The sequence below is a fragment of the Pituophis catenifer genome, unplaced genomic scaffold (genome assembly GCF_029215685.1).
Source record: "Pituophis catenifer annectens isolate HBS135680 unplaced genomic scaffold, rPitCat1.0.hap2 SCAF_1, whole genome shotgun sequence".
Lineage (NCBI taxonomy): Eukaryota > Metazoa > Chordata > Lepidosauria > Squamata > Colubridae > Pituophis > Pituophis catenifer.
Window position 1 is genome coordinate 133035775 of NW_027256881.1, and position 144179 is coordinate 133179953.

Sequence of the window (144179 nt, forward strand, 5' to 3'; positions counted from 1 at the left end):
TGAAAAACTAAGTTTGAACAACATGGTATCGTGTTTTGCATAATGATACACAATTTACATTCTCCACAAGGATTTTTCATACATTTTCCATTTAAATAAACATTTTATTGTTCAAAAACAAAACTCAAAAGACCTTGATAAAGTATACTTCTATTCTAACTGCTTTAATAACATAAAAAAAAACCCATGACAATTACCATAGTCTGACTCAAATGAAACTTTTGAGAAGACACAACTTTTACAGAATAAAAGATTTCTATTGCAATAGGGAACCCCTCAATAAACAAGACATATAGCAATGAGTAAGTGAGAAGTTGCAACTGTTTTTCTTAATTATTAAATTTCTACTGCACATTAAGGATGTTAGACTTTCAGCAATTCAGTTTTATACTAATTTTGAGAGCTTAATACATAATTATACAGAACAACTAAAGAGAATAATTTCAAAACTTTATAGGTTACTACTGAAGTTAGAAACAAGAAGAGCCACCTCTTCCTCTTAAACTAAGGAAGTTTAGGATACTCATTTTGGTGAACTCATTAGGAGATAAATTGGCAGGCATTATAGAAATCAGGTTGATTCACTCCAGCTTCAATACAAGAAATTCTGTGGAAGATTTTGCATCACTGGCAGTTGATTCTAGGCAGATTGGCACCTGTACATCATAATTATTCTTCCAAATATTTGTCTATATTTCATTTGTAGTAGTTATACAATAGTTATATATCAGTTTGGAGTCAAAATTCGGGGGAGACAAAATAATTATTTAAAAAGAATTGTATACAATACAGTGAATTTATTTTTGAGACTAAATAAAAAATGAGAAATGTATACTACTTAACTTTAGCAGCTAATAATAATTGGAAACAAATAGATAACTGAATAATTAAGAAGTGGATTAACAAGACCTCTTCAATTGCCTTGCTGGAAAAGATTATAGATACTGTAAAAATACACCAGACACAGGAACTACAATGCTATCAAATTTGATGAACGTTATATTTAATTTCAGTTGCAATAGAAATACCTTTGGTAAAGCTTTAGATATATATTAACTATCAACTTATATATTGTCTATCTTATTACCAGATTTTAAAATAAGCTTATACATAAAAACATTGTATACTGTATCGGTGTGCATGCGTATGGATCACAAATTTATGTCAGTTACTTGATAGTTCAATAATTAAAAACAAAAACCCTCCTGAAATTTAAACAAGCATCATTAAGAGTCATGTGTTAATAACGTAATTATTTCATATATGGTATTCCCAATGTGCCATGTAGTAATTTAGTGCCTTTTCTTCAAATAGACATGAATGAATCAGCCCAGTTGAAAGTAATATATTGGGTGTGTGTGTGTGTGTGTTATTTCTTGTGCCTTTGAGTAAGTTTTTGGCTCCTAGCAATTGCCTGGACAAGTCCCTGCAGCTTACTTGGCAACATTTCAGAAATGGTTTGCCCTTGCCTCCTTTCCAGGGCTGAGAAAAAGTGACTGGCCCAAGGTCATCCAGCTGGTAGAAAAAACTAGAACTCAGAGTCTTCTGGTGTCCAGTCAGATGTCTTAACCACTACAGGTAGTCCTTGCTTTACGATCACAATGGAACTAGCCTATTACGGCTGTAAGTCATGATGAATGTAAGGCAGGTCATTCACATGGCCAACCCAACTTTATGACCCTTTTTTACGGCAGTCATTAAGCAACCACTGCGGTCATAAAGCAACTACCATGGTCGTTAAACAACCTCCACAAATTAAGCAAACACATTGTTTGCTTGTGTAAAATTGGAAGTGAAAAATGGTTTCTCGTAAAAATGTTGTAAATCATGGTCGTGTGATTGCAGGACATTGCAAACGGTTTTAAATGTGGGCCAGTTGCCAAGCATTCAAAATACGGTCATGTGATATTGAGAAGGAGCAGCCGCCGGAACTGGGTCATACATACATTCTTTTGGGGACCCATCATAACTTCAAATGGTTGCTAAGCAACCAATTATAAGTCAAGGGCAACCTATTCACCAAACTGGCTCTCATAATGTATGGTGGAGCATACAAGTCAACTTTAGCTTACAACAGAGCCAGAACAGGTCATCCCATGACTGACCCTATTTTTGTGGCAGTTATTAAGCAAATGCCATGGTCCTTAAGCGAACCAGTTGTTTGCTGTGGGCTGAGTTTGCTGAAAACCTGAAGTAAGAGTTTTTAGTTTTTTTTAAAAAAGTCATAAAATGCAGTCGTTTAACCCAGGACACTGAAAAAGCGTTATAAATGCAGGTTGAATGCTGAGCTCCCAAAATGTGATCACATGACTGTGTGGCAAGAGCCCATCGGAACTGCCAGGTCATAAGTACTCCCGGGGAGGCCCTTTGTAATTCTGAATGGTTACTAAGCAATCAGTCATAAGTGGAGGACTGCTTATATACTCCAGATGTGAAGGCCCAAGATATGAAAAGCTTCTTGGAGAAAACCATGACAACTTTTGACCCAGTTAGTGTGATTGCCACTATCACTGCCAACACTGCAATTTAAACTGAGTTATGCCTCTTGCAGGAGACACATGTAGGTCTATTTAACACAAGGCCTCAAATCCTTTATCATCCTCTTCATGAATTTCAGATGGTTCATTGGGTCTCAAACATTATAGGAAAATAATTTAATAAATACATTTATTAATAAATACTATGAATCATAATATTGACCCTTGATGATTGATAATGTATTGACCAGTTTGGGGGACTCTGATTTATCGCCTCATCGTGCAGCCTGAGGAATTCTGGAAGTTGAAGTCCACCCATTGTAAACTTAACGAAGTTTGTGAAACACTTAGTCCTAGATGATCTGACTGAGTCTACTTTTTTCAATTTATCATTTATCTAACTTATTTAAAAAAGGTAAATTTTGTGACTGCAACATCAAGCCTACTTTATTATCATTCCCCCCAATACCCAAAGTTCCGGAAATGAGAAAACCAGGTTCCCTTATTGGTGCCATTACTGATTAGACCAAGGGTATCCAACCATGGCAACTTGTAGACTTCAACTCCCAGAATTCCCTAGCCAGCCATACTGATTGGGGAACTTTGGGAATTGAAGTCCACAGGTCTTAAAGTTGCCAAGGTTGGACACCCCTGGTTTAGACCCAAACAAGGATGTTTCCCCTGTATGATCGCCTAACTCTATTAAACCTCCTCCATCACTCTATCCACAGAAGCCACCTGGTCACTATCTGCTATCTCTGGCTTTTGCTTGCCCAGAGACACCCTCCCACCCTCTGTATACAGGTAGTCCTCAACTTATGACCCAAAGTTTCGTTGCCAAGCAAGACAGTTGTTGAGCGAGTTTTGCCCCATCTTATGACCTTTCTTGCCCCAGTTGTTAAGTGAATCGCTGCAGTTTTTTTGTTTTTTTAAATTTTGATTTATATGCCGCCCTTCTCCAGAGACTCAGGGCGGCTTACAATGCGTTAAGCAATAGCCTTCATACTTTTGTATATTTATACAAAGTCAGCTTATTGCCCCCACAATCTGGGTCCTCAATTTACCTACCTTAGAAAGGATGGAAGGCTGAGTCAACCTTGAGCCTTGGAGAGATTCGAACCAGCAGTAATTGCAGGCAGCTGTGTTAATAACAGGGTGCTTAGACCACTGTACTAAGTTAAGTTAAGTTAAGTTAAGTGAGTAGAATGGTTGTAAAGTAAACCTGGCTTCCCCCGTTGACTTTCTTTATCAGAAGGCTGCCAAAAGTAGTCACATGAACTCTGGACACGGCAACTGTCATAAATAATGAACCAGTTGCCAAGCCTCTGAATTCATGTGACTGCGAGGATGCTGCAACGGTCGTAAGTGTGAAGCACATGGCCCTGAGTCACTTTTTCAAGGCCGTTGTAACTTTGAACGGTCACTAAAGCTTGATAGTAGAGCCTTGATAGTACAGTGGTCTAAAGCACCCTTCCATCCTTTCTAAGGTAGGTGAAATGAGGACCCAGTTTGTGGGGGCAATAAGCTGACTTTGTATAAATATACAAAAGAATGAAGGCTATTGCTTAGCACATTGTAAGCCGTCCTGAGTCTCCAGAGAAGGGCGGCATATAAATCAAATTTAAAAAAAAAAAATGAACTGTTGTAAACTGAAGCACAGGTAGCCCTAAAAAGGAGGCTTAGTTCTGCAGAACTCCTCTTTTATCCTAACCACTTACTTCTTCCAGCACTTGTCGGGCAGTTTCCCGAGACCTGAACACGGTGTTGCCCAGAAGGTGAGGAACGGCAGGGTGGAATTCCGCTTCTTCCGCGGCCACCACATTAGCTCTGCCCAGCAGCTCCCTCTCCTTTCCTGCCCCCTGAAAGCCCCACAAGGCGCAGCCGAGCCGGCCGCCTTCGCCTTGCTCGTACACACACAGGTGGGCCGGCGCTGGGAGCAGCAGGCCCGCCAAGAGCTCTTCCAAAAAGGCCCGCGTCTCCGGCAGGCCCTGCTCGTCCTGAATCAAGAAGCCTTTCTCCAGCACAGCTCCGTCACGGCTGTAGGAGAGGAGAGGCAAGACGCGGCCCCGAGCGCCCCAAGGCGCCTGCTCGAGCCGGCGCTGCAAAGTCCTCTTTAGCCGGGCAGCCCGAACTCGCTCCCGCAGGGTTGCAACCACGGGGACGCCGAAGGAATAGCATCTACCCGGAGGGGGCAAAAAGCACTGGGGCCTCGCGCGGTTGGCTGGCTGCTCTCCGACGCCGCTCAGGGCGAAATAATCCACCTCCGCCCCTGACGACTCGGCCACGAAGGAGCGCTCCAGCCAGCCCGCTTGGTGCGCAGAGAGCAGCCTGTCCATGGTTAACCGTAGCAGCCGGAGGGATCCAGCGGCGCTGCGGATCAGCATGAGGAGAAACGAAACCGGGAGCTGTCTTTTAAGAAGCCGCCCAGAGGCCGGCCCGTTCGGGAACGAGTGGCCCAAAATCGACGGCCGATTGTTGTTATCGCCAGGAGGAAAAAGAGAGACCGGCGGAGAAACGAAAGTTAACCACCGCCACCCCCGCTTGCCTCTCCCTTTTGCGACTTTGCGATAGCAAAAAATAAAAACAAACCCAGACCCAGGAGGAAGTTAGGATTCAAGAAACCGTATCCAAAAGTCATAGGGGAGGAAACCCATGAGAAAAGGAAACCGAGACGATTGGGGAAATGAAGCAATGAAGCCGATACTTTCATGAAAGTGAAAGTTTACCGAGAGATCCGAGTAATTACTAAGCAGGCGAGCACCTCTGAAAAATTTGCCTTTCGTTTGTTTTGAAGAAAGGAAAAAAAAAAAAAAAGGTTGGGATCCGAAGCAAATGCAAATACGTTTTATGGGAATGAGCTTTGGAGAAGGCACAACATTATTTGACGGGGATGGGGGAGGGGGGGTTGTGTATGCATCGGATTAACGTTTGTATATTCTGGGGAAAACGTTAACATACAAAATAAAAATAAAAAGTGCCCCCGTTTTTATACGAAGGGTGTTTATTTTAATTAGTGCACAACTGCCCTGCACACTGAAAGGCAAAATAAACCTTATTCCTCTTCACAGCAGCATCATATGCCCCAAAGGCAGTTTTCTTAGTTTTGCCACAGAAATTGGACAGTGTGGATAGGAAAAAGCAACACCATGGAACTTGATTTCTGACCAATTTCTGCTAAATTGGGATCAGGTCAGGGGTGAAATCCAGCAGGTTCTAACAGGTTCTGGAGAACCAGTAACGGAAATTTTGAGTTGTTTGGAGAACCGGCAAATACCACCTCTGGCTGGCCCCAGAGTGGGGTGGGAATGGAGATTTTGCAATGTTCTTTCCCTGCCAGCCCACCGAGCCATGCCCACAGAACGTGTAGGGAAAAAATTTGGATTTCATCCCTGGATCAGGTGGATTTCCAGCTTGATAGTTAAACTCTGGCATGTTGAGTTGTTAGTTGATTGGTTGCCAACACATACTAATACATTTACAATTTTTTAAAAATTTCTTAAAACAACTTTTAATCTGGTATGCAATTAGGGTGGCTTCTTCTGCAAATATATTGCACAGCCTCAGTAAAATGAAAGTCTCCAAAACTTTAAAAAAGCAGGAGCGGGCAAACTGGACGCCAGGAGAGAGCAGTTCCCAGCTCATTTTCTGTGGCCCCTAGAGCACGTCCCACCAGAGATATTTTTCAACTGAAATCCTATGGTACCGTGATGGCGAACCTATGGCACATGTGCCACAGGTGGCACATGGAGCCATATCTGTGGGCAGCTCCAGTGCGCATGTGCTCACCAGCCAGCTAATTTTTGGGCCTTGCGGGTCCACCGGAAGTCAGCCTGGGGAGGATGAAAAACGGGCCCACCGGTAACCTTTTTGCCATCAAGTGCCAAAAGCGTGGGAAACATAGGGGGGTCACACGCGCATGCACGGGGCACGGGGGGGGCATTGAATTTTGGGTGTGGGCACACGTGAGCGAGCCCCCCCTGTGCTCCCCCCGCTTTTGGCATGCAATGGCAAAAGGGTTAGCCATCACTGCTATAGTAGATGAAACATAGCAAAGAAACCAAACAAGACTTAACACCAAATATATAGAAAAGCCTATTTGTGTATGTGTGACAAAATCCTGTTCGTTTGAAATTCCCCAACTGAATATTTGCTTTGCACAAACGTAATTATCTGCACTTGATGTCTATTCTCAAGAGTTATGGTAACAGAATATTAAAGATAATGTATCAACACATGGAACATTGGTTCCATCCTGCTATGCATTTAGCACCGTGGTAAACCTCTGATCCTTCAGATGCTACAGAAACAATTCTTAGCATCCCTCAATATCAGCCATGCTCATTAGCTACTGGGAGTTGTTCAGTGACATCTCAAAAGCTGCAGGTTCCCCACCTCTGCTTTAATTTGTTTCTTAGTCAGTTTTGACTTTTTGGAATCTGATGGACATGTCATCAGAATTGTCAAAGAGTAAACTGCACCTTTGATTTCTTGTAAAGTCCTAACTGGTGTTACCAGAAAGCATCTAGCCACTTTTTAATTAATCATCCTCCGCCCCCCGCCCCCCGCCCCCCAAGTGTCTTCCGGCTCTTCTTTGATGGCTCTTGCCTTCACATTACATATATAGCATTTTTTTTCTTCATTTAATATTTTTGATCCAGTTTTCACAGCTATGCCGTGGCCTTCACACTACAGCTTGGTTAGCTAGTATCATTGACAAGTACAATGGTAATAAACAGTGATGAAAAAAATCATCTTCTAACCAATGCAGACATTTATAACCAATTTCCTGACCTGACTACAAGAGTGAAACTGATTAAGATTTGGTGAGTTTCAAGCAGCAGCTGCCAGAGTGTTCTAATCAACCAATTAAGGTCCGGGAACTGAGCTGGTTAACTTGCCCTTTGAATTGGAGAGAAAAACAGCTCAGGAAGAGCTGTTTAAGTAATATGTCTGCCTGGCAAGCTTGTTTAAGTAATATGTCTGCCTGGCAAGGGAGCAAAAATAAATAAATAAATAAATAAATAAATAAATAAATAAATAAATAAATAAATAAATAAATAAATAATAAATATAGGGGGGAAATGGGTCAGGCCCAGGGCACTGCAAGAGCAAACTTTGAGTGAGACCACAGCAGCGGCCAATGACTTTCATTCACAGTGTCTCCAGCAGAATAATCACAGCAGCTGTAAACATATGGAAAAAACTGGCAGAAGATTTAGGAGAATGATAGAAGACTGTACAGGTAGTCCTTGACTTACGACTACAACTGAACCAGAATTTCTGATGTTAAGCAAGACTCTTGTTAAGGGAGTTTAGCCCCATTCCACAACCTTTCTTGCCACACTATAAATGAATCAATGTAGTTCAATTCGTAATGTGGTTTTAAAGTGAATCTGTCTTCCCCATTGACTTTGCTTGTCAGAAAGTCGCAAAAGGGGATTATATCACCTTGGGATGCTACAGTCGTCATAGATATGAGCCATTTGCCAAGCATCTGAATTTTGATCGCATGACCATGGGGGACCATGCTGCAATGGTCATGTGAAAAACTGTCATAGGTCACTTTCTTCATAGTGCCATTGAAACTTCAAATGGTCCCTAAATGAATGGTCAGAAGTCAAGGATTACCTGTACAGTACTGTCTATATTTTAATCATGTGACTATGGGGATGCTGCAATGGTGTACACAAATCATTGTTTTTAGTGCTGTTGTAACTTGGAATGGTCATTAAATAAACTGTTGTAAATTGTCCTGTACTTAAAGTTAATCCTAACTTTTTATACTGGAGAAAGGAACAGAGTATAGGCCAAGTTAAAATATCTATACTGTAATGTCTCCTTTCTTAGTTGTTTTCTTATACACATTTAGACATATATACAGGTAGTCCTCAGCTTACAATAGTTCATTTAGTCACCATTCAAAGTTACAAGAGCATTGAAAAAAGTGACTTATGACCATTTTTCACATGACTGTCACATGATCAAAATTCAGATGATTGGCAACTGGTTCATATATATGACCATTGCAACGTCCTGGGGTCAGCTGATCCCCTTTTGCAACCTTCTGATGAGCAAGGTAAATGGGGAAGCCAGATTTACTTAGCAATTGTGTTACTAACTTAACAATTGCAATGATTCACTTAACAACACTGGCAAGAAAAGTCATAAAATGGACAAAATCAGAGATGGTATTCAGCAGGTTCTGACCAGTTCTGGAAAACCGGTACCGGAAATTTTGAGTAATTTGGAGAACTGGTAAATATCACCTCTGACTGGCCCCGCCCCCATCTATTCTCTGCCTCCCAAGTCCCAGCTGATCGGGAGGAAATGGGGATTTTGCAGTATCCTTCCCCTGGAGTGGGGTGGGAATGGAGATTTTACAGTATCCTTCTCCTGCCACACCCACCAAGCCATGCCATGCCACGCCCACCAAGCCACGCCCACAGAACCGGTAGTAAAAAAAAATTGAATCCCACCACTGGACAAAACTCAACAAATGTTTCACTTAGCAACATAAATTTTGGGTTCAATTGTGGTCGTAAGTCAAGGACTACCTGTAGACACACATATATTGATCTTGGGTCTAAAAATACACTCCGTGACAAATGGAGTGTATTTGTCAAATAATATTGGCAAATTAATATTGTAACTGGAACAAATAAAATTAACTAAGGTTCAGGAGTGTAAAAATGTTAAGTTCTGATTGATACAAGAAAGAAGCATAAGGGGATCTATGTTAGTTTACAACATGAAAATAAAACCAGAGATTCATCTTTATACTTAAACAAATAATACAGATTTGGCACTGATGAATCATCTACAAAATGGAGCATAACTGTTTTTGTAAAAAAAATAATCTCCTTCCAGATGTTTTATTTAGAATTCCTCTGGCAATTTAGACTCCCTATCATTGTGGGTGGGAAAAAAAACATAGCAGGAGTCATGGTTGCTCTATCAGTGTCCTTGGTGAAGAGTGTTCTCATCTCTGGCCAAACAAGAATAATAAAGTGGGACAGGAAAGCAGGAACAAGGGGGGAAAAAAACACAAGGAATAAAAACTGAACTCCAATTAACCCCTCATCTATTCGACAGAAAAAGCACTGTTTCTTATAGCCATTCGCATAATTTCTCCAGAACCATTATTGATAGAGACGAAATGTATATACTGATGTATGGGTTATTCTGCTTTTTATGGGCGCCCGCGATTCAACCATCTGTCCTCACACAGACTATTTTCACACGTTTATGGGGAAAGCAGCACTCCAGCCTTCTTGTGATGAGTGTCTTCAGATTCAGGACCTGCTGAGCATAAAGGCTGCCCTGTTGAAGAGGCAGGCGTAGAAGAAGATCGAGAAAGTTCTCTGAAGACAACAAGCAGAAACCCCCAAAGAAAATATCTGCTGGATTACTTTTATCAGGTCTGCAGAAGGAAACTCCCCACTCTTCCATCCTGCCTGGCCTGGCCTGGCCTAGCCTGAGCTCATTCCACAGGGAGAGAAGACAGCTGGATCCTCCTGGTTGGAAAATCTTCCTAAGAGAGAAGAAAGGAGGGGAGAGAGAGAGCACCCAACTAATGAGTTGCTTGTATGTCTACAGTGGAGGGTAGAAGGCTGATTGAGATTCTGCTAAAAGTCTAGGACAGCAGAGTTCAAACTCTGGAATGTTGAATTGTCAATGTTGCCTTGAGTTCTTAGTTTGGCCTGCCTAGGCTCCAAAGTATGTACTTTTGTTTTCAAACCCTACCCTTGACTGTTCACAGAATAAACTTCAGCAGACTCTCTAAACATTTGGCTAGTTCGGTGTTTGCTTCTACTTAAGTCACTAGTCAGTTTTCAACTCTGATTTATTTTTCTCTAAATAACACAACTTATTTATTTATTTATTTTATTCAATTTGTATACCGCCCTTCTCCTAGTGGACTCAAGGCGGTGCACAGCCAGAACTAAAACACATACCAATATAAAATTTAAATTTTTTAAAAGAATTACATGACTTTGGCCCAAAATTTAAAACATTCAAACTAAAACCCACTGACAATTTAAAAAGCTAAAAAAAAAGGGGGGGGGTTTCACACCAGCCCTGCTTGATGGAAAATAAAAGTTTTTAGGGCACGGCGAAAGGCCCGGAGATCCGATATCCTTCGCATCTCCTGGGGCAAATCGTTCCAGAGGGCAGGAGCTGCCACAGAGAAGGCCCTCCCCCTGGGGGTCACCAGCCGACATTGCCTGGCTGATGACACCCTGAGAAGTCCCTCTCTTTGGGAGCGTACTGGTCGGTGCCATCTGATTCTTACGATTGTTTTCATTTGGTACAGTTATTAGGCCTGGTAGTACTTACTTTATCCACATCACTAATTTCGCTTCACCAACATTCAAAACTCTTTGCAAAGAGGCTGGAAATGTCTTTACCACTGCTATTTATTTTAATCCAGTATGGCTAGTCTAATATTTGTGGTGAGCTGCTATCGCTTCGGCCAGATGACAACATAAATAGAGCAGCATATCATACAGTAAATGCTGTTTTCCATTAACCTGCATATTGAACTTTTCTAAGCATATGCCAAGAATGACAGTATCTGGTAGTCATGATAGAAACCTCTGTGTGATGCTAGAGGGGACAACTCTCCACTGACCATGATAACACCCACATCCCGCCCAGCACCCTGGATTAAGTACTGTAGCACATGAGAACTGTAGCCAAGCATACCTGAAAGGCATCTAATTCAGAATAATATAAAAATAACTGATAAACAAAGAATATTGATATTTGCATGTTAGAGAAAGAGAGTCTGGAGTTTTATTATTTACACATGCATAAATGATGTGGATGTGATGTGATGTGAACTTTAGGATGGTCTTATCTCTTGATCCCATCTTTACAGTCTATAAATTCTCTAAAATGCCTTATATATATGCCTTTAAAAAATTCAGAGAAAAAAGGTTTTCATTCCTGCACTGCTTTCTGACAAAATGTTATACTGTATTTGTTGGATTAATAGCTATCACACACTGTTATAAGCCAAAGGCCTACTTATGGGAATGCAATGGGAGCTTTTAAAAAAACCCAAACCTTCAGTCTAGGCTCCTGATTTTTGGGAGAAATTGCCAACACTTTGGAAAACAGACCCAAGATTCAAAAGAATCTTGACTTGACAGACTTGAATTCTGGGCCCTATCCAACAAGATATAGGTCAGTGGCGAGAAAAGTAAGGTCCTGCACTTAGGCAAGAAAAAACAGATGCAGAAGTACAGGATAGGCTGTACCTGGCTCAACAGTAGTGCCTATGAGAGGGATTCTCAGGTGTCCTGGTGGGCCACCGCTTAAGTATAAGTCAGCAGTGGGCTGCAGCTGCCAAAAAAATCAAGGCTTTCCCACATCAACGGAGGATTAGCATCATGATCACAGGAAGTGATAGTACTGCTCTATACTTTGCTAGTGAGGCCACACTTGGAATATTGGAAGACCATCTTACGACCGTGACCAGGGGGGCCTTCGCCCAGGTTCGCCTGGTGCGCCAGTTGCGCCCTTTCCTAGAGAGATGCCCTCCGCACGGTCACTCATGCCCTGGTTACTTCTCGTTTGGTTTACTGCAACTCCCTCTACATGGGGTTGCCCTTGAGGTGCACCCGGAGGCTTCAACTGGTTCAGAATGTGGCCACGCGGGTGGTTACGGGAGCTCCCCGTTACTCCTGTGTAACCCCTCTTCTACGCGAGCTGCACTGGCTACCAGTGGTCCTCTGGATCCGCTTCAAGGTGCTGGTACTCACCTTTAAAGCCCTACATATCTTAGGTCTGGGGTATTTGCAGGACCATCTCCTACCCGCCTCCCACCGTCCTGTTCGATCTCACAGGGCTGCCCTCCTTAGGGTACCGTTGGCCAGACAATGTCGGCTGGTGATGTCCAAGGCTAGAGCGTTCTCCGTGGGCGCCCCTGTCCTCTGGAATAAGTTACCCACCGAGCTTCGGACGGCGCCTGATCTCCGCTCCTTCCGTCGGGACTTAAAGACCTGGCTGTTTCAACAAATGGGTTGACCTTGATCCTTGGGTTTTTCTTATTTTGATTGTTGTTGTTTTAACTGGGTTTTAATCATTTTGATCTTTTATCATTGTATGTTTTTAACTTGTGTTCACCGCCCTGAGTCCTTAGGGAGAAGGGCGGCATATAAATTTTTGGTAAATAAATAAATAAATAAATAAATATTGCATAACTTGGAATACTGCATCCAGTTCTGGTCACCATGACACAAAAAAGATGTGAGACCCTAGAAAGAGTCCAAAGAAGAGCAACAAAGCTGAAGAGGGGCCTGGAGACTAAGTCATACCATGATCAGTTAAAGGAACGAAGTATGTTCAGCCTAATGAAGGGAAGGCCTGGGGAGGACATGTCTTCCGATACTTGAAGGGCTGTCACAGGGAAGAGGGCATCTATTTACTCTCCATAGCATCTGAAGGCAGGACACGAAGTAATGGGTGGAAGATTATCAAAGGGAAATCCAACCTGGAATTAAGGAGCAATTTTCTGATGTGGTGCTCCATTGCTGGAGATTTTCTAGCAAAGATTGGACAACCATTTCTCTAGAATGGTAAAAATGCCTTGGGCAGAGGGTTGGAGTAGAAGACCTCCAGCGTGCCTTCCAGCCCTATGAGTCAATGATTCAGACATGAATGTATTGATCAGAGACATAATGTACTGCCACAATAGAATTGAGTTACACTATATCCTTCCTAAATGAGGAAAAATATCCCTGTATGTTTTATAGTTATAACCCTAAATGTGAAGTCTGGTACTGCGTCTAGGTCTTACAAATGGTGTCACACACAAGTATCTGTCTACTGGCTGTGTTCACAAGAAATAACTATCGATGGGTAAATTCAGTTATCCCATTTTGTAGGTTTCTGCGACATCCTAACACAAACTACCCCCTTCCTTGTGTGTGTCCGTCCCCCCACTAGATTTATCCAATGTGCTACACTGAAATGTGGTTGGCCAGCAAGCAAGGCTGCCTCCTCATCCTTCTGGAAGTTAAGGATGCACAAGGAGGGCTATCCCAACCAAGGGCCATTCTCCAAAGCGAGGGGTGGGGGGGAGGAAAGAGCACAAATCTCAGTTGTGAAATGGATACCTGTCAGGTTTGCATTAACTTTGCTCCTCAGAAATGTCCAAAACTTCAAAAAACCAAAAGTCAAACGAAATCTTGACTTTTTGGTCCTCTCTTCTGAAGGCTTACAAAACCAATGCCCTTGGCAGAGTCCATGTCTATCCTTTTTTTTTTCCCCACCAAATTTTTGAGTCCCCCTCCCTGACAGAAACGGGTAACCCAAGTAAGAACTCTTGAGCAGGGGTCTCCAACCTTGGCAACTTTAAGCCTGGCGGACTTCAACTCCCAGAATTCTTGGAGTTGAAGTCCGCCAGGCTTAAAGTTGCCAAGGTTGGAGACCCCTGCTCTTGAGCACTTGAGCAGGCAAAGACTAGGATGGGGTGCGAGTATAGCCAAGTGTAAACTCTACTCATCATCCGCATTGCAAATACTTGTTCTGTTCTGTTCTGTTCTGTTCTGTTCTGTTCTGTTCTAGTCTAGTCTAGTCTAGTCTAGTCTAGTCTAGTCTTATGCCCGCCTTGCCTCGGCCCTTCGAGGAACCCAACTCTGTCGTCTTAGGAGAAGAATTGTGGGGAGGGTCTTGTAGAATGTGGAACCTGCGCTCGCCACGAAACACCCCCTTTTCCTTTGAAGCACCCATTACGCACGCCGTTCTGGGCCGAGCACTTTGCCGGAGCGAGAGTCCTAAACCTTCAAGTCGTTCAGGTCCTGAAACGCTGCCACTTCCAGCTTCCTAAACTGGTCCCATTTTCCTCTAGCATTTCCTCTCGGAGCTCCGCCTGGGACACACACACACACACACACATACGCACCATCAAAGGCGCGGCGAGTCTGGCCACCTTGAACGGCACCGAGCGATTTCTACTTAAAGGAAACCGAAACTTGGGTCAGGCGAGCGAGGATCACATGCATGCCGTTATCTGGTCGTTTAAAAGCCGCGGTCTCCTCTGGAGCGCCGCAATCCCGAGGCAGAAGAAGAAGGAGAAGGCATCATGCGCTCGCCTGCCCGCCAGCTCCTCCGTCTCCTGCTCCAGGCTCTGGCGGCTTTCTGCAGCCGGCTGGTCCTCCTCTGTCTTTGGGGCCCGCTCCGCCGCAGAGTCTCCCCGAGCTCGGCTCCGGAGCCGGGCGCCGTTCCCCCGCCGGTGCCGCTCAGCGTCAACTACCACTTCACCCGCCAGTGCAACTACAAGTGCGGCTTCTGCTTTCACACCGCCAAGACTTCTTTCGTCCTGCCGCTGCAGGTGGCTAAGAGGGGGCTCCGATTGCTCAAAGAGGCGGGTAAGTGACCCTTTTTCCCTTGCCGGCTCCGGGAAGCTACGGAGGGCATGGGGTTGAACCAGTGGCGGAAGGGTTTTCTCGCTCTGGTCGCTGGGGATGGAGCGCAATAGACATTCGAAGTAGAGCGGATATGGGAGGCCACCAGATCGCCTCTAGGTTTGCTTCACGTTTCTGGGGTACCAAACTGCTCGATGAAAGTTTAAGATGCAACTTTTATTTTCCCAGCTTCTTCTTCTTCTTCTTCTTCTTCTTCTTCTTCTTCTTCTTCTTCTTCTTCTTCTTCTTCTTCTTCTTCTTCTTCTTCTCCTTCTCCTTCTCCTCCTCCTCCTCCTTCTCCTCCTTCTCCTTCTCCTTCTCTTCCTCCTTCTCTTCCTCCTCCTCCTCCTCCTCCTCCTTTTCTTGGCAAGGATGTTAATGCTGCCTTCTGAATATTTATTTAATATTCAGTGAATATTTGAATATGTATTTATTTATTAGATTTTTTTTTAAATCCTGTCTTTATTATTTTTGTAAATAACTCAAGGCGAGGAACTTATCCAATATACCCAAAGGTGCTTTTTTTCAAGAGGTAATGGGACTTTCTGGTTTTTCTTTGAAGATGTTTCGCTTCTCATCCAAGAAGCTTCTTCAGCTCTTACAGGATGGAGCTGAAGAAGCTTCTTGGATGAGAAGGGAAACGTTTTCAAAGAAAAACCAGAAAGTCCCGTTGCCTCTTGAAAAAGCACCTTTGGGACAACCATGACCTGGATGATGGAGAATCTCCATAGAGACACCTTTTCCACACTCCTATTTTCCACACAACAACTGGGTGAGGTAAGTTGGGCTGAGAAAGAGTGACTGGTCCAAAGTCACCCAATTGGCTTTCGTGCCTAAGGTGGGACTAGAATTCAGTCTCCCTGGTGATTGATTATGAATCAATTGGTTAATGAGGCCAGTTTAGTTTAGTTTAGTTTAGTTTATTGTCATTGCACATGGTACAACGAAATTAAATGCCATCTTCAGTGTACATTATAACTATAAACATAAAAACACAAACCTACATCCTTTACATTCTACATAATTGAAATTGAAAACCCAATATTGCACTATACCGTAGAATTCAGTATGGTTATTGCCCTGGTATAGAAGCTGTTTTTCAGCCTATTTGCCTTGTTTTTATTATCCTGTACCGTCTGCCAGATGGTAATCGTTCAAAAAAAGGGTGCCCAGGATGAGATGGATCTTTAAGAGTGTTTTGAACTTTCTTAAGGCAGCAGGAGCTATAAAGGTCTTCCAAATCAGGGAGAGGGCAACCAATAATTCTCTGGGCAGTAAAGTTAACCCTCTGGAGTGCTGTCTTATCTGCCACTGTGCAGTTGGCAAACCTTACACAGATGCAGTAAGTTAAAATACTCTCTATGGTGCAGCAGTAGAAGGCCACCACCAGTTAGCCATAATTCAGCTTTTAAAACCCTGGGGGTACATAACAATTCTGACAATGTAAGCCGTGTAAAATAAATGCCAAAATGCACGCATTTTACACCCTTGGCCCACAGCTCTGCTGCTGGCTTTGCAAGATTTCCTTGAGAATATTATAGAGGGCTATATGTGGGGACCAGTGCAGAGAGTCTCTTTTGAAATACTTACCTCACTGGATCAGTTTAATAAAGGACAGCGGCACCTTTTGCAGCAAAACAAAAGAGATTTTGCTTGCGCTATATTTATTAAATTTCAAAGTTTCACCAGGTCTTTTGTTGTATTAAATTAAGCTGGGCTGGGTATGACTGCTTCTGCATTTCACACAATTCTTAACAGGAAACATTACTTAACTATTAGACATCCAGATTTGATTTACTGTACTTAATAACTACAGAATTCTCATTAGTCCACCACTTAGCTGACCTTGGTTGATGTGAAAAATAAATAAATGAATCCCTAAGGATTGTTTTATAATTGGCAGGAGATCACCAGGATGTTTGGAAGCTGTAGGCTTCAATCAGGAAATAAGAAAGATCCCAGAAAAAAAGCAGTGGCAAACTCAGTCCACCCTACTTCACAGGATGGTTGTTGTAGGGAAAATTAGAACTAGGAGTATTAAGTATGTTTGATGCATCGAACTGATAAAAATATATATAAAAGTCAGGATGAAAAATATAGTAATAATAATGATCTCGGCGTCCAAACTCATTAGTGGAAATGATTCAAAAGTCCTAGCTAGGAAGACAAATGACAATGAGTCACGCCCTTCATCCACACAGCAAAGTTGACAGACTCTACTTACCAAGGAAAATAGATCAGTGTGGAAGGTTGTAAGTACACCAGACAGCTGAAGAAGGGGGGAAAAGCATTACCTGCAGAGGAGGATCTGAAGGAGAGTGAAGAAAATGCCCTGAAGCTAGTATTCCATGAAGCCTTACTAAGTACTGGAGAGACCAAACTGGCCTACAAGAAAGATCAAATGAAGAATAGAAAAGAGACATGGCAAGGGCAAGTATTACATGGCCAATACATAAAAAAGTAGCAGGCAAAGCAGATAAGAACAAGAATAGCAATAGCTAAGAGCAGGAAAATTGAAGAAAGAGAATGAGGAGCTTAATTCTGGCTGTACAAGGTCAAGCCTTAAGAACAAATGCATGCAAAACCGGAATTGAGAAGACAGCAACGAAGACGGCAAATGCTGCCTCTGCAAAGAAGCTGAAGAAACTGGACCACCTGGTAAGCTGTTGCAAGAAGATAGCATAGACTGACTACAAACAACAGCATGACAAAGTAGTGACAATAGTGTATTGGAAGATCTGCAAGAAATATCTTCATCTGCAAGCAAGAACTGGTGGGACCACAAAGTAGACATAATAGAAACTGAAAAGGCTGAAATGCTCTGGGAGTTTAGAATTCAAACTTACAAGCACCTGTCATACAACATTTTTGATAAGAAAAACAAGGTCTGGATAGTGACTTTGCAGTACATGAAGACACCAGAATAGAAGAAAAAGACCTGGAGAAAAATCACAAAATACAAAGATCTGGGAATAGAAATAGTATGACTGTGGCAAAAGAAAGCAAAGGTAGCACCAATAGGGTACAATCGGGTACAAAACAACTTGCTCCAGTTTAATTGCTCCAGCCATCAGAATTGACAAAATCACCATCAGTCAATTGTAAAAGGCAGCTTTACTTTGAGCAGCTTACATCCTGCAGTGATACAATGAACCACCATCAAACAACATCTGCCTATCCAGTGTCCTAGGGAAGGACTTGATAGATGGACAAAAATGCCAAACCAGTGTAAACATTGGGCTGAGTGTGACAAACCATAATAATGCCCTCCAAATTGTAATTAAGAAAAGTACCTGGAGAATGATCATATGACAGCCAATTTGATGTAGTGGTTAAGGCACCAGGATAGAAACTAGGAGATCATGAGTTGTAATCTCCACATGGGCACAAACTAGCTGGATGACCTGGGCCAGTCACTCCCACTCAGTCCTAGAAAGAAATAAATGTCAAACCACTTCTGGAAAACAATACCAAGAAAATAGCAGGAACTAGTCCAAGCAGTGCTAGAAGTCAATAATGATTTAAAGGCACACACACAAAAAAGAGCCCATATACCATTTTGGCTTGCATGCATATTTTAGGGCATGTCAAATTTTTTAACTTTCAATTTCCAAACATTAAGGGTGCTCAAAAGTTGTGACATGCCTTAAGGATTGTAAAGATATTTTGCTTACTTTAAAATAATTTAGATGTGCTTGGTAAGTAACTATATAAATATCATAACTTTTAAACATTTTGTTTGTTTCATTAGTAATGAGAAATTGACTGAAGGAAGTCTTTGCTTTTATTTATTCTCCATAACTACTGAAAATCGAGCTCCACATAATTTAATGGCTATTTTTGCATATACTTTGCACTTTTGATTCTTTGGAATTTTTAACAACTGTGATCTATTCAATTTTGTGTTTATGTTCCAGATTTTATTTATTTATTTATTTATTTATTTATTTATTTATTCCTTCCTTCCTTCCTTCCTTCCTTCCTTCCTTCCTTCCTTCCTTCCTTCCTTCCTTCCCTCCCTCCTTCCTTCCTTCCTTCCTTCCCATTGGGTATGGTGATATATTTGGGAGCCAGGAGACATCCATATAATTCAGGGAAAATGGATAGAATCCTTAAGACAGCAAGAGATCCACGAAATAAGTTCAGTGATGGGACACACACTTGGCATGCCAGTGGCTTCACCTCTAATGTCTGGGATCTTTTGGTTGGGTTGAGAAAATGCCTCATTTAAACTCTACAACATTGGTACTCAACCTGTGGTATGTGGAGCCCTGGGGGACCACGATGATGTCATAGGGGGTCCACAAAGTCTTGAAAAAAAGTTATGATTTAAATTTTGAGTTAAGTCTTGAGAGAGGTCCTTGGCCACGATTCATGGCCACAAAAGATATTTAAAGGGGTCCATGGTGAAGAAAACAGCATATTAATGATACTGAGCTATGTAAACCATCCAATTTGACATTCTGTGTATATGTGTAGGAGAAAAATAGTTTAGAAAACCTAGTGAATTTTTTTTATTATTATTGATAATTGTTCTTGCAGTAGGTGTACTGCTTGAATGTTCCTATCACTTTCTTGTTCTCTCTGGCACATTCCAGGTATGGAGAAAATAAACTTCTCAGGTGGTGAACCGTTTCTGCATGAGCGAGGCGATTTTGTCGGAAAGCTGGTCCAATTTTGCAAGGAGGAGCTAAAGTTGCCGAGTGTTAGCATTGTGACCAATGGCAGTATGGTTAAGGAAAGATGGTTCAAATATTATGGTAAGAAAAATTATAATCAGCTCTTCTAGATTATATAATAGCAATAGCGCTCAGACTTGTATACTTCTTCATAGTCCTTTACAGCCCTCTCTAAGCAGTTTACAAAGTCAGCATATTGCCCCCAACAATCTGGGTCCTTATTTACAGACCTCAGAAGGATGGAAGGCCAAGTCAACCTTGAGCCTGATGAGATTCAAACTGCCAAATTGCAGGCAGCTGGCAGGCAGCAGAAGTAGTCTGCAGTTCTGCATTCTAACCACTGGGCCACCACAGCTCATAATATATCTGTTGTGCTGATTAATTGGACGAAAGAATAAAAGGAATGTAACCATCAAAAAGAGAATAGTCTTGGCTATCCAAAACCTCATAAAATAGTAAGAAACAACCTTCTTTATTCATCCATCCCCTTGTATATATGGTAGAAGAGTATGTTACGTGCAAAAGGCAGGTATCAGTGGGCTTGGTAAAATCTAAAGAATTAATGAGAATGTTTTTTAAAAAAATTACAACAACAAGGATATTCCCAAACCAAACCAATTTAATGAGCAAAGAGATTTCTCTGACTGTCTGATGTGAAAAAGAGGATGAAACATTGAATGGGAATATCCTGGTAGGAGCACTGGCTGGCAAAATGCCAGTGGCTGGCATTTTGTTCTGGTACGCTCTGGTTCCAATAAAATGCTCTGGGTTGGACTTGGCAGCAGAACAAAAATATTTCCAGTTGGGGAGGTAAAATGATCATTTTAGTTTTTGAAATTTGTCCACCCCTAGAAAAATCAATAACAAAATAAGGCTCCTAAAATAGTTGCTTTTCGCCTGTTTTCGTTCTTTGCCTCAAACTGCTTAGTGTACAGTGCTTAATATAAATGTTATCACTAGCAATATGGGGGAAAAATAATAGCTCAGAGATAGAATATTTGTTTCGTATTTAAGAGAACTCAGGTTAGGTCAGCCAAAAAAAGCAGCTTCTTATCCTTGGAAAATCTGAGGTTTCAAAATTGGGAGAGCTGCTTTCAGTTACTAGAATCAATATTGTACTGAGCTTAATAGACAGTGGTGGGATTCAAATAATTTAACAACCGATTCTCTGCCCTAATGACTGGCTGGGTGGGTGTGGCCAGGGGGTATAACAGGCAGCACTCTGCCTCCTGCATACCCCTGGGAGCAAAAACAGCCCGGGGGGGGCACATCACACCCCCTGTGCCCCGTTTTGGGCCTAGTAGGCCTCCCTGCAGCCTCCTGGGAGCAAAAAGGGACCGTGGGGGGGACCACGGTTCATCCCCCCTCGCACCCTGTTTTGAGCCTAGGCTTCCCTGCAGCCTCCTGGCAGCAAAAATGGGCTGCGGGGGGGGGGGGGCGGACATGTGGAGACTTCTAGAAGGGGAGGGAAGGGGCCGGCCAGCAATTTAAAACCGGTTTGGCCAAAGTGGTGCGAACCAGTTGAATCCCACCACTGTTAATAGACTAATTGTATGTCTTGGAATTAGGCAGCTTCCAATGAAATTTCTAAAAGTTTGTTTGTTTGTTTGTTTATTAATTACTCACTACTTTCACAATGACATGGACTATCAGGAAGCACCACATGGCCGGTTTCGTTCTGTTAAGAAATTGGCAGACGTTACTAGCCAGAAATTATTGGGGATCAAACCCTCTACTAAAATCTGAACTCTCAGACCGTGGCACTTTAGATGATTATATTTAAGGCATTAGATTTGAGGACCTGTTCATATCCTGGTGTATATCACTTGCAAGGAGAGGGTATGTATAGAAGTTCTCAGAATGATCTTGTTGTTGTTAGTCACGAAGTCGTGTCCAACTCATTGCAACCCCATGGACAATGTTCCTCTAGGCCTTCCTGTCCTCTACCATCCTCTGGAGTCCATTTAAGCTCCCGCCTACTGCTTCAGTGACTCCATCCAGCCACCTCGTTCTCTGCCATCCCCTTCTTCTTTTGCCCTCAATCTTTCCCAGCATTAGGCTCTTCTCCCTTCCTTCTCATTAGGTGGCCAAAGTATTTGAGTTTCATCTTCAGGACCTGGCCTTCTAAAGAGCAGTCAGGGTTGATCTCCTCTAGGACTGACCGGTTTGATCACCTTGCAGTCCAAGGGACTCGCAGGAGTCTTCTCCAGCACCATAGTTCAAAGGCCTCAATTCTTTGGCGCTCAGCCTTCCTTATGGTCCAACTTTCACAGCCATACATTGCAACTGGGAAAACCATAGCCTTGACTTTACGCACTTTTGTTTGTCTCTGCTTTTTAGTATGCTGTCTAGATTTGCCATAGCTTTCCTCCCCAGGAGCAAGCGTCTTTTAATTTTTTGGCTGTGAATGATATACTACCCTCTAATGTGGTGGTGGCAGAAATCATTTAAAATTATATACAGGAGGGCATGACATAATGTCACATCTGTATCTCTCTGTTCTGAGAATTTTATGCTTATACCATTCTGAGGCCTTCACTTGGTTCGCACAAGGTTTTCACAGCATGTTCAGCCTTGAATTATGATTTCTAGCCACTGCTGGATTCACATAACAGACTGAATCTAACCAGTGGTGGGATTCAAGTAATTTAACAACCGGTTCTCTGCCCTAATGATTTCCTCCAACAACCAGTTTGCCAAACTCCTCAGAAAGTTAACAGCCGGTTCTCCCGAAGTGGTGTGAACTGGCTGAATCCCACCACTGAATCTAACCCAACAAATGTTGTTTTATAATTTCTTCCCTTTAGTATTTTAACAGTGGTTACTCTGAAGATTTTTGGGTTTACCATCAACAGGTATATTTTAGCTTCCATCTTACAAATCTTTATGTGCTTCATTTTGGTTTCCATATTCTAAAGACAGTTTATTTTACTGACATATAAATAACAAAATATTAAAGCACCTGTTTGTAAAAGGGTAATTTCAAATAAATAATGTTAGTATTTCTGGTCCCCTTGACACCTGAAGTGGTAAAAGAGGATGTAAAGAAGAAGAGTTTTAATTGTTATGTAATTCTCAGTAAGCCAGCAGTTTAAACATGGCATATTACATTATGGTTATGTTTATAATCAAAGTAATGGTTATTCACCTAGAACTTGATAAATTTAGATGACAATTGGCTGATGATATTAAACACTAGTGAACTCTTTCTGCTTTAGGGGAATATCTAGATATTCTTGCTGTATCTTGTGATAGCTTCAATGAAGAAGTCAATGTTTTAATTGGCCGTGGGCAAGGAAAGAAAAATCATGTTGAAAATCTTGAAAAACTGAAGATGTGGTGCCAAAAATACAATGTTGCTTTCAAGATAAATTCTGTGATCAATCATTTCAATGTAGAAGAAGACATGAATGAGAAGATCAAAGCTCTAAATCCTGTCCGCTGGAAGGTAAGAGCAGAAAATAGACGGCATAACTTTTAGTATTGTAAAGTGGGAAATATTAGCTATAATGGGTAGGACCCCTAAAATATTTTTAAAACAAAGAAAACAACTCTTTCATATTCTAAAAAAAAAGCTGTCCATTTGTGTGTGTGTCGCATGGACCTGGTTCATTTTTTGCCATTATCATCTCCATTGCTTTTCTGACCTCTTGGAAAAGTTAACTTCAGTCCCTTAAAGGAATCTGGACTTGATGCAAAGAAATATAATTTATATTAAAGGATTTGGAATCCAGCAGTTTCTTCAAAAGAACCTAAGGACAGACGTGTGGATATATATGTAGACACATCCAAGGATTCATTTTTTTATCACTCCCAGCATTCTTCATTTTACTTTCAGGTTTATAATTTGGCCTGATGAAGGAAATAATTTTATGGTACTATTGCTAAAGTATTAAGAATCAGAATCTGTTGTAGATCACTTGGGAATTTACTGCTAGACATCAATTTACTGCCAATCAACTTTAATTGCTACAACTTAGGTTAATATTAACCATTATCAAAACTATAGTGATGGTGTTGATCTATGATATATTGACTCTTACAGTCTGCAGAGTCCTAAAGTAAGAAACTTTTAACTATTTAGCATTTAAAGGTTATTTGCCTGTGGCATTTTGGCAAAGGATGTTTAGAAATCCCCATTCATGTTGTATATACCACAATGTCTTCAGCATCCATTAGATGGCAGTAAGTTAGTTGACTATAAGGATCTGCATCTTTTGAAAACCGTTTGTTTCATCCTTTGCGGAACATATATGGGCATATTTACTTATTCCAAATATAACATGTTATTTGTCTATCCTTTTCTTTTCTGATCTATATTGTCACCAAAATGGAGTTCTACCTGAAACTCAAAATTGTAAATGTTTTTTTTACACCTGCACTTCCTAATATAAATCTCTGATCTCAATAGTCATCTCAGAGGGGACTGTAACAGCTGACCACTCTATGAAACAGGATGGTCACTCAAATTAGCTTTGCTTGTGGCTAATATAATTATTGCTACAGTATTTGATAACTTTAATTTGAATATTTGATTAAGCGGAAAGATGAGCCCTACATCGGGGTTGTACAGAAAATTGTAAATATTAAAAATAGGATGTTTCGTGTAAGATGGGCACTGTACCAAAGTTGTTTCAAGCTGTTTCATGTTTCCAAAGTACTCAAAAGAGCTGATCCAGACTCAGAACAGTGTTCTTGCACAGATGCAAGATATTTTGAATTTGGAACAATTATGTTTTGAGTTCAATTCAGAACAATTCAAGTCTTAAGCATTTTGCACACCAACACATACTTACATAGAACCTGATAATATGGCGATATAAAAATAATGGAGTCACTCTATGAGGAAGATGGGGGTGGGTATCAAAATATGGTTAATAAACAAACTAATATGCTATGGTAACATTTTCCTTCGTTTTCAAGGAGATAAGTACGATTGAGCAAAATAAGAGCACTCCAGGTCCCTAATTTAGTTAAACATTGTTATCTATCAAGGACCTAGGAAGGACATCCTCTCTGACCTGGACCCCACTCTCAGGAGCAGCATCCACCTCCTCAGAAATCAGCCCAGCTCTCATCTTGCAGCTGTTCCTCAAATCCAGAAAGACTCTGCTCCTAGATTTGGCCTTAGGATGGCTGTGGAGATTGTTGGTTTTCTTTTGATGTGCTGGGTTGTTGGTTTAGATGCATTTGTCTTCCTTCTTTCATTGTATTGTTTTTTACTGCTGAGATGTAAGCCAAATACCACACCCACTCTAAATGGCTGGTTGAGCGATCAACTATAATAATGATGATGATGCTGTTAGACTCAGATGATAAGTTAATAATTCTTAGGTTAACTAATCTAGTGTTTCTCAACCTTGACAACTTTAAGATGGGTGGACTTCAACTCCCAGAATTCCCCAGCTAGCATTGTGGAAGTTAAAGTCCACACATTTTAAAGTTGCCAAGATTGAGAAACATTGCTCTAACCAATAATTCTTGGTTAGACTTAATAGTTTTCACCACTCTTCTTTAATAATTTTATTAAGTTTATTGAGATATAAAATACAAAAGAAAATGAAAATAAAAAATGAGGAGGGAAAAGGGAAGAGGAAGATGTGTAGGTTAAAGACAGAAAATGAACTGAAAGCATTGACTCCTGATTCTTTTTAGCACAGTAGACTAAAATACTAACATTTCAGCCTCAACTTTTTATTTTTACATACTTAATATGCATTAGCCATTTATATAACAGCAAACTTATCTAATCAGCAAAACTCAGAATCAAAGTTGTATTTTCTTCCACCTCAAGCACAAAATCCAGAAGCTGAAATTTTTACCAGTCTTTGATTATGGATATAATTGCACATCTGGTTTATAGAATTATAAAAGCTTTCATTGAATTTTCTTGGTAGTATTGTTCTATTGCACAGTAATTGTAACCAGCAAGAGTTCTCTCTTAATCATACACTTGATGCTTTCTAGATATTTCAGTGCTTGCTCATCGAAGGAGAAAATACAGGGGAAGAATCTCTGAGAGAAGCTGAAAGATTCATCATCAACGATGAAGATTTTGAACGATTTGTGCACCGTCATAAAGATCTCCCATGCTTAGTCCCTGAATCTAATCAAAAGGTAATCATGCTGATTGTTCATACACTTTGAAAGCAATATATTTATTGTTTGGCATTAGAAGTCCTAATGCTGATGGCAAAATGCAATTATCCAAGTTCTTTTTTCTTTTGGTACAAGAAAGCTTTTTTTAATGGGGATTTGTTAGAATGCTTGCAGTTTATATTCGCTTAGCATTTTGGATCTGTATTGTTGGGAGTCTAGATGCCCAGTGTTATACCAAGGGGAATTGCTGCACATTTCTTATTAACACTGTTGCAAGCAATTGCATCAGAAATTAACAGTCATGGCACTGGTCCACTATAATAATGAGATGAATAAAACTCCATTATTACTGTACCACGATACCGTAATAATATTCTAATGCATCACATAACTGTTGATCGTGAATAGCCTCAATAGGGACATTCATGAGGAAAAATTTAGATTTTGCAAAACCACAAATTAACGTTGGATTCAACAGAAGTTTAACTTTTCTAGGATCTGTTTGTTTCATTTAGACTTATTAAAGGAATGAAGACAACTCTTTCCCCATCCTTTGATTCCCCCTCCCCTACTTTGGATTATATTTTTAAAAATCATTTGTTCTTTTATAACTCAGTAGTTCAAATGGAGGAAGCACAGTATTAGGTATGTTTGCTACCTTGAGTTGTTTATTATACAGTTAGTCCTTGATTATGACTGGTTACTTAATGTCTGTTTGAAGTTATAATGTACCCAAAAAAGTACTTTCAACCTTGATTCAAAGTTTTGATTACTGTCCCTTCCCCCCACAGATCACAGTCAAAGGGCCCTTATTTATGGCCGCATCCTACAGTCAGATGACTGGAAATTATGGCCTTTTTTTTTTTTTTTTGCTTTAATTTATATGCCTTGGTGGCACAGCGGACTAAACTGCTGTTAAAGTAGCACTTAGCTGCCAGCTGCCTGCAATTACTGCGAGTTCAATTCTCACCAGGCTCAAGGTTGACTCAGCCTTCCATCCTTCCGAGGTAGGTAAAATGAGGACCCGGTTTGTGGGGGCAATAAGTTGACTTTGTATAAAAAAAATAGAACACCGCTTAAGGGGGGCCAAAAAGCCCTACTAAGCAGGCATATACAAAAGTATGAAGGCTATTGCTTAACGCATTGTAAGCCGCCCTGAGTCTCTGGAGAAGGGCGGCATATAAATCGAACAGATAGATAGATAGATAGATAGATAGATAGATAGATAGATAGATAGATAGATAGATATGCTGCCCTTCTCCGTAGACTCAGGGCAGCTTACAATGTGCTAAGCAATAGCCTTCATACTTTTGTATATTTTATACAAAGTCATCTTATTGCCCCCACAATCTGAGTCCTCATTTCACCTACATTTGAAAGGATGGAAGGCTGAGTCAACCTTGAGCCTGGTGAGATTTGAATTTGCAGTAATTGCAAGCAGCAGATGTTAATAACAGTGCTTTAGTCCACTGTACTACAGGCTCTTCTCTTTTTTGCCAGAAACCAGCATTTACTGGTACTTCCAATTTCCAGGAAAAAATTCACTTAATGGCTTAACGAAAAAATTTCCCATAAAATCACCTCAGTCACAGTATAACCTGCTTAATTACAACTGTAATACTGCATTCTAACCACTTCACCACCACGGCTCTATTTGGATTTTGATAGGGAGGATTTTTAGGTCCCGAGTGTGGATCTCCTTCCCACCCGGGACTCTCTGTTCTTTACCTTGGACTCTGTATACTTAATGACCCAGGCTCTCACTAAATGATCACAGTTGGATGCACAAGGATGGAGTCATTGATGAAGCAGTTGTATGATCTCTTATTTAATGACAGCTTTACTTGATGACCAAGACTCTGAGCTCAACTGTGGTCATAAATTAAGAATACCTATACTCCAGGGGTTCTAAATTTTTTTACTACCGGTTCTGTGTGCATGGCTTATTTTGTGGGTGTGGTTTGGTGGGGGGGTAATGTGACTGGGTGGGCATGGCCAACTTTTTCTTTTTTTTTAAGTTTTAAAAGCACTTTTTCTACAGCCTTAAGAGGTTGCAGAAAAAAATGCTTTGAAAAGCCTCTGCCGATCAGGCAACTCAGCTGGGATCGTCAGAGGCTTTTCAACGCACTTTTTTACCATCTCTTCGGCCGAAGAGGTTGCAGAAAACAATGCTCTGAAAAGCCTCTGACGATCCCAGCTGAGCCATGGGATCATCAGAGGCTTTTTTTTTTTTTTTACTTTTAAAAGCATTTTTTCAGCCAAAGAGGTTGTAGAAAAAATGCTTTAAAAATAAAAGTTAAAAAAAAAAAGCCTCTGATGAGGTGGGCGGGGTAAGTGAGCGGCGACAGGGCTGGGGACTGGTTTGGGGGTGTGGCCAGCCAATGTTATTACCGGTTCTCGGAACTACTACAAATTTTTACTACTGGTTCTTGCGAATCAGTGCAAACCGGGAGCAACCCACCACTGCTATACTCCTTCCAAAGCTCTACACTCTTCTTTTTATATGTGAATAATTTCATGTTTAAATGTTGAGTTTTGCCGTGTTCTTTTTTTTTTATTGAAAAGTTTTACAGAAAAAAAAAAGATTTTTCCCCCCAATATCCCACCCTCCCCCCAGACTTCCCTGAGCAAAATACAAGGTGTTTCAGTTAACAATCATAAGCTAAATTAACCTATCTATCCTTACCCCCTGAAACCTTAACTCCACTATAGATAACATAATACTTCTAATACTTAACATTCATTCATAAGCTATTTGATATTTTCGTGTCTGATACTTATTTTGAATATAATAAATCCATCTTCTCCATTCCAATACGTATCTTTCTTGTGTATAGTCCTTCAAATATGCTGAAATTTTCGCCATTTCTGCTAAATTCGTTACTTTCAGTGTCCACTCTTCAATAGTAGGCAAAGAGTCCTTCTTCCAGTATTGCGCTACCAACAGCCTAGCTGCTGATATTAAGTTCAAGATCAGTTTAGTCTCTAATACTGTACAATCCGTCGTTATACCCAATAGAAACAATTGAGGAGTAAATTTCAACCTTTTTTTCAGAATATTCTGCATCACCCACCAAATTTTTATCCAAAATGTCTTGATTTTCTTACAAGTCCACCATATATGGTAATAAGTTGCATCATCACATTCACATCTCCAACATTTAGCTTGCAAATTTGAGTACATACATGATAATTTTTTAGGATCTAAGTGCCATCTATAAAACATTTTATAAAAATTCTGTCTCAAATTTTGTGCTTGCGTAAATTTAACATTTCTAACCCAAATCTTTTCCCATGTTTCCATCATCACTGGTTCCTGAAAGTTTTGTGCCCATTTTATCATACAATCCTTAACCAATTCCATTTCTGAATCTATTTCCAATAAAGCGTTATACAACCTTTTAATATGCATCTGACTTTGATCTCTAATCTGTTTTACCAGGTTTTCCTCATTTTGCATGACACCAATTTTTTGATCTTCCCTCCATCTAGCTTGAAGCTGACCATACTGAAACCAAGTATAAATTATCCCTTCTTCTTTTAATACATCTAAAGATTTCAATTGCAGCTTACCCCTTTCCATAAAAAGAAGCTCTTTATAAGTAATCACCTTTTTTGTTCTATACTTATATTTTCTATTGCATGTCTGGGATTTGCCCATATAGGTATCTTATAATTTAGCTTATATTGATACTTTTTCCAAACCCTCGGCAACGTATTTCTAATTATATGATTCTTAAACACTTTATCCACTTTTTTTTCATATAACAAATAAGCATGCCGTGTTCTTTTTTGAGGAACTTGCTTAAATTATCAGAATTCTATGGCTATCTTTCCTGGAAATATAGTAGTTATAAGTGTTGGAAATCATAGCACAAAATGATTTTACGTCACATCAAATTTCCATGATAGACTCTCTGCTAATTTAATTTCATTCTCTAGGCACAGGTAGCTTTTAATTTGCACATTATATTAAGGACTATTTTGAAACAATAGCTCAAAATTAAAAAAAAACACTGTAAGCTATATGAAGCACATACAGGTAGTCCTCGACTTACAACAGTTTATTTAGTGACCATTAAAAGTTACAACAGCACTAGAAAAAAGTGACTTATGACCGTTTTTCACAGTTACGACCTTTGCAGCATCCCCATGATCATGTGATCAAAATTCAGATGCTTGGCAACTGGTTCACACTTATGACGGTTGCTGTATCCCAAGGTCATGAGATCACCTTTTGCGATCTTCTGACAAGCAAAGCCAATGGGGAGGCCAGATTCACTTAACAACCGGGTTACTAATTTATCAACTGCGGTGTTTCACTTAACAACTGGCAAGAAAGGTCATAAAATGGGGTAAACTCACTTAACAAATATCTCACCAACAGAAATTTTGGGCTCAATTGTAGTCATAAGTTGAGGACTGCCTGTAAAAGAGCCCTTGTGGCACAGCAGACTAAAGCACTGTTATTAACATCAGCTGCCTGCAATTACTGCAAGTTCAAATCTCACCAGGCTCAAGGTTGACTCAGCCTTCCATCCTTTCTAAGGTAGGTAAAATGAGGACCCGGATTGTGGGGGCAATAAGCTGACTTTGTATAAATATACAAAAGTATGAAGGCTATTGCTTAATGCATTGTAAGCCACCCTGAGTCTCCGGAGAAGGGCGGCATATAAATCAAATTTAAAAAAAAAATGAAATCTGCTATTGTTTTTTAATTTATGCATTAGATTTTTATCCCATGTTTATTACTTTACAAATAATGCAAGACAGCAAACACATCCTACACACCATTCTCCTCCTATTTTCTCTCCAACAACAACCCTGTGTGGTAGGTTGGGCTAGGAGAGAGTGACTGGCCCAAAGTCATCCAGCCTCACTCTCTAAATATATAATTATACATTATGGTAAATTAAAGTTGCTGCTTTCCCATCTTTTCACAGATGAGAGATTCCTACTTAATTCTGGATGAATATGTAAGTAATTTTGTTTGTCATTTTATTTGCTCTATATTTTGAAAATATTTTTCCTGTTTCTGGAATCAAGAGCTTTTACTTCAGTCCTTGCCATAGGGGGATCACAACTTATACTTCTTGGAAGTAAAATCCCCTGAAATCAACGAAGCATATTGCAGTTTAGTATTATAAACAGAACTAATAAAATATTAGTAAGTAAGTAAGCTTTTTATTGCGGTCAGAGACCAAATTAAAATACACATAGAAAGGGAGTATATTTTACAAATATAGATAGATCATGTGACAGTACACCATCTACTGCCTCAGGTACAATCTGTACTATCAATACTAGTGATTCTCTGCCGTAGGGGTTACCCGTCTCTTCCCCCGTTTTTTTTCAGCCACTATATTAGTTTTCAGGTATAAGTCTCCCTTATACTGCGAAAGCCTGATTTGGCGGACCATAGAGCCACAGATTTTGGATACAACAGATGAAAATTTCCATTGTGTTTACATCATTTTATATCACTTGGGCAAAGTCGTAAATGTGATGCAATAATGTCATTTACATCACTTGTATGATAGTGTTGCTGCGAATAATGTATTCTTTCAATAAAGGAGAAAATGTGTGGCTCAGGATTGAAATGTGGAGTCCTTAGTGCTCTCTGAACTTTGTTGTTTTCCTGTAGACATTTCATTACCCAAGCTATAATATCATCAGTGCTAGACTAGCACTGATGATGTTACCTAGTTTGGTAATGAAATATCTGCAAGAAAACAACCAAGCTCAGAGAGTACCAAGGACCCCTCAATATATTATTTAATTTAAAATAGATTCATGAACTAATGGACTCTTTTCCTACCCCCCTCCCATGTTCATTAAATAAAAAAACCTGTATGTGTTTATTTAATAGTGAGTCCATTGCATTGGAATAAAAGTGCATTCTGTAGTTTTTACAAAAGTAGAGCAGTGCACATATCTGCAGTACAACTGAGCATTTTATGCACATACTTAAAACTCAGGCACTTTGAGATGTTGAGAAAAGGGAAAGAGGGAAACATTTTTGACAATTGGTACACTATCGAGATACTGCATATATAAGCATTTCTCTGAGTCCTTTGGTGGCCATTTTTAATTTCTGGTTACAGGCAACTGCTAGATTGAAGCACATTTTGAAGCTCGAATAAATTCATTTCTTTCTACAACTCTGGAATATACATTGATTCAGCCTAATTCCCCTGCTTTGGTGGGAGACTATACCTCCAGATGAAACTCTTCTTTTAATGATTTCTGCAGTTTGTCTCGAGATCAAGATTTGTGCGGTCAATATCTTGACTTGAGATATTAGTTTTTGCCAAGACCAACTTGATTGATACCTACAAATATATGTATTTTAGCCTGGGAAACTATAGACTCTTCTAAATTTCAGTATAAAAGGTTTCTGGAAAGACTTTTCAGACAATTTGGCCTATGTTGTGTTTTTGTTGTTTTGTTTCTATTCTTCAACAAACAACTGTTCACTCATTGTAATGAAATTACAATGAAATTACGATGGCACTGAATGAAGGGAATTATGATCTGTTACTTGTGAAATCTTTACACATGAGCTAAAAACAAATACATTATGGTTTTTTGTACCATTCAGAGCCTTAAATATTAATAACATTCCCATGTATATAATTACGTGAAGTCATTTGCAGGATTGGAATTAGGCACTAACTTCAAGCGATTTGATGGTTTGGTAGAACAATTGTACACAGATGTTAATTCTCTTATGCTATAATTATTTTCTTTGTGTTTTTCCCAGATGCGTTTTCTCAACTGTGTCAATGGCCGAAAAGAGCCTTCTCGGTCAATCCTGGATGTAGGGGTAAAAAATGCTATACAATGCAGTGGCTTTGATGAAAATATGTTTTTCAAGCGAGGTGGCAAATATGTCTGGAGCAAAGCAGATATGGCACTGCAGTGGTGATCCAACTTGTTATTTGCTGGAAACGTCTGCAAGCACAAACTGTACTCATTTTACTCTCCTCTTCGGAGAAAGATGCTCAATGTTTTTTTTTTCTTTTTAGAAAGAAACTGTCCTGCATTCTAGCTACCATAGTAGTGGATGCTGCTATGTCAACGTTGCTTTTATGCAAAAAAAAAAAAAAAAAAAGTAATGTTTTGTTCACAAACAATGAATTGTACCAGCAGAGAACATGTTGACTTTAGAAAGACACTTGTCCAATAGTCAAACATGGAATACTGGGAAACAAGACATTTGCTGCTGCCATGTTGTAGGATTGCAGAGATGAATTTTAAAATATTTAATGCCAGTAGGATGCTTCTATATAAAAGGAAAAAAAAGATTGTAATTGTCTTTTTTCAACACACGAATGCATCAATACCAACTTACATGTGTAAGGTCAGGATAATTAAATTTAAGATTTTGGGACAAATTACCAGCAAACAGAAGGTATAGCAGAACTCTTAAGTTGCCATGGTTATCACAAGTGCATTACTGAAAATAAAATCAATGCAATTTTCAAACTGAGTTGGCAATTTTCAGGTGACCCAAAGCTGCCTTTAATGTTTTCCTAGAAAGCATAAGAGTAGGAACATAAAATAAAGGCCAATGTGAGTAGGGCTACCTGGGGTCAGTATCATTTGCATTTTTCTAAGTTACTTTTGTTTGTGGGTGTGGCATGTGAGCTTGGTTTGCAATACTGCAGAAAGCCAATTTTAGACCTTTTCTGTGTTTCTTACCTCAAAATACCATGTAAAAATGTAGCACTTCGTTTGCAAATTCTGGAAGTGAAATAAGAGGGTTCCAAGGGCTCCTGATTTCCACTCCTATCATTTTTTAAAAGAATTTACTTATGACTAATGATGGCCAATACATCTTTGGAATAATCTGCAAAAAATAAAAGAAGATATGTTTTATTTTGTGATATGGTTCCTATTGTTTTTATTGTATATATATATATGTGTGTGTGTGTGTGTGTGTGTGCGTGTGTGTATTGCTGTTTTCATATTGTTTTTAACTCTTTGTGAGCTCCTGAGAATCATGCATGGAGACAAGTAGCTACTGTATATAAATTCAATAAACATTCTTTTAAAAGTATGTCATATGAGTAATTTTTCCTGCAAACTCATTCATTTGTTCACTCATTCATTCATTCTAACTGATTTATTCATCCAGTCTATATTCATAGGTTGTTGGGGTTTTTTTTGGCAGGATGCTAGAATTCAACTAATCAATTCATTGATAATAAAGAAGTTCATTTCTAACACAGGTTTAAAATCTGCTTCTTGCTTGCTTATCCCCATACTGCTGCTTTTGTGGAGACATTTCTGTTGCTATGCGGAATGCTGCTTTGGCTATTAAAGGGGATGGTGCAGGGATGAAATCCAGCAGGTTCTGACAGGTTCTGGAGAACCGGTAGCGGAAATTTTGAGCAGTTCGGAGAACCGGCAAATACCACCTCTGGCTGGCCCCCGAGTAGGGTGGGAATGGAGATTTTACAATATCCTTCCCCCAGGAGTGGGGAGGGAATGGGGATTTTGCAGTATCCTTCCTCTGCCACGCCCACCAAGCCACGCCCACAGAACCGGTAGTAAAAAAAATGGATTTCACTACTGGGATGGTGTCTCTTACCTGCATCAAATGTCTCCTTCAGATCTATATGAGGGACCCCACCCTTCCAGGGTTGATTTGGGCGCCATCACTGAAAGAAGGAATCCTTTCTAGTTCCAGCTGCTGTGCATTAGCATAGGATACATCCTCCACCACCAAAAAAGAAAAAAAAAGTAATTAAAAAAAAGCAATTTCCTATCATTTTCTTGTCTGATCTAAGAAAATTACACAGGGTTGGACTGATTAGAACTTGGATGGGAGATGAACAGGAAAGGCCAGAACTTCAGTCTAGACAGAAAAGTCAACAAAATTCCTAGTAAAATGCAGTCCTGGCAATGGTAAACGAGTTCCATTTTTTGCAGGGAAAAAAAAAGCTATATGCATGTCACCAAAAATCGAACTTGACTGAAGAGAGCATTCATATTTATTCTTACTTTGCATTCTGGGATGGATTTTACATTATTTTCAAAGTTAGCAGACAGTAATAGTAAAATTTGACAATTCCAGTTTACCCTATTCCCCCAATTATAGTGATTGCAACATTTATTTACCAGTGATAATATATACCAATAATGTTTACTGGTAAGCTGACATCCCTGCTGAACAAAAATACTTCAATCTTTTATAGGAATTTATAATGTAATGTTTTGTATGTGCCTTGTGAGTTGGTGTTGATTCCTAGCAACTGCTACTCCACAGTTTTCTTGGCAAGATTTTCAGAAATGGTTTGCCCTTGTCTGCTTCCCAGGGCTGACGCAAGAGTGACTGGCTCAAAATCACCCAGACAGCTTTCATGCCTAAGCAGGACTAGAACTCACAGTCTCCTGATGTTTTAACCTCTGCATCAAACTTACATATTTTTTACATATTTTTTGGTCAAGTTAAATGTTTGATCTCTATTTGGAAGAGGGGAAAAGACTTATTTATATTGATTTATATTGTTATAAATGTGGTCTATCAATTTAATATTTAGCCTCACAGTGGGAAAAGGGTCCCATTTCAGAAATGAAGCAATATGCCCTAGACGCTAAAGTATTTGGACTTGTACTATTATTAGATAATTATTTCACCTGTCTTTATATATAACCGCAGGCAGCAAACATACCTAATTCTCCTTCCTTCTATTGTTCCCACAACCTATGATGTGGATTGGACTGAGAGAGTGACTGGCCCAAATCCCTCAGGTGACTTTCTTGCCTAAGGCAGGACTAGAACTCACAGTCTCCTGTTTTCTAGGCCAGCACCTTAACCACAACTCCGAATTGGCTCTCTTATCCCTTTTCTTTATGTTCACAGGTATGGCTGACAACCCTTCACATCTATCTTTAACAATTTTGGCTGCTGTATTAACAAACCTTTTGCCTATTAGAGAGTAAAGAGAGGACTAAAGAGATCATTGTTGGTTTCAGAAAAGGCAGGCACAGCCACACACCTGTGTGTATTAATGATTCCCCTATGGAGGTGGTTAGCAGCCTCATGTTTCTGGGTGTGCAGCTAACAAGTAGGCTAGCTTGGTCACTCAAAAGTGAGATACTGGTGAAGCGGGCACAACAGTGCCTGCATTTTTTGCATCGCATGAGAAGAGTACATCTTCCTTTCCTGTTCCTCTATAGAGGGACAATCAAGAGCATCCTGTCATATTGCATTACTGTCTGGTTTGGAAGCATTACAAAGAGTGGCGAAGATGGCAGAAAAGATGATTGGTAGTTTACTTCTTTCTATCTAGAACATAGCATATAAGTGATGCTTGAGCAGGCTCCACAGGGATGGTTAACCTTTTCAGAGCCGAGTACCAAAACTGGAGCTTGTGCACACGCGCTGGAGTGCCAGAACCCGGAAGAGACCAGCTGGCTGGTGGGCATGTGTGCGGTGGCCAGCTGCTCTTCCAGGTTTCATTGCATGCATGCGCGCCAGACAGCTGGTCCATTGTGCAAGCACACCAGCCAGCTGCTCTCTTCCGGGTTCCGTCATGTGCATTTATGCTGGACCAGCTGGCTGGCATGCATGCACGCGTTGGAACCGGAAGAGAGCAGCTGGCTGGTGCGCATGTGCAATGGACCAGCTGGCCAGCATGCATTCACGCAACGGAACCCAGAAGAACAGCTGGCACTTGCCCACAGTGGGCTCTGTATGCCACCTCTAGCACACGTGCCATAGGTTCACCATCACGGGAATATATAATGTATATATGTGTGTTATGTATGGGTATGGGTATATATATACTTTCTTTTGAAAGCAGGCAACAGAATTTCATTTTTAATGTGGGCCAGTGTACTCACAGTAAAAAAATGATAGTAAAGGTTATCTTACCTTACCTTATCAACTATTAATCTTAACCCTCCTGACCGCCGCTAAATTGTTTTGGAGTAGGTGTGTCAAACTGGTGGCCCGCGGGCCGGATACATCACACACAGGCCACACCCACCCCAGCTCCACAAAGGCAAAAAATGTTGCGATACATCATGTGACATCACATGATGCAATCGAGTTTGACACCCGTGTTTTGGAGGATCAGATGAACACGCTGTTCATTTGACTGATAAATATATAGTGTAGAAAGTTAGTGCTCGTCCCTCTTGGAAGAATGAAATATTTTAGGAAATATTAAAAAGGCAGAATATTGTATTTTCCCTAAAGAAAAAACATGTTTCTAAAGACAGAAACTTAGAGCTTCAGCTCTCTACCCCCAGCAGATATGTGTTGCCCGTTCAGAAGGACTGGGCCAGCCTATCTACAAAACAAAAGAACGTCAGCTCCAGGATGATCGGATTATCTTTCAGGGCAAAGCCATTCAGGCACGATAGAAACTGCACAACAAAGCCCCTTCATTGCATCAGTCCAAGCTTCAACCAAGCTTGACTCAGATAACCTACAAAATCAGCTATGACCCTTGCATAGCCCCATGGGAGTCTGACAGCAACCAATAGAATACATGTCCTTGCCACAGGAACAGGAAGCTCAAGGGCAAGGCCCAAGAGAGGGTATAAATAACCCTCACTCTCCACTCCATGTGTTCAACTGCACTATGACCATATGCTTGATGGTTCTGCTCCATTAAATCATCTTTCCAATCAGCCACCATGTTTCCAGTGTCTTTCTCCCCACTTGGAACTGAACCAGATGGATATTTCTTCCAACAACAGAAAACGGTTAAAAGATAACCACACACTCTGTAATTCTTACTGCTGTTCAGAACTTGCTTGGATTCCCAAATACCCCAATGCACACAAAAACATGCACCCCACCCGCCCCTAATATCAGCCTATCTATCTTGGAAGGGGGAGGGCAGATTCCCATAGTGCAGTGTTTCTCAACCTCAGAGACTTTAAGCCTTGTGGAGTCCCAGAATTTCCCAGCTAGCATGGCTGGCTAGGGAATTCTGGGAGTTGAAGTCCACATGGCTTAAAGTTGCTGAGGTTGAAAATCACTGCTGTAATTTATGCATTTTTTTGTGATTAAAATTATAAAACCCAGGGGGGGAAAAGGGGTAGCTGCATTTCACATTCTGATTTAGGCAGTTAGAACTACTTGCATTAAAATATAAACCAAAAATATTTCTCATGCTTTTATAACAGTAAAAAAACTATTAGCTGCTATCCAGCTAATGCTGGGAGCAGCTGATGGGAATTACAAGTCAGCAACAAACTGTCACAGACTGTCCAGACCTGCAGCTTAATATAAATGTAATAAACACAAATGTATGAATTATCTCTTTAATTACCGCTTTAAGCTTTTCTGGGGGGAGGGGGGTAGTTCAACAATGTTCAGCATTAATTGATTGAATATTAATTGAAATGTTCAAACCTAACTTCACTATGATCCTTATAATCGCTAGTAATTTTATTTACTCTTAAATAGCGTGGTAATGTTTGAAATACAGCGTTTTAAACTGTTTTTGATAACCATGTACAGCTGCCAGGCACAAATTTAGACCAAAGCCACAGTTTCTATATATAGATTTAGTACTGTACACCACTGAGGAAAAAATAGCTGAAAAGGCTTTGTAAGTTGCAGTTCTCTTAATCTCTATTTTTATTGCACTAACCATAATCACATTCAACTCCAGTGGGACTAAAATGCGCCCAGCATTCTTCCATTTCATGCATGTAGATTTCTTGCATAACTGCACTCCCCCCCTTCCCCCCAATACCACAGAAGTGATTATGGAGCTTCATTCCGTAGCAGTTTAGTAAAAATTGCCCTTCTTCAGATACAATGTTGTTTAAATAAAGCCTGAAAGTCCACACCCAAACCGCATCACCTTCATGACTTAAAACCTCAGAGCAATCACTAGGCACAGATGCAAGCATTCCAATTAATACTTTTTTAGTAAGTTCCTTTGTAAAGTAAAAGATATAGAAGAAACAAAAGTTAGAAAAAGAGAAAGAAAAGCAAAGAGAGAAAGAAAAGTAACGACTTTGCCTTTCTTCAGTGCAATAGATTACAAAAATAATACATCAATAGATTACAAAAACAATACAACATCAACATTTTGCTTTACATTTCACAACATTTCAAGGCATAATGACAAAATAATTTTAAACGTGAAAACCTACAGCCATGTGAAAAAGTAAGTGCGTTCTCTTTGAGTTCTGTGGTTTCACGTATCAAGACATAGTAAAAATCATCTGACCCTTAGCAGTTCTTAAAAGTAGGCAAATAAACCTTGGATGAACAACCATGTCATCATTCATTGAACAACAACAACAAAAAGCCAAAATGGAGAAGCCGTGTGTGAAAATCTTAGCACATCTTTACTGCTTCCATAAGTATGAAGAAGCTTGTCAGATATTGCCTGCATATAATGCACCAGAGACTAGAAGGGGTTAAGTCTTTACAGACATCACATGTGACTATATCAGCCAATGAACTCTCTTATTGGACTCTTACCTAGAAACCATTTGGATATCTTTTTTTTTCTCTCTCTCTCATCGATCTCTCAGCGAGACAACATGTGAACTTCTCTCTCCTCTCAACATCTGAGTCATACAGTTAGGGTAAAAATGTAACAGGACACCCTGTTCATTATCGTATGCATGTATATATTTGTAAATAATAAAAACAACCTTTTGAACCTGAAGCTGTATTGACCAAATAACTTCCTCATAGAACCAAATGAGCACGACCGTCAATATATATCTGATAAGGCTAAGTAGCCAACAGGTGCTGCTAATCAAGCACTCTTGATCAACTGATCATCAGCAAGTATGACTACCTCTTTAAAAGTCAAAGTTTTAGGCATTTGCTGGGCTCCAGCGTTGAAGTGTGTGTTAACACAATGCCAAAGAATAAAGACATCAGCCATAATCTTAGAGAAGCTATTGTTAGTGCCTTGGAAGGGTTATAAGGCCATTTCCAAACAATTCAAAGCCCCTCATTCTAGAGTGAGGAAGATCATTCACAAGTGGAAAGCATTCAGCACAGCTGCCAATCTTCCTAGCAATGGAAATCTCAGCAAAGTCACCCTAAGGTCAGACTGTGCAATGCTCAGAGAAATTGCAAAAATTCCAAGAGTTACATCTCAGACTCTACAGGCCTCATGTTATACGTTAAAAGTTCATGACAGTACAATTAGAAAAATTAGACTGAACAGGTATGGTTTGTTTGGAAGGGTTGCCAGGAGAAAGCCTCTTCTCTATAAAAAGAGCATGGCAGCATGACTTAGGTGTGCAAAGTTGCATCCAAACAAATGTAATATGTGTTTTACTTCTAGGCAAGGAAAACCAAAGGTACAAGTGCAGATTAGGTGAAATCTGGTTCTAAAACAGTAACTGTTTAAATTAGCAATTTTATGATGTTTGTGTGTCTATATTTTTCTTGACTGTACACCGCCTTGAGTCCTACGGGAGAAAGGCGGTATAGAAATATAATAAATAAACAAACAAACAAACAAACAAACAAACAAACAAACAAACTGTGAGAGGGGCCTTGGAGTCCTAGTGGATGATCACTTAAATATGAGCCAGCAATATGCGGCAGCAACCAAAAAAGCTAGTACAATCCTTGGTTATATAAACAAAGGCATAGAATCAAAATCACATGAATAATTAGTACCGCTCTATAGATCCTTAGTAAGATCATACTTGGAATACTGCATCCAGTTTTTGTCACCACATTACAAAAAAGATGTCGAGACTTTGGAAAAATTGCAAAGAAGAGCAACTAAGACAATTAAAGGCCTGGATACAAAAATGTATGAAGAATGGTTGCGGGAATTGGGAATGGGTAGTCTAGAGAAAAGAAGGACTAAGGGTGACATGATAGCAGTATTCCTATATTTGAAGGGCTGCCTCAAAGATAAGGGGGTCAACTTATTTTCCAAAGCATCAGAAGGCAAGACAAGAAACAATGGATGGAAACTAATCAAGGAGAGAAGCAACCTGGGATTAAGGAGAAACTTCCTAAGAGTGAGGACAATTAACCAGCGGAACAGCTGGCCTTCAGAGGTTGTGAGTGTTTCATCACTGGAGGTTTTTAAGAAAAAACTGGACAGTCACCTGTCTGAAATAGTATAGTGTCTGCTGCTTGAGCAGAGGGCTGGACTAGAAGACCTCCAAAGTCCCTTCCAGTTCTATTCTGATTGATAGAAATCATAAGATTTCTGGAACACTGTTCTTTGAATAGACAGGACCAAAGTAGAGATGTTTGGTCATAATGTTCAATGCTACATATGATGAAAACAAAACACAGCGTATCAGCACAAACATCTTCTACCAACCATCAAGCATGGTGATGAAGAGGTGATGATTTGGACTTGTTTTGCAGCCACAGGACTTGGGCTCTTGCAGTCATTGAGTCAACCATGAACTCTTCTGTATATCAAAATGTTATAGAGTCAAATGTGAGGTCACCTGTCCGACAGCTAAAGCGTGGCTGACATTGTGTCATGCAAGAGGACAATGATCCCAAGCCCACCAGCAAATCTACAACTGAATGGCTGAAAAAGAATCAAGGTTTTGCAATGACCCAGTCAAAGTCCACACCTCAACTCATCTAAAATGCTGTGGTGGGACCGCAGGAAAGCTGCGCATAAACAAATATCCACAAACCTCAATGAACTGAAGCAATTGTTGTAAAGAAGAGTGGGCCAAAATTCCTCCACAGCAATGTGAGAGACTGATAATGCCATACAGAAAATGATTACTTCAAATTATTGCTTCCAAAGATGATTCTGCAAGCTATTGAATCATAAGGTGTACTTTGTTTTTCCTCCATTTTGGCTTTCTTTTTGTAAAATAAATGATGACTTAGTGTAATATGTCATGTGTTGTTGTTCACCTGAGGTTGTATTTACCTACTTTTAAGAACTGCTAAGGACCAGATGATTCTTACTATGTCATGATACATAAAACTACAGAACTCACAGAGAATGTACCTATTTTTTCACATGACTAATAAATTCAGTTTCATTTTTCCCCCCGTTTCAAGCAAGAAGTCCAGAAGCAATTATGAATGCAAGCATTCTGAACGCTATTCCACTACCACATCCAGTGATGTGCCAATGTTACAATGATACATACTATTCACCTGTAATTTTGGAAATCGGCAAATGAATGTATTTTGGTCTTATAGAATTATGAGGCACAGGAATTCTGGGAGCTGTAGCCACAAGAATTGACGAGAGTTCCAGTTCTAATTTAACACTAACACTTCCATAGAGACAGAAAGTTCTTAACACTACCAGTCAAAAGGCATATATAAGTAGTCCTCAACTTACAACTACAATTGAGACTGGAACTTCCATTGCTAAATACTGTATGGCAGTTAAGTGAATTGTGCTCAATTTTATGACCTATTTTGCCATGGTTGTTAAGTGAATCATCCTAGTTATTAAGTTATATCGTCTGCCTTCCCCCTGATTTTGCTTGTTGGAAGTCAGCTGGGAAGACCATAAATGGTGAACATGTGATCCTGGAATGCTGTAATTGTCATAAATACTTGCTGGTTGCTAAGTACTCAAATTTTGGTCACATGACCTGGAGATGCTGTATAGTTGTTAAATGCTAGGACCGGTCATAAGTCTCTTTTTTGTGTGCCATTATAATTTTGAACCATTGCTAAATAAAGCGTTGTAAATCGGACTACAGGTAGTCCCAAAGGTGCTTTTTCAGGAGGCTACTGGACTTCCTTGAGGAGAAGCGAAATGTCTTCAAAAGAAAAACAAAGTCTATTTGCCTCCTGAAAAAGCATGGGACATGGCCTGGATGACTGAGAAACTCTGCAGATAGACTGCAGGTACCGTACAGATATTCAGGTTCCTTATTTTAAAGATCAAGTAAAGATTTTTTTCTCATTTAACATTCTGTCTTATATACAGAGCAGTGGTGAAATCCAATTTTTTTTACTACCGGTTTTGTGGGCGTGGCTTGGTGTGGTGTGGTGTGGCTTGGTGGGCGTGGCAGGGGAAGGATACTGCAAAATCCCCATTCCCTCCCCACTCCTGGGGCCGGCCAGAGGTGGTATTTGCTGGTTCTCCGAACTGCTTAAAATTTCCGCTACTGGTTCTCCAGAACCTGTCAGAACCTGCTGGATTTCATCCCTGATACAGAGGTGTCTGAAGGGCACAATGCTTTCATCAAAAGTGAGGACAGTGGCAGCACGCTGTCCCGACACAAGCTTCACTCCTTTGGTATGTGTGACATCACAATGGACATACTATATGAAGGAGGCAATCTGTATCCAAAGGAAGAGCTTCTGCCATTTCTCTCTCCCGTCCATCCCTGCCCCCTCTTGACACCCTCTGTATAGTCCATTGATCACACTGCGGCCAATTTCAAATGCCCACATTGGAGGGCGACTTTGAAGACTAATAATGATGAATCCTGTTATAAAACTAACTACGATACACTCAGATGGCTACCATTAAAAAGTATTCCTCCAGCCCTTGAAAGGGCAGGAACGTAAATTGCCCTGATCACTGAGTTTTAATTTATCTCAGTCAGGAGCAACAACTGTTGGTTGTCTTTGTACTTTGGATGTGGGACAATGTAGAGAAAATGATGGCTGAGTGTTAAATTTTACAGTTCAGCTATGCCTCGTCTTTTAGCATTTGCCCATTTTAGGTTACAACTGAATGCTCTGGTTAAAGATTGGGACGGTCTGAATTAGTAAAAAGGAAGAGAGAAGTGTTAGAAGAATACAGGAAAATAAGCGATCCATCCTTTCCTTTACATTTTCCAATGAAAATTCTCTTAAAATCCTATGGCTGAGCCAGGACCATACATTTTTCTCCCAAAGACAAGGGATTGGTTCAGAAGGAAGTGCTTTTATTTCCCTTTGCATGGCCAGTCTAGAGAAAAAAAAGGACTGGGGGGGGGCATGATAGCAGTATTCAAGTATTTGAGGGGCTGCTACGAAGAGGAGGGGAGGTGTCAACTTATTTTCCAAAGCACCAGAAGAGGAGACAAGAAACAATGGATGAAAACTAACCAAGGAGAGAAGTAACCTGGAATTAAGGAGAAACTTCCTAAGAGTGAGGACAATTAACCAGCGGAAGTGGCTTACCTTCCAACTTGTAGATGCTTCATCACTGGAGGTTTTTTTAAAGAAAGACTGGAGAGCCAGCCACTAGTCTGAAATGGTATATAAAGTCTCCTGCTTGAGCAGTGGGCTGGACCAGGGGTGAAATCCAGCAGGTTCTGACAGGTTTTGGAGAACCGTTAGCGGAAATTTTGAGTAGTTTGGAGAACTGGCGAATATCACCTCTGGCTGGCCCCAGAGTAGGGTGGGAATGGAGATTTTGTAATATCCTTCCCCCTAGGAGTGGGGAGGGAATGGGGATTTTGCAGTATCCTTCCCCTGGAGTGGGGTGGGAATGGAGATTTTGCAGTATCCTTCCCCTGCCATGCCCACCAAGCCACGCCCACAGAACCGGTGGTAAAAAAAATTGGATTTCACCACCGGGCTGGACTAGAAGACCTCCAAGGTCCTTCCCAGTTCTATTCTGATTGATAGATCGCTCGCGGACTGCTAAGCATCCAAAGCAGCCCGCAAAAGCGACTCGATCATCAATGCCCAATCGCCACCCAAGCCTGAAGTCCGGCAATAGCGATCCGGAACCTGAGATTGCCTGAGGGGGAAGGCTCTGTCCTTTGTGTCTTGCGCCCCGCGAGCCGGCAGGGGGCGCGCGGGGGGCATCCGCGGCGCACCCAATTTAGCGGTCGCTTCAAAGCAGCCCCGCTCCGGCTTGCAAAGCCACAGAAGCTTAATGGCGCCCTTGTGCTCAGATTAGCTATTCCCTTTCCCTCCTCCCTCCCTCCCTCCCTCCTCTCCCCCCCCCAACCTTCTTCCTTCCTCAAGGGACAGAAGGAAGGAGGGGGGGCCCAAGGCGAGCAGAAAGCAGCCGGCCGCCGCGGCGAGGGAAGCGCGCAGAACCAGCAGCGGCAGCAGAATGCGCGAGGCGCCCACACCCGGGCCAGGCTGCTCGCGCCCCTGAGGAGCGGGGCGGCACACAGCGCGCGGTCCATGCAAGCCCCGGCGGGAGCTGCAGAGCCCAGGAGGCGCCCGCTAGGCAGAAGCGGCCGAGGCGGCGGGCTTTTCTCTTTCCGAGTTCGGCGGCGGCGGCGGCAGCAGCAGCAGCAGCAGCAGCAGCAGCAGGAAGAGGAGGAGGAGGAGAAGAAGGGTGAGGCGTTCGCCGGGCTCGTTGGAGCTCCTTGCGGGCGGCATCCCTCGGGCGCTTCCTCTGGGTAGGCCGCCCTCTTCTCCGGCGCGGCGGGCTGAAGGGGTTTGCGCGGCCGGCGATGAGATGGAGCGCTCGCCCCGACCGGGCGCGGCGTCGATTTAAAAAGGCGGCCGCCGCGTTATATGAGACGAGCTTCGCTCAAGCTGTCATCCGTTGAGCGGGCTCGCATCTTACAAGGACGCCCGTAAACATGAGGTCGCTGGAGGAGTCTTAGCGGCGTAGTAGAAGGGCAGCCCCGCTAACCTGGACCCCGGGGGCGTCTTATTTGGAGGCGGTGGGGAGTTTGCCCAGTCCTTTATTTTGTTAGGGGGATGGAGAACGGCCATCCTCCCCAAACTCCCGCTGAAGGGCCTTATTGGCGCTTGTCAGCAGCATTTTCCTTTGAGGCTTCTATATTTATGGGGGGGAAAAAGGAAAAAAAATGATGGAGAAGGTGCTACAGCTAACATTTGCTGAATTCCCTGAGGAAAGCAACTTCCCTGGAATTGAGAGAGACTTGCTCCCAAATTAGTGCCAAGATCACAGATGCCCAGAATCGGGCATTTGGGATTGCTTGCACAGTTTGGGCCGCGCTACGTATCAGAACTAAATAAGTTAGTTACGAAAGAACTTTATTATAGAATGGGGTGGTGTGTCCATTCTCACTCTGTGTACAGGCATGTACGTGTACATGCTTAAAATTGGGACCGGCATATCCATCGCTAGGCCGCTGAGAGAGACATTGGTTGACTGCGGCTTGCGATTTTTATTGCTGGCTTCTCCATTGTCTTCTCTGCTTGTCACAAGTCAGCAGTGATGCGTGCAAATGGCAGTTAATGTGACTGTGGGATCTGTGACGGTCATAAATGTGTGCCAGTTGTGATGGGCCTGAATCTTACGTAACTTTGGGGCCCCTGGGATGGTTGTAAATGTGAGGACCGGTTTTAATGTTACTTTTTCAGCACTGTTGTAACTTAAAACGGTTGCTAAACAGGAGAGTTGTTAAGTGAGGACTATTTGTATTAGTACATATGTACACATAGACACTTTAATGCCATTTTGGACCTTTTTTCTTGCAATTAATGCATAACTCCATTTGGCTTGCATAACTCTTGGCTGCCATCCTAATATCATGTTTTTTTTAATTAAACATTTTTCAACCCATTTTTAGAATGAGCAATGGAGGTGAGTAGAGACAACATGATGATGGAGCATACTACTGCCAGCATTTACACCATCCTTTAATTCTTAGACTGTTTTGGCACCTCTTTGCTGGGAAGAATCAGCAAGAGCAATCTCCTAACTTAATCCTCTCTACCAACAGATTTTCTGTAGGTAGAAAAAAAGATACTAGGTTTGATAAATCTTGGTTATACTTGATTGCTTGGGGAGAGCTAATGGAATAGAAAAGGAAAAAATATTTAATTAGCTTTTAAGACACTGAGATTGGAGTAAGAGTTATAATGGCAGGAAACCTCCCCTTGTAGATTTTCCGACTTGCTAATGTTGATAATATTTTGTCATTCATGTTGGCTGGGGTTGTTTAATATATCTAGAAGGCACCAAGTTGCAGAAGTATAATCTTTAATCTTACTTATATAAGCAATGTCTTCATATGCAGAAATAAGAAAAACCAAGTCCTTCCAGTTCATACTGATGGAGGAAATGGAAGTTTTGACTTTTGTGGCTAAGATTGAGAAGCACTGCTCTAGATCCTCTGTCAGTATCCTTCACATTGATCATATTGGTGTACTATTCAGAGTTAAGATTAACTAGAGGCCACCAGTTCCTATTCCCTGACTTCTGGTTAAAAGAGAGCTTGGAGTGGGTGTGGACGGGTGGATGGATGGATGAAATAAAGGTGAACATGGAGCCTCAGGAATGCTTCTTCCCACTAGAAATCTTCAGTTGTAGTGGCAGAAGCAGCTGTCAGTTTCTGGCAAGACAAGTTGAAGGGGTGGAGAAAAAAAAATGATCAACCTACATGGCTGTATAAGGAGGGATCATTTAGTAAAAGTTGTCTGGATTCATAAATTCCACTATCAGAGTTTGATTTATGCCATGCCTCTTTAAAGAAAGTGTGACTCTAGTTCCGTGAAATCATATGTGCTTTGGGAGGATATTTTCCATCTTTTTTTTTCTTTTCTTCTTATAAATGCTTTTAAAAATTTCTGTGATGATAGAGATGGTTAAGTTAGAATCTTTTCCCCTCCTACTTTTCTCTATCGGTTATTTGAATTAACTGGGTGGTGATTGCCCAACTTCTAATCTGCTCCCAAAGTTTGTTCCTGCAATGATGGTTGAAGATGATAATAATCTAAATTTAGCCTAGAAAGAATCTTGGGAGGAACTGTATACTACATCCTGCTCCTTTCCGGCTATTAAATATGTGGCAGTGCCTTAAAAATTCTTGAAAACCTTTGGGTCCTCTAATGCAAAGATTAACTAACCTCTACTCCCTCTAATTCTTCAGCATGAATAGACTCATACATATTTTAAAGGCAGCTTTGCTGAAACAGCTTGCAGGAACCCACTCAAATCAAGCAAGGAGATATTCATGGTTGGCTGCAGGGAAACTGGAAGAAGATAGTTAAGAAGAGAATATCTGGGGAAAAAAATCCATCTTCAGTTACGCTTTGATGGTATCAGTGCTGAGCCTGCAGATTTGGTTATGTAGGTTTCTTCATATGAAATGTTCAGTAGTAAAAATCACAAGACCAAATTTGAGAGACAAAAGTATGTTTTAAATGGCACTTGGAACTGACAGGCTGTGATTTAAATGAGGTTAAAGTATGCTAACTGTATGCTGGAGTAAAGTCTACATATTACTTCATGTTTGAACTACATGAGACTTGGAGGCTTAATGTCTGAGTAGCTATGCTTGGTAAACTAGGCTTCAACCTTAAGCAAACTTTCTTGGGGATCAATTTCATAGAAATGAAAGAGACATGTTACTAAGTAAACTGGCATAATGTTGTACTGTTAGTTGAATGGCTTATCCTGAAGAACACATCCTTTGCTTTTAAATGCTTTCTTCATTTGGTGAAATATAACAACAACATAAATATATAAAAACAAACACACAACAACCAAACTAAGAATAAAAATAATACAATAATGATACTACAATAATACACATGTGTGCATGCATATACATATATAAAACCATGGTTAAAATGAACTAAGTATAAATCATTATTTAAATGATCCATATAATATTAATATAGAACAAACTCAGACCTTTAATATATTGTTAAAACTAGGCCATATAGAAACATATTGTTCTATCTTCCTACTGTTTACAATATAAAGACCTTTCAAGACTTTATAAGCCACATAGGACAGAGTGTGTGAAAACTCTTTTAGATGTTGCCCTTTAATCTGCATTTGTCAATATTACTGCAGTATTACTCCTGGCACTAACAAAATGAAACGCATTGTGTGAAAGTCTGGTGGTCTCGCCTCCCAGAAGCTCTCTATCCTCTCTAGCTCTACTGCTTGCTTTGGGTGCAGCATTAGTGCTGCCACTATCTATTTTCCTAGGTATGACTTTACCTGATGTCACCCCTTCCAACTCTAATCCTCACAGTATGTATTTCCCCCTTAGAAAAGAGGGAAAAATAATAAAAGGGGAATTCTTTAGCACAAGCATTTCCTGGCCTTGTAGCATTGAAGCACGTGATTATGAAACCCAACCCTTATCCCATGTAGGATGAGACAAAAATCACAAACTTCATTTAAAACAAAAAGGGAAAGGGAGAATATGGTGGCTCCTTTTTAACTTTTAAGTTGTTGGATGTGGTAGAAGGGCTAAGAATACAAAACGGTTCAAAACACAGACATCTGAAAGGAATATCCAATTAAAAATAATATGCGGGAGAACATAAAACTCTTAGTAGTTCAAAGGATGATAGATCTGCCACTAATATAAAAGCAACTCTGACACGAAAAGGTGCCAGTTTGCATAGAAAGATGGCTTGTAAAGGATCAATAGGAAGGAACATTGGTAAAAAGCAACATTATGCATTATTTCTAGCTCATCTAAAAAAATGTTACCTGTGCTGTAGGAAGACTTCATGCCTGCAAGTAGGGTTCTTGCTTCCTTTTATGAACATTTTTCCCCAAGCTTCTCCATCCAGTTTTTTACTGACGCTTTATTTTTAACAGAGACTAAAGAGATTCCTTTCCTTTTCCCAACCTCAGCATATAGCTTCTGGTTCCTTTTCTCCTGGGATTCTCCATTGGTCTTTTCAAAGGCAAAATCTTTTCCTCCTTAGCAGAAAGTTCCTGACTTTGCATGTGACCCAGAACAGCAGTCTGTTCCTTATGCTAATGTAGATTCCGTATCTTAGATCAGGGGTCCCCAATCCCCGGTACGTGGACTGGTATCAGTCCACAGCATACCAGCAAACCAGTCCATGGGAACAAGCAAAGCCCCATCTGTGGGATGCAGGCAGGATGGAAAACTACACCCCCTCGGGTCTGCAGAAAAATTTTTCTCCATGGAATCGGTCCTGGTGCCCAAAAGATTGGGGACCACTGTCTTAGATGAATGAAAGTGAAATTCAGAAATGTGTCTGGTTGGTAGTTAAAGTGGCATGACTGCTTTCCATCTAATTCACCACCCTTCCTTTGGGTCTTTTTTCACCTTAATTTATATATAGCCTGCATTTGATCAATGTTTTGGGCAGTGGTGAAATCCAATTTTTTTTACTACCACTTCTGTGGGTGTGGCTTGGTGGGTGTATCTTGATGGGCGTGGCAGGGGAAGGATACTGCAAAATTCCCATTCCCTCCCCAATCCTGGGGGAAGGATATTGTAAAATCTCCATTTCCACCCCACTCTCGGGCCACCCAGAGGTGGTATTTGCTGGTTCTCCGAACTGCTCAAAATTTCTGTTACCAGTTCTCCAGAATCTGTCAGAACCTGCTGGATCTCACCCTGGTTTTGGGTTACCCCAAGCTGTTTTTTAAAATCCAGTTTTATTATAACTCTCTTTTATTCCAACAAACTTTTATCTTTATGACTCTCCCATTTGGAGTTTGAAGCCTTAATATTCTTTAAAAATTCTTCCTCCAGTTCTCCGCTGTTCTCTTAGTAGCACTAAGTCATAGGCTTATTATATAGGAACCATTTCCCATTTTTGCTGCTGAAAGTAGTTAGATTTCTTCCTTTTCCTTTGTTACAAATGTGAAGGTGCACTGCTGGAAATATTTACAGCACAATAGAGCTAAATCTCTGCAAGAAGGAAATTATAGAGAATTGCCTGGGCTCCTTTGAGATACAGAGATTACTACAGCGACTCTCTGAAAAATATTGAGATATTTATATATTGCAGTGTGGGAGATGAAACAATTCTTAGATATAAGACATCCTGTAATCTGATAGAAGAACGTCTAGTCCTTTTTGGCAGATTCTTTTGCTTTTAATAGCTGCCTGAAAGGCAGCTTTTTTTCAGTTTTAGGCATGGGAGCAAACCTATGGATGAAGCTCCATCTGCTTCATTTCTGCATGCCAGGTAGGCGGTGAGGGCACAGGAGTCTGGCAGGAAAAAAAGTTAGCAATCTTAGTTGGAAAAAAAAACCCCAATAATTGCTCTTCACATGGCTGCTGATTCACTAACTATTTATAGTGTATAGTTTATCCCTCCCGCCTTTTTTATTTTAAAGTGGGACTGTGGGCTTGGTAAATTATATCTTCTGATTTAGTGCACTAAGCCACAAATGCACACTTTGTACTTTTGAATGGCAAGAGGCCCTCATATCCTCAAGTATCTGTCTCCATAATGAAGTTCCATGTTGGGACCACATCTGGCCATCTAATTACATTGAAACTGCTGACATAAAATGTGGAGTTGGAGTAAAAAAAACAAAAAAACCTCAGATGGCAAATTGTACGAGAAGCTCTTCACTGCAAATATCTAGCACTCAGTTCCCCACAAACAAATACACCAGCAAGCCAATGAGGAACGAAGGAATGAGTAAGAAAAATGAGATGGAGGGATAGGGCCAAGGTTTCTCCACACTTAGCACCACACATGTTTCAGGTGTTCTTCTGTATACAGCTTCATCTTGGATCTTAGATTAGTTAATTGGTGATCGTAGTGTTGCTTTTCTACGTCCTGTGCTTATCCCATATACACACCCCGGTGGGAGAGGAGAAAGAGATTGCTGCTCCTTGAAAGAGTATGGCAGAAGCAGACCAGGTTTAGGGCAAGTTCATGCGACTCTTGAAAATATCCAGTGAAAATGTCATCCGACACTGGTCTCATTTTTTGCAACTGAGTGTAAGGTGTAGGCCAGTGCTGTCTGGAGTATCTCATTAAAAAGAGAACACTGCCATAATATTGCAAGGCTTCAGGTGTATTCAGATACAACATTAACATCAGATGCATGTGTGATTTAACGTATTTTGGGACAGGGATGGATAGGGCACAGACTACTGTGGTCCAGGCCTTTTGAGATCCCACTGCTGAAACCTGGCTGCAGAACTAATAATTTTCAATGGTTATAATTTTTTTCCCCTGAAGTCAGAAATAAGTGAATTGAGTGAACCACCTGTATTTTTTTTACCTATTATTAAGATTATGAAAAACACAGACACAGGTAGTTCTTGATGTACCACTAGTCGTCTAGCAACTGTTCGAAATTACAATGGACCCAAACAAAGGTACTTACGATTCAAATTCAAACTTCCAACGCCTTCACCACATCTGGTGATTGCATTTTTGGTGCTTGCCATTTAGCCTGCCTTCAAGGCCGTTTGCATAAGCGTGCCACGATTATATCTCCATGATTTATAATGTATTTTGCTGGAAACTGACATTTACTTCCAATTTCCAGCAAAGTGAATTCCCAGGCAATGGGTTTGTTTAATGACCGTGGCGTTCTCCTAACGACCATGGATTTGCTTAATGACCATGGTGATTTGTTGAAGAACCGCCACAAAAGTCGTAAAATCGGGCATGGTTACGTGATAACAACCAACATGACTTGCAACCATAATTCTGGGCCCAAATATGTCATAAATTGAGGACTATCTGTATGGGGGCTTTTTTTCTAGGCTTGGAGGATGCTGCTCCCATTTTCACCTGTTCATCCTCCAAAGGATTGTCTCCTTCCAGCGACATCATCATGTCGCCAGATGTCCTCCTGCTTCCATTAGAAAGGTCAAAAGGCTTCAACCCAACTTTAAGAGAAAAATATCTCATGAAGGCAGACTCTTGATGTCTGCCCCCAGGGTGAAAACTGCTGGTGGTAGTAACTTATAGCTGTCTGCCTCGGTTATGCAAACTAAGGTGTAAGAATTCCCTGCATGTGGCAGTATGTTGAAAGGCTGAAGAGAAATCCTTTTTTGCAGCGTAAGCTTGTAGATAGCGTCCCTCTTCCTTTGAGTTCTGAAACGGGATATTTGTTTGAGGTTTATGTTGTACCTTTTTTTGAAATTTTGCAACTGATTATCCATTTGTCTCAGATTGCTCTATGAGCTGAATTTAATTCTGTGTGATATAAAACAGCCATCTATCTTTGTTTCAGCTATCTATGCTTCCAGATTGATTATTATGTGCGAAGGCCAGGCTCTTGCAACGCAGGAGGGAGGGCAGATTTATGCTTCTGAATACACTGATGTACTGTTTTACTATTGCTGCTATATTGTTCCAAGCGGAATAAATTTTGTATCTTCTGGCAGCTTTGGGCTTTTTCCTTTACAAGGGAATACTTTGAAGTACCTTTTCAAAAAATACTTTGCACCACCATGTATCTAAGATGTTCTTGGATTGTCCTAAAATAAGTGCTTCAAATAGTATTCCTTGTCAGATCCTACAGTACAGAAAACTGTAGTATAATTCTCAATAGTTTTTTAAAATAGGAATACAGTATAACCAGGCTTTTTTTTTTCTATTTAGGTTCTTCGGTGCAGTTTGTTCTGGGCATCTTTAGAACAAGCATAACCACAAATGGCATCACTATACCATTAAACATCACTAATTTTTGCCTCACATAAGATTTGTTTCCTTATATAATCACTGTGCTGTTCTCCACAAAGGATTTTAAAGGAAGGAAAAGGCGGTGACATTAGCAACTCTACTGAATTTTGAGGAGTGATATCAGAATGTTGCATCTGTTTCAGGTCTGGACTTTTGGGGAATGAGAATTCCAGCCTGATTTGAACTTTAAAAATTAAATCATGTTTGATAACAAGGACCAGATGGCACAGCTTTGGAAACATAGGAGGGTATGTGCTACAAACAGAAAGCTATTTTCCAAAACTGAGGTTTTGCATTTTGTCTTTGCTCCAACTTTATAAATGTTATATGTGCTGGAGCTTCCTGAACTGAAGCTGGAAAATTCTCATATGAAGCTTGTTCCACACATGATTTACATATATCTCTTAATTTTTCTTTGAATCTCTGGTAAGATGGCCACTAATTCTGTGAACTCATTCCATTGAAAATCAGCTTACAGGTAGTCCAGTAGACTTACAGTCATTCATTTAGCGACTGTTTGAAGTTACAACGGCGCTGAAAAAAGTGATTTATAACAGTGGTGAAATCTAAAATTTGTTACTACCGGTTCTGTGGGCGTGGCTTGGTGGGGGGGTTATGTGACTGGGTGGGCATGGCCAATTTTTTTTTTTTACTTTTAAAACCATTTTTTCTACAACCTCTTCGGCGAAGAGGTTGTAAAAAAAATGCTTTCAAAAGGCTCTGACGATCCCAGCTGAGTTGCCTGATCAGCAGAGGGTTTTTAAAAAACCCTCTGATGATCAGGCAACTCAGCTGGGATCGTCAGAGCCATTTAAAAGAAAAAAAGCCTCTGATGATCGCGCAGCTCAGCTGGGCATGGGGGGTGGGGAGGGATTTTTGCTACCGGTTCTCCGAACCACCTGCCTCCATCGCTACCGGATCGGATGATCCGGTCCAAACCGGGAGCATTTCATCCTTGATTTATAATCAGTCCTCAGAACCATCACAGCATTGTCAAGGTCACATGATCTGAATTTAGGCACTTGACAAGTGGAATGTATTTACAACTGATGCAATGTCCCAGGATCATGTGAAAGCCATTTGTGACCTTCCCAGCTGGCTTTCAACAAGCAGAGTCAATGGGGGGAAGCCTGATTCTCTTAATGACCTCATGATTCACTTAACAACCATGGCAAAAAGGTCATAAAATCAGATGCAACTCACTTAACAGCCACCTTGTTTAGCAATAGAAATTCTGGTCCCAAATATGGCTGTAAATCAAGGATTACTCATATTAGTGATGATCAGACTTTCTTGCCTTCTACAATGGGATTCTGGTACATTGAAGCCGCCTCAAATGGGGCTCCTTCAAGTTTAACTCTCAAAATTCCCCACTGAAAGATATCAAGATTGGAAAAGGCTGATAGAAGCAATAATATGATTACTGCTTCTATTGAGATACTAAATGCTGAATATACATGGTTGAACCAGTCTTCTGATGCATGTATGGCCCCTTTTCCCGTTTTGTTCTCCATGGGTGTTGGGAAAGTATGTGGGGGCAAATGAAGAAACGTGATGATGTCTTACAAATCTATAAATGTGGCATTTATGTGACGATGTGAATTTGGCATCACCTTGGTTTCTGCTGATGCCACTGCTTCTCTTCATTACTTGGCTGCAACAATATATATGTATTTGATTATTTCTTTAATGAAAGGCACCGGCCAATACATTTTAATTTTTTTTAGTCAGGACATTCTGGTTCTTCTTCAGTGTATGGATTTGGAAAACTTTGGTTAGACTGCTCTGTCCTTTATAATCACAGTGCCAGGAACTATCGGGATTAGATCCAGAAATTCTTGGCTCTGTGCAAACAAACTTGTGTGGTAAGCCTCAGAGCTGTAATGTGAATTACTTTTCCCAGGAAAATGAATTTCTTTCAGGCCATGCATAGACCCTGCCCTTCTTGGGCATTCCCAGACTGGCAAAGCTGTTAAGAGGCTGGAAATTTGACTGAGGAATAGTAATTTATTTGGCCTGGTCATAAGAAATTATAGATAAATCTCCCTTTTTTAGTTTTGGCATAGACCCCAATATAATCTGCTCTGTTCCCAAGCTGTCATTATTTGACCTATTCATGTCTTGGTTCCTGGCACTTGAATGTCTTCTGAGAGTTGCCTGTGATTCAGCATTAGTGCACAACGGGGGACGGCGTAATTTGAGAATCATTATTTAAGAAGAGGGAACGGCGTTTGCCTAGTGCTTCGTATGGGAAAGCAAGCAGGCCGAACTATTCAGCTTTCAGTCCCTTTCAAGGTTACTTTTGTATACAGCAGGGCTGGGGAACTATGGCCCCTTTATGACTTGTGGACTTCAACTCCCAGAATTCCTGAGAATTCTGGGAGTTGAAGTCCACAAGTCATAAAGGGGCCATAGTTTCCCACTCTGGAATACAGAAAGAGTGTCCTCATCAATGCTTTCTTTTTCTTTCTTTCTTTTTTTTTTGCACATCTTAATTTCCAGAGCCACTCATGTTGCCCAAACAAGCCATACAGAGGAGGTAGTGCTGCATGTTCCATCCATGTTGCAATCAGTCCAGGTAGGCTCGATGTGTGGTGTCCAGGTGTTGTCCCTTTTCCTAACATTCTCCTTGACTGAGTATTATTTGTCTCTGGGTGACTCCTGGCCAAGTCCCTGCGGTTTTATTAACAAGGTTTTTCAGAAGTGGTTTGCCACTGCTTCCAATCTAGGGCTGACGGGGAGTGACTGGCCCAAGATCATTCAGCTGGCTTCATGCCTAAGATGACAATTCACAATCTCCCAGTTTTTAGCCTGGTGCCTTAACCACTACACAAAACTCTCTCTCCTTGATTATTATTTATATCATTTATTAGTGACAATTATTTGTATCATTTATTAGTGACAGTTATTTATGTCCTAACTTTCAGGATAATAACCCTCCCCTGATGGCTTACAAACATTGGAAGCAATTGTAAATAAAGGCACTGTAAATAGAATTATATTTACCAAATAGGGAGCAAAGTAAACATTGCTGTGTTGATAATATATAGTGCACATGTAATTGCTTGATAATATAATTGCACCACAAGTCACAAAGCTCCCCTTGTAATGTAAGTTCTAAAAGTGTTATTCTCCACTCATGATTTGCAATGTGACGTGGTTATTTGCCTGGCAGCACTAAATGAAGTTTCCAGAGGAGGGGAAGCTTTATCACTGGAATAAAAGATGGAGAAAATGGTATGCCATCAATGCCCTTGAAGAATGGGCTACAACTCAGGAACTGCTTATTTAGTGAATTATGACTGTCTGTCTCTGAAAACAGCACTTCTTTATTTTTATTTACTTCTCTTTCCCCCGCCCAATCCCCAGAATCTACTCCTCGATTTACAGCCAGTTCCTTAGCAGCTATTTGAAGTTACAGCGGACTTCTCCAGAACTACTTATGACCTAGTGTTGGAGTTTTGATAGCTGCCTCTCTTCCCATACTCCATGATCATGTGATCACATTTTGGGTGCTTGGCATTTATGGAAGTTTGCAGTGTACCATAGTCACATGACTGTGACAGTGTTTTTTTGTTTTTTGTTTTTACTGGAAACCAACACTTAGCAACCACCACAAAAAAAGGTGGTAAAATTATGTGCTATCATGTGACGGCCTGCTTAATGAAAGGTACAACCTACAGCTATAATTCCGAACTCAATGATGGTTGTAAGTCAGGGACTACCTGTGCTAGAGTGGGCAGCTGTAACAAACTTTAATAAATAATGCCTTTTCTTCTCCCTGTTTCTGTTGGAAGAAGGGAAGGGGATGTCTGTCAGCTGGCCGGTGCGCATGTGTGCCCCAGAAACCGGAAGATCATCTTCCCAGCACGCACAAGTGTACCAGGTGGCTGCTCTTACCTCATATCCGGTACTCCCACGCATATGAAAACCAGCTGGCTGGTGTGCTGGAACCCGGAAGAGCAACGGGTGATGATTTGCGTGCCCGGAGAGATGGCTTTGTGTGCCACTTCCAGCATACGTGCCATAGGTTCACCATCACGGTTCTAAGTGATACATTCTATTTTTTACCTGCAGTTATTAATTCAATTAATATAATTCTTTTTGTCCTGGTGCTGCCCTTTTTTAGAGAGTGGTGTTTGACAGTTATACACACACTTACATATTTGTTGAGAGATGAGAAATCTCAAAGAATTGATTTTATCTGCCACTGGCAATTGGGCTTGCTATAGATATTTCTAGCAATCTTTCTTTAATATTTTAAAGCAAATACATTTCTAGGCTCTTTCTTACAGGGCATTTGTTGGTAATGTTACTGTGGAAAAGGAAGAGAGTCCAAATGAACAGATTTCTGAGCTGGCTTTTGCCTACTTGCCCTTCCTCTTCTCTTGTGAGAGCAACCTGTCTCCAATAAATTCAGGGAGGGGCCAGGCTGATGGAATATAAGGTATACCAACTCCCAGATTATTGGGAAAAGATAGAAGCTGTATCCTGTCAACCAAAGCTTCTCTTCTTGCAGGTTTCAAGTATGGAGCCATGATGGCGCAGTGGTCACAATGCAGTATTGCAGGCTAATTCTGCTGACTGCTGATTGCCAGCAGTTTGGCAGTTCAATCTTGACTGGCTCAAGGTTGACTCAGCCTTCCATCCTTCTGAGATCGGTAAAATGAGGACCCCAGCATATGGGGGCAATATGCTAACTCTATAAACCACTTAGGACTATAAAGCACTATGAAGAGGTATATATAAGTCTAAGTGCTATTGCTACTGCTATTAGGAACTGTGACTCAACTGGGCCTGTACCCTCCCAGAAACCTGGGACCAAAGCTTTAGCCATGAGCACATCAGCCTAATCATAGTTATTGTAAATCAACACCTCATTAACTCTCCCACCCTGCTACTGCGGACATCAAACCTTCCTCATGCTGAGAATGCATCACAGTCTTCTCTTGTAACTCTAGGGATAGAGAAAGGAATAAACAGATAGAATATGGAAGCATTCTTTATTATGGTCAGAGTTTTTTTTAGGTAGTAGGGAAATAAGCACACCTTGTCTCTCCACTAGCCCACAAGATGTGAAATTTGCACATTTACACAATTTGCACATTTTCTGCCATGTCTAGAATACTTTCCTAGCCTATGTTGAAATGCCAAATTTCTGTGTTAGTTGTTCAGAGGAATGGGAAAAACAAAAGGAGATACACATCAGTTACCATATTTTTCAGAGTATAAGACGCACTGGACTATAAGACACACCTACCTTTTTTGGTGAGGAAAAAAAATAAAAAGAAATCTGCCTCTGCCTCCCAGCAATTTTGCCTCGTTGCAGCAAACAGCCTGCTTTACTTTCATTTTTGTTTTCAGCATAGCTTGATTAGCACAAGGAGAAAAAAATTTGCTCCAGCAATTTACCTCCTTGCAGCAAGCAGCAGAGGCCTGTGCAAATCAGCTGAGAGCAAAACAGCTGAGAGTCGGGAGGCAGATCCAATCAACTTGTGCTAATTAGGCTGTGCTGAAGCTGAAAGGAGCTGTTTTTTCTCGCTGTTTGCTGCAAGGAGGTAACTGCTGGGAGGCAGAGGCCAAAGGGTGGGGGCCACTGGGTGGGCGGGGCTACATTTGGTGTATAAGACGCACCTAAATTTTCACCCCCTTTTAAGAGAGAAAAAGGTGCGTCTTATACTCTGAAAAATACGGTAGGCTAACAGAGATTATAGAGACATTGCTTTCTTTGCTTTCAGATGTTATAAAGGAGGGGAAAATATGAGTCAGGAATATCTTACACTTTCAGTTGCAGTAATTCCTCCACATTTCCGGTGGAAATTTGGCATGTCAACACCATTTAGGAAAGCATTCCAAACATGGTAGTAAATGTGCAAAGAAATACTACGGGAATTTCCATTTTATAGTTTTCATGCAACTATCTTTCTTTGTATCAACTCTTCTGGCCAGCATGAGTAATTCTTCTAAGTATTTTAGACCTAATGTGTTCAAATATTTTAAAATATGACATTTTGCTGTGTGTGATCTTTTATCCAGTAGGGCTGTTCCTTATTACCATGGGATGAATGGATTCTGAAGTGTCCTGGAACATTTTATTAAGCTAGATGCTGATGACATGTTTCAGTGAGAGCAGACCAAAAAACCTTGTGTTTAGTCACATGTCTGGCACAAAAAGATACACTCCCTATCAGACTGCTTTTGTGCTATGCAAAACTTTTAAATATAATTTGGTTTCAATGAAAATATAAAATCTGACAAGAGATTTTGATCACCAACTGAGAACTGTGGTGGTCAGCTCCTGTGACTATTGGTAAGGGAAAATGTCATTAGCATAATTTGCCAGGAGTGTAATATTTTAAGAACAAAATAGCCATGTTACAAAGTAAACAGAATCAGGGTCACGGTTAGAGCAGGCCATGTTTTACTTCTACATATTTACATTACATTTTTCAATCCTACTTATTTGCGTGGTGAATTATTGCTTTACTGAAATATCCCTGTATTGGTACTTGTTATTCAAATCAGGGGAAAAGCACTCATCACTGGTTGGCTCTAAACACAGAGCAGATCTTAAATCTCCCAATCTGAAGAAGCAAAATCTGGAGGTCAAGAGCTAGTCAGCACCTTGTGTCTGACATTACAGCTAAGTGAGAACAATTGTCGACTCACTCTGGGTCATGAGGAAACCCATAGAAAATTAATTTACTCTAATCTATGTGAGATTTTAACCAAAGAGTTTGAGAGGGCTGGGGTATCTCTTAAGAATTAATTGAGGTTATAAGTGCTGCATTGCCAAGCCTTGTTACACATGATTTTCAGTTTGATTTCTCACTTTGTCATGCAGAGTTTTGATTTTTGGTGGTATTTGGTACTATCGACCATATTTTTTGGGGTTGTATTTTTATTATATTTTTTGTTTTGTAGAGAAAAGAAATTTTAAAAACTGTCATAAAGTGCGCACACACAAAAAGGAAAAAGATATTACATTCAGAAATGATTATTTACCCCTAAGCACACTATTAACTCTTGGCTAAATGGAATAATATTGATCAGTCTATTACATCGATAGACAGCTAGTTCATAAACTGGTGGTGATCCAGGACTATAAATCTGGGACCTATCTTTCCAACAATCTTTTGTTGTTGTTTCTCCCTCCCTGGTTGATAATTGCATCATTTTTCATACAGTGATAAATCCCAAGTTTGGGATATATAATTTAGAAGTGCAGTCACATTCATCTTGCTTAATTTACATTTCCAACGTAATAATTAATCATTCTTTTAAAACATTTTCAGTCCAAAATGTCCAATAAAAGTAAAAAACAGCAACCCTTTACTGAATGTTTTTTAAGAATTCATCTTATGTTCATAAGACATATACTTAATAATGTTTAGGAACTTTGGCTACTAATATATTAATATATGACTATTCTGTCTTTTTATTCCAGTGTTCTTACAAACAATTAATTTCTAGTCTGGTGCATTACTTTAAAATAGTTGCTTATTTAAAAATACTGTACAGTTAGAATAATCCAGAATACATTCTAAAACTGACAGTTTGGGACTTTTAAACACCATTAATGCATCTAAACCAAATCGTGAAATCAGGAGATGTTTTGATGTAATACAGTAAGATTTCACAATTCTAGGCATTCCAAAATCCTTATGCAATAGCTCTTAGTAGTTTAAAAAACTTAACCAATTATGAGCTGTTCTAAAGTTTAATAACTAAACTTGCCTACAATTTCAAAACAGAGAGAAAAGATTTACTTGCAATTTTTAAATTACAATTATCCCTGAGTACATTTGTCGGAGTTGAAATGGTTTCTCTCCCTGTTTTCCAAACGTGCCTGGAAGCCTTTAATGTATAAAATATAATAGAACGATGGCTAAATACAAAGCCATTCCCCACTTTGCTTTAAGATGCACTAGATAATATGTTTCTAATTGTGTATATAATGGGTTTTTAAAAACATTTGTTCCAAAGAGAAAAGAAAAATTAAAAGCCCTAGCCACCATAGGCCATGTTATTTTTCTGGGCCGCTTTGCAATAATTTTCTATTAGGATGTTAGTCCATAAAGTGATGCTGAATGTGAGGTCTGTGACGTCCATCTTATGGATTCTGTAGAATTTTGTTCTAGTCTGTGTGCTGGTAAGGTCATTTGGATTGTGCTGGTGGATCTCTTCTTCCAGGTATTCCTAAAGTGTTGGTAAAAAGGTAAAGATTCCTCTGTTTGAAACTGATTCTTGACAAATGGTACGTAGTTTGTAGTTTGTATGTAGTTTTCATAGCAATAGAATGGGGTACCTTTTGCCATTCTATCGCCATCCATTTTGGTTTGTTTGTTTTTTAAATCTCAATATAGCCAACAGTGTTTGGTCCCCTTGCAAGTACTTATCAGGGCCATCCATGTTTAGTTCCGATATAAATTAAGGTAAATGATCCACTTTCTGAGAGATATTAGCAACATAAGAAGCCTCTTCAAGGTCAGCCTCTCCTGCTGGGAGATTGGAAAGGCTTCCTCTCTGTTTGCACTTAGCACTTCAGATTTTGCTTTCTGCTCTAGCATTTGAGTTTCACTAAACAAGTCATCCCTCACATACTTAATTTAGGAATGACAATTGTGTAAAAAAGTCATTTTGGGTTTTGTTCAACTCCAGATCATGGACATGTTCAAATGCAGTTTTGTTGGCAAAAGTAGTTTGCCATTGCTTTTCCTTGGGGATGACTTTTGATGTCCTAGAGTAGCCCAAAAATACCTTGGTAATTTCCCATCTGAGTACTAACAGGCTTGCCCCTGCTTAGCTTCCAAGACCACACAAGTTTATCCAAGAAATTGCCCCTTGATTTGGTTACAATAAATGCAGTCATTCTATTGGTTGTGCTCCACAGATTCTATTTTCCCCTTTGCCATGATTTCTATGCTATGGAAAATGATTTACTTTCATTTCATTTCATATATGAGTGTTCATTGCTTCCGGTTTCTTTCTCACAGTATGGGATGAGCCCTGTTTGCTTGAGTCCTTGAACTATTTTCCAAATTAATCACACACCTGTGGCAGAGTAAAAGCTGTGCCCTTCTACCTTCTACTTTGTGACAAATATATATATATTACTTACAAACATTCACAAATGTTTTAATGACATCATTATTGGAGTAACACTGTATTTCAGATGTTTATTTTTCAGGGAAGTTTATTATTGTACCTCAGGAATATGGTCATATCCTCCTTGAACTAAGTAAGGCATCTGGAAACCTATTTAGTGTTCCACCCAAAGTTCGTCACTTGAAAAATCTGGTTGGTTCTCACTGCCACCTTGTAAGTTTCCTTGTCGCCTTGAATTTCATTGTTCTGCTAAGGCAGGTTAGGTAGACTGGCAAGTACTAACTAACCCTCAAAAACATTAATGGGTGCACAACTAACTGAATTGGATAGCTTTGGTATATTGATAGCTGGCAGGCAAACAAACAAATGAGAAAAGAGAGAGGGTAAAATTAAACTCTTCAGGTGCAGAGAAGGCGCACTCTACTGATGTAAATCTGCCCATTAGCGTTGTTCATGTTGGTAGCAGACCTGAAAATAGGTCACCAAGAGAGCATGTGAATTGCTATTAGATTCTGATGCCAACCTGTAGTTGATACATCTTGTAGCTTTGGAGTGGGAGTGGGGATTTAGAAACCGTAAGATTCCCTGTGCTAAAATTGAGTAGTGAGCGTTAGATTGAGGATTTTTAACATTGTTTTCATCCAGTGATGAGGAAACATTTGCTTATGCCAAGTGGAAGCCATTTTCTGATTCCAAGACTTCACAATCTAAAAATAGCTGGGGCATGTTCAGGTCAGTAATACGAAGAGGTGATGATTTGCTGGGATTAAGATTTCTGTTCTCACAGTTGGCAGTAGCTACACAAGCAAACTACCCGGTGTCTGAAGGATTTTTGACGAGATACTTCAATAATTCTAATAAAAACAAACAAGCTTTCCCCCCCAATTACTCAAGTAATTAAAAAAAAAAAGATGTGAGGACGTTATTGCATTTTTCCTACCCATGTAGTGGTAGATAAAATTATCAGTTGTATCACAGATAGAGAATCCTTCAGGATTAAGAATGTTCTATGATAGTTGTCTCCTTGGTCACAGCAGTACAGAAACAGCTGGATTTTTCTTTCTCATGTTTGACAGGAAGGCCTGCGTTTTTAATCTCAGTGGTATTATTTATGTGCTTGAGTCATCCCATCTTTCTTAGCAAATGAAAGCTGTTTGTCAGGGCCAAACTGCACACACTGCTTCAACCTCAGAGGGCAGCTACCACTTACTTCTCTGCTATGCAGAGGCTGCAGGCAGGAAGAAGGAACTAAACCCTTTCTGTTTGCCAAACCTTCCAGTTTTTGATCTAAATTCTGAAATCTGCGTGGAGGAAAGACAAACTGCAAGAGAAGACCGAAGTACAGAAAAGGATGTCGCGTTTTCTACTGCCCCTCTTTTCTCCGACCCCATAAATCTCTTTCTTGTCTCAGCTGCAGACAAGGAGGACTGTTTGGGAAATGCTGAGTAGAATATTTGCTTTTTGGCTTCCATCCAAGCAAAGAGATGAATCTTTCCTCCTTACCAAATTCCACTCTGGCAAGAAGAGACTCATGGCTTGAAGAGCTGGGTGGCAGCTGAAATTCTGTACCTGGCCAACACTGAGAAACTAACGGTAGAGAAATAAAGCATTCAACCACCAAACCTCCCTTGGAAGAGTTATTTCAAAGGAAGCATAATAATAATAATAATAATAACCAGAAAAACTGTTCTGCAGTTTTATCTATTTGACTTTAGAAGCACATTGGGCAGGGTTTTGGTTATATTCTCATTACGTGGCAAAAGAAATGCAAGCATAAAAGGTTTATAAACCTGTTAATTAGAAACATCCACCTATTTATTTATGTTGCCAGCCTACTTAAATGATAGAGAGCCAATTTAGTCTAGTGACTAAGGCACCAGGCTAGAAACTGGGAGACTGTGAGTTGTAGTTTTGCCTTAGGCATGAAAGATGACTGGGTGACACTGGCCAATCACTCTCTCAGCCCAACTCACCTCACATATTAATGTTTGGAGAAAATAGGAGGAGGAAGGAGTATTAAATATGTTTGCTGCCTTGAGCTGTTATAAAAATAATAATCAGGCAAGATATAAAATAAATAATGAACTTCCTTGAATTCAAAGGCATGAGTGTCATACGTCACCCTAAACAGTAATGTGGTTGATATGGTTTTGGTTCACTGCATTACACAAATTAGGTCAATTGTGATTGTTTAGCAGTGCATGTGAACCAGATCAAAATGATAACAACTTAACACGCAGAGAGACAAGCTACATTTTCTTAGAAGCAACATGATCAGAAAAAACATAGGTATTCTGGCTTCTAACCAGCAACCAGAGCCTTACTTGCTGCTGGGGCTAGGGGAGGAGTAATTTAAAAGATGAGAGATGTTAATTCTTCAGATCTATTTCTGCAATTGTGCTTTTAGCTCAGCAGCCAACAGTGTGATCTAGGCTCTAAATGTCCAAAGCAAAAAAACCCACTTCAAACATCTTTATAGTGACCTCAATGACAAGGCAGGGTGTAAATAGAAGCCTGTTATATTCCTGGAAAAGAAAACAGCTTCCATTTCTATAAAGCATTTGTAAATAATTATTTGTAACTATGAAGCTAAAATTGTCAGATGTTCTCTGTCCAGACTTGTCAGTTTTTCATAAAATCTCTGTAACCAGATCTTTAAAACCAATACTAATGAAATAATTTACAGTAACATTTTCTTCCAGGTGAACTTCTTTTGTGATGTTTTCATGGCTATACCCATGTTAGTTTCTTGGCAACATGCAGAAATGATTTGTCTTTTTCCAAAATGGGGTGGATGGATGGGTGGATAGACAGACAGACAGACAGGAAGAACTTAACCTTCCAATCTAGCTGAGGGAAAGTGCCTGCCTTAAAGTCATCTAGCTGACTTTGGGCCTAAAGCGGGACTAGTACTCAAAGTCTCCTGGTCTCTGCCTGATACCTTAACCACTACAGCTATTATAATAATTATTTGTTTGGGTTCACATGCTACTTTGAATAGCACATCAACAACATTGGTTGGGTTTGCATAATACATTGGCCAGAAAAATCCAACCACATATTAATTTAGCCTATTTTCTGATATACCCATTCAATTTATACACTTAATTAAGTGTATTAATTTGTTGAGGACCAGTTTGGTATTGGGGTTAAGACTAGAAACCAAGAGACTGTGAATTCCAGTCCGACCTGAAACATGAAAGTCATCTGGATGACTTTGGGCCAGCCACTCTCAGCCATGCATGCATGCATGTATGTATTTATTTAATACGGCGTACAGAATACAGCATTAACCATTGTTTTTATTTTCAGTACTCATGCTACTACTTTTTGCTGGCAGATCCTTGCGAGGTCAAGCAGCCCAGAATGTAGACAATTTAACCGTAACAAAGTCATGTTGCCCAGGATGCACCACATGGAGTCTAGTCTACATTGCACCCCTTTCTTAGCCCTAGGAAGAAGGCAGTGGCAAACCGCTTTTGAAAAACCTTCTGAAGTCCAGGAAGTCTTCAAGAATCAGACATGATTGAACAGAAGAAAATAATAAATTGTTATGCAGCTAAAACATTAGGGACCTTTATGTATCATGGTAAACCATACCATTAGGTTGAACTTGTCATCCTAATCCAGGCTATGATTGAGATGACTGAGTGGGGAATTTAACAATTTGCTTAAAGAAGGCAGTTCGGGCTATTGAACTTCAGTGATTCATATAATTCATTCCAATATAAAGCTCACATCTTATTTCAAGGTGGTATTTCATGTAAAATACTTTGCACAAATCAAATTCTGTAGAGTTGAGAAGTACATTTTAACTACAGCCCAAATTAGAGGGTTATCTTCAAAAGAAGCTTTAACAAAATATTCCAAAGGCCACTTAAATGATTTCTTGCAACGTGTCTAAAGTGTCTGTGGGTGCTAAATATTTTTTCCAGCCACTTTACATATTAGTTAAAGAATTCCAGTTCACAGTTTTGAATATAATTTAACACTTTGGTCTTGTTTCTTACTTTTGATCTTGTATTAGCCCTGATTACATCCTTGTTCAATATTTTCACACAAAGTAAACTGCATATGTACATTGGAATTTTAACTCTCAGAATGTTTCTTTTTTAAAGTACACTTTCTTCTGCTTCCCCCATCTTTAGCGTGATCCTTTATATTTGAAAAATAACTTTGCTTTATAAACTTGTAATACGTTTTTACTTTCTATTATTGATTGTTAAGTTAGACATGTTTTTTTCTTATGAGACTACCAATGTCTTGTAGAATTTGTTTATAGCCTCTTTATTTAGATCAAAATCTCTGGAGAGAGAGAGAGACTGTTGATAGAAGATTTCATGGGAGCACTATCTGTGGTATCTTAGCCATAATATACAAATTTAGGAAATTGCATTATCTGAGAGTTAAACTACAAAAATAAAAAATATGCCATCAAATTTAAGTCTCAAAGCTTTTTTTTTAAAAGTCGCAGCCGTAGGCTGTAACCTGTGTGAGAAGTATTGGATTTTAAGTGAATGTGATACTAGCATTGATAAATCTTTTTTTACATGTATTTCACCCAATTTCATCTTTGCATTTTGGATTAACTTGGGTGTTAAATAACTGGATTTTAATTAAAATCAATTTCCATTTGCAGATTTAGGATTTATCTTGTCCAAATATTGATTGGAATAGTCTAATAGGGAAGGTTTTAATCAGAAAATGAATACTTGTCCTGTCCCGGGTCAGACACACAATGATGAGTAATTACAGGAAGCTTTACTTAGGATTTAATAAATACAAGCAGTGGTAGATAGGGCCTGTGTGCAAATATACAGAACAGCAAAGCACCAAATCCCTAGACAGCCCACAAGTAGTCAGAGTCCAAAAGTGGGGGTGGGGGGGGGAGGGGGGGAGGATAGTGTGCACAGAAACACACGGAGGCCATGGTCTAAAATCTCAGTAGTCCAAATGTGGATTATGAGCTAGCTGGGTTCTAAGAAGAAAATCTTTCTCAGGCATTATGTTCAGGAGGCAAATGCACAGAGTTCTAGCAAATGGAGCAGTTTCCCCCAACAGAGACCTGCTGGCTCTTCAATGGGATGCCCTTATCATGTTCAAAGCCCTCCAGATCTCCTCTGCCCAGAACCCTACATGCTCTAGGGCTGGGAGAAGGACCTGGATCCAGCCCCTAATCTTCTGCTGCCTCCAGTTGACTTGAATGTTTCTCATCCATGTCAGCCTCGGGCAGTGGTGAAATCCAAATTTTTTTACTACCAGTTCTGTGGGCGTGGCTTGGTGGACATGGTGTGGCTTGGTGGGTGTGGCAGGGGAAGGATACTGCAAAATTGCTTAACACATTGTAAGCCGCCCTGAGTCTCTGGAGAAGGGCGGCATATAAATCTAATTAAAAAAAAAAAAAATCCATTCCCACCCCACTCCTGGAGCCAGCCTGAGGTGATATTTGCCGGTTCTCCGAACTACTCAAAATTTCCACTACCGGTTGTCAGAACCTGATGGATTTCACCCCTGGCCTCGGGTACTAAATTGCCAGGCTCCTCTGGAGGCTAGTGTTTACCCAGGGCATTTCAAGCAGCTTCTTCTCTGTATCTGAACTGGCCATCACTATACAGAATTTTATTTTGCAGTTCTGACTTGTCCGCCTCCATATGATGAGCATATGGAGTAGTCAAACACCGTTGATGAAATATAGGCAAAATGATGATATATCATCAATAATCATGCAGGTTAATTTCCATTCACATGATTTACAATCTTGTTTGAGCCTAGGAGGAGAGCACTTTCTCATCGGTTCTCTTTATTTTTTTATTAGTTAGTATGTAATAATTAGTAATATTATTATTACTATGAAATACAAGAATGCAAAAGAAAACAGTAGGAAAATAAGAGGGGAAAAGAGAAAAGTGGAGGGAAAAGGGAAAAAAGAAAGAAAAGATGTTGACTTCCGACTCCCTTTGGTGCAGCAGAATAAGATAATAACATCAAACCTCCCTTTGTTTCACTGCCTGAAATAGACATGCTTATATTAGGTTATTAAATAAAATGATTGAAAAATCAGAACTGGCCAAGAATTCTTCCACTTCTTTCATTTTTTAATATGAATATTCCTCTTCTTTTCCAGGTCAAAGCGCTTCTGGTTTTCTTTTAATATTGTATTTGGCTTTCTGTCATTGTTTTGCCACAGTAAAATGTGGGCAGGAAGTTTGTAGATTCAAATGCAATGAACACACAAATGAGATAGAAGCCGAAAGGGTTTATTAAGTAAAGCAAATACCAAAAATAATGTTAACTGTGAAACTTAATATAGGCAGAAAATACAAGCAAGAAGACAATAAAGCAAGACATGGTAATGTTCAATAAATGTAGAGCAAAATCGCAGATCGCTTTGGCAGCTGCTGGCTATAGATGTTTCCCCAGCTCTGGCTAACATATAGCAGTTTTAGGATGGTCTATGATGGTCTGTGCTGAAGCGGCTCATCCCTGGGAGGAATTTGCCAACTAATATACCATTCTGTTGCAATTATACATACTTACTATGCACATTTGTTATTCAGACTTCTTTTCTACTGTTTTTCAAAAGTTCACATGAAATCATGGGTTTTGTAGAAAGATGAAGGATGACTCCAACTGGACACGACTTGTAGCGCCATTAAGGTGTAGCTCGTGGCAGTAAGAGCAGCGGTAAGAGCAGCGGAACAGCATTAATTCTTTGCTCTTATTGCTTCCTCAGAGTGTCAAAACAAACACTGACAAAATACAAAAATAAAAAAAAACCCAACAATATTCTCATTGTATTACCCAATTGATAAGAGTACATTTTATAAATTCTTATCAGAGTACAAAATGAAAATAGTGTCCTTATATTCTTAATCTGTGGCTAGGTTTCCCCCTTCCTTGGATAAGAACTCAGTTTTAGGGCAGGGTAAAGAATACCGGTACAAATATCAGACTTTCACTCTTCCTCTCTGCACTCTTTTGGAAAAAAGAGTGGATCTTCTGGCAATGACTCACATAAGCAAGTTAGTTTTATAAAAATTCTTTCAGGGCCATTAAGAATTTTAGCAAGTAATGTAAATCTGAAAATCCATGGGCTTTAAGTTGAATGTAAAGATTTGATTTGTTACATAAATAGAAAGCCCTTAAGAAAAACATGCACTTAAAACAAACCTCTGAATGTCTGTGCTCAAGCTGTGACTCTGATAAAATTTTATTTTCCTGCTGCCCGAAAGGCCACGGAATAGTCATAAGGAAAAGTGATCCTGTGCTACTTCTCTTTTTTAAAAAATGATTCAATAATCAAGCCCATTTTGAGCTTGGAAAAAGAGAGAGAGAAAAAAAGAGAGAGATAATGGAAAGAATGAATTAGACCTGGTTGTTTTCCCTCACACAATTGACCAAGCACTGGAAATTTTACTGAGAATGGAAAGAAGAAAGATTTCCCTAGATATTGATGATATAAATTCTGGAGCAGTTGTAAGACATTAAAGCTGCTTCACTGAATGCATCCAGGCAGACTCAATGCTTGCTCTGAGGACTTCTCAAGTCAGTGGCCCACTGCCTCCAACCTTCACTCCTTCTCCTCTGTGCCAAGACCAAACAGATTTATTGGGTGCTAAGAGACTGTAGTGGTAAAGGCATCACTGTTAGCTGCCCAGCTTGCCATATAGTGCTGAATTCTTAAAGAGCAAAAATAACATGCCAAACTTATGCATTAGGAAATCTTTTGGTGAGATAAATTACTTTTTGCTCTAAAATAAGAGTGAATTCTCATAATAGTGAATAGAGTGCCAAATATTTTTGCCACCCAGAATTTCCTGCATGTTTGCAGCAATTAGAAGCTGATTAAATAAATTAACTAAATGGCTGCAGTTATTACCATCTGTCCCCCTGTCCCTAAGTTTCTGCAGCATCTAATATAGCATTGCTAACTTTGGGACATTGGCATTACAGTTATCCAGACATATTTCTTTTTGTAGCACCGAGCCATTAGAATGTGCCTAATAATAATTTTAACTTAGTCATGTTGTATTTCTGGAAGTGAACAAAATTGAACATGGCGGGACTTCTGGGAAGGGATAGGACTGTGCTATAATATAACATAGAAGCACAATTTTTCTAGAGCAAGTTGAATTTCTTGGCCAGAAAATTCAACACAGCATATTCTCCGTAAAATGTGATCATATGATAAACTATTTCTAACTATCACATAACTGAAGGTAGAATATAATTTAGTGGGACTGTTCTTGGGTATGAAAGACAAGTTTGAATGCTCCTGTGATATATAACTACTTGCTTGCAAATAATTGCTTTAAATAAGTGCAGAATCAGTCATTTTACTTCCTCAGTGGTAGTTGGAAAGTTGCAGTCCTGCAATATCTCTACCACATGCTTTATTTTCTGTTTGCCACACTGTGATAGTGTATCAGAACCAAATTGTAACTGCAACAGAATCCAGCTAGTTTAAATCTATATTTGCCATGACTTCATATACAGTAAAAATTTAATAGCTGGGAATTTTTTAAAAAATTAAATTCTGGGAGAGAATAATGAAGCTCTTGCTTAACAAATTGTACACTGTATTCCATCCAATACTGTTTTAATTTGGCTCAGTAGGATAAAAGTGCTTTGTAGAGAACAATCTCAGAGATCAACACTGCAGTGATTACCAGCTCTACATTTCACTTGCATTTATTTAATCCACAGTACTTTATACTGCTTCCTATATCCAAGAAATCTTGAAATGGAGTATGGAAACTCCAGTTAAAATAATGGGCCAAATCAGGAAGGCATACAAAAAGAGAAAGACAGACAAAAGAGAGATCATTGCAAGACTGTCACATAGTCTGGGTATGTTAAAATTTATTCTGATCGTAGCAAAAGAAACCAAATTACTAGATACTATAAATGACTATGCATTAGAACCATATGTGTCATAGTGGGTGAGTAGACAAATGACAAAACAGGCATCACAATGCAAATTCCACTCCTTAAATATTTGTGCCTGACATCATGACAACTTTCTTCATTTTAACTACCTCAGGATTAGCAACGGATGCCTATTCTGAACAGTTTTGGAAGAACTGGCTATGGAGAGGTAACTCTATACTTAATCCCATGGAGTGAATGTGATCTGGCATGAGATGTTACTGTGCAAAATAGAAAACTGCCAGCTGAGCTCAATATAGTAATTTAAGTAAAAGGGAAATTTCTAAAAACCACGAGGCCTGGTTTTAAAAAAAATGCTGAAAGGAAATAGCAAAATGCCAAATCTCCTCATATGCCTGGAGGCTATTACAATAATTGATGTTCAATTAGGATGTAAGAAAAGCTTAGTTAAGCCAGGGATGAGGTAGGCATGGCTTTCTAATAGTGTTAAGGAAGCTGTTAAAGAAAAGTTTCACTTCAAGAAATGGACGAAGGAGTGAAAGAAATGTTGAAGGGCATTGGAATTGTAGATGGGATTTGGAAATTTGCTGAAAATGAATTCTCTGAATTCTGCATTTGTCTTTAAATCCTCCCCACTATATAAGATACAAGACAGATTTCTGGACCTGCTCTGATTTTTCTTAGGAGAAAAAAGAAACTGAAATAACAGAAAGTGTATTTTGAAAAACTATAAAACAATAAATTGGGGCATCCACCCCAAAATTCATAAAACTTAGTATGAAATTCTAGCAATAGTATTATTGCTAGCAATTATTAATATTCTAGCAATAATTACAGTATTCAGGTTTAGCCCCAGTGTCCTGAAAGGTAGCTAATGTGACAACAGTTTTTAAAAAGGAATCCTGGGAAATTTTAGATCAAAGTCCACTGAATTATGTATATATTGTAATAGAGTTGAAAAATTGTAAAAGAGGCAACAAATTCAATAAAACCCTTATTATGGCAATAGGCAAGCATAAATGATCACTAAAATGATCAGAGGCTCCAAACAATATTCCGGTGAGCACAGGTTAGAACATGAGTCACCAACCTTTCGGACCTCAGGGACCACTAAATTCATAATTTTAAATCCCGCGGACCACTAATATGATCTGCCTAATGACTGGCTGGGTGGGCATGGCTAGGTGATCATGTGACTGGTTGGGTGTGGCCAACTTGATGTCACTCACATCAGGGGGCTTCTCGCCGGCCTCTACTCGCCCCTCCACTCACCCCTCCCCTCCCAGCTACTCCTCGCCTGCCCACCTGGGCTCCTTAGGGCCACAACAGGAAGCAGTTGTTGGAGCTAAACAGCCACCATCAGAAAGAGTTGGCAAAACAGCTGGCTCAGTTCAAATTGGATCTGACTGAGAAGGAGACTCAGCAGAAGCACCTAACTGAGAACTACGAACATAGGCTTTCCAAGCAGAGGGAAGTCCTGCAGGAGTGCAAGGCCAGGTACCAGCACTTGGAGGCTCAGCAGGCTGAGATGGTCAGCCAGTTCCAGGACATGATGCAGTCCCACTGGAACAAGGCCCTCTGGCTCTTCGCCACCAGCGGTGTTTCCCTCCAGCCTTCATCCAAAGCCCTGCACCAGGAGGCCAAAGCAGACCTCAAGTCAGAGTGTCTGCCCCCCTCTGCCCCACACAAAAAGACCCCAAAGGGAGAGACTCTTTGTAGCAACACAAATGTTCATTGCACGTATCTGGCTCAGGGGGCATGGTTTGAGGACCCCTGATTTAGTGCAATATAAAAAATGCAAATAATTTTTCTCTGGACCACCAAAATTTTCTCGTGGACCACCAGTGGTCCATGGACCACCAGTTGGTGACCACTGGGTTAGAACATGTGGGACTCTTTAGCTTTGGAAAAAGACAAAGGGGAGGGGGAGGGGATCGTTAAAATGTATAAAATGCATAATACAGAGAAAGTGATGAGAAAGTAATGAGATATTTTCTTTCTCTCAAAACATTAGGACTGGAAACTGTCCAATGATGTTTATCAGGAAAAGTTTTAAGACAGACAAAAGCAAGCAAAGTATTAATTTGCAATATTCATTACAATGTGATGTGATGGCTATTGTCTTGGTTGCCTTCGAAAGGAGACTTAATAAAGTCATGGAGGATAGGTCTATCACAGGTTTACTTTGCTCGAAGATTCAGTGGGAGGATTGGGGGCAGTAGTGGGTTTCAAAAATTTTTTTACTACTGGTTCTGTGAGTGTGGCATGGCTTGGTGGACGTGGCAGGGGAAGGATACTGTAAAATCTCCATTCCCACCCCACTCCAGGGGAAGGATACTGCAAAATCCCCATTTCCTCCCAATCATCTGGGACTTGGGAGGCAGAGAATAGATGGGGGGTGGGGCAAGTCAGAATTTTTACTACCGGTTCTCCGAACTACTTAAAATTTCCACTACCAGTTCTCCAGAACTGGTCAGAACCTGCTGAAACCCACCTCTGGTTGGGGGCAGAAAAATTATTAGAAGAGAATGTTTGTCTCCCTTGCCTTCTTGCAAGCAATCCTAACTCTGCTGGTTGGCCCCGATGAGAAGCAAAATGCCAGTCCAAAATGGGCCTTGACCTGATCCAACAAGGCTGTCCTTAGAAACATTAGTTTGAGCCTTTATCTCTTAGCAAATACATTTTTCATGTAAAAATATAATTGCTTTGTTACGTTCTGCCAGCATAATAATATTTTAGTTTTACACCAGAAATCAGTTCCCTTTTTAAAATACCACTAAATGTGTTGTTATCCACAAAATGAATTAATGAAGCAAATTGCTAAAATTTTGTTACCAGCTGAGAGAGCTTTTATGTATTGTGTAACCTTATATAATACAAATCATACAGTGATGATATTTTGCTAATTATTCCTTTCTTAGACCAGTAATTTTCAAACTTTGTTCTTAGAAAATTACAGTTTTTTCTGACTCTTTATTTCTAATAATTAGCTGGGATGATGCCTGAATGAATTTCCAGATGAAAACTTGACTTTGTTTGCATTTCAGTTTGGCTGAATTGAATTGACTTGCACAGAATAAGTATGCAACAGGTTGAATTAAAGTGCTGTTTCTCATCCCGTGTAGCCTAAGCAAGCTAATATCACACATGTGAAAAACATATCATATTTGGCTATTAGAGTTCAGGCTGATTGATGAAAAAAAATGATATTCTTTAGATGGCAGTTTTAACAACAATAAGTCCCGAGCCCAATTTGGTAACTTATTGATTAATTAGCCCAGTTTGGTAACTTATTGATTAACATGCAGATTTCTCCATTCATCCTTGAACTTTTTAAAATTTAAGAATATGAGCTGAATGAATCACTGCAATGCCGCATATAACAATGCAACTTTCTGAAGTCTCTCAGATGCATTCAAAATGGCTAACTAATCATTTATAATCCCTACACAATAAGAGAAAATGAATTGGGCACATTATTTGTGCCTGTTGTGGTCCGCCGGCGGCCTGCAGAGCTGGCAGCAGAGTCGGACAGTGAGGAGGCTGGGGAGGAACATGAGCCAATCCTGGAGTCTGGGGAAGGCTCGGATGAGGGCTCTGCGTCAGAGGCAGAGATTGGGCCAGGGCCATCTGGGAATTATGTGCGGACTGTGGAGCCTCCAGAGTCGGACACCAGTGAGGCAGAGGAACAGGGGGAGCCTGTTCCCAGTGCACGCATGTGCAAAGCTGCCAGAAAGCCAGAACAGCTAAAACAAAAGGACCGACTCGGGAGTAGGGCTCGGAGATTATTGGCCCCTCCCATAAGACATAAAGGAGGAGCAAAGGCACGTGGGCCATTGCAGGAAGCAACTGTTGTTCATGCTGGCCAGTTTCAAGACTGCAGCTCTGTGTTCACACTGTGTTCCATGTGGCCTTGCAAAGTTAATTGCCAATTAGGTCTTGGCAGCATGCCAAGGGAGATAAAGGTGGGTGTTTATCAGCCTTATCCCGAAGAACTGTGGCAGACTTCTGTCTGACTCTACAACTATTTGGGACTCCTCTGTGAATGAACAGATTGAGAATGAACAGGCTCTGAATGGGCAGAATTCACAGCTGTTGAAATAAAAAGAGGGTTTTTGGGACTCGTTGTGTGCTTTTACTGTATCAGGAAGCCTAGGTCAGAACACTGCCCCACATCCAGATCCATTTGCCATGTATAAATCTGCTGTGCCTGGGCTAGGCTCTCCCCAAAGCTTAATGCACTATTTACATGTAAAGCCATTGTATTTGGATCATGGAATCTGTGTTGCTCTCTGAGCTTGATTGTTTTATACAGACATTTCATTACCCAACTAGATAATATCAACAGTTCATCATCAACAACTATCATCACTATTTGGATTTTTTTTATTGTGTACAAGGTCCAGAGTATTCAATGAGATGGGTAGCTATACGTATGTGATAATAAACAAGGAAAGAAACAAACCAACAGCCTGGGTTAAGACATAATCTGCAGTGACTCAATTACATTGCCTATCCCATTTCAGGTGTGGCCTTCACCAGGCCATACTAAGCTAATTTGGGGAAAGGAAAATTTCAGATGTGATTTATAATACAGCATTGATGTTTAAAAGAAAAAAAATGCCATCCATTGGGGAAGAACGCTTTCCGCACCTCAAAACTTTTCATTAATGGTCTTAGTTCCCTCAACACTGTCAAACTGTTTACTAAGTCTGCACTACTATTAATCTTCTCATCGTTCCTATCACCCATCTCCGTCTACTTAATGACTGTATGACTGTAACTTTGTTGCTTGTATCCTTATGATTTATATTGATATTGTTTCCTGATTGCTTATTTGTACCCTATGACTATCATTAAGTGTTGTACCTTATGATTCTTGATGAATGTATCTTTTTTTTAATGTACACTCAGAGCGTATGCACCAAGACAAATTCCTTGTGTGTCCAATCACACTTGGCCAATAAAAAATTCTATTTTATTCCATTCTATTTCTAGTATTATAGTTGCATCTAGAAAAGGGAAGCCATTTCTTGCAATACTGGAAGGATAACTGCAGTAACAGTTTACTACTAGTATAACCTTGCCTACACAGGTCAGTTCGCGCCCCCCCCTGCAATTTAGAGGTAAATTGCCTCTAAAGGGAAGGAAGAAATCTATCACTGTATTGTGGTGAAAGCTAAAGTTGATTTTAATTGTGCTCTGTGGTCTAGAATGAACACATTTAGAACTGGCTTCATCAGGTCTCTCACTGATTAAAAAAAACCAGGGAGAGTTATATGGTTGGTATGAAGACATAGCACAGTAATTTCCATTTAGACAACCACTTTTAAGGTTTTAGAATCAGATTTTACACTTTGTTTCAGTGCTTGCTTGTCATGTGTATAAATACTGCCATTAATGATGATAAAGTATTTCTAGTTCACTTCCTAAAGACTCATAATGTTAATTGGAACTTTCAATTTACCTTTTTCTAAATTTAGTGATACAATTTAGTGACACAAAGTGCATTTTATAAGGACAAGATATGTATTTTAGAAACAAAATATATATAATGTCATTTTAAGTATAGCTTTTCTGAGTTTAAAAATACAGTAAAAAACAATATAGGATTGACTTATAATTGAACATGTATTAATTTGGTCTGGTAATCAATTGTCCATTCCTGACTTGAATGTACATAATTCTTTGGAAAAAAAAAAGATTAACCAAAATAATGTTGGTTTTATTGCAAATGATTGGACTTGTACTAAGCAAAACATCATTTGGAGGAATGCTATCCAAAAAAAAAAAAAAAAAACCAACACCCAACCCTGAAGGTTGCTAAATGCAGAAAAAGGAATGAATTTTAGTGATGACATTTTTCCATGAATTTTTTTCCTGACCTTAATTTTGTTATTTTGTAATTGAAAAACTTTCCCACACACTAGGATAAGTTTATAGTTGAAAATTACTTATTTTTTCATCTAGTTCCATTTATATTCAATCCAAAGAGATTCTCAGTGTAGCATTACTGTTATTTTTAATACTTACATTTTGAAAGAGATCTCTTTCTCAGTATTCTGCTGAAATGTTTTCTCTTATTCATTTTGGCCCCATCCAGTTGTAGCTGGCTCAACTATTGTTTGCTGTATAGATATAATGACAAAATATGGTCAGTATTAAATTGAAAGTAGCATAACATTTTAATTCTTTATTCTTTTTAAAATTATAATGGGGAAAATTTAGAGTGACAAACCACTTCATTATCGTTTCTGAGAAAACTATGGCCATAACTACCATAGGAACTGAGCTCATCTTGAGGGAGATTTTATTTAATCTAGCTCTAAATAGCATTGTCAAATATTTGCTTTCTTTTCCTGTACCTTTCTGGAATAATGCAAATTATGGACTGGTCAAGGAGCTAAAGATAAAATATGAGATATGATAAAATATAAAATATGAGTATACTATTTTTAAAGTGATGCTCAGTGCTGCATTTTAACTAAAAAAAAAGTTTTACAGTATCGTAAAGTTTTCCATATGGCAATTATTGTGGAAAATATTCAGGGTTTTTTTCCCCCTGTCCAAGCTTTCTCTCCAACCCAATCTCTTTTGAATCAATCCCCTGCTACAGAAAAAATCTCAGAAGCTCATCCTTCATCCACCAGTCCTGAAAAGTTTTCTCTAAATGCCCTGAGCCATTGGGGGTCTTCTTGGACTCTCAATGCCTGCTAAAAAACGAATGGCATCTGTGGACAAGAATTTCTTTTCATAGGTATATCTTGTGTTCTAATTGTGCCCATTTGGGGGTTTCCAACTCACAATCATTCATGACTTGGTCACCTCTCAGACTGTTGGAATACAGTGTGCAAGGGGCTGCCATAGAATAGAATAGAATAGAATAGAATAGAATAGAATAGAATAGAATAGAATAGAATAGAATAGAATAGAATAGAATAAATTCTTTATTGGCCAAGTGTGATTGGACACACAAGGAACTTGTCTTTGGTGCATATGCTCTCAGTGTACATAAAGAAAAATAAAATACATTCTTCAAGAATCATAAGATGCAATACTTAATGATAGTCATAGGTTACTAATAAGCAATCAAATCATACTAGGAAACAAATAAAACAATATAAATTGTAAAGATAAAAGCAACATGGTTATAGTCATAAGTGGGAAGTGATAGGTACTAGGAAGGATGAGAAGAATAATAGTAATATAGTCATAGTAAATAATTTGACAGTATTGTGGGAATTAGTTGTTTAGCAGAGTGATGGCATCTAGAAGTGAGTGAAGAGCATCTAGAACCGTGATGGCGAACCTATGGCACGCGTGCCAGAGGTGGCACACAGCACCCTCTCTGATGGCACATGAGCCGTTGCTCCATTCAGCTTTGCTGCACATGTGCACACGCCTCCCACCAGCCAGCTGGTCTTTGGGTCTCTGCTGCGCATGCGCAGGAGGCCGTGGTGCACACGGGGGCTGTGCGCACATGCGGGGGGAGGGCACATGCAGGGAGGCATGCGCTCATGGGGCGGGGTGTGTGCAGGGGGTCCACGCATGCATGTGCAGGGCACATGCAGGGGAGCCATGCACACATGTGCGGGGGCAGGAGCCATGCAGGGGGCACCGCGCGCATTGCATTTTGGGGGGTTCGGGCACATGCACTCTTTGGGCACTCGGTCCAGAAAAGGTTAGCCATCACTGATCTAGAAGCTGCAATTGGTCCAAAATGCAGCAGCCACAAGTAGTTATGAGTTCACTTTGTTACACTCATGTAACACCATTACTTTGGCTTACAGTAAGTTTCCAGGTACAGTTCAAGATACTGACTATTATCTATAAAGCACTAAATGGCATAGAGCCAGCTTATTTCTGGGACCATCTGTTTCCCATTAACTCAAATTGCCCCATGAGATCCAGCAAACTAGTCATGCTTCAGTTCCTTCTACAAAACAAGGTAACCTGGCAAGACCCAGGAGTATGCTTTCCCTTTTGTAGCACCTGTTCTATGGAACAGCATTCCCCCAAGATTCAGATGGCTCTGACTCTATTAAACTTTCCATAAAGCCCTGACAACCTGATTCTTATCCTAGGCATTGAGCCAAGGCTTTAACTGAGCCAGTTCAGAACAGAAAGACTTTGTAAGGAAGATGTGATGGTTAACCGTAGTTATTCTAGATGTTTGAAGAGTTGTGGTTTTTTTAGTTCCTTTGCTTTTATGTTTCTAACATATTGTGGGCTTCCTAAAGTCAGGTTTTGAGGGTGGATGGTCAATCAATCAATCAATAATTTAGCTGCATGGAGGTATCTGGCTTGTTTCTTCATTTTACGATAAGGTAAGCTTGTTTTGTAAACCAACTAAATTTTAGTTCTTTTGTTGCCTCCTGAAGGCTGATGAAAAGACAGATAAGAGGTGGGAATGTGGTGGAAAAATGCTGCATGTTGAGAATGACTGTGTGGAGTGGATTTCATTGAGAGCAGGAAAGGCAACCTCTTCTTATCTACTTTTTCTTTGATTTTTGAAGACTGGTGCTTGCTGAGCTACATTTTGTGCAGTAGACACTGGGACAGTTTTCAGAAGATCAGGACCAGGCAAAACAAGACCATTTTGCACAACTTGTGGTTCTCCTTAAAGCATGTGAGAGAGGCAGGTTGTCACATGCTGGGTAGAAAGAGAAGAGGACTCTGCTGCATGTCACCAGAGACTCTTTTATAATATCCTTGGTATATGCAGAATCCCTCCAATTTAAGTGTACCTTTGACTCCATTTCTAGAGAAACCTTATAGGAAAAACTTAAGGCTTCTATAAATAAATGCCTGCTTCTGCCTACAACCCACATGCAAACACACAAAGATTCAATCTGTAGATTCACCTTACACATTGTATTTCAGCTCAGGGCGTGTTTAAGCAGGCCTGTTCAGTTGCATTTATATTAATTCCTTACCAGATTTCATGTTCTGAATTCTCAACCATCTAACATACCTAAAAAATACTATTTTACATAGAAAACACCAAGAACTTTTCCCAGTGCTATTTTTGACACTCCCCAAAATCCCTTCGTCAGATGGTGTCCAAAAGTGTTGAATGTTTGTGAAGGGTTTGAAATTGCGATTGTGATTTTTGTTGGAAGTTTGGAGGGTGGCAGAATGAAAAGAGAAAGAATTGTGGGAGTGCTGGAAAAGCTGATCTGGAAGTGGACTGTAACTCATGTGAGCAGAGGCTGAGGAGGCAGCAATAATGGGAAGCAAACGGTAGATGAGAAGCTGATGCAGAGACTAGCACAGCAAGCTTTACAGACCAAACCAGCATGGTGAAGCTTGCAGTCCAGTGCATTTTGACCTAGTGTGGTGGGGATGTGCTCTATTGACAGTTCTGTTTGAACTCTACTAGTCACTTCGGCAATGTTGGACTGCTTCTTGGGTTTCCAAGGGGCTCCAGGAAGATGAAACACTTGAAGGACTCCCAGAATTCCATTAGAGAAAGCCAGTGATTAAGAAAAAAACCTATATTAAGGATTATATATGGTGGTGATAAGAGGAATTAAATATAGCTGTTTCTCTCATTTTATTGTGTCCTCAGATAAGAATCTTGTGGCCCTGGCCAAAAGTGACTCAGTCCTTGTTGGAGAAGGAGGAGCTGCAGGATCACTTGCAAGGCTGTTTTGAGGAATATTTTAGCTATCCAATGGCTCAGATTCTATAGAGCAGGGATACCCAACCCCCGGTCCATGGCATGCCAACAACTGGTCCGTGCAAACAAGCAAAGCCCCATCCACAGGATGCAGGCAGCACACGAAACCACACCCTGCCCAGGCCCTGGAAAAACCTCTCCCCATAGAACCAGTCCCTGGTGCCCAAAAGGTTGGAGGCCACTGCTGTAGAGAACAATATGAGAATGAACAGTAGTGATAGCCTTCTTGTCAGAGGGGATGGTCCTGCCTGTCTTGAATAATCCAATATAGCCATGGACAATTTTCATTGCTGGCCCTCAACATTTTTCATCAAGTTTTAGGGAAATTGTAATCAGGCTGTGGCTTCAGAGTAAATGGATTATCTGGACCCACATATAATAGTGAGATAGCATTGATCATACTTGTTGATGATTGGCAGAGCTGAGACAGTGGTGTGCTACCATCCCTGTCAGGGGTGAGTTCTACTTACCTTTACTACCGGTTTGCAATGGGATCGCCTCCCGCCGGTTTTATTAACGCTTCTTGCGAACCGGTCCAAACCTTCAGCAACCCACCACTGACCCTTGTTCTCATTGACCTATCGGTGCCTTTTAGTGAGAATGTTTGCAGGAAGGGGGGGGGACTTGAAAATGCTAACTTAAGCAGTCCAATGTAATTTAGGTTGTACAGTTTTAGAAACAGAAAACTTGAGGTGGTGCCCTCTTAGAAGCCAAGGTCTATTTTTACATTGGGGATGATAATTCTGTGCCATAAGGCTGTCCTTAAGGAAACAGTGGTCATTAAAGTAAATAGGAAAAGCCAATAATGAAAGAGTGTGCCCCAGAAAAAGATTCATTGTTGGCAAAACGTGATTGCTTTAAATAGTTGAGCATACCCCCAGAACTGAAATTGTTTTACCACATGACTCAAAGGGGTTACTGGGATCTTTCTCCATCTGTGGTCTTCTCAGAAGAGAGGGCAGGGCATTGTGGGTTTTAGTTTAGATTGACCTCGGAGAGCATAAACTAAATTTTGAGTTTTAAATCACCACCTAAAATGCTGTCTTTTTAGAATGTGCTTTTTGGTTTTGTTGAAGCTGTGGCCTCTTAAAAATTTCTAATGAAATGTTTATTTAAAAGGTTTTATCTTCCTTCTTCCTGAAATAATATCTGCTGATTGAAAACCATTCCTGTTTTATGTGTGTTAGAAAAAGGCAAGCATTTAAAGTATGGCAATGACGGTCTCTTTTAGAAAGCAGGTTTCAAAATAGTACCTGAATCCAGGGGTGGGATTGAAAAATTTTAGCAACCAGTTCTCTGCCCGGTTGCTGGGTGGGCGTGGCCTAGTCAGCTTCCTGCACCATGGCGGGAGGGGGAGGCTTTTCGCCCTCCCCAGGCTCTGGAGGTTTTCCTTGAGCCTCCGGGAGGGTGAAAACAGCCTTCCCCGGGCTCCAGAGGCCAGAAACAGGCCTGTTTCTGGACTTCCGGTACTTCCGGTAGGCCCTTTTTTTCGCCTTCCCAGAGCCTCCACACGGGCCCTGCACTTACCTGGCATCCAAAACAGGCCGTGTGGAGACTCCTGGGTGGGGAGGGGTGGGCGGGGTCAGCCAGTCTTTGCAACTACCTGTTTGGCAAACCAGATTAAAATTAACTTACAGTTCACCTGAACCAGTCCGAACTGGCTGAATCCCACCCCTGCCGAATCAGACCTTATTTACAGTTACTGTAACCTCTCCAAAATCTGTTGGGGGTGAGGGGGCCTTGAAGCCAACCTCTTCTAGGTGCTCACCAAGATGGCCATGGTGAGGTCAGAAAAGACCAGATTTGTTAATTATTATTGGCTTTCCCAGCTGCATGAATACATTTATTTAACCCAGTGTTTTTCATGATGGCTGGGGAATTCTGATAGTTGAAGTCCATACATGTTAAAGTTGCTGAGGCCGAGAAATACTGTTCTGATTTCTTCCATGCACGTAGCATTCACAGTAGCCAATAAACCTAAACCTACAACTGTGAGACATAAAAACATTTGTCACAATGAGCCTCTTTGTTTTGTTAGCAGGCAAGTAGAATTTTTCCTGCATCGCTTTTATCCTATATATTGCTACCATTATTTATGGTTAAACCTTAATTGGCCTAGCCAATTAAGGTTCTGAAATAACTAGAAATTCAACAACAACAAAAATTCTGGAAGGAAAAAAAAAAGGATACCAGCTGCTGATATTTTAGAGTTGTGGTCCTTTATGCTCTTCCCGATTGAACTGAATAGGATTGAATGGTAAACAACTAAAATAACTAAGTATTTTTACCTTCCCCGCTATCCCTCAGGTGATGGAATCCAAAAGAAGTAATAATAGTAACACAATCTGTTTTCTAGTTAAAATAAAAACCTGTGGCTAGCTGAGGCTCAAGTATGGACATGTTGGATGTCACATCGGGACACGGTCAAAGGAGGATTTCACTTGATGGTCTACCACAGGCCCTTCATTCCTTGGAATACAGAACTATGAAACACACAAGCATGTGCTTTGTAATAAGCAGTGTCGCTTACTAAGGAAGGCCCTGTGTTGGCACTCTTCCCCTCAGTCCCAAATATTATTACCATTGACATAGGTAGGCTAGCAAAGGTAAAACAGCCTTAAAAGAAAATTCTTCCCAGAATAGTTTCTTGGCAGGACAATTTGTCCTGCTTTGCAGAGCATGGCCAGCACACGGTGGCATGTGTTGGTGCATCCAGTACCGATGCCAGTGGGCACACTGTCCAAAGGGAAATTTGAGCAAACGAAGTTGAGCAGGGTTTTAAGATGTAGGCATCACTGTAGGTACATGATTCCTGGCCAGTCTCATGAACTATCCGTGTGATATTTTTGTAGCTTGTGTGCACAAACCTATAAAAGCCCTGTTTTCCAATTGTTTTAATTCTGTTTGGACAGAAGGTGTGGTACTAGAAGAAGGATAAAAAAAATAAGTCATCTGACTTTTGAGGAGTTTGGACTTTTTGTTTACTTGAAGAAGAGGTACTCAGCAAAAGTAACTACACTTGATATTAAAATAAGGCTGCAGCATAAAGCATGCTTAAAAATTGATCCCATCAATATCAGTAAGCCTATCCTGAATATAGAGTGGATATGATTTTTGCCTACAAATGGTTAAACTGGCATGAAGAGTCTAGTCAGAATTGATATCATCTGCAGCAAACCCAGTGACACCAAAATATATGCAGTGACATCACACATGCTGTCATTAGGTAATCTTGAGGCCCAGGTTCTGTTAGGTTTATGTAATTTGCAGCTTAACTGTGAAATTGTCACGATTTGCTGCTCCTGCAAATGGCCATGTTGACATTGGGATTCTCAGGTGGGTGTGGCTTTCCACCTTCGCCTCCTTCTGAGGTGGCAATCTAGATGTTTAAATGACCAAAAGTAGTCATTTCAGTGGATTGATTTTTGGGGAATACAGATTAGTCTGCTATGATTTTCCTTCCAGATGAGATTCCATGAATAGTTTCTTTTTGAGTTCATTCAGAATATTCTCACTGTTTTCTCCCTCTTTGTCATGGGCAGTATTTCTAGAAGGGTCAACAATGTTTTGTGAGATACTTTCTCATATCACAGAGTCCTTCAGTAGAAATGACATTGTTTTTCCATGGTTGCATTTAGTTCTCATGAAGGTTCTGTGTTTTTTTATTTGGAGGAAATAATTTTAGATGTTTTCCTGTAATTCATGCTAAAAATCCTAGATATTTGGGCTTAAGCCCCATTTGTCATGTATTTTGTTTAAATTGATGTAACTAAAACATTTGCATTTTATAGGGTAATGTTTAACTCAGACTCAAGTAATGTTGTTTTAAAAGAATCAGACTGTAACAATTTATGCATAATTCCAAAATTATAAAACTTGAAGAGTACAGTTATGAGTTTATTACACTGGAAATTTTTCAAATAACTACTGCTGGAAAATGGAGTGGTAAAAACTAGGTTTCATTTAAACATTCCAAACTGTGACACTAAAGGACTCTGGACCTGGAAGCAGAAGGGCTTTTGCTTAGACTTTCCCAGGTAAATAGGCCATTGGAATCAGAGCTGGAAATAGTTTTAAGCAGCAGAAGCTCTGTAAATGCAACATTTCAGACATGTTGGAAAATTACTGGCAGTAATTTCCAGTTTAGTTTGCACATGGCACACTCCTAGTCAATCCCTATATACACACCAATCAAACCATGCGCATATGCTACTCATTTCAGCTAACAAAAAATATAGGGAGAGAGAAACATGAACTACAGACTAAAATTTATAGTTTATCTGTTGGTATCTCTCTCTCTTTCTCTCCCTCCCCCCCCTCTGTCTCCCACATTAGTTAATTCAGCTACACTAATGGTCAACAGCATCAAAATGGTGGCACAAACAGAAGATGGAAGGTTTGCCTCTTTTTATATATGTGTGATATGTGCAGTGCATGTTAAAAGGGAGTGAGACATCATTTCTTACTTATGGCTCCTATGTTGTTGTCTTTGACTATCACTATGGATGCCCCTAATTGGCAGGTACTTGACATTTCACTAAAGAATCTTATTCCAAATTAATTAGGAATAGAATTACAGTCACAATATTCCAGTAGATAAAGGCCTGGGATGGAGCCATAGACACTGTCACTGAGGATATGTTTATTAAAGGCCATCTACTTTCCTGCTTTTAATTCCCCTATATGAATTTTGTAGATTATGTGTTAGTGGTTCACTATTTCCTAATTTTTAATTCATTTATTTAATCTTAGTAATACAACATAGATAACTACTTTGAATCTTGAATTTATATGAATATATGATGCCTACTAAAATCTATTTTCTCTCTCGAATAATATTTTCTTATTCAACCACTGAAAAAATAAACATGCAGAACTTGTATATTAGTTGCTCATTCATTATAACCAGCAAGCAGATTTGGTTGAACTATTCACAAATAAGGAACCAGTTGTTCAATTCTAGAGACAAAGAGTACAATATTTATATTCTAAAGTTCTGAAACCCTTACCCCAAATTTGCATCAGAAATGTTATTGAATCACCCTTTCTATATGGCAGTATTAATTAAAGTAAATGGTAATTTACTTCAGTATTTAATTTCTAAGGACATGCAGTTCTACATTGGTTTGGGGAGTTATTGGAATATTTATTTATGTATTGTTTTTCTATGTTTCTATCTCCTTTTTAAAAAAGCTACTGTCCCTGGGATGGCTCACATTTATTAAAGAAATGACAGCCATGTGTAAAGTTAGCTCAAATGTTGTTTCTCTTGTAAAACTTCTCTGGGAGGGGATAGCTTGCAGTAGGAAAGAGAGCAGAGTGTCTTAATTATCATGTCATCTGTTTTTTCTTGGAACTACTTGTGATACTTGATCATCTTTTGCAGGATTCTCTACTCATAGTAAACAACAGAAAAACAGGTTTTAGAATAGCATACCTGCAATATTTAGTTTAGTAGCTATCTTTGGATTTGCAACCAGGGACAGCTAGCTGTTCAAAAGGCCAGAGTAACAGCAGCCTAGATTAACTTCTGCTTACAAAAAGGGAGTGATTGTCAGTTAGAGGATTGATTTGAGCGAACAAGCAAGAAAGAAGAAATGAAGCAGCTCTTAAATAATTTTAAAATTCCAAGTACAAGCCCACACTGTGTTCCTTGTTTTCCCCACTGTCTTGAAAATATGAGAAAGACATAAATCAATTTTTGTTTTGTTTTGTTACTTCCTATGGACCTTCTTTGACAATAGAAAAAGTGAAAGGCAAGTAAGTATTCTTTTTCCTAATAAAAAATCTCTGCCCTTAACAGTTACATGGCAATGCACAGAGCTAAGTACTTTCAACAGGAAATAATACAACCCTAGATTTGACAATATGGTGTGTTCCATTACCTCTTGGCTATTGACAGGTATACGGATTTCTTTGTTACCTGCCTTACATGGACCAATTTTTTTCTTACCAACAAACAACAAATCTCCTTTCTGCAGCAACCTGTGTACATGTTATGCTTATCTGTAATAATAGTGAAGTAGAAAATACAGTAGTATCCCATGTTGTAAAATTACTTATGTATGAAGTAGCCACTTTCTCCTTTAAGTTACAAGGGGCTTGGAGGTTAAATCCTATGAAGATCAGTTAAAAGTACAAGCATACTTAGCCTGAAGAAGAAAGAACTAAGGGGAGGAATGATAGCAGTTTCTGATGCTTGAGGGCATGTCATAGGGCAGTGGCCCCCAACCTTTTGGGCATCACGGACCGGTTCCATGGAGAGGTGTTTTTCCGTGAATCAGAGGAGGCATGGTTTTGTGTGCTGCTTGCGTGGGGCTTCACTTCTTTGTGTGGTCCAGTTGCTGGCATGCCAGGCATGGGAATTTAAGGAATAAGGAATTTTCTGATTGTGATAATTATTAAGAAGTGGAACAACCTGCCTCTTGAAGCCATAGATACTCCATCATAGGAGGCTTTTATACAAAATATATATATATATTGTACACATATATAGGAGGCTTTTATACAATATATATATATATTTTGTACACATATATATGTGTGTGTGTGTGTGTGTGTGTGTGTGTGTGTGTGTGTGTGTACAGTTAATATTTCGGGTTTCTTCCTGTGTAATTGTGAACATATCCCTAAAAGGATAGAAGCGACGTTTCGACAGAATCTCATCTGCCATCATCAGGCTTATGTGATGATGGCAGATGAGATTCTGTCGAAACGTCGCTTCTACCCTTTTAGGGATATGTTCACAATTACATGGGAAGAAACCCGAAATATTAACTGTACACACATATGTACCGTGAAAACTTACATAGACATATATATATATATAGAATGATCTGAGGTTGTTAGTTGGTGATCTGTCTCCATTTCAATGTTTTTCAAGAGGAAAATTACCCATTAATCTCAGTGACTCAATGGGAAATCGATTTGAGTTTTCCCATATCTAGTTCAGCATTAATAAACATACCATACTGGGTAATACTACAGTAACTCACCCTCTGATGTAGGGTGATTATTTGAGTAGAAATGGATGAGAATTTTCTCATATTTGCAATTTCCAATATGATTTTGTAATACAGAAATGTATTTTACATGTGGGTTTTCATATTGTTGAAACCCCACATGCTCCTCAAGGGGAGCCTCCAGGTGCTCCCCTTGAGGAGCACCCGGAGGCTCCAACTGGTCCAGAATGCGGCCCCGCAGGTGATTACGGGAGCGACATGGCACTCCCATATAACACCTCTCCTGCGCGAGCTGCACTGGCTCCCGGTGGTCTTCCGGGTGCGCTTCAAGGTTTTGGTTCTCACCTTTAAAGCGCTCCATGGTTTAGGGCCAGGGTATTTACGAGACCGCCTTCTGCTACCAATAACCTCCCACCGGTCAATATGCTCTCACAGAGAGGGCCTCCTCAGGGTGCCGTCGGTCAAGCAACGTCGGCTGGCGGCCCCCAGGGAGAGAGCCTTCTCTGTGGGAGCACCCGCCCTCTGGAACGAGCTACCTCCCGGAATATGACTAATCCCAGATCTCCGCACTTTCCGTAAGGCCCTGAAGACGTTTTTATTTCAGCAAGCGGGCCTGGCCTGAATAGATTTTATGGGTTAGTTTTTTAATTGTATAGCTTGGGGTTTTAAATTGGGAGGCTGATTAATTTAATTTATTTTTAGTTATCTTAACTTTTATATTGTATGTTATTTTAATTTTCGGCTGTTCACCGCCCTGAGTCCCTTCGGGGAGAAGGGCGGTATATAAATAATAATAATAATAATAATAATAATAATAATAATAATAATAATAATAATAATAATAATACTGCTGTTGAAAAAATGAGGACCTGTTAGAAAACATAACCTTGCTATAAGAGGAAATAGGAACATTTTAAGACCTTCAGATTTTGAAAGAAAGGTTGTAGATGGAACATGGGCTATTGCCTAGAATGAATGATAGTTGAAAAAAAAGCAAAAGACTACCATATACAAATAAACTGAATACAATAGGAAAGGATTACTTAAGAAATGTGGTAAAATGGAAAGGGATAAGATGAAGAATGAATAGAAGACAAATAGATGTACACAATATCCCATTTAAAGCATCAAGTTTGCTTTAGTTCCCATGGTTATCCTTGCTATACTTGTTGCTGTCACTTTAGTGTCACCTTGACTCAAACTCAGATTATCCTAAACCCTACAACTATGGAGGAGGAGAAGGAGAAAATTAAGAACTTGTGGTTTAATATACATATAATTATTCCCTCTTCCTCCCTCTCTTCCCTCCCTTTCCCTCTCTTCCTTCCTGTACAAACACAACACACTTGTAGAAATTCACATAATCACAGTGGGTTTTCAAGTTGAAGCTAGTATCTGTTCAATGACTTTTTATTTCCTTTTTTCTTTGGAACAAAATTCAAGAAGAGATGAGCCACAACACCCTCAGAAAATAAGATTGCTTGACCTTTCCCCCCTCCCCTTTCCTTTCTTGTTTTCTATCTAGTTGTTGCCAATGGTAATGAAAAAAAAAACAAGCCCCATACCTCTTGGTGGCCAAGAACTGAATAATAGTTCTTGTTTCCTTGGCAAGTAGAGGAATCACAAAAGTGATTGTGTAATGCTTGAAGACCTCTGACTACAATCAGTAGTGATATGAAAAAAGGCATTACAGCTTCTTTGAATGCTTACATCCAAAATGCTATGTAAAACAGAAATATTGATGGGCTTCATGGTGTTGTGATTGATGTGATTAATATTCTGATTGGTTAAAACACTTCAGGTGCACAACCAGCGTATCAAACTGGCATTTAGAGTAACCAATAAATTGGTTTTCCCTTGACTTCATCCATTGATTTGTGAATGGATATATTTAGGGCAATTTATTCATTTGATCCAGCTTCCCCAGTGTTGAATAAAATTAGTCATCCTGTAGGACAGGCCCAGGCCAAAGCCCACAGACTGACATCAACAGCAACAATTAAATTTTGGGAATGATGGGAAATAATAAAATATGTGTGTTAAATTTATCAAAGTATACTTTGCCTTTTTTTTTTAAAAAAAAAAAAAGGGGGGTTATTATTTTGGCAGTACAAAGTCGGGAAACTCAGAGTGACAAATAAAAGGAAGTTGACAGGGCTATCTATGACCTTCATGCTGCTCATGTCTGCTTGAAAAATTGTTTGGACAGCATTTTACTATATTCAGAATAAAGGAAATGTGAAATTGTGACAGATTTTTAAAAATTGATGTACTGTTCCCTTCCCTTTTTAGATTATTCTGCAATGACTACAGCCAGATACAGACCTACTTGGGACTTGGTGCTTGATCCTCTTGTGTTGTGTAAACTCTGCCTTGGGGAGTATCCTGTGGAGCAGATGACAACAATAGCACAATGCCAATGCATCTTCTGTACACTGGTAGGTGAATGTTAAAGAATTCTGTGCCCACATCTATCTAAACTACCATCAAAGTCATCAAGAGTCAAGTTTGTATATCTGTAGGCAAGATTGTAATATAGATAGTCCTTGATTTATGGAGCCCACGATTCATGTTACTAAGTGAGACACTTGTTAAGTGAATTTTGCCCAATTTTACGAGTTTTCTTGCCACATTGGTTAAGTGAATCACTGTGGTTGTTAAATTAGTTAACACAGTTGTTATGTGAATCTTGCTTCCTCATTGACTTTGCTTGTCAGAAGGTCCCAAAAGGGAATCGCATGACCCCGGGACATTGCAATATATATTTCCTATATATACTTTTGTTCATCTCTAGACAAACAAATTAGAAAAGAGAATGAGGATTCTACCTAGGGAGGACCCAAAGCTTTGCTGTTTATTTATTAAGTCTACACTGGGAAGATAGGATTTAAATAAAAATATTTGTTCTAGAAAATGTTTCAACCTCTTTGGCAGCATTACCTAAGCAGTTTGTAAAATCACACTCCTTGGCTTTTAAAAACTGGTAGTGGTTAGAACAAGGAAGGGTGATTTTTACAGCTGAAGAAGAGAACATATTTCATTCTTATTGCTGCTTTATTTTTTAAGTTCCTGAAGATCGAAGCAAATTAGGCAGTAAAATCAAGAAGTCAGAGAAGAGTGGGAGGCGATATTGGGGCCATGTTTTCCTCTTTGGCGCATTGCTTGAGAGGTATATTTTAAATTTATAGTTGCATTAAACTTACTGTAAGATTAATTCCTTTATTTTCTTTCATTTCCCACCAAAGTAAGCACAATTTTTTCTTTAGTTACACAAACCAAGGAGATGAAATCTGGAAAATATGATCCCACAGAGTCCTCTCAGTGAAGGGTTTTTGTCTCTTAATGGATTTTATTGTCTAGATGTTGTTTTTTTCATTCTCTTAAAAATGTTATGCTAGAAATATTATCTATGAAAGAGTAAATTTTAAAAAGTACATTGGATAAGAAGAACAAAATATCAATTAAGGTAGATGTCATTAAATTATGCATCTCTTATGCTAATTTGAGAACGTCTACCAATTAATTTTAAAGTTTAGGTAATCAGTTAAACAATCAAAAGTCATTACTTACTATAAACAAGAAAAGCTTGATATTTTCTACCTCCAGGATATACATAATTCTCCTAAGGCTAATACTGACAGCTTCCTGGATCAGATACCAATGTTTAGTTCTAGATTTTTCTAAATCTGGAAGAATACCAGTTGTAATATCACATAGTTTTCATTGCTTTGCTAAGAAATATCTTTCTTACACAAGGCCTTAAACCTTTTCCGTCAGTGCACCTGCCCTTTGGAACACCATTTCCTTCCAAGATTAGATTGGCCCCATCCATGATAACCTTTCAGAAGTCCCTTAAGACCTGGCTGTTCACCAGGTTAGATGTTCCTGTAAGATATTGTTAATCGTTGTGTAGTCTTTGGTGCTCTCTGAGCTTGGTTGTTTGTTTGCAGACCAAGCTCAAAGAGCACCGAGGACTCCACAGTTCAACCATGAGCTACATACATGGTTGTAGTCCTCGAGTTACAATTATAATGGAGCCTGCCGATTAGGTCGGAATTTGGGAGCACGTTAAATGAACTGCCTCAAGTAATAATCAGCCATCCCTGATTTCTCTAGTGCATTTGTTAAACCAAGCCTGTCAAACTGGTGGCCCACGGGCTGGGTGCGTCCCACGCAGACTATGCCCCCCCCCCCCGGCTCTGCAAAGGCAAAAACGGTTGCATTATGTCACGTGACGCGATTTGAGTTTGATACCCACGTGTTAAACGAATGCATGGGTCGTTAAGTGGAGCTTAAAGATGGGGAGATCCTGGGAGGTCTACTGCAGGCACAAGCCCACTTGCTTCAGGCCTCTCGAGGCCTCCCTCACCCTGAGATACCCCATGGTCCACTTCCGGTCCCTTGAGTGCCTTGCATGCCAGCCACCACACAGATGACTCTCTTGCCAATGAGAAACAATAGGGAAGGAAAATGCTGGGCATGCCTGCCTTTCCTAATTCTGCCCTTTCCTTTCTTCCTGCCAAGGGAACCCTGCCTTTCTGAGGCAAAATCAGGGGTGAAATCCAGCAGGTTCTGACAGGTTCTGGAGAACTGGTAGAAGAAATTTTGAGTAGTTCAGAGAACCGGCAAATACCACCTTTGGCTGGCCCCAGAGTAGGGTGGGAATGGAGGTTTTGCAATATCCTTCCTCCAGGAGTGGGGAGGGAATGGGGATTTTGCATATCCTTCCCCTGCCATGCCCACCAAGCCCCACCCACAGAACCGGTAGTAAAAAAAAAAATGAATTTCACCACTGGGCAAAATAAAAGCCTTTCAGAGCTTTCTGCACCAGTCAGCTGGTTTCTGATCAGCTGGCCATTGGGAGGCTGCAAAACTCTTCTGCCAGGTCTGCATAAAAGGTGACAGCTTCAGGAATAGCTTCCGAAAACTTTTTCCTTGCTTATCTTCTTCTCTCTCTCCTAGAAAGCCACATTTGTTCAAGAAACAAAATTAAAAAAAAAAAAGCTGGGAAGGACAGACTTATTGATTTCCCCCCCCATCCCACCCCAATTAGGTGCTAAAACTAAACTCTCCCCCCCCCCCCTACTGTCTAATCTTTATCCCTTAACTTGACTCCAGGCTGAAGAGTAGAGGAACCAAGAAAGCAAGGACAGAAAATCTTTCTGCAGCTTTTTCCCTTGAACTGGAGGGGGAATCTTCAAAAGTTAGCCGACTAACAAAATGGATGACACCTGGTCTTTGCAAGCTATAGGTGTCTGTCTGACTGCCCATAGAGCCCGGCTAGGACTTAAATGTCTACACTGTAGACTGCCCTCTAAACTAGTCAGATAAAGTTAAAGCTTGCCAAATCCCAATGTCCTCCATTTTGTTGCACAAGTTTCTAGTTGGCTAACTTTTGAAGCTGAAATATTTTTTTTTTCCTCCAGGTCAAGGGGAAAAAAAGCTTCAGAAAGATTTTCTCTCCCTGCTTGGAATCATAAGAGACTTGAATCAGTTCCTCCAAATTAATGAAAAAATTTATTGAGTGAACTTGAGTCACCCAGCTTTGACCTCTTAGCGTAATAGACTTCATAGAGTTATTGGGGGAAGGCAATGTAACATCACAGTTCTTTAGAAAATGAGTGGTATAAAAAATTAAAGTTATGCAAAAGCAATGTTGAATGGAAAAATTTAGTTCCCTATTCAACCATACTGTGAGGCATAAGCCCATTCTCTGTCAATTATCTCACAGGGAAGTTGGGAAGATACAACCTCCTATTCCCACATTTGCCTTCTTGAATATTTTTCAAGAAAGGTGATGAGATAGATAGGAACAGGACAGGACAGGAATGACATTTTTATATGAACCTGAGTCTAACACCTGCATTTTGAAAGTCTTGTTATTTTTTTTTAATATTATTTATTCATTGATTTGGAGGTGGTATTAATTAACCTGCATGCCTGTCTTAGTTAAATATGCCCACACATGTGAAAAAAAAGAAGAAGATAGAGCAAATTACATGATCTTCTTAGGCAGAGAAGCAAAAGGCAATCTGTTAAACAACTGCCTGGAGCTCTGACATCTGGGTTTCAAAGAATGACATGCCAGAGAACAGAAAATCCATCTGGATTAAACACATAAATGTATTGAGAGCAATAGCGGTGGGAAAACATGCGGGGGGTTGAACTGCATCCATCCAATTAAAAAAAAAATATTCAGTATTATTTATAGGGGAAGTAACTAATTGGTTACAAGCACAGAATCTTTGCCCTCATCTGACAAGGGATCCACACAGTAGGCCAGTGTTTCTCAACCTTGACAGCTTTAAGAGGCATGGACTTCAATTCCCAGAATTCCCCATGCCTCTTAAAGCTGCCAAGACCAAGAAACACTGCATTGGGCTAGCCAGGCAGCCTTTTTTCCCCCCCCTCTCTCTCCCAGAAGTACTTAGATAAAACAAATGGCAGCTGAACATTCAGGGATAGCTATGAGATGCTATTCCCCTTGCAGCTTCTAACTGGTTCATATCTGCTATTGCCCCTGGCATAGTCAAATGACCTTTTCTTTGCTGCAGAGTCAGCAACGGAAGGCAAGAAAGCATTCTGGTGTTGCCTAGGCAACCAGGATTTGCATGGAATCAGTCAATCTTCCTCCACCATCTCCCCAATTATTTTGAAGTATTTTCCAAATATTAGCAATGAAAATAAGAATTATATTAGACATATTTTCTCCTTACTCTTCCTGTTTCTGTAAATCTTTTGGCTTCAGACAGATGCAACGATAATCAATCTGTTTATGTGTTTAGTACAATTTAAGCACAGGCGGAACGTCAGGGTGCCAAGTTTGACAAATTGCATAGGATCTCATTTGCATTGATTGCTACATGTGTCTTAGGTGGTCCTATAAGAAAATTTCTCTGGAGTGACCATATGTGGCCAGACATACTATATGCTTTTGTCTCCATATCACACAAAAACTCAATTACAGACGGGTTGTTCTGTATTTTTTTTTTTTTTCCGATCTACCATCTGCTGTCAGCCCAAATTGCTGATTAGTTTTTAAATGCTGCGTTGCATTACCGGTAATTTAGTGCAAAGTATACTTCTGGTCATAAGATGGGAGGGGGGGGGTGTTTGTAAATAAATCCTCTTTTTGAATTATTCCAATCAGAAATAAACACTACAACCTAACCTGGACTCTGGAAAACAAACCATAAATGGTGGTTTACAGTTTTGTGAGTGGAAGTGGCATTCGTTTGCACCTAGAGCCGGGGTGTCAAACTCACGGCGTCATGTTATGTATTGCGACTTTCCCCCCTTCGCTAAACTGGGGGTGGGCATGGCCAGCACAGGACGCATCCGGCCCGTGTGACTCGAGTTTGACGCCCCTGACCTAGAGCATCACAATCTTTCTCCCCCCATCCTCTTCATAAGAGAGTGTGTGTTAAAATAACAGATATAATAATGATCACTAAAGCAGGAAGTAGATTGTGGTTAACTTTATTCTGGAACAATATAGTGGGTCATTTTTGATGTTTACTGCCAGATTCAGATCCTGCTTTAGAGGACATGAATCACTTTGAGATTGGGGATTAAAATTCATGAGCATTTGTAGGAAGCAGTCTTTTCAGAGGATAATAATTATCAAACACGTTTGATCAATTAGTGTACTCCTAAACAATTAATATACAAAACCTTGCTTTTTGCATATTCCCTAATGGCCATGAATGGAAATGGGGGAGGGGATGGATTGTCTGCAGAGCACAGACTGTTCTTGGCTCCTAGGTTTTCTCTTATGATTTATCTCTCAGCCTGCTTCAGGCTTATTCTGATTTACAGCGTAGAGCCGAGGGTAAGCAACCTTTTCCAGGCCAAGAGGTGATTTGGCTTTATGGTAGAATGCATCCAGGGGATTGGCAATGTGTATGTGTGGTGTTGAAACAACAGCAAGAATCCTAAACTGGATTGAATGTTAAATTACAATTAATTCACTGAAATGAATGAAAAACAGTGATTTGATAAAGTACACTGTATTTATTTTTTCTTTCTTTCAAATTGCAACTTACAATTTGTTGGTTATATTTTTAGAGCTTTAGGGATCTAAATAAGTATTACACATTGTGCACATTTTCTCTAGAGCTGCTATGCCTATTGTGCAAGCCACATTGTTTTAGATTAAAGCTGCCAGTTGACAAGAACAGAGCTAAAAGGTCATGATGGAAGAATGGGGCCAACATGGATACGTTCTCCTTTACTCTTACCTAAAATTATAAGAATAAACCTGAATCTGATTCAGACATTCTTAAGTGAGCTTAAAAGTTGAGAAGCATATTTTCTAAATATCTTCAGCAACACTATCAGTAACAGCCCTAAAAACTGGCCCATAATTCCATCTAGTTTCTCAACCATTCATCTCTCGATCTATATCCAAGTTATTTCTTGGAAGCTGTCAAATAGTTGTTGTTGTTTTTTTTATTTGATTTATATGCCGCCCTTCTCCGGAGACTCAGGGCAGCTTACAATACCTTAAGCAATAGCCTTCATACTTTTGTATATTTATACAAAGTCAGCTTATTGTCCCCACAATCTGGGTCCTCATTTTACCTACCCTAGAAAGGATGGAAGGCTGAGTCAACCTTGACCCTGGTGAGATTTGAATTTACAGTAATTGCAGACAGCTTGATGTTAATAACAGTGCTTTAGTCTGCTGCGCCACCAGGCTCCTGGTGGCTCAGCATAAATAGTTTACTTTTAACAAGTGCATTTCCATCCAGAAAACGATATTCAGTTAAAAAGACAATAAATCCGATCAACTGATCCAGTTTGCAATCCAGTAGAGCTCTTGTGAGAAGAGAAAAACTCTTTTGCCATCCATCTCCTACAGATTATGCCACTGCATTAGATCATGTGGTGACGCTTGCAAAAAATTTCTTCTGGCCAGCCAGTACCATGATTAACATAGTACTGAGGTTGCATGAATGAAACAATGATTGTCTGCAATGGGGTTAGGCAAAATTTTGGAGTTTTCTGATTGTGTTGAACTTTACTATTCTGGTATAAAGAAAATAAAGAGAAGGTGGACTAAGAGTTCTTTTAACTTCATCAGTTTCAACTTTGTTTTCCCCATTCCTTGGATTTGTGACTTGTAAATTCATGCTTACAAGTGATAGAAAACATGTACTCCTAATCCATTCTTTGAACTCTTGACTAGGATAGCAGCTATCAGTTTTGTTCTTGATTCACATTGTTATGCATACCATTTGCGTATGAACCTTCAAATTGGCAATTTTTACAGCAAATACTAAGGCTCCTAAAGTTTCAGCATCACCAAAAGCATAGTAGAGATTTAATTTCTATAACAATAGACCATATTAATATGTGTGTGTGTGTAATGTTTTAAGATTATTGTTTTATTACTGTTCTTGAATGATCAAATAATATTTTTTGTTATGAGAACTAATGTACTATAGTATTTAATCACAAAGGAATATTTTCATCAGGCAATACATTTTTTTCAACATTCTTAAATTTTATAAATGAATATCTCATAGGATGTTACAATAGAAACAGAAAATGTTTACCATCTAGGGGCATAATAATTACACAGGTGTCATACTGTGGGAATTAATTATCATTAGTTCCCATCTGGCTCCTAAGCAATGAACTGCACATTCTATGTACAAGACAGTCATTCCCAGTCAGAAGAAGACATTACGGAAGTCCAGGGGATGTACAAGTTCATTTCCTATTAGGAGAACAGCAAATGTACAAATGAGGACCCAGTTTGTAGGGGCAATAAGCTGACTTTGTATAAATATACAAAAATATGAAGGCTATTGCTTAACGCATTGTAAGCCACCCTGAGTCTCCGGAGAAGGGCGGCATATAAATCAAATTAAAAAAAAATGTACAGTACACATATGGGACTTCCATTGACATGAATGGGAAGATGGGAATTCATTGAAAGTTTGCAAACTAATATTAACTAAATGCAGCTCTTAAAAAAAAGATGATCCATTCAGTCACACATTTCACAGAATGGAAGCATATTTCATATTTTGGTTTAGTTCATAAATGTAACAAGCAATTTCTTCAAAGTTCTGCTTGTGAAATGCATCTAGAGCAACTCCAGCTGTTTAAGATAAGATGCCATAATACAGTATAGTTCTCCTTAAATTAATCATTATCGTCCTCACTCAATATGTGATTCTGCACCCATGTTCTTTTTCCTAGCACACAATCAGAGGGCAACAACTGCTTCTTTCTCCAAGTTCTTGCCTATCTCTTTTATTCAGAGGGGAAGTAAGGAAACGAGTGACATTAATGAGCTGCAGGATCAGTATGTTTGATATTATACTGCCTGCAAGGAACATGGACCATGTAAGACCATGCTGTCTCTGGTGACCTTTATGGTTTCCTTTGAAGTATTGAACAGCTAATAACTAGATGATAACACAGTAGATCAAATTTTGCTGTTCTGGTTCTGCTAGTAGGTGACATTATCTCATTTGCATTTAACTCTTCTTCTTCCAGCAAAGACAAGAAGAGGAAAGCTGAATCAATGTGGACCAAAGCAAACTGTTCCAATTGTGGTTTGGAAGAGGAAAGGGGAAAGGAAGCAAGGAAAGGAAAGAAAAGGAAAAGGAGGAGGGAAGGAAAGGAAAGGAGGAGGGAAGGGAAGGAGGAAGGAAGGAAGGAAGGAAGGAAGGAAGGAAGGAAGGAAGGAAGGAAGGAAGGAAGGAAGGAGAAAGTCCTTGGAAAAGGTCTGCTTGATAAGAAAAATAGGCCAGACTTCAAAAAAGTTGGCTTGGTGCAACCACAAAATCAAAACTATGTAGTATCGTAGCTGGGCTGGGATTCAAAAATCACTGAGTGACTAAAGTTAAAGTAACCTAAAACAAGAAACTGAGAAGGAACTCATATATGAAGAAAGAATGAATACCGGTATTTCTGACTTCAAATCATGGGTTGGCCATGTTATCCGATCTGGAACCCTTCAAGTTCCTTAGGCTTGCCTGCTGAGTGGAGCATTCACGCAGCAAACCTTGTATCTTTGTTAACAAAGAATTATTGGAAATAATTTTGCAGATAATAGCACAAAAAGGGCCCAGATGTAATTAGGCTACTCCTGTGAATGAACTCCTAAGGCTTATGTTGACTTCATTATCTGAAAAAGTATTCAATATTCTACAGTATATATCTCCCAGTCACTGTGTGGCATTTATAGTTCTTTCCCCTGACTTTTCACAGTGCCTGAAACAGTATGTGGAGCTTTTGATCAAGGAAGGCCTGGAAACAGCAATTAGCTGTCCTGATGCTGCTTGCCCAAAACGAGGGCATTTACAAGAAAATGAAGTACGTTCCCTCTACATCTTTATTTTACGTTATAGTCACGCTTTCTTCTAATTACAAATCATGGTTTTTTTATTACGTTTCTTTTTGTCTGATAACCTTTTGGTTGCAATGTAGTTATAGTAAATGCTATTTCTTGCTTCTTCTCTCCTCAACAGATTGAGTGTATGGTTGCATCAGAAATAATGCAGAGATATAAAAAACTACAATTTGAAAGAGGTATTGTATGTGGCCACAATCTAGAATCCATAGTTCGCCCCAAACTAGAGAAATAATTTGGTTCCATTTTTTTTTTTCACTTTCTTTTATTCTGCTTTGTTCAGTGTTTTCTGGAATATCTCCATTTATTGTTATATAAATCAGGAGGAGTGTTTTGAGGTGATTTTTATTTCATTTTTCATTAGATTTATACCCTGCCTTTATTTTGTATAACTCAAGGCAGGCATCCATAATACTCCTGCCTCCTATTTTCTCCACAACAAGCACGCTGAGAGAGAATGACTGGCCCACAGTCACCCAGGGATCTTTCATGGTTAAGGCAGACTACAACTCATCATGTCCTGAGTTTTGTTCCTATCCCTTAACCATTACACCAAACTCACCGATATGTCATGCCCATACAAAATTTGGTTGGCTCTAATTTGAGGAGATAAAAAATGTTAAAACAAAGTCACCCCACACAGGCACGGCAAAGAAGACTTATATAAGGGATCATTATATTATCTTTGATATTGTATTATGAAAATCGAGATTATAGACTAGGTTCGAGCAATGTTTTCATGGCTACGAGGAGGAGTTTTTCAATTATTCTTTTTCTCACCAAGGGCTCCTGGGGATAAGGTGATTGTTTTTCCTTTGTGAGGGTGGTGTGGGAAGGTGTTTTTTTTTTTTTTTACTATACAGTATGTAACATTATTTTATTAAAAGGAAACCAAATTCTGTTGAGTTTGGATTCTTTTTCCAAGAAACTACTGTGCATGGGATGTTGTAGAACACTGTGGGGAGGGAACAGAGGCAGGAATAGCTCATGTTTTTTTTTTTTTGATTTTCCAATGTATTTGAAAATAAAATGTTTGCATTGTTCCCTGCATATTTTATATTAGTTTTAGAATGCAGTGTTATAAGACACTGGACATTCCTCATTGTGTTCCACAACTCAAGATCAATCCCAAGTCTTTACCTTTGTCACTGGAATATAAGTAACTGTTTTACACCAGATTATGGATAACTAATCTATTATCCTAGCCCTCCATAAGGATTAAATTTATTAATTCTGCTGTTAAACTACAGCTTTTCTCAACTGTGCCTTATTTCTTTAACAGAAGTGCTTTTGGATCCTTGTCGGACTTGGTGCCCCTCTTCTTCCTGCCAAGCAGTTTGCCAGCTTCAGGAATCAGGACCTCAGAGCCCCCAGTTGGTGCAGTGCAAAGTCTGTGACATAGAGTTTTGCTCAGCATGCAAATCTAACTGGCATCCAGGACAAGGATGCCAAGATAATATGCCAGTCAGCTTCCTTCCAGGGGAAACAAGGTACAGAGCTACTGAGTGAGGTGCCTGTATTCCTAACATATTATTAGCAGCTTTTTCACCTGGCTTTCACAAGGCTGGTTTCATGTTGTCTCAGGTGGCATGTTGTTAGTTGACTGGATTTTTTTAAACCTTAGAATCAGTAACAATCATAGCAGAGGACATGGGGCTCAGAGTGATGCAAGTAAGAAGCAATTACACTGTTGCTTCCTAGGAATGATTGATAGAAAAATGGAAAAAAGTCTCTATTATATTATATTGCATATTCTAACGGCGGCCAGGATTACTCTAGTGCAAATATGGAAGTCGACCAATACACCATCGGAAGAAACAATAATAAAGAAAATCCTTGAATGCGCCGAAATAGATAAATTAACAATGGAGATCAAAGAAAGAGAAGACTCGGATTATTATAAAGTGTGGAATAGGTTTTATACATGGTTGTAAAACAGAAATCAAATTAAGAAATAAGAATATAAAGTGAAATTGGATATTAACATATTGGATATAAATGTAAATAATGATCCTGCTAACAAAACAGTTAATTATGAATATTTAAAAATAAAGAGAAGGAGCGGGAGGATAAAAGCTAAGAGTAAAGACAAAAGTCGATGCAGAAAGTTGCAAAATTGTATATATCTGTTGTTAGTATTGTATTTTAACGTCTGGTGTATGTGTGTTTTTGTTTTTTGTCTTTTGATTTCTTTTGCTACTGTGTGTTTGGTTTTAAAATGTAAAATACTCAATAAAAATTATTTTATATAAAAAAAAAGAAGCAATATCATGATGTTGCAGTGCAAATTCTCCCTTCATTTATAGGCAATGTAGCATTACAAGCATGCTCCAAAAATGAAAATTTTGCCCTGTGTTACTGTAGATGTTGCTAATTATCCAGTTAGACTGAATAACAAAACTAAAGGATGGTCTTAGAATCTGTCTTTGAATATGGTTGTATCACATATCTCCCTTTTTATGACCCTGTGGTCCTATTCAGGGTAGAGTTTGGATGACTAGATAGAGTTGAGCATTTACTGGCTGAATGCCCTTCTTGATGCCTATACAGGGTTTGGAGCAAATATATTGCTCAAAAAAATAAAGGGAACACAAGCAGAAGACATCTGAGATCTGAATGAATGAAATAGCCTTATTAAATACTTCGTTCTTTACATACAGTAGTTTATACACTGCTCAAACAACTAAAGGGAACACAAAACTACTGTATGTAACAAACAAAGTATTTAAAAAGGCTATTTCATTCATTCAGATCTCGGATGTCTTCTGCTTGTGTTCCCTTTATTTTTTTGAGTAGTGTATTTTTTTTCTTTGCAATCTAGGAGAGAGAAACATCTGCCAATAACTAGGATTGAACTCTCAACCTTCCAAGTGGGAGGTGGGAATCTTCACTATTGGGCCACACAGAAATAATTTCAATTTGAAAGTGACACATACTGAAAGAGTATTTGTTCACTAATATAATCAATCTGTTTCTTCCAGCTCTGTTTATAAAATGGAAGAAGATGATGCTCCAATCAAGCGCTGCCCAAAATGCAAAGTTTATATTGAAAGGGATGAAGGCTGTGCCCAAATGATGTGTAAAAACTGTAAGCATGCCTTCTGCTGGTATTGTCTGGAATCACTTGATGTAAGTTTTCATTTTAAGATGAGAATATTATTGTTCATTAAAGCTACTGCAATCAGGGGACCCAAAAAGTAGACCTTTTAAATGCCATTTTATAGGATATTCAAATTTGTAAAAATGAATAGACCAACATTAATAAGTTAACCATTTAAATATTAAATTCTTTATTATTATGTTACATTTTTAGAAGTAATAATTTGGTGTGTGTGTGTGTGTGTGTGTGTGTGTGTGTGTGTGTGTGTGTATATATATGTATGTATATATATATATATATATATATATGTCTTTGGTTATTCGGGTCTTCTCCCACGTAAAATTGGAACTTCCAATTTTACGTGGGAGAAGACCCGAATAACCAAAGACCTACATACAAACACCCGCGAAAACCTGAGAAAACAAATATATATATATATATATATATATATATATATATATATATATATATATATATATATATATATATATATATTCATTCATTCATTCATTCATTCATTCATTCATTCATTGGAATAGAATAGAATAGAATAGAATAGAATAGAATAGAATAGAATAGAATAGAATAGAATAGAATAGAATAGAATAGAATAGAATAGAATAGAATTCTTTATTGGCCAAGTGTGATTGGACACACAAGGAATTTATAGTGTGTGATACCATTTCAGAAAGACAGCATTAGTTAAAAAGCTCACATTTGGGATTTGTACATACTATACAGCACAGTATATACAGCATATGATATTATTGTCATTAGAGAATCAACATTTTGAAGAAATATGTCAAGTATCAAAGACCAATTTACAGAACCTAGTATTACATGCTAGCTGTATTGCTGTTCCACCCGTATATGCAAAAGACAATAAAAGATAATAAGAACAATGATGTTGCTGATGATTACTATGCCATCATGGGCATCTCCATCATCTGGAGTGAGTGACTTTCACTTCACTTTGCCTATTTTGGGCTTGTGGCCAATGAGAGTAGACGTGGCTATTGCCAGCTTTGCTTAGGAGAAGCATTATGAATGTTCGCCAAGATTCAGCATCCAAAGCCTCCAAAAAGTCTTTTTTCTACTCTTTTCTAGGATGACTTTCTCCTTATACATTATGACAAAGGACCTTGCCGAAACAAGTTAGGTCATTCTAGGGCATCAGTTATTTGGCACAGAACACAGGTAGGTGCTTCTCTATCTTTACTATGCAGAGTTTAAGTGAATTTAAAGAATTATGGCTCAGAAAATTATGAAATAATTCCATATTTATGGAGTAATTGCTCGTAAAAGAAATGAGTCAAAGAAAATAGATAATAGTTCTTTAAAAAAAAAAAAGATGTTAACTAGCTACTTTTGTACAGTCACTGTACATTTTTAGTCAGTTTCGTTGTTGATAAACTTTGATGCAAGGTGCAAAGAATCCCAAGAGCCATTTGTGGAGTGGTTAAGGCACCAGGCTAGAAACTGGAGTCTGTGAGTTCCAGTCCTGCCTTAGGCACACAGCCAGCTGGGTAACCTTGGGTTACCTCACTCCATCTTAGCCTTAGGAAGGAGGCAATGGCAAACCACTTCTAAAAAACCTTCCAGGAAAACTTCAGAGTTTAATCCAGGCAGTTACTAGGAAACAACACTCACTCAAAGGCACAAAGAATCACAAGGGGCAATCCTAACTTACAGCAGAGAGGATGGGAAGAGACTATCTCCTCCCAACTATACTTGCTAAGATTACCAGGACGGAAAGAGTTGAGGAATGTTTTCCTTGGGCTTCTTCTCCTGAATATCTTTGTCCTTTCTCCTAGTAGGGACTTTCTAGAGGAGCACTTCTAACTGTTCCACCTGCCTGAATCCTGCTGCTCCTCTGCCAAAGAGAGCTAGCTGGGAGCTTCCAGGGAATATTTCAACATTTTTTAACATCTTCCCTCATGGTTAGGAAGGGAGGACAAGTGGTTAGGATTGTGCTCTGGTTTCTTTTGGAAAGGAATTAAAATACTCCTGGAAGCATTGCAACAGCCTAAGGGAGAGGGAGGGCTGTTAGAGTTATTATGGATAAAGTAACATAGCCAGCTGTGAAGGAGGAAGCCACAATATTTTTCATGAAGTGAAACAGCCATAAATTTACCCCTCTGCAAAATGAATTGTTAAAAAATTAAAATAATGTGGATTTTTGCAACCACATAGGACTTCCAAGTATGCAGTTACATAACACCACTTTAAATCTCCTGGAGTGAATGTTGTTCAACCCTGCCATCTGGTGCCAAAAAAAAAGAACTTTCACTCTCTGATGAAAAATAATAAACTCTAAATATTATTAAGTAGGTAACATAGATTCAATTTTTTAAGGAAAAAAATATATCTGAAAATAGACTTTAAAATAAATATGACACTCTTATTTCAACAGCTATGTGGAAATCTGTTTGAACACTATCTCTGCTATGCTAACTTTTAGGTTGTCCCTTGTAAAATCAGGAGAATTTTACTTTAAATTCTTTTGTTTAAGCTCTTGGTTAGCTCAGCAGAAGGTTTGAGTCCTGCATTAAGCATGAGATTCATATCTAATAATATCTTGCCAAATTCAAAATCTCCTGTGTTGCTTTAGTTCAACCTCACAGAATCAACATAAACTAAAATACTCCAAGGCTGAGGGATGACCTTCACACAGATCCCTGTCACTCTTTTTTATTTCTACTGCCTTTATTCTGCCTAATGTCAAATTTGCCCTGCAATGCTTTAGTCCTTATCTTTATCCTTGCACTTTGTGTCTTGTTAGATCAGATGGTGACCCCAAACATGTCTCCGTTCTGAGACTTGAGGAACCCAACCCATCCCTAGTCTTAGTGCTAGAATCACTATATACTTCTACTTCAATAGAAGGAGCATTTATTGGCTGCAGAATTGTAAGTGCTGTTGGATGCAGCTTCCACCTTTTGGATTGATGGAGAAGCCATGTGCCCATTGAGGCTAATCTGGAACAGCAGAACTCTCCAAAGCTTTTAGGATTAAAGGGCCAGTTGGGCTGTCAGTGTGGATTCACAAATGCCTTTTCATTTGTCCACAAAAAGTCCAGGGATTTGGGGGGAGCCCTGGAAATATGCATAACTAGTAGAATCAACTTCCATTCGAAAAGGGAATAATGAAAGGGAAGGGGAGAGATCAGTAGGTTAAATTCTTCAATGTTTTTCTTGTGTAAAGGAATCTCAAAACATTTACCAGTCTTTTGCACTTGGTCATCTACTGACAGTGTGTCTGAATCTCACAAAGAATTGTTTTCCCTCGCCCAAAAACTTCCTTCCCTACATAGTCTTCCTCGGTCTCTACCTTAAGTGACAGAGGAAGAAATGAGAGCAGCTTATTTTTATGTGGACCTCAACCAGAAGATGAAAACACTGCAGGCCCAACAGTTAATAGGGTCTATCAATTCTCATCCGGTTAAGCAGAATGGAAGAACATTTTTCACTTGTGTTACTTTTTTCTTTTCCTAATGCAGGTCGTGGGGATTTTTGCAGGATTTGGCCTACTGTTACTAGTGGCATCGCCCTTTCTTCTCCTCGCTACTCCGTTTGTCCTCTGCTGCAAATGCAAGTGTAGTAAAGGAGACGATGACCCTCTGCCTACTTAAGAGAGAATGAAGAAGGGACCTACTCATCATCGCTGTCTGTTTCCTACCCCCCTACCCCTTTTGCACTTAAATCTTGTTAGCGTCTTGCCTTATTCCACTTTGAGTGAGAAGCGAGGCACCAGAATTCCAGGAACTATTGATACCAGAGTTCCCTATCCACCAGTCAGATTATGAGTAACAGTTTAAGGACTGGCAGAAAACAAGCTGAACATTGGAAGTGTGTGCATCAATGATCTGAGTCATTCCATCTTCCTTGGGGGACAACATTCTCTGGAACTGAGTGACATTACCCAGATGAAAATCTTCCTATATCTATTCACATTAAACAGAGAGAAGTTCTTACCCTTGGCATAGATGGTTTTGGTAAACCCATTACCAATTATATGTTCATTTTAGATGTGACTTCCAATATCTGTTTATTAAAATCAATTTCTTAATATTTGCAATTGGAAAACGTCTAAGCATTCTTGTCTCATCTCCACTGCCCATCTTCCTCACACAAAGTAATGGCATCCAGATAGGTGCCCCAGGCCTTAGATTTTCAAGACTAAAAGGTGCCATTTCTGCCCATTAATATTTGAAAATCTATGTAAGGTAAATAGGTGGATATGTCCACATTTTGGTTTTTTCTTTAAATTTGCTTGAAGGTTGGGAGGGAAGATTTCAAACTTTTATGATTGAGTTATATGGCCCAGAACTGTTACATAATCAAGATCTTTTAAACATCAAGGTGATATTAAATCCTTAATTTAACAGATCTCAGTTTAGAGGACTTCAGATTTAACAGACAAAAGTTGGCACCATGGCAGTTGAGGAATAGCAGGGGAGAGGAGAAAAGGAGGGGGCTGAGATGATTGGGGACAGGCTGGCCAATAGGATATGCCACTTTGGGAGATGCCAAGATGAGGAAGGTAGGGATATGCACCATGCCCTGATTGCCAGCCTCGTCCAACTGTGCCTTTCGTTTCCTACCTAGATTTGTTTCTACCTATTGTTTATTACCTATTTGCTACATGTAAATAGAGCTGCTCTAATCTGGTATCCTTTTACATATCTAGGAAAAAATATTTTGTAGAAGCCAAGCATGTTCTAAATTATGGGAAGGTCTGAGGCTTATGATTTCTCTTTCGGCAATAAGTGTTAACCTGAAGACATAACAATCACCGTCATTCCCCACATGGACTCTGCTTTGTGAACCATGAAAGAAGCAGAACTGGTTTCCCTCTTTAAGGAATCAGGCCATTCCATGACAGTTCATCTTTCTTAGAGCCTGAGGGTTCAAGGCATGAGTTGGAGGGGTATATGGAAAGTGTAGATGTCCCCCCACCTTTTCTAATGTCCAGCAGGTACTGATGATCAGCCAGAGAGAGGGACACCTTATGTCCTTTCAGCGCAATTCATTAAGCTGTGGCCTGGATGTAGAAGGATAATATATAGATGTAATAGTCCCATCTAAATTCAAAAAGATTCTGTTTTCTCCCTTCCATATTGCTTCAATTATTTAAAAAGTCTGCAGTGATAATACATACTCTAAAAGCTGTTCAAAAAGTGTATTTAATTCATTTAAAAAACTACTTCTGTTTTGTGACGTATAGTATTGTGACAGCAAACATTGTTTTTAAATATCCCTCTTTCCTTATATTTTGACTAATATTCTCTTCATATTCTGAAGGACCATAAAATGGACATCTGGTTATCTACAGTTGATAACTCACTATTGGTTATTTTGTTTTGAGTGGAAACTGTAAAGTGTAGATATTAAATTAGGAGAAAGTATTAGCTCAAAATGTTCTATAATCAACTGAAACCCAGAAATGAAAAAATCTTTCATGCATATGTAAGCCAACTGAAGAGAAAATATTTTGTGGCATAATAAGGACATAACCATTGGGCTGAGGATTTGTACTTGTTATGCAAATCTGACCACTTCTGTTCTCCCGTAACAGAAAATTAATCCATTGGTTGCATTACTTTAATCTTCTCTCTCTCTCTCTCTCTCTCTCTCTCTCTCTCTCTCTCTCTCTCTCTCTCTCTCTCTCTCTCTCTCTCTTTTTTTTTTGCTAGTAACAAAAATGAAATCACTTCTCCTAGTTTTCCCATTTATCAAGTTTTAGATGATTAGCAGAGGTAAGGAGTGACATTTGTCTCTGGCACCAATGGAAAACCCTAACCATAATTGGCATCCAAGATACAGTCATCCTTTCAAAATAGTACCCTGTTTCCCCAAAATAAGTCATCCCCTGATAATAAGCCCAATCGTGCTTTTGAGCACATGGCAATAAGGCCAAGCACTTATTTCAGGATTCAAAAAAAATATAAGACAGGGTCTTATTTTCGGGGAAACACGATAGTGGGAATTGGAGAGATGGAATATTCTTATTGTGATCCTAACTGGAATCTTTGTATCTCATACACGTTCTTGACATAAATTAAAAAAGAATTATTTTAGGCAACCTAAGCAAACCAAGGAGTGGTAGGCATTCATTCCTACTTGCAGTGAGGCCAAACGATGAAATGTGTGTCAGGATATCACAGCACCAGCTCATAAAGGCAATTGCAACTAACTTTTCAGCCCTTGTCCCCACTCTGCGTGACGCCTGTGTAAAGAAACAAAAGGCATTCGCAGTAGCTCCTCTTTGAATCATTTTGCAGGAATGCTGGGGCCCTCCAAAGGTGAAGCATGAGCAAATTTAAGAGCCATTGTAAATTTGTGCATATGCAAAATACCCTGCAAGCTAGTTTTACAAAGGATTTGTCCTAGGAAATCAGAGTGTAATGGAAATAGTGGCATTAAGGGATTTTTAGCCATCATGCTTGCTAATACACTTCTGCAAATGACAAAACTCATCTTTTGTGTCTAAAGTCCCCTGCTGGTTCCTGCTTTGTTAGACATGTAATCCTGTCTTATTGGAGTCCAAAAATATTAGGTCCAGGTATGTGCCATACAGTTGAATCATCCCTGCTCATTGAACCATGATTTTTTTTTAACCTTGTATAGAGAAGCATGGAAGAGTCCTGCATATCGATAAATGATGTTGACTACAGTAAAAGAAATACATTTTGTTCCTGTATTTGAAATGTAACTACATTTTGTGCCACTAACACTGTGATGTATAAAAGAGCTGTTGAATGCCTTTGAATGTTGTTTTGTACTTTGGAATCATATCAAAGAGTTTTATTTGTAATTTCAATAGATATTTTAAATGAATCTTCTGTCTGTTTGGGTTTTTCCCCCCTGCCCTTGTCTTAGTCTACTCTGGAGCCGTTCCTACATGCAACCAGAGTTACCACTACTTTCCCTGGTCAAGTGGTGATGGCCAGTGATGTCACTTCATTTTCTTAAGGGATAGTGAGGTCATTGGTAATGGACAGTGTTCCCTGTTTATAGAAGCCCCGAAAGCTATAGTGATTCTGCTCTCACTTTCCGCTACCTTCTCTAGCTTCTCAGCATCTTGTCTTGCTAAAAGGATATGATTCAATTCAGTGATGAAATGCAGCTGGTTCTATCCAGCTCGGGTGAATTGGTAGCGCCAGTGGCGGGAGGCTCTTCCCATCCACCCGGACATCATCATGTCCCATTTTTGATGCTCTGCGCATGTGCAGGACCTTCTTCGCATGTGCAGAGGTGTCATGCGCGAGCAAAGCGAGCGCACACGCTCCCATTTGCGAAGTGGTAGAGAAGGTAAGTGGAGTTCACCCCTGATTCAACTGGCATAAGTCCACCAATAGCTTTCTGAGATGGGGAGAAATAATCATTCTGTGACTTTTCCCCTCTCTGGATTACGAAAAGGGTTGGTTCCCCCCACCTCCGATCAGACTCCCACTCTGTTGCCAGAGAAAGCTCATAAACCAGAAAGCTATCAATTTATTCCATTGTATCTTGACTTTCTCTCACAAACTGCACTTTGTCTGCTTGCTTCCAGGAAAAATAAACCAAGAATGGTTTAGCAATAAAGGTTGGATCCTTACTGTTGCTTCTAAATTACTCAACAGTAGGGAGCAAGAGTGAAGGTTTCCCTGGCTAGTCCAGTGTTTTGCTTCTCTTCAACTGAAATGAGCTCTCCCCGCATTGCCCTCAGTCTTCCAGTAGTTTTTTTTTTTTTTAATTTGATTTATATGCCGCCCTTCTCTGAAGACTCAGGGCGGCTTACAATGTGCTCAGCAATAGCCTTCATCCTTTTTGTATATATTTATACAAAGTCAGCTTATTGCCCCCACAACTGGGTCCTCATTTCACCTACCTTAGAAAGGATGGAAGGCTGAGTCAACCTTGAGCCTTGGCGAGATTCGAACCCTGCAGTAATTGCAGGCAGCTGGTCTTAATAAGCTTAATAACAGGGTGCCTTAAACCCCTGTACTACCAAGGTTTTTCTAAGGAAATGAACTGTGTGACATCAGCTTGCATGCATGGAACTCCATGTATGTGCTTGTTTGGATATGCAGAGAAGACATTCATAATGGAGATGAAGTAAGCAGCAGCCCTTTCCCTAGCTTGTGTTACCTCAGATAAAGGTACAAGGGAGGATCTTTAATTAATATGCACATTTCTGTATCATTTCCTCTCACAATTCAGGGCAACAACTTTTCACGGAGGACAGAAGAACTGCTTCATAGGACTGAGCATATTTGGTGATCAGCAGCCACCATATTTCTACTGTCAGTTGTAAAATAACAATTATTAAAAGGAGTGAAAGAGGATAATTAACTTCTTTGCCAGCACTTCTCTCTAATATGAGGAAGGAATGTTGGCCAGTATGATCTACAGTGTTTTGTGGCATGTTTCAGTTTTGAATGATTAACTTAGTAAAGGTTTATAATAACAACAACAACTCAATTCTTCACTTAAGGAATTGCAGTCCCAATTACAATCACTAAAGGAGGAGTATCACTTTTAAATGAGATTTTGTCACACGGACCTGTCTTGCAGATCTTGGCAGCCAGGCAGGTACATAGGTCGTATCTTGAGGACTACCAATATATCCAAGCAAGGGGAGTCCATTGTCTTGTGGGTCGCTGGTTCCATTGTTGAATTGTTCTCAGCTTTTGCTAGCATTCCATTGGGATCTCTCTTCATGTAACTTAAACCCTTCATTATGAGTTCTGCCCTGTGGAATGAGAGAGTGGAGATCTTGTCATACACTTTCACATTTGAGTATGGAAATCATATTCTTTTCCACTTCAGTTTTTTTTCCTTAAGACTCCTTCAACTTTCCTTAAGTCTTAGTCCCCTGATCATCTCCAGTTGCTGAATCTGTTTTCAGTTTTTCCAAATTATTTTTACAGTGTAAAGCTAGAAACAGACGGAGTACTCAAAACAAGATCTGACCAAAGCAGGAGCAGAAGTCACATTTCTGTTGACGTAGCCAAACATTGCATTGGCCTGTTTTGCATTTACTTCTGGCTCAGACATTTGTCAGTTTTCAGTCAGCCTTTTTTTTAAAGTAGGTTTACAACACTGGGCATCTTCCCTGCAATGTCAGTGCAGATTTTTTTTTTTTTTTGCACTTTCTTTATGAAATTCATAACAGTCATTTATATCAGGAGAGTTTACAATCATTAACATTAGCAAATTAGAAAATGTTAGGCATAAAAGCGCAATTAAAATTAAGGCAGAAATAAATCAATACTGTTAAAATCAAATCAGTTCCGCTAACAATTAAATGCATAGTGGGGGGGAAACCCGGGTTTCTGCCATTTCTCTGAATCCCAAGAGACGAACCAAATGGCCTTATCTTCCCTAGCCTGGGAGTGATTGAGGAGATGGTCTCCTTCTGCATACAGGTAGCCTTTGTTAGTGACGGCCCCATTTAGCAACCGTTTGCAGTTATGAGGATGATGAAAAAGTAAACTTTATGACTAATCCTTACATTCATGACCTTTGCAGGTCTGTAAAGTAAGAAAATCCGAAGTCGGATCATAAGCACAGTCACTGTTTCACTTAGCGACTACTTTGCTTAATGACCAAGTTTATGGTCCCAGTTGTGGTTGCTAAACGAGGACTCCCTGTATCAGATAGCTGAGATTTTGACGAGGGAAGGTATTCAAAGTTTCCTGTCCTACAGATCTTGGAAACCAGGCAGGTAACATAGCAAGGAAGGCTGTCCCTTCAATAATGGTCCTTTGCTGAGCATCATATCCCTGTATTTTGGATTGATCAACAAGTTTGACCATAGCAATTTGCACAACAGCCGATTCTGATCCCTTTTAAAAGCTGTCTGCACATAGCATGCAAGGCCCTTGTCAAGACAAAATGTAACCATAGCGAAGTCCAGCCAGTTCAGGAAAAGGTCACCTGTTGGTTTTGCAAACACAACCTTCATCAAATCCAGGGAAAACTGGCCTCCCCAAACTGCAAACCTGTTCTTTATAAAAGAGTGCAACTGTCAGGGTTCCAAGTAACACCCCCATCGAAAAAAGATTCCGAGGCTTGAAGTTCCTCAAAGCTCCTTTTTATTAGAGATGTCATATTGGCACATCTGGGAAAACCCGAATCTGAAAGCTTCCAGGTTTTCCCCACCCAAAGGAAAGTCCAAGTCCCTGCCCAGCATCCACAAGTTCATCACATGGTCTAATCCAAACACTGTCCCAACTGGAGAGGCCTCCCAGTTCCAGCCGTCCAGGTGCAAGGCAAGATGTCCTTGACTCTCTGAGAAAGGAATGTTATGACTGTATATCATCCATGTTCCATACAATCCCCCCCTCCCAATTTCACACAGTAGTAAATGTGGCAGGCTTGAAGGCCTAATACAAAAGATGGCTTTCAGGCCTGACAGTAACTCCATTCCAAATAGGCCTCACCTTCTCCCCCCCCCCCCAAGTCCAGTTGCTTTTTACAATATCATCTCCTCCTTGTTTGGATTTAATTTCACCTATTCTCCCTCATCTGGATCATTATTGAGTTGAAGGAAGCTGGAAAAAAATATGTTTTAATGTCTTCTGAGAAGATGTGGCCATGTTTGTATCAGCCATAGAGAAAAGCCAAACTTGGAATAGTTGAAATTCTCAGTTATTATTTCAACACGATGGAAGGTGGGTCAGATAAATATTCTGAATGAGAAGAAATATTTCAGAAATATTCTGAAAAGTTAGCATTGATATGCTAACATTTCCAAGCAAAGGCCTTTAGGTATGTATCTAATTCTTCAATAAATTTTAGTTATTTATAATTTATTTTGTAATCCGAATGGCTAGGATCCCAACTGAATTTTTCTTTAATTATGCTATATATCCTATTTCTTTTACAAGCAACTTAAAAAACAAAAGCATCCCTCATACTTCCACTTATTTTATTAAAAACCAGCAGGGTGCAGCCTTTGCACACAATATAAAAGGATATTAAATAGCTTTCCTACTGAAATATTTAACAGGCAACATACAAATATATTCATAGTACTGGTACATAAAACAATGCATTTGTATGTATCAGTGATCATTGATGGTGATTGGGTGCATTATGGATATATATTTTCTTTACTAGATAATAGTGTTTTATATGCTAAATAATGGTAATTTAAAACTTTTTTCCAAGAGTATCTGAGCCAATTTTTTATAGAAAGCAACAAAACAAAAATAGCAACGTGTTTTCTATTGTTACTCTAGTTTAAGAAAACAAAACATAAACATAAGATTTTAAAAAAATGATTGAAACCAAATATTTGGGGGGGAAATACCAAACCATGATCTCTTCTGTTCCTTTTCAAAGTTTTTCAAGTAGGCACAAGTAATAGTTAAAGAAAAAAAATTCTAGCCAGCCATTAATTAAAATGTAATATAAAAACTAATTAAAAAGCTATATATAAAATAAACTTGAATGGATGAATATTTTCATTACTGCCTTTGGCAATCAAACTTAAAACAAAGATCCACATATGCACATCCCAACACAATCACCAGACTCCCACTAGTGCATAATAAAAGAATAAACAAGAAAACTAATATCAATCTCAATTAAATACCATGCCATTCCACACTGCACCACATCACAGAACAGCTGATAGCTGCCTGCAGTCACAATAAGTTAAAAAACACATTGAAAGAGACTTGAAAAATGCAAGGAGGGTTCGGAGTCAATGTAGCTCCAGAGAGCAAATTTCCAGCGGGTGGGATGGCCGGCTAAGCATTCTCTAAGGATAGGTCCCTATTGATGCAGCCTTTGTCTCATCCTCAGATCATAACTGAAGCTCCTAGCGTCATCTTTCCACTCCACCCCCCCCCCCCAAAAAAATCAGGTCTGATGTTAAAATGGTTTTTCCATTTTTTTCCCCCTACTTTCTCCCAGCACAAAATTTGATCAATAGATTTCTTATGGTGCTTTGGCAGTGACCAGGATAATAACATGGAATGGCCTGGGATCTATAGAGCTCCTATTGGTGGCCTTGGGTTGCTATAGCACATCTCTCTCCTCTGGTTTCTCATGACTTCCCTCTGTGGTTCTGGGCAGCTGATGCAGAGAGTCAGTCAGGCATTACTTAGGCTGCTTAACTATACAGAGAGAAAAATGGCTTGGCACAGTGTCACTGCGTTATTTTATTTACCAGCTGAGCTCATTATTTCTGGACTGTCAGAGTCTCCGTAGCTTGCCAACTTCTTATCAGTAAGCTACGTGTTTCCGTATCCACCCACATTCCTTCACTTGCTCTTCACACACTCTTTCCTTTGTTCTCTTGCCAGAGGTCCGGCTCACATAGCTGGCAAGAATTACTTCCAAAAATGTAACAATTAACTTTTCTTAGTTAGTGAGGTGTTTTATTTTCTTTATAACAAATAAATGAGTTTTATTAGAAACCTTCCTCGCGTTTCTTTTCGGAATATTGCAACAAGTAATAAGCCTCGATTCATCTCCTCCTCTAAACCAGGGTAATTAGTCCCAGAGCCAAACATGGGATTAATAAATGCCCTGACATTCTGGTAGCAGAGGATGGTTTGATTTATGGCTTTTTCCTTGTTTTTGTTACTTCTGATAAGAGCGCATAGGCAATTAGTTTTTAGCTACTGAGGTACGCTAATTATTTTGCTAAGATGCCGAAACAGAAGTAAAACAAATACAAAATGTATTTTGCTGAGAAGGTGGCAGAAAGGAGGTTTCCAGATTTTCAGCCCCTTACTACAGCCACACGCCTGGAACAAGAAAAAGCCGTGGGAACAGAAATGGAGACAGATAAGACAGAAGCTGTTTTTGAAGATGATGATTTACGACTGAGGTCAGTAACATTTTCTTCTGAACTTCCAAGCTCTGAAAAAGTCTTCCCAGAACCTTCTGAATTTGTAACGCTCGATGCAAGGCTAAAGCACGCTGCTGAGCAAAATTCCTCCCACGCAGAGAGAGAAACAATTCATTATTCTCCTCGAAGCTCTAAGCTCACCCTGGATGAACTGGCCATGAAAGCCTACTGTATAAAACTCTATGAACAGCAGCTATCCCAAGCAAAAATGGCTATATCTATGCTTGAGCAAGATATGGGAGATAACTTAAATTTTTCAAAAAGCGCCATATTGTCTTCTTGCTCAGAGCCAAAGACACTCCCCCTGGTGGATTCTGTGTCAGGCCAATTAAGCAAAGAGCACTGCATACGTCACATGAAAGTCTCCCTGATCAAGTTACACATGTCTTACATAACCACTCCTACTCTAAAGCATACAATGCCCCGTATGCAAAGCTGCCCGAAGCTAAAGGTGCAGCTCCATCTGCTGGCAAAAGTAATTTACTACAGGAAGCTGAAATGCCACAAGTGTTTCCACAGGCCCAAACTCAAACACCCCCTGGCGGTGTTGGTGTCCTTTTAGATGGAACACAGCAAAGGCAAATTACTGCATCTCCAGCAGGTCATGCCAATATTGCAGATCAAGCACAAATGGCAACTGGAATACAGCAGATTCCAGTGCATCAGCCACAGCAGCTACAAATGCCTGCATATGTGCCACAGCCACAAGTGCAAAGAGGGCCACCTCCTGGCCCACCTCCAATGGCACAACCAAGACCATTTTTAGGTCCACAACAGGCACAGCAAATACCACAGGCATTCCTGCCAGCACAGCCAGCATACCAAGTGCAGGCTCCTCACCAGGCATTTTCTGTCTCTCCACTAACTGGTGAGTCAAAACTAAAAATGTCAGGACACAATTACAAAGCCTGGGTCAGTGAGATTACACTATTGCTTCTTAGAGAAGGCACGCACTGTATGGTATTTAACCCTCCTGCACAACCATGGGACTATGCAATAAGAGATTTAGAGATAAGGGCTCGCACAACATTATTGATGTCCATGGATACTGAACTGCAGGTCACTTTTCCACCAAATACAACGGCCCGACAAATTTGGGCTGAATTGGAAAATTGCTACAGGCCTATCTCAATTGAATCTTCATGTTTACTCATGTCTGAACTCCATGGTTCGAGATTGAAACCTGGTGAACAAATTGGAGGACATTTAACCAAACTGAAAGGACTGAGAACAGAATTTTTTTTTTTTAATTTGATTTATATGCCGCCCTTCTCCGAAGACTCAGGGCGGCTTACAATGTGCTCAGCAATAGCTTCATCCTTTTTGTATATTTATACAAAGTCAGCTTATTGCCCCCACAAACTGGGTCCTCATTTCACCTACCTTAGAAAGGATGGAAGGCTGAGTCAACCTTGAGCCTTGGCGAGATTCGAACCCTGCAGTAATTGCAGGCAGCTGGTCTTAAGCAGCTTAATAACAGGGTGCTTTAAACCCTTGTACTACCAAGGCTCTTGATATTGAGAATTGAGAGAAAGAGGCCATAACATTGAAGATATTCAAATGATCAGCATCATTATTAACTCTTTGAATTATGAATGGAAAGATGCTGTTACAAAAATTAACCAAGTCCCAATTGCTCAACGCACAGTGGACAATGTCTGTAGACTTTTAATTGAAGAAGAGGCATTCATGTTGGCCACGCCACACCCGAGAGGACCACCCGCATCAAAAGCTCCAGCTAGGTGCCCCTTCCGAGGAAGGACCTACGCTCCAAGGATGCCAAGATGCTACATCTGCAACCGTGTGGGACATGCCACCCGGGATTGTCCCCAACGAGTTCCAGCTCCCGTCACGTACCAGCCCAGAGGAACAGATTCCAGAGGCAGAGGCAGAGGCGGAAGACAATGTCGTCGTGGTCCCCGGCGTGATCCACAAACTCCACTCGCCACATTAGCTTTAACCAATGATCCACAACCTCAACCAGAGTACAACAGACGACTCCTGTGGACTTTGGACAGTGGTGCAGCATTGCATGTTACCTACAGAAAGGAACTTTTCACAGAGATGCACGAGCCTGAACCTGAGCTACGTGAACTTTATTCTTTTTCAAATCATCCTTGCCAGGTCAAAGGAAAAGGAACTGTTTATGTTGAAGAGCTCGATGCATTCATTCCTGATGTTTATTACATACCAACAGCAACCAATAATTTGCTTAGTCAGAGTCACTTGTGTAGAACATTAAAGCTTCAGGTTCACCACCTTGAAAAAGCAAGTTACATAGTTAAAGATGGAGATATTGTTGCTGAAACCATATTAATTGGTGGTATTTATTACTTAAAGCCAAAGCCTAAAACACAAACACAGGCAAGTATGCAAACTCCAAAAAGGCAGAGCACAGGCCCAGAGAGAGATGCTCCAGTGAGAGATCCTGTTGCTATCCCAAAGGCTCCTAAAGCCAACAAAAGGAGAATTGGTAAACAGGTTGCTCAGAGCAAGCCTGAGGTTCCGCATAAAAATGTTAATGTTGAGAATTCACTAACAGGTAAACCTTTGCATTCCAGGTGTATCCACAAATGGCATAGAAGATTGGGGCATGCCAGTTTCCGTGTTCTTAGGAAGATGCCGGAGTTCGCAAAAGGTTTGGATCTAAAGGGGTGTAAGGTGTTTTTGGATTGTGCTGTATGCAAGAAGGCCAAATCCAAAGCAGCAGCCATTCCCAAACGCGCTACACGCCTGTCAACACGCATTTTTGATTTGGTTCACATTGACATAGTTGGTCCTTTCCCGCCATCATTTGGTGGTAGAAAATATTTTCTAACAATTGTTGATAATTACTCTAGATATGGATATGTATATCCTATGAAAGAAAAATCAGAGACCTTTCAGATCTTTAAAGATTTTGCAACCCTTGTTTCTACCCAACACCAAGTTCGCATCGCCAGAATCCAGAGTGATCGTGGTGCTGAGTTCATGTCTCAGCGTTTCCAAGACTGGATGCGTAAGAATGGAATTATTCATCAGACGTCGGCGCCTTACACACTGGCTCACAATGGAGTCGTAGAACGAAGACAAGGGGTACTGCAAACCATGATGCGTTGTCTCCTAGAAGACGCCAACCTTGGTGAGATATACTGGGGTGAAGCTATCAAGTATGCAAATTACATTGTCAACCGTACTTGGAGCAGTGTAACAAATCAGACTCCTTTCTTCATGTTGTATGGCTACAAGCCCGATCTTAAAAACATCCATATTTTTGGTTCATATGCTATGGTGAACATTCCCTTAGCTCAAAGAAGAAAAGGAAGTCCAGCAGCAAAGAGACTCAGATTTATGGGTATTGATGATAACTCAAAGTGGAGCAAATTTATTGACTCTAAACATGTAATTGTGATTTCCCAATCTGCTAATTTTGAAGAAGATATTGACTGGTCCAGGATTCATTCCAATGATCCTGGAGTTTATTTTCCCAGAGATGATACTGCTGATGCTACGCAGATTGATGATCAAGATTCCACTGATTCTTCTCAACCCGATGTTCCGTCTTCGCAAGCCGCGGATGCTGATGCTAGCGACGAAAGTGAGGACGAGGACGAAGCAGAAGAAGACTGGACAGTTGTTCCGAGACGTTCCAAGAGGGCCACAAAAGGGATCCCTCCACAACGATATTCTTGGCAACTGACAAAAGCACCCTTGCCTTTGATTTGCAATGTTACACTTCCACCTGATAATTTCACACAAATCAAGCAGCTCCCTGATTCAGAGCAAGACAAATGGTATGAAGCAATGCAGGTTGAAATGGACAGTCTAAAGAAACTTAAAGTATTTACACCTGCAAAACCTCCAGCAAACAAAAAGGTCATTGGCACTCGATGGGTCTACAGAATCAAAAAGAAACCAAATGGTGAGTCACTGTACAAGGCCAGACTTGTAGCTCAGGGTTTCGCTCAACGTTATCCTGAGGACTACACAAATACTTACTCACCGACAGTCAGAACTGAGAGTGTAAAAATTGCTTTAGCAACTGCAACTATCCTTGGTTTAGAAGTTTTCCAGTTTGATGTTGACACGGCTTATCTACATGCAGACCTAGACGAAGAGATCTACGTGAGAAGTCCTCCAGGATTCCGACAGCAAGAAGGGGATACCTGGTTCCTAAACAAAAGTCTCTATGGTCTGAAACAATCTGGTTTAATGTGGTATTTATGTCTTACTGACAAACTAAATTCAATGGGCTTTATTAAGTCCGAAACTGATGAGTGCGTGTTCACAAAAAGATCTAACAATGCATATGAGATAGTTCTTGTTTATGTTGATGATATTGTTTATATTGGTCCAAATAAGCAAATGAGTGAAATTTTTGCCAAAGCTTTGCAGAGATACTTCACATTGAAATCATTAGGTCACATTAGCACTTATTTAGGTGTTCAGATTGAAAAAACACAGAAGGGGTTTAGTCTTTCACAAGAAGATAAAATTGAACAAATTTTGCATCATTGCAACATGAAAGATGCTAACACAACAAAGACACCCATGCAAACAGATTTTCACAACTTGACACAAGAAGCAAGTCCTGAGTTCGAGGATCAAACACTTTATCGTTCAGTCATTGGGTCACTATTATACATTAGTAGTTGGACCAGACCCGACATTGCACTTAGTGTTAATCTCTTATCTCAACACGTAGGTAAGGCAAAACAGTTTCACTGGACATGTATTAAGAAAGTATTGAGATACCTAAAATACACCAAACATTTGAAGTTATTGTTAGAACCAACACATACTGATTATGCAGAATTATGTTGTTATGCAGATTCTGATTGGGCAAGTGATAAGAAATCACGTAAAAGTACTTCAGGTTATATGATGTTCTTAAATGGATGTCCTGTTTATTGGCAAGTACGTAAGCAGAATTTTGTTTCTTGTTCATCTACTGAAGCTGAATATGCTTGTGTTTCAGATGCATGTAATTCCCTAACTTGGTTTGATGCTTTAGTCACAGATATCTGGACACACCCGATCCGACCGATCACCGTGATGGAAGACAATGAATCGGTGGTTTATATTTCTGAATCTCATTTCACAGGTTCTAGGTCCAGACACATTGACATCCGTTATCAAAACATAAAACATTTAGTGAAAAAAGGTTTTGTCAAAATGCAATATGTATCTACACATGATCAAATTGCTGATATGCTCAACAAACCACTTCCAGCAGCTCAACATGAGTATCTGCGTGAGAAGATGTGCCTTATTTGATGATGAACTGATATTCGCTCAACTGGCAAAAGAAGGGGAATGTCACTGCGTTATTTTATTTACCAGCTGAGCTCATTATTTCTGGACTGTCAGAGTCTCCGTAGCTTGCCAACTTCTTATCAGTAAGCTACGTGTTTCTGTATCCACCCACATTCCTTCACTTGCTCTTCACACACTCTTTCCTTTGTTCTCTTGCCAGAGGTCCGGCAAGAATTACTTCCAAAAATGTAACAATTAACTTTTCTTAGTTAGTGAGGTGTTTTATTTTCTTTATAACAAATAAATGAGTTTTATTAGAAACCTTCCTCGCGTTTCTTTTCGGAATATTGCAACAAGGAATAAGCCTCGATTCATCTCCTCCTCTAAACCAGGGTAATTAGTCCCAGAGCCAAACATGGGATTAATAAATGCCCTGACATTTATTATCACCATAATAAACATTTATTATCACCATAATAAAGCACCATAGGAGGAGACTATGGTGCTGGAACCAGACTTCCCGTTGGCAGAGGGAAAAGGATGCCACGCTAGGAGGAGACTCTATGGTAGGGGAATCAGACTTCCAGTCAGCAGAGGAAAAAGGATGCCGCGCTAGGAGGAGATTCTATGGTGGGGGAACTGGACTTCCGGCCGGCTCCAGAACTGAATCGGGGGCTTCCGGTTAGGACCTTTGTGGCTCTTTGAGTGTTTAAGGTTGCCAACCCCTGCTTTAGGGTATTCTCCCCCTGAGATGTGGCAAACCCCTGAACTTCCAAAAATCCTTGAAAACTTGGATTTTCCCACCAGCCTTGGGATATGGTGAGGCTGTGTGGGGGATATGTTGCATTGGGAGCTGCCATGAGAGTCTCTGTTGGTTTTATGTTTTTTTTACCATTTTTATTGGTTTTAAAATTGTTCATGAACTGAGCTATGTTACATAAGATGGGCCCCTACAGTATATAAATTTTGAAATAAGATAACAAATTAAAATAAATAAAATACTCCAATCGAGATAGGATGAAATGAGATCAGATGAGATGAGCCAGAAGATGTGGTGGAATAAGAGAGACAGGAGAGTGAAAGAATGAGGAAAGGATGATGGGAAAAATAGAAGGGGGTACAGAGTCAATGATGGCATCTCTTTGGAGCTGTTGACACAACCAGTGGCAACACCATTGATGTAGCCAGTGATGAAAGTGATGATGGAACCAGTGATGGAGATGCTATCAGCAATTAAGTTAATGACTGAGTCAATGATCGAACCAGCAATGGAACGTATGATGAAGGCAAGGACAGAATTGATGATGGGGCCACGAAGGAGCTGATTTCCAAATCCCTGTATTCTGAAAATTGTACATTCTAAATTATGGCATGTTTCTTTGCACTATCTACAGCTTTTATTGGTGGGAGAGAAGGTGTGTGTAATAACACCTTGTTTCCCCTCTCCTTTATTCTAATTCCTTACTCTTAGTACATAATGGCCGCAACTGTGGTAGAAATAGTTTGTTTTTCTACAGTGCAAGTAACATTTTGTGCCTCGTGTAATACAGGTAGTCCCCAACTTCATTAAGTGACCATTCAAAGTTACAATGGCACTGAAAAAGTGACTTTTGACCATTTTTCACAATAGTTTGGAGAGCATAGCTATAAGCAACGGAGCACTCTACCTAGATCAGTGATGGATTCCTTGTCCCTGGGGCTTTTAATATGTGGGGAGATGATGTGGATTCCTTCACTGAGCAGAAGACTTGACTAGATGATCTATTACAGGTAGTCCTCAACTTACAACCATTCATTTAGTGATCGTTCAAAGTTATAATGGCACTGAAAAAAGTGAATTATGGCTGTTTTCACATGACCATTGCAGCAGCCCCATGGTCAGATGGTCAAAATTGATACATTTGGCAACTGTCTCATATTTATGATAGTTGCAGTGTCCTGGGGTCACATGATCACTTTTTGCGACCTTCTGACAAGCCAAGTCAACGGGGAAACCAGATTCACTTAACAACTGTGTTACTTACTTAACAACTGCAGTGATTCACTTAAGAACTACGGCAAGAAAGGTTGTAAGATGGGGCCAAACTCCCTTAACAAATGTCTCACTTAGCAATAGAAATGTTGGGCTTAATTGTGGTTGTAAGTTGAGGACTACCTGTACAGTTCTCTGATTTTATGTCTCAGCTTCTCATGTCAGGGGTCCTCAGCATCTGGCGCGCGAGAGGGAAGAGTGTTGTGGCCCGTACGCGACCTGTGCAGCTAGTAGCTGATTCAGACAGCGAGGAGGCTGGTGTGGTGCTGCGCCAGCAGCCTGTGCAGCTGGCACTCAAGTCAGACAATGAGGAGGCTGGAGAAGATGTGGTGCCAGAGGCGGGGATTCAGCCAGGGCCTTCAGAATCTCCAGAAGCTCTCTTAAGTGAAGAGGATGAAGAGGAGGAGCCTCTCCTTGACGCACGGGCGTGCAGAGCTGCCAAAAGGCAGGAGTGGCTCCTCAAGAGGAGGTCTCCTCGAGAGTAAGGCTTGGGGCTAATTGGCCACTCCCTTAGCCTACTTAAGGAGGAACGCCGACTGAAGCAATTTGCAGGGAACAGCTTAGTTCACATACCTTCGTGTTTTGTCTTGCTTATCTTATCAGCTTCCTGCAAATTGCTTCTGGGCATTCTGCCAACCATAGTAAACTTTCAGTTATTATTCTTTGAATTCTTGGTGGCTGTTAATGCAGTTAATTAACAGCCATTGTTGTAAAATACTGGTTTATTTAGTAAACTAAGGTTTGTACAGACTTTGTGTGTGCTACGTTCTTTGGGTCCGTAGCTGGGGCAGAACAAGAAGTTCCTGGCGGTGAAGAGGAGAGGCCTGGTCTACTTGGAAAGAGGAGAGCCCGGAAAACATCCAAAGGGTCCCTGTGTGGAAACCGAGGGGGAGAGACACTCTCTGGATCCAAGTTCATCCGTCTGCTCTTTGGGAGAGCATCTGGAACACTGTATGAGAAAGCAAGAATGGGAAGAGATATAAAGTGAAAACATTCCTCTCCTCAAACCTTGTAGACCAAGGATTTGTCTTGTGCATTGATCAATAGAAACCAATCTTTCCATGTTAAACCAAGATAAGTGTTTTCAAGGCCTGTTCATCTGTATCACTTTTCATTTTCTCTACTTCTTTCCCTTGAACATTTTCCCAGAGGGATGGCTATATTAATCTCCTGTAGCAAAACCAATGAAGTTCTTTCTCTCTGCTCCTCCCAGGTCGGGATGAAATCCAAATGTGAAAAACATGCAACACACATTTGGGGGGGGTGGGGGTGGGGGGCATTTCTGAAGCTTATATTGATGGTCGTTGATATACCTCTATCTCCTGCCTAATCCTATCCATGGGTCTGTGCCAGTATCTCAACCTGGTGATATAAAAGAAAGCCCATATGGCTATAATTTTGTACCTGGAAGAAGAGCGCCTTCAGCCCTTTGTTCTCTGAGTTCTGGCTGCTCTTGAATAGTTTTGGAACAATTAATCAAGTGAAATGTAAAAATCACGGATTCAGCCTGAGCATCAAGATGAGGACTTTGACGATAGCCTTGTGCTGATAATAATTCTTTCTGCCTGGTGTCTCTCTAAGAATTATCACCAGCGCTTATCTCTTCCTGAACATTTCCACAGGCTGAGCTGGCATTTTATTAGCATACGGGGAGTGGATGATCACACTGTCAGCATTAACATGTTTTTGGCAAGCTCTCCCTCTCCAAGGTCTTTCTGGCTATACATTCCCCTCGTTTATTCTGGTATTTCGCTTTCTGCCTCTGTCTGCAATGCAAAGCATGCCTCGGACAAGGTCTTTGAAAGTTAGGACAACTAGGGAAAAACCTGAGGGAAAAGAATGTCAATATAATTTCAAAAACTGAATGTTGAACGCAAGGCTCAGAGGTAAAGCAGGAATTTCTCACTGCATTCAAGTGAATACAGCCCCACCTCCACTGTTAAGTCAGGATGGTGACACCTACTTATTTCATGTCGTACCATGTACGTATTCTACACTCTAAGGGCTCTTTCCCATGGCTGTGTTCAAGAGCTACCGTATTTTTCAGAGTATAAGACGCACCTTTTTCCCCCCTAAAAGGGGGTGAAAATTTAGGTACGTCTTATACACCGAATGTAGCCCCGCCCACCCACTGGCCCCCACCCTTTGGCCTCTGCCTCCCAACAGTTACCTCTTTGCAAGCAAACAGCAAGAAAAAACAGCTCCTTTCAGCTTCAGCACAGCCTAATTAGCACAAGTTGATTGGATCCGCCTCCCGACTCTCAGCTGTTTTGCTATCAGCTGTTTTGCAGGGCTCTGCTGCTTGCTGCAAAGAGATAAATTGCTGGAACAGATTTTTTTTTTCCTTGTGCTAATCAAGCTATGCTGAAAATGAAAATGAAACTCCCAGAATTCCCCAGCATGGTTGGCTACTAAATTCTGGAAATTGAAGTCTATACAAGTGGCCAAGATTGGAAAACATTGAACTAGGCTGATGAAGGATGTTATCTTTACACAGCCATAATGGGCACGTCAAAGAGAAGATGTCTCCTGGCTTCCTTTCTCCTCCCACCTATTGTCAGGCAAGCAATCATTGATAATGGCCATTTACCTGGTGCCAGCATCCTAGAATAGCAGCTTCAGCCACCCATCCAGGTGCCCAACTGGTTGCAGGTGCAGAACGAGGTGCTGGGTGAGATAGGAGGGGATGCTCCTGTTCAATCCAACTACTTATCTGCACCTCTGCTTATCAGGATATTTCTGAGAAGGGGAAGAAGAGAATTTCTACTCTTCTGAAAGAATTTAAGCCTATGTTTAAAACATAGCCCAGCCGACAAGTAACAAGGACAGAGAAAGGGTGACGGTAAAGCAGATATATTGATAATGAGCACACTTTGTCCTTCACTCGTTCTGGCCTTGTAGGCGGCAGCACCTGGAAGTAGACAGTCAACAGACAGCTGTCATCACCAGGGTATTTAGTGCCACCAAAGCTGGAACAAGAATACGGAAACAGCCATATGAAATCCTTTGTTGGCAGAAGCAGTGGAAAACTTTTCCTCAATGACGACAGGACTGGCAACACTTAGCTGACAGAATTCAACTCTTTCCAGGTTTAAACTGACCCTGTTAGTGGTCTCTTGCAATACTATATGTTTTTAAACACAGATTTTAAAAAAAGATAAGTCTAGCATTTTTCACTCAAGCACTGAAGATCCTCTGCACAATCTGACAATCGCTTTGGAAAATACCAGTCAGATGTCTGTGTAGAAGTTAGATGTTTGTTTGTTAGAAACCGTCCTCCCCAAAGGGCTGCTGATCCAGTTCTACAGAGGAATTACTGAGTCTGTCATCTGCACCTCTATAACAGTCTGGTTTGGCTCTGCAACCAAACAAGAGAGACACGGACTTCAGAGGATAATTAGAACTGCAGAAAAAAACAATTGCTACCAACCTGCCTTCCATTGAGGACCTGTATACTGCACGAGTCAAAAAGAGGGCTGTGAAAATATTTACACACCCCTCGCATCCAGGACATAAACTGTTTCAACTCCTACCCTCAAAACGACGCTATAGGGCTCTCTGCACACCAGAACAACAAGACACAAGGACAGTTTTTTCCCGAATGCCATCACTCTGCTAAACAACTAATACAACACTGTCAAAGTAACTACTAAGACTGTATTACTATTCTTCTCATCCTTACTCATCCTAACTCACAGTCTCCCAGTTTCTAGCCTGGGCCTCTCCTGTAGCTCTAGCCAAAAGGTCTACAAAGAGCAATCCATAGTGATCAAAGGGGAGGGGGCATGCTTGCATTCCTCTAAAGGGGCTAATAGGAGCTAAACAGATCCTAACTCTTGTCTGTGTTTGTTAGTGAAACACACTAAATTGTATCCTTCTCCAAAATTGCATCAAAAGTGGGAAAACATTACTTTAAAATGGGGATAGCTAAGGACACTTTAAGATAGACATGATGCGACAAGGATGATATTGTAAAGATGCAGAAGAAAACCGTTGCAAGATCATGTTCTTGCTGAATTTAATTAATTAATTAATTAATTTATTTATTTATCAACAAGTACAAGGAAACAAGTAACTGTATAGACATAGACATGGACACATGAAAAAAAATTGGCACAAATAAAAGGATATAAATAGGCAAAACATAGCCATAAACACATAGAATGATTACATATAAATGGGGACAGTAGGACAGGGACGGTAGGCACATTGGTGCGCTTATGCACGCCCCCTTAGGGACCTCTTAAGAAACATGAAAGGTCCATGGTAGTCAGTTTAAGGTAAAAGGTACGGGGATTAGAGAGATAACAACAGGATCAGGTAGAATCTTCCAGACATTTACTACTCTATTGCAGAAGTCATATTTCCTACAATCAAGATTAGAACGAATTACATTGAGTTTGAATCTATTGATAGCCCTTGTGTTATTGTGGTTGAAATTAAAGTACTCATTTACAGGTAAGACGTTTTAGGGAGATTGTCTTCATGCTATTGTGGACTAGAATATTTTCCTACTAGTGGATCTCTTCTTTTCAATTGTTCAGAGGAAGAACAATTATTTCTGTTCTTGTCTTCCCTACAGGGAGTTCTACTGAATATGGAACTTAGCAACCTTGGGCAGATCTTGAAATGTTTTTTTTTTCCTTGTTGAACTGGCTAGTGCTACATATAATGCAAGTTTTGATGAGAAGCCCTCCATTCATATAGACAAATATGTAAATATTAAAAGAAATTTATGGGGGTGGGGAAGGGAGGGAAAAACAAAGAAAAAAAGAAGACAAGAATCATACAGCGTTCCAAGCAAAAATAACAGTCAATTAACCTAATTACATATTACTTGTTTTAATAGGATCATGGGTTTTAAAACCTGTATGAAGAACATTACTTAAGAGAAAGCTTCTTAGCCTCCTGCCTGAATGCTATTGGTTTTCTTCTTGAATTTTCTAAAAAAGAAAAAAAAAATCCACACAGTTTTTTTCACATTTCTACAGGGGGGACAGTTATCCCCCCCCCCAATATAAGATACCTAAGTAGTAAATCAGATTGATGAACCCAGTTGCTTAAAGCTTTTTGTTGAATGATAACTGTTTTAGCTGGCTTTTGTTTTTGTTTGAAACCAGTGAAGGCATTGTATAAAAATGATTGCTGGAGAGGAATACTGGGAAAGAAAAGATGAATTCTAATTTATTCAGATTTCCCAGCTGGGGTCAACATAATAAATACTCTTGGGGGCACTGTTGAGCCATATAAAATACTGGAGTTTGTCAGGCACGCATATTAATATAGGCAAATTTTATATAAAGCATCAGCCATTGGAAGAGATAGCATGGCATATATCAGAAAGAAAACAACCTTGTCCAAGATATAGACACACAATAAGATACAGAGATAGAGAGATAGTTATAGTGACGGATAGATAAATAGATAGGAGAGAGAGAAAGGGAGGGAGGGAGGGAGAGAGAGAGAGAGAGAGATAAAACATGGGATCAAAAAATGGTCCCCTTTGTTCTTTTCTAAGATCCATCCTGTGAATGCTTCACAAAAGACTTGTTCACCTGCACTGTCAGGTGGGGGGGGGGGGGGAAAGGGGGAAGCATAATTATTTCAGATCATTGTGGAGAAGGAGGAAATCTTTTTCCCCCCCGCTTGTCTTTTCAGAGAAGAAGGTGTGGAGGGAGGGAGTTTTTCAAAACCACACCACGCTGTGATGCTTGAGACAATCTCCTCTGAGCACACAGAGTGCTTCTTGCTTCAGGGCTGCTGGGTGAGATCAAAGCCAAAATAGCCTCTGTCTGATTGTATGATTGGCAAGGCCCTCTCTTCCAGGTGTGCTTTTTTGCTTCTCTTCTGCTTCTCAGGGGCTCTGGGCGAGTGAGGATAATTATCCAACCTTACAATGCCTACTCTGGAGGGCCAGTAGCCAGGGGCAACCATGCCGAGGCACATCTTATCCGTTCTGAGAATGCTCACTGCTCACTGCCTTTATGAACCAGCTGGACCTTAAGTTTTCCTCACAAAAGAAGCAGAACAGGACCTGCTCATTGAAGTGGGAAGTTTCAAAGGAAAAGCGTGTCAGCTGCATTTTCATTTCCCCGGCACTCTTCATATTTTTTTGTTTATTGTCAATCCAGGAGCCAAATTAACATATTGCGGGAGGGAGAAGCAAAAGACATCTGACATATCTGTTGGAGGAACAAACCCAAATCATACCTATATTTATTATTGAAGCTATTTTTCTTTTACCGTCCTACCTCTGAAATAAAACATTCATCCAAGCTGGATTGCACAATGAAAATAATACAGGCATAACATAGTGGCAATTTACACAATAGCATTTATTTCCCGCTAAAGGCGGGATCATAACATATAAATAACCAGGAATATATTTAATCATGAAAAACCTTTCTGATTTTTTTTTTTTTTAAAAAAAGATGCAAGAAGTCACATGAAAAGAAAAGACTTGTTTTGGTGTTATTTTTATATTTAGGCTGGGGAGAAAACATAAAAACAGGAAAACCTTTTTGATGAATTGAAGATTTTTTTCTTTCTATATAAAACCAGATTTGGAATATGAACCGTGGCATTTTCATCCTTTGAATATTATAATAAGACTATTGCAAAATTTAAAGTAACATTTGTTGAAACATAAATTGGATATGCATATGCACAGATGTATATAAAAACTGATAGGGATACTGCATTACAGAACAAGTTAAACCTAATTACTGAATTCTAAGTTTGTACAAATACTATATATATCACCATTGCCTGGGTTTGTTCAACTTGCTAGGCCACACCCAATTTGCTTGGAAACACACACTCACACACAACACACAAATAACCACTTGTCTCCCTTAATTTCAGAGTTTGAGTCAAGGAAACTAAGCTTAACCACAGCCAAGCATCGAAAAATTACACTAAAGTTTGGAATATGGAGTTTCTCAGAAGCTCCTATAGGGTAGTCTTCTCTCTATTCCTTTTTGCTGCTTCATTCAGCATTGCTTAACTATTTCCATATTTGATATATATCTGCCATTGCATATATCATCTGGACGTGACATACAAATAATAACAATAGCCCTTAGACTTATATACCGCTTCACAGTGCTTTACAACACTCTCTAAGCAGTTTAAAGAATCAGCATATTGCCCCCAACAATCTGGGTGCTCATTTTACCAATCTCGGAAGGATGGAAGGCAATCGTGTTGCACGCCTTGGGGAATGGTGCAATGTGGCCTTATTGAGAGGCAATGGAAGTTGAGGTTCAGGCCCAGGCTTCAGGCCCAGCCTCGGGTGCTGCTGTTCAGGGTGGCCTAGATGGGGAGGATGGAAAGAGTATTGTTTCTCTTTTATTTGGTTATGGGTGTATGTGAGACATGTCAGTAGAGTTAGGTTAGGCATTTCCTGAATTTTTGACATGCTGCCTAGCCTAAGGTGACCAGATTTTAACATTGGTAAAGAGGGACATTGTGGGCGTGGCTTATTTTGTGGGCGTGTCTAGCTGGTCATGTGACTGGGTGGGCGTGGCTAGCTGGTCATGTGACCGGGTGGCCATGGCTATGTGTATAGGGTAAGGTGAACAGATTTTAACATTGGTAAGAGGGACACCATTGTGGGCGTGGCTTATTGTGTGGGCGTGGCTTGGAGGCCATGTGACTGGGTGGGCGTGGCTAGCTGGTCACGTGACCGGGTGGCCATGGCTATGTGTATAGGGACTACTCAGAGGGCTGGAAAGTCATTTCTGACATGTCCTCACACTTTTGACTGGTCCTCATACTTATGACCATCCTCACATTTATGCCCGTGCAGCATTCTTAACAACCATGTCACTCATTTCACAACTGCTTCTCTTCACCATGATGACAAGATAGGGCAAAAATGTAAAATGTGAGGGCAGTCGTAAGTTCGAGGACTGGTCAAAAGTGCGAGGACCAGTCAAAAATAACTTTTTCAGCCCTCTGAGTAGTCCATATGCACAAAAGGACTAACCAGAGAGCTGAAAAAAGTCATTTCTGACAGGTCCTCGCACTTTTGACTGGTCCTCACACTTATGACCATCCTCACATTTATGCCCGTGCAGCATTCTTAACAACCATGTCACTCATTTCACAATTGCTTCTCTTCAACATGGTGACAAGATAGGGCAAAAATGTAAAATGTGAGGACAGTCGTAAGTTCGAGGACTGGTCAAAAGTGTGAGGACCAGTCAAAAATAACTTTTTCAGCCCTCTGAGTAGTCCATATGCACAAAAGGACTAACCAGAGAGCTGAAAAAAGTCATTTCTGACAGGTCCTCGCACTTTTGACTGGTCCTCACACTTATGACCATCCTCACATTTATGCCCGTGCAGCATTCTTAACAACCATGTCACTCATTTCACAACTGCTTCTCTTCAACATGGTGACAAGATAGGGCAAAAATGTAAAATGTGAGGACAGTCGTAAGTTCGAGGACTGGTCAAAAGTGTGAGGACCAGTCAAAAATAACTTTTTCAGCCCTCTGAGTAGTCCATATGCACAAAAGGACTAACCAGAGAGCTGAAAAAAGTCATTTCTGACAGGTCCTCGCACTTTTGACTGGTCCTCACACTTATGACCATCCTCACATTTATGCCCATGCAGCATTCTTAACAACCATGTCACTCATTTCACAACTGCTTCTCTTCACCATGATGACAAGATAGGGCAAAAATGTAAAATGTGAGGACAGTCATAAGTTCGAGGACTGGTCAAAAGTGTGAGGACCAGTCAAAAATAACTTTTTCAGCCCTCTGAGTAGTCCATATGCATTAAAGGATTACAGCAATAGAGAGGGATGAAGGAATGGAAATTAGAGTAGGAGTGAGGGTAAGAGAGGGAGGAAGAGAGGAGGAGAAGGAGAAAGAAAGAGGAAGTAGGGAGGAGAAAAAGAGGGTGGGGGGAAGAGAAAGTAAGAAGGAAAGAAAAGAGAGAGGTGGTAGGTTTGAGGAGAAAGATTGCTGTACAATAAAAAAGATGAAAGGGAAGAAAGCCAACCCCAAGCAAATATAAAGATATTAAGATAAAGAATGAATTGTTAAACTTTAAAGAATAAAAGAGAACAAATATGAATAAATAGCAATAATTAGAAACACACATACAAACATACAATGTATTTTCTTTGAACAGAATATTTGGCTGGTTCACAAATTTAAACAGCGTTTAGTCATTTCAATTAAATTTACAATTTCTATATTTCCTTTTTGCCATATTTATTCCTCATCTATTTTTTAAAAAAACCAATATTACCCTTCATCCTCATCTCTAATCTTAATCAAATTCAATGTTTCCCTTCTATTCTATATTATACCCCTTCCCATTGTCATCTATTTTTATATCCATCCTCACATTGTTTAATTATGTAATTATGTAATACAGTTGTTTAATACAAATTCAACATTTTAATATAAATCAATTAGTTATAAAACTATCTTTTTTGTATATTAATCAATATGAACATGAATATTCCAATTATTTCCATGCAATCCAATTTCTTACAAATCAATTAATTATATTTACCAATAATAATAAACCAAATAATTTCTCCCATATATTCCTCCGAACCACAACTTAACCATTTCTGCTTTCAACACAATATACAATTAATAGTATCTCAATTATTACAATTCCCTAGTTAAATACAGCTTTTTTTCCTTTGTGTTTTAAAATCTTGAACTCTCCTCCTAAATTTCCCATTGTTTGCAGTTTTTCACCTACCTTTTTTGGGGAGGAAAAATAAAAATAAAAATAAATCTCTCTCTGCCTCATTTTGTCACGCTGCACCAAAGACCCTGGTTTCGGTTTCGTTTCTGAAGCTTAGCTAGGGGAAAAAAAAACTGCTTTACACTGATTGCCTGTAGGGCGGCCCTTTGAAGCCCCGGGCAAGAGTTTAAACAGTTTTTTTTTCTTCTAGCCATCAGCTGGGGCTCAAGAAAAATCGGGACTTTTTTGAAACGCTGCGGGACGCGGGACAAATTGCTCAAAAGCGGGACTGTCCCGCCAAAAGCGAGACGTCTGGTCACCTTAGCCTAGCCAAAAGATCTGCCATCACTGGGCTAGAAGTAGTCCAGGCCAGGGGTCTCCAACCTTGGCAACTTTAAGACTTGTGGACTTCAACTTCAGCAAAGCTGGCTGAGGAACTCTGGGAGTTGAAGTCCACAAGTCTTAAAGTTGCCAAGGGTTGGAGACCCCTGGTCCAAGCAGCTGCTCATCCAAAGTAAAAATCCCATTCTCAATCTTTCCTACTCTCTGTTCAGCCAGTACCACAATCCTTACTGGAGAGTTACCTAAATTGCCTTGATATATGGATGGTGTCCAAGGGCATGGTGAAGAATAATGTCAACATGTGAGGGAAGTCATACTATCTGTTACAGAGTGGGATAGACAACATACAGCTGCCCCCAGGTTGTTTTCTTCTGAATACTGAGCTGATATTTGACAATGTTCTTCTCCCCTAGAAGTATATTTTAATTGCTGCGCTTAGTATCAAAGTGCTTTGGAATGTCTTTTGGTGGAATTATTGAGCTTTTCTGTGTTTTTCTTTCCATTGCACACCACACTAGCAATCTTTCCTGGCTGAACTAGTTTCTGATCTAATTAAGTCCTACTTCTTAAAGATGAGATTTGGGTGAAAAGATCTTTGGTTGAAATGGATAGCTAAATGTCTATGGAGATCAGTGGTGGTATTCAGCCGGTTCTATCCGGTTCGAGCGAACCAGTAGCGGCGGCTGTGGGAGGCTCCACCCACCTGCCCAGATGTCATCACATCCCGTTTTTGATGCTCTGTGCATGCGTGGAAGGCGTGTGTGTTCACATTTGTGAACCGGTAGAGAAGGTAAGTGAATACCATGCCTGATGGAGATTCTCAGTCATCCAGGTCGTGGTTATCCCAAAGGTGCCTTTTTTCAAGAGGCAACTGGACGTTCTGGTTTTTCCTTGAAGACATTTCACTTTTCATTCTAAGAATCTTCTTCAGCTCTGAAGAAGAAGCTGAATGTGGGAGCTACAGAGCTGAAGAAGCTTCTTGGATAAGAAGCGAAACATCTTCAAAGAAAAATCAGAAAGTCCAGTTGCCTCTTGAAAAGGAGCACCTTTGGGACATTGGTTGAAACATTAAATAAGGTGATAAGTAACTGAAACTATTTCCAGTTGTTGTGATGACAAGCAAAGTCAGTTCTTTTTATATCTCTTTTCCTAATATTTCTTTCCTCTGCTCCCCTTTTTTTTCTCCGCATGTTGTCTTTTTCTTTTTTATATATTTTTTCTTAGTATTCATTTTTATCTTTGTATTTTAAAACTTCAATACAAATGGTTATATTAAAAAAAGTGTTGCTTCTCAATGTTTTTCTTGGAAATTAATGAAAGCAAAGAAGCCAAGATGGCTGCTGACTATTGGAGAGATGATCGTACAACAAAATAGTGGGCTTTATCACACGTGCACCCCTGAGCCACCTTGTGTCCTAATAACTGGAGAAACATTTCCATCCCACTCAAATAAATTTCTCTGAAACTCTCCAAATATTTCCAAAATTCCTCAGGGGGAGGGGGAAGGAAGGATAAGTAGATAGCTGCATTCCTATCAAACAGGCAACAAGCAGTCAAAATAGGGAACTCTGCACCTGTTAACAGCAGTGTCCCCCAAGGAAGCATTTTAGGACCCACACTCTTTACTGCTACCCTACAAAAAGACCTTGACTATTTGTCAGAAAGGTCAAACAATTGGCAACTCCAAATCTCAACCAGCTCTGTCTTACCCATTGGCAAAAAAAATCAGAACACAAAATACAATCTGGGCGGATACGACCTTGTAGACGACCCTCACTCTGTCAAGGACCTTGAAGTACTCATCTCAAACGAACTAAGTGCCAGAGCTCACTGTAACAGTATTGCCAAAAAGGCATTAAAAGTTGTTAACTTAATATTGCGTATCTTCTTCTCTGGTAATATTGTACTACTAACTAGAGCATACAAAACATTTGCTAGACCAATTCTTGAATACAGCTCATCTGTCTGGAACCCTCACTGCATATCGGACATTAATACAATTGAGAGAGTCCAGAGATATTTCATGAGAAGAGTCCTCCATTCCTCTACCCACAATAGAATACCTTATGCCACCAGACTTGATTTTTTTTCTTAATTTGATTTATATGCCGCCCTTCTCCGAAGACTCAGGGCGGCTTACAATGTGCTCAGCAATAGCCTTCATCCTTTTGTATATTTATACAAAGTCAGCTTATTGCCCCCACAACTGGGTCCTCAATTTACCTACCTTAGAAAGGATGGAAGGCTGAGTCAACCTTGAGCCTTGGCGAGATTCGAACCCTGCAGTAATTGCAGGCAGCTGGTCTTAATAACCAGCTTAATAACAGGGTGCCTTAAACCCCTGTACTACCAAGGCTCTTTTTATGCCACATAAAAAGCTCTTTTGGGCTTAGACAACTTAGAACTACGTCGCCTTCGTTCTGATCTAAGTGTAGTACATATAATTATCTGCTACAATGTTCTACCTGTCAACAACTACTTCAGCTTCAACCAAACAATACAAGAGCAAACAATAGATACAAACTTAAAGTAAACCGCTCCAAACTCGATTGCAGAAAATATGACTTCAGCAACAGAGGGGTCAATGCCTGGAATGCCCTATCTGACTCTATGGTTTCTTCCCCAAACCCCCATAACTTTAACCTTAGACTGTCTACTGTCGATCTCACCCCATTCTTAAGAGCCCTTTAAGGGTCATGCATAAGGGTACTAGCCTGCCTACCATCTCTGTCCTAATGTTCCATTTTATTTGTATCCATGTCATGTATTCATAATTATGTCTGTACTTATATATGTTATCTAATACATGCTTGACAGAATAAATAAATAAAAATAAATAACTTGAAAGACTTTTTTGCTACCAAATTGAATGTAGCTTTTTTAAAAATTGTAAGGCAGCAAATAAATATTGTATTACTTTATGTTACAAAGCAATATAGAGCCCACATTATAGCTCTATATTCTAGTGTTGAAAGTGGAATGCTGATACAGCACACAAGAGCATTTTTCCCCATTTCTTTCTCCTTTTCTCTCTCACACTAAGAACTAAGGAATGATAGCACGCTTATGATTGAATGTATAGATTTTTCCCTGCAAACTGAATTAAAATGACTTTATATTTTATTGCTGTTGTCAGTCCACCTCTTTCTTTTGAACTCATTCATGCATAAGAGGTATGACAGGCAGATTTACAACAGGGATAGCTTTTCTTTCCATAAACATCATGCGGCACATTAAAACCTACAACTGTCCCCCTAAGGATCTAGAGATGGCAGTTTTCCCTTCTTCATTGCCTTATTTTTAAACCTCAATGTGTTCATTGATGTACAGGAAATCCAAGACTATGGACATCTGGCTTTGCTTCCCAGCTCTGCTACAAAGGTCCATTATGATCTTTGACAAGCACACTCTATCCTTTATATGTTTCATTTCCCCCAGAAGTTGTGGTGCCCTTTTAACAGGGATTTGTTTTAGAGCAGATGATTGCAAATCATTATCTCTATCTATTCTCTCCCTCCCTCCCTCCCTCCCTCTCTCTCTCATAATATGACAATAGAAAAAGACACAAAACTCACTCTTTAAAAGCATCTGTTCTCAAAGGGATCCCAATGAGAGAATTTGAAAGGGGGCAGGAGGAGAGATTTTCATTCTTGAAAGCTTGATTTCAAAGGCAACTTTCTCTCTTTAGCCTGGAATCACTTGTTGTGTCTATTTATACATCCTCTTCAAGTCCCATAACATCATAGCAATGGACAAATCTCTCAGATTTACTTTCTCCCACATTCCATTTTTTTCTATTTTTTTTAAAAAGAAATGTGCTAATTTTACTAACTCTGAAAAAAGCGGGGGGGGAGGGGAGGAGAGAATGAGAAACAGGCACAACAATAAAAACAAAAAGAACCCTGTCTGTGCCAATTAAATTCAGTAGGTCCAAAACTAACCCTACCATACAAAAAAGGGGTGTCGGAAATGACAGCCAGAATCCTCCAACCTCTAGGAATAACAATACCCCTACAGCCGCACTGTGCCAGGAATTATCCAGAACCAAATATAAAAATGCAGACAGATGAAAGAAAGAATGTAATCTACAAAATCAACTTTAAACAGTGCAACCAATTCTATGTGGGACAAAGATCACGTCAAGTATCCAAGGGAGCCTGGTGGCGCAGCAGACTAAAGCACTGTTATTAACATCAAGCTGTCTGCAATTACTGCAGGTTCGAATCTTGTCAGGCTCAAGGTTGATTCAGCCATCCATCCTTTCTAAGGTAGGTAAAATGAGGACCCAGATTGTGGGGGCAATAAGATGACTTTGTATAAATATACAAAAGTATGAAGGCTATTGCTTAACACATTGTAAGCCGCCCTGAGTCTCTGGAGAAGGGTGGCATATAAATCAAATTAAAAAAAAAAAAGTAAAAAACAGGAACCATGAACGCTGGCTGGCAGTCAAACGCCACAATCCCAAATCATTAATCTCTACCCACACCCACACCAAACAGCACCAGTTTGATTGGAGCAACACAAAAGTCATCGGCCATGCTACTACCCGCCACACTCATGAGTTCATCAAAGCCTGGCACTCCACAAACAATTCCATCAACAGACACGTTGACCTACAACCAACCTACGAACCCCTCAGGATCCAAATCAACTGCCCAGCCAACCAGAGACAGCACCAACCCTCAATCAACCCACACAATTCCCCCCCACCAATAGTTCACCTCTCAAGGACCCTGACCTGAGGTAATCTCCTTATCACAAGACCCATTACAAGTTTCACTGATGACTCACAGCTGACCCATCACAAGACCTGTCACAAGACCCTCACTTGACACACCCACACCTGAAGCCCTTATAAACAGAACACTGACACTGACATCCCCTAATCTCCGCTGAAGATGTTACCTAACCTGGTAACAAAATGTTCAGAAACCAACCCACAAGCTCAGTGAATGAACTTTTACCCTCAGGTCCAAATATTATAAACATCAAGAAGATATATTCATCCATAACACTATAGACATGCACATTTTCCCTGAATAAAGAAATCTCTCATTTTTGCCTTCTGCATAGCTCATGCACACACATGAAGAGAAGAAAACAAAATAAAAATGATCAAATTCCTAACATCATATTAAAAAAAAATGTGTATCTTGGAAAGTTCTTACCAAAAAGAAAGTGAATGAAATTTTCATGCTTCTCTTAGTTTGCTGCTATTATTTGCTATAAGGCTAATTTGAGATGGGCTATAAGGGAGATACAAAAAGGAGAAGCAATGAGTCTATGTGTAGGGTTTTGTGTTTGTTTTTGTTTTTTGCATTGAGGTGTACAGTCATCAGCATTTTCAACGGGTCCTTAGATTTCCAGCTTCACCTTCAAACTAGCTTCCGTGATGGCAGAGCTGACAGCCTGGATAGAATATCTCAAGAAGAACGGAGCTTCACTGAATCCCAACTTGTCTCATTCTCATCTTCCCCCCAACTATTTAAACTCCACCCAAACATCTGCTCCATTCTGCTGAAAAGTAGAACAGCATAAAAAAGCCTGAGCCTATTTCCAATGACACCAAAAAGATCTGTGTACTCCTATATTCACTGTTCTCAGATCCCGCAGTTGCGCGAGATTATGAAAGACCTGTTCTATATTTATTTGCAGATAATTTGCCCATGTTCTTGTGCACAATCCCCAGGATCACAGTCCCAATGTATGAATGATGTTAGCATTCATTTGGAAGATCTACGAAGAGCGATACCGATACTGACACTGAATTCTGTGGCAGAGGTCAGCTGCAAAATGTCTGCTGCATCAGCATATTCTGGGAAAGAGCTTTTAGTGGGCAAGTTGTCCAGAAGGAAAGTGATTCGGAATGATTTCTACACTAGTGTGTGTGTGTGTATGTGTGTGTGTGTGGGGGGGGATTATGCTGGTGTGTGGTTGTTTGCTTCCTTGCTGGGTTTTTGAGAGGCTGAAGTGAGAGCTCATTGCCACTGAATGAACAGTATATTGGGGCCTATTATTTCCCTTCATTATTGTAGAGTGGCTCAATAAAACCAAATGTGTTATCCGTCCGCCACAGTGACAGTGTATTTCCTTCATGACACAACATCATTGTGTGCCTAAGGAAACAGCTGCACCAGCCAGGAAAGTGATGACACATACTTGGAATTTTCTCCATCTCTCAACTATGTTTTTGATGACTATCCCATGAAATGAATAAAAGCTATCCGGTATAAATGTTAGGCAGGTGCTACCCAGCTGCACAACAAACATGGAAAGTGTCGCTCATGAGAACATTTTCTCTTCTCTCCCTCAACCCCTCTGGTCACTCCTTTTCACCCTTCCTCCCCCTGGTCCAATCATCCCCCCTTACTACTTCTACTATTATTATTACTATTATTATTATTGTATACTTTATTCATTAAACATGAAACTCAGTCAACTGAACATTCAAAAATGCATCACAAATACCATTGACTGGTGCTAATGGTTGATATGGGTTGCTGACAGCATCCTAGGTATCAACCAAGTACCTTCTTAAGGTGTACGATGTTCCAAGTATTCCAATTATTATTATTATCTCTTTTATTCATTAATTATGAAACTCAGTCAACTGAACATTTAAAAATGTGTCACAAATACGATTGACTGGTGCTAATGGTTGATACGGGTTGCTGCCAGTGTCCTAGGTATCAATCAAGTATCTTCTTAAAATATATGATGTGCTGAGTAGTGCAGTTTTTTACAGTTCCACTGGTGTTATTGCAGGAAGCTGCAATTTCTTGATGTGTTTTGTAAAATTCTGGGACATGGTACCAAGTGCCCTGATGACAATGGGTATCACTGATACATGATTCATCATCATCATCATCATCAAAACTGTAATTGCTTTATTTTTCATTCAATTAGAAGCACATATATATTTTCTTTCTGGTTTTGGGTCACCCATCCATGATTTCCCCACCCCTCTTCCATGCTGTTTAGTAATCATTTTTATTTGATGTCTTATAAGTGAATTTTGTTTTAAGAGTAGCTCTTTAAATTCCCATTCAGTTTGGCCTTTGGAATTCTGGGAGTTAATGACTTGACGCATCTGTAGTATGTGAAAATGGCAAAAAAATGTTGCTATTTGACAATATAGAGGTATTTGCTATTTGACAATATAGACAATATAGAAATTTAGGCAAATAGCAGTGTCATCCTCTTTGAGGCACAGGCATGACTTCAGTTGCAACTCATAAAGGCTAGTTTGGTTTGAGACTTTCTAGAAGAAGTTCTAATAATCTGTTTTGAGATAAGACAGTTTTTCTAGATGCTTTGTTCTTAGCGATTGCCATATGCTCTTTTATATGTGAGGTACTAATGATTATAAGAGGGATCTCATGCTTATGAAAGGTTGGAAAAGAGCTCTGATCTCTGAGGCAGACAGAGAAACAGACAGGCAGACAGGATGTTGGAAATCTTGACCTCAAAAAAGCCAAATCAAAGGCGAACTTTAAGACAGCCATTTGGCTGCACTGAACAATTTTGCTCCATTTGTTTGCCAGGGAGGATTTTTAAAAAAAGGCCTCAGAAGAGCTGAAGAGAGATAAGGACCTCTCTATTCTCATTCCCATCCCGCTGAACTTCTCATATCAGAATACCAGAAAAGTTGGACTGGTCCAGATGAGGCTTTTTATCATACATCATTCTTATTCACCAAGGCTTCTGGGAAGATGTGGGTCCTCACACTCAGAGTTTCTTATTTTTATCTTTCTGGGAAAAAAATCCACTTGGAAGGGAAAGGCAAAATACCTGCTATATAACTTTTGGATCAAAGACCTTATTCTTAGTTGTACTAGTGCTACCAGATTGAAGATCACAGTACAGTAAAATTGTAATAGTAGATTCGTACATGTGGATATACATTGATAAAATCTAGACTTGTATATTTTAACATTTATTTTGCCTGGCAAGAATTTGTAGCAGAGAGACAGTTTGGTTTGATCGTGACAATTTGTCCCCTTTTTTTTTTTTTTTTGAAATGTGAGGTTTCTGAATAACTTGAACAAATTTAGACATGATAATTGGATTTTCTTCATTGCGCTGAATGTGCAACTGTTGTTTGGTCTCTCTCCTGTGTTAGTTTCACGTTCCTGTGCAGCAACAATAAAAATAAATGTAAAAGTTGTTACATCGGAAGTTGAGTTTGAATGTTGGAATTAAAACGCAAATTAAAGATCAGCTCATGATGGCAAATCTGAAATTAGAGAGGTGGCAGACAGCTATTTTAGCTTGCCCTTGATGGTGATCTCCCCAGAAACAACAGAAGTGCTTTCTAACCCTCTTGTAAAGTGGAGAATATGGCAGAGGAACAAGCTGCTTTGAATCCCTGTTGTTATCCTGAAGGTAAAGAATAGAAGTGAGACCCTGAATACTTTCCATTCATTCTATCCATCTGTGACCTGATTTGAACCTATACAGTCAGATGTCAAAGGCTCCTGAATAAGTATATTGTGCAAAGTTTGGATTCCCACCCACCCCTGCCATTCTCAAAGAATGCTTGCCAGGAAGTGCTGTTTTGAAATTTTGAGAAGAGTTTTAATTGAACAGAAGATTCATCTTTTAATTTATCCCATATATCCATAATATGGATCTTGATCATCCTTTTGAAACTGCAATTGCTTCTCTAGAAGATCTCCGGTGAAAAGCTGGAAGTCAATGGTCCATCACTGCAAGACTTTGGGACCAAGGAAAAGGGCCCCATTCTGCAGAATGAACATTGACATTGTTGGTCTTTAATTCCTACCAGCTTCAGCAAGCATGGCCAAGAAAAAGGATTCTCTAAGCTAACCAAAATGAGGACCTCAGTGATTTACATCTACCCCAAAGGCAGCCCAGCCAGTTCTTACTATAGTTAACATAATAAAGTCATTGAAATAATACATGCCGACTTTTAGAAGTGCTTACAGAATCAAATATAACTCTATTAAGACCAAGGAAAAATGACTTAACACGCCGTAGATAGTGCTGGTGTTTATATCATATACGTAACGAGGAAAAATGCATTTCCAAATAGAACTATGAACATTTGCCTAGTCATGCTAATATCTACTATGACTGAGCAAATAGCTTCCATTTTTATTATACATCTTTTAACAAGCACTATGGTCTTCTAAATCTGTAATTCTTTGATAGAAGAATTTCACTTTTTCTTCCACATTAAGTTATGGACAAGTAATTAATATGCAAGCCAAAAATGTATCAATAATGGTTGATTGCGCAAGTCTCATGAAGCTCAAGATTCTACATCAAATTCATAAATTCATAAAATCTATCAACTGCATTGTATTTGCCTTGCAACAGTTCAAACCTTTTCTTGCCTTCTGTTTTTCTATCTTTTGCTACTCAAGCTAAGTAGCCTAGATAATTTCTTTCACATTTCTTTTGACAGTATTTTTGAATTTACTGTAGGAGGTAGTAGCAAATGTTACTGTTGGTGTTCTTGCTTTCTGCTACATGTATTTCCATCACTCTGGACATTTCTGTCTACTTAAACTTCGCCTTCTAAGAAAACCCATAGATAGAACATTCTCATTATGTCTCTCCTTGGGATTTAATTGAACTGTAGGAAGTCAGAAAAACTCAAACGTTTGGAGAGCTTGCACATAGATTTATATAACATTCCATAGTGCTTTACAGCCTACTCTGAGCAGTTTATAATGTCAGCCTTTTGCTCCCAACAATCTGAGTCCTCATTTTACCGCCCTTGGAAGGATGAAAGGCTGAGTCAACCTTGAGCCCCATCAAGATCAAACTCCAGGCTGTGGGCAGAGTTTGCCTGTAATACTGAGTTCTAACCAATGCACCACCAGAGCTCCCTGGTTACTGTAAGTACAGGACAGGGCATTCATACAATCCCCTTGGTCACCGCATCCCTAAATATGCAAGAATTTGGCATGAAGATTTCACCAACATAATCCTCATTTGGGGAGGAAAAACCATGAAAAGCAATTCTCTTTTATCGTACAGTAGAGAAAAAAATAGGATAATCTTTCTGAATGGCACTAATGAAGATTATTAAATCCATTAGGCTACTCATCCGCTAGAAATATGTCCTTGTGTGAAAATATATGGGGCTGGGCTGTATTGAGAAAGGAAAATAGGAATGGTTAGAACATAGGTGGAATTTTGTTTCATTCGACTTGACCAGTTGATTTTCCATGGAAATCTACCACTTAGCACTGGTCAAACAGTTATTTTTATGCAGAGCTGTTTTGGAGTGGCTGTAAGTTTTTAGAAATGTATTTTCCTCCAGTTATCTACAGGAAGAAGATTACATTTAATTATGTGAACTCCCGCACCAGAGTCATAAAAACTACAAGCACCTGTGTATTCTAATAGCACTCATGCAAAGGCTTTTCTCGCTAAAATAAAGCCACAGAAAAACCGCCGCCTGATGTATTCTCAAGGGAGAGGAACAAATATCTGTCAAAGACAGCTTGTTTGTCAGGATTTGAACTATTGCTAAGCTGCCATTGTCTCAAAGAGCGCACGAGCAAGAGAAAAAGAAGACTTTTCAGGTGGACTATAGAGACTATAAACTGAATTTATGATGATCTCCAGTGTATGTTACTTACATTAAAAAAAAGACTCTTATGTGTGCATAATTCATTTCTTTTCTTCTCTTTTATACAGTTACAGGCATACTTACAATATATTGCATTCTCCTCAAAGAAATGGGGAGGGGGTGTCAGCCATGTAATAGCCAAGGTTTTTTTTTTTGAAAAAAAAAACCTTAGATCTTTGAAATACCAATGGTTCACACATGGCTGCAATATGTACGTTTAGTATCTCCTGATTTGGAAGCCATGGGCACAGATAATCTTTCTTACCCATGCATAAAAGCCCATTTTTGTTAATGTTGAGATGAATAGGCCAGTTAGCATGACCTTTGGTCCTGCTCTAGACAAATGATTAGGAGCAGTGCATTGAGGCAAATCTCAACTTAGCTTAATAATACTTGAGCTCTCAAAGGGCACTAAAGGGCCACTAAAGGAATATTAGAAGACCCAGATCAGATTGGACATTTGCAACAGTGGTCAAGAGGAGCAACTCTGGAGTCTACTGCTTGGCTCTGAAGTACGGAGTCCTTCATCAGATCTACATTTCTTGCCAGCAGTAGAGCTCCTATCAGGGGTGAAATTCAGCAGGTTCTGACAGGTTCTGGAGAACTGGTAGCGGAAATTTTGAGCAGTTCGGAGAACCGGCAAATGCCATTTCTGGCTGGCCCCAGAGTGGGGTGGGAATGGAGATTTTGCAATATCCTTTCTCCAGGAGTGGGGAGGGAATGGGGATTTTGCAGTATCCTTCCCCTGCCACACCCACCAAGCCACACCCACCAAACCACACCCACAGAACCAGTAGTAAAAAATTTTGGATTTCACCACTGGCTCCTATCCACAATAGTAATGTGGGAAAAGGCACTGAGGCCTACCTTCTTGTTACGGTGGCCAGCAGTCATCATCCACAATAAAACTTCATGGTAGTCCCTCATTCAGGGAGCGTCTCTGATGGAAGTTGGTACGACCTAAACAGTCCATTTTTCATTTTGTAACTTTGCACTGATGCACACTAGAAATTGTATCGATACACAGAGAAAAGCAAAGAGACAACCATGGTTTTTGAAGGTTGCCCATTATGGCTTGTATAAATTCTAGTTCTGCCTCAGGCATGAAAGCCAGCTGGGTGACTGTTGGCCAGTCATTCTCTCAGCTCAATCCACCTCACAGGTTTATTGTTGTGGGGAAAATAGGAGTAGGAAAAGCTATTCGCTATGTTTGCAGCCTTATTTATGAAAATAATACATAATAATACATATATTTTTAGTTTAAAAAAATAAATATAAAACAGCTTACACAGTTGAAGCAAAATGAATCCATTCTTTTCCACACAACTATTTGAAGACAGTTGTGTGTAGACTCATTCCAATCATATGACTGAAAGTATTTGGAA

At 39.8% G+C, this 144179-nt stretch overlaps 3 protein-coding genes across 3 annotated transcripts in view; 2 read left to right on the top strand and 1 right to left on the bottom strand.

Moving 5' to 3' along the window:
* CMPK2 (cytidine/uridine monophosphate kinase 2) overlaps window positions 1-4872 on the bottom strand; it is a 12079-nt gene extending 7207 nt beyond the window's left edge. Inside the window, exon 1 of the mRNA XM_070955230.1 lies at window positions 4196-4872. Within this exon, the coding sequence (XP_070811331.1) occupies window positions 4196-4861 (666 nt within the window). The 5' untranslated portion in view covers window positions 4862-4872. The remainder of the gene's footprint in view (window positions 1-4195) is intronic.
* Window positions 4873-14556: 9684 nt separating this feature from the next.
* Window positions 14557-33730, top strand: RSAD2 (radical S-adenosyl methionine domain containing 2). The gene is made up of 6 exons (XM_070955241.1): window positions 14557-14854; window positions 19489-19650; window positions 22788-23017; window positions 25537-25686; window positions 30612-30644; window positions 32432-33730. The coding sequence occupies exons 1-6, from the start codon at window positions 14569-14571 to the stop codon at window positions 32594-32596; spliced, it is 1026 nt and encodes a 341-aa protein (XP_070811342.1). The 5' UTR covers window positions 14557-14568; the 3' UTR covers window positions 32597-33730.
* Window positions 33731-44646: 10916 nt separating this feature from the next.
* RNF144A (ring finger protein 144A) lies at window positions 44647-107136 on the top strand. Its single transcript, XM_070955254.1, has 8 exons — window positions 44647-44864; window positions 89825-89970; window positions 98762-98866; window positions 99022-99082; window positions 100186-100393; window positions 101885-102032; window positions 103111-103200; window positions 105503-107136. Exons 1-8 carry the CDS (start codon window positions 44708-44710, stop codon window positions 105632-105634), a joined length of 1047 nt encoding a protein of 348 aa, XP_070811355.1. The 5' UTR covers window positions 44647-44707; the 3' UTR covers window positions 105635-107136.
* Window positions 107137-144179: the final 37043 nt, after the last annotated feature.

Excerpts from the sequence above, each read along its gene's own strand:
- RSAD2 (XM_070955241.1), top strand. The coding sequence starts at position 14,569 with ATGCGCTCGCCTGCCCGCCAGCTCCTCCGTCTCCTGCTCCAGGCTCTG. Across the intron at positions 19,651-22,787 it reads AAGATGGTTCAAATATTATG|GGGAATATCTAGATATTCTT; the intron begins GTAAGAAAAATT and ends TTTCTGCTTTAG. Across the intron at positions 25,687-30,611 it reads TCCCTGAATCTAATCAAAAG|ATGAGAGATTCCTACTTAAT; the intron begins GTAATCATGCTG and ends ATCTTTTCACAG.
- RNF144A (XM_070955254.1), top strand. The coding sequence starts at position 44,708 with ATGCAAGCCCCGGCGGGAGCTGCAGAGCCCAGGAGGCGCCCGCTAGGC. Across the intron at positions 98,867-99,021 it reads GGCATTTACAAGAAAATGAA|ATTGAGTGTATGGTTGCATC; the intron begins GTACGTTCCCTC and ends TCTCCTCAACAG. Across the intron at positions 102,033-103,110 it reads ATTGTCTGGAATCACTTGAT|GATGACTTTCTCCTTATACA; the intron begins GTAAGTTTTCAT and ends ACTCTTTTCTAG.